At 39.9% G+C, this 144,179-nt stretch overlaps 6 protein-coding genes and 7 long non-coding RNA genes across 19 annotated transcripts in view; 5 read left to right on the top strand and 8 right to left on the bottom strand.

The window, feature by feature from the left end:
* The window catches only part of LOC131257662 (MLO-like protein 13), an 18,390-nt gene extending 13,819 nt beyond the window's left edge, over positions 1-4,571 (bottom strand). The window contains exons 1-2 of the mRNA XM_058258436.1: positions 4,284-4,571; positions 4,078-4,135 (exon numbers count right to left, since the gene is read on the bottom strand). Coding sequence (XP_058114419.1) covers positions 4,078-4,135; positions 4,284-4,400 — 175 coding nt within the window. The 5' untranslated portion in view covers positions 4,401-4,571. The remainder of the gene's footprint in view (positions 1-4,077; positions 4,136-4,283) is intronic.
* A 17,931-nt stretch (positions 4,572-22,502) lies between these two features.
* Positions 22,503-28,019, top strand: LOC131257661 (uncharacterized). Its single transcript, XR_009177530.1, has 5 exons — positions 22,503-23,330; positions 25,444-25,575; positions 25,705-25,767; positions 27,603-27,740; positions 27,828-28,019. It is a non-coding gene; the product is annotated as an uncharacterized LOC131257661 (long non-coding RNA).
* A 4,134-nt stretch (positions 28,020-32,153) lies between these two features.
* On the top strand, positions 32,154-42,304 carry LOC131257660 (uncharacterized). Its single transcript, XM_058258435.1, has 4 exons — positions 32,154-32,303; positions 35,902-35,959; positions 41,540-41,644; positions 41,737-42,304. The coding sequence occupies exons 2-4, from the start codon at positions 35,915-35,917 to the stop codon at positions 41,833-41,835; spliced, it is 249 nt and encodes an 82-aa protein (XP_058114418.1). The 5' UTR covers positions 32,154-32,303; positions 35,902-35,914; the 3' UTR covers positions 41,836-42,304.
* Positions 42,305-45,322: 3,018 nt separating this feature from the next.
* Positions 45,323-45,748, bottom strand: LOC131257657 (uncharacterized). Its single transcript, XR_009177528.1, has 2 exons — positions 45,719-45,748; positions 45,323-45,607 (listed from the first exon to the last, which is right to left on the bottom strand). It is a non-coding gene; the product is annotated as an uncharacterized LOC131257657 (long non-coding RNA).
* Positions 45,749-47,718: 1,970 nt separating this feature from the next.
* LOC131257659 (uncharacterized) lies at positions 47,719-48,471 on the bottom strand. The gene is made up of 3 exons (XR_009177529.1): positions 48,403-48,471; positions 48,002-48,081; positions 47,719-47,922 (listed from the first exon to the last, which is right to left on the bottom strand). It is a non-coding gene; the product is annotated as an uncharacterized LOC131257659 (long non-coding RNA).
* A 13,417-nt stretch (positions 48,472-61,888) lies between these two features.
* Positions 61,889-76,073, top strand: LOC131257656 (uncharacterized). Its single transcript, XR_009177527.1, has 2 exons — positions 61,889-62,129; positions 75,638-76,073. It is a non-coding gene; the product is annotated as an uncharacterized LOC131257656 (long non-coding RNA).
* On the bottom strand, positions 70,483-76,360 carry LOC131257653 (protein ENDOSPERM DEFECTIVE 1-like). 3 transcript variants are annotated; one of them, XM_058258428.1, is made up of 6 exons: positions 74,949-76,360; positions 72,726-72,845; positions 71,894-72,010; positions 71,609-71,698; positions 70,944-71,051; positions 70,483-70,706 (listed from the first exon to the last, which is right to left on the bottom strand). In XM_058258428.1, exons 1-6 carry the CDS (start codon positions 76,257-76,259, stop codon positions 70,632-70,634), a joined length of 1,821 nt encoding a protein of 606 aa, XP_058114411.1. In that variant the 5' UTR covers positions 76,260-76,360; the 3' UTR covers positions 70,483-70,631. The 3 variants fall into 3 exon arrangements, 2 of the variants coding, with proteins under 2 accessions (XP_058114411.1, XP_058114413.1); XM_058258430.1 differs by lacking the exon at positions 72,726-72,845 and having other exon boundaries at positions 74,949-76,359; XR_009177524.1 differs by lacking the exon at positions 70,483-70,706 and having other exon boundaries at positions 71,002-71,051; positions 71,894-71,952; positions 74,949-76,358.
* A 5,917-nt stretch (positions 76,361-82,277) lies between these two features.
* On the bottom strand, positions 82,278-83,660 carry LOC131257655 (uncharacterized). Its single transcript, XR_009177526.1, has 4 exons — positions 83,632-83,660; positions 83,323-83,520; positions 82,502-82,624; positions 82,278-82,403 (listed from the first exon to the last, which is right to left on the bottom strand). It is a non-coding gene; the product is annotated as an uncharacterized LOC131257655 (long non-coding RNA).
* A 9,460-nt stretch (positions 83,661-93,120) lies between these two features.
* Positions 93,121-97,182, top strand: LOC131257594 (polypyrimidine tract-binding protein homolog 3-like; the record flags this gene model as incomplete). The annotated part of the gene is made up of 10 exons (XM_058258376.1): positions 93,121-93,346; positions 93,643-93,707; positions 93,821-93,870; positions 93,955-93,996; positions 94,115-94,166; positions 94,414-94,471; positions 94,555-94,568; positions 94,783-94,890; positions 95,419-95,562; positions 96,638-97,182. Coding segments are annotated over 10 exons (1,149 nt in total), but the record flags the coding sequence as incomplete, so codon positions are not given.
* A 25,850-nt stretch (positions 97,183-123,032) lies between these two features.
* On the bottom strand, positions 123,033-123,796 carry LOC131257592 (uncharacterized). The gene is made up of 3 exons (XM_058258374.1): positions 123,433-123,796; positions 123,216-123,346; positions 123,033-123,134 (listed from the first exon to the last, which is right to left on the bottom strand). Exons 1-3 carry the CDS (start codon positions 123,794-123,796, stop codon positions 123,033-123,035), a joined length of 597 nt encoding a protein of 198 aa, XP_058114357.1.
* A 10,863-nt stretch (positions 123,797-134,659) lies between these two features.
* Positions 134,660-139,882, bottom strand: LOC131257654 (uncharacterized). Of its 5 annotated transcripts, none has more exons than XM_058258431.1 (6): positions 139,351-139,882; positions 136,772-136,865; positions 136,486-136,614; positions 135,325-135,375; positions 135,039-135,177; positions 134,663-134,907 (listed from the first exon to the last, which is right to left on the bottom strand). In XM_058258431.1, exons 1-5 carry the CDS (start codon positions 139,413-139,415, stop codon positions 135,076-135,078), a joined length of 441 nt encoding a protein of 146 aa, XP_058114414.1. In that variant the 5' UTR covers positions 139,416-139,882; the 3' UTR covers positions 134,663-134,907; positions 135,039-135,075. The 5 variants fall into 5 exon arrangements, 4 of the variants coding, with proteins under 4 accessions (XP_058114415.1, XP_058114414.1, XP_058114416.1 ...); XR_009177525.1 differs by lacking the exons at positions 134,663-134,907; positions 135,039-135,177; positions 135,325-135,375; positions 136,486-136,614 and adding exons at positions 136,978-137,035; positions 137,255-137,360; positions 137,450-137,655; positions 137,767-137,842 and having other exon boundaries at positions 136,771-136,865; positions 139,351-139,831; XM_058258432.1 differs by having other exon boundaries at positions 134,660-135,177.
* A 2,978-nt stretch (positions 139,883-142,860) lies between these two features.
* LOC131257652 (uncharacterized) overlaps positions 142,861-144,179 on the top strand; it is a 5,632-nt gene continuing 4,313 nt past the window's right edge. The window contains exons 1-2 of the long non-coding RNA XR_009177523.1: positions 142,861-142,918; positions 142,999-143,377. This is a non-coding gene — a long non-coding RNA (uncharacterized LOC131257652). The remainder of the gene's footprint in view (positions 142,919-142,998; positions 143,378-144,179) is intronic.
* LOC131257651 (uncharacterized) overlaps positions 143,008-144,179 on the bottom strand; it is a 3,466-nt gene continuing 2,294 nt past the window's right edge. The window contains exon 2 of the long non-coding RNA XR_009177522.1: positions 143,008-144,179. This exon is cut by the window's right edge and continues 37 nt beyond it. This is a non-coding gene — a long non-coding RNA (uncharacterized LOC131257651).

Raw genomic sequence — 144,179 nt, 5'->3', positions numbered from 1 at the left:
TCTACTGACTAAGTTTGGATTCAGACTCCTATTTAAATCCGATAAATTGATTATGTCTAAAAATGGGGTATATATAGGGAAAGGCTAAGTATCCAATGGAATCTTCAAATTGAACCTCATAAATGAAAATTCTTCTTCAGTTTATATGCTTGATTCATATGATGTTTGGCATGCTAGATTAGGACATATTAGTTATTGTAGTATGGATAATATGTGTAATCTAAATCTAATTCCTAAGTATACAAAACCTAATGACAAATGTAGTATTTGTGTACAATCCAAAATAACTAGAAAACCGTTTCCAAGGGTGGAAAGAGAATCACAACTCCTAGACCTAGTTCATAGTAACATATGTGAAATGAGTGGTTTAATAATAAGAGGGGGAAAGAGGTACTTCATAACCTTTATAGATGATTTCTCCCGTTATACCTTAGTATACCTATTGAAGAATAAAGATGAGGCACTACAAAAATTCAAGATATACAAGGTAGAAGTTGAGAACCAACTAGACCAAAGGATTAAAATTCTAAGGTCGGACAGGGGAGGAGAATATCTATCCCTAGAATTCTCGGAGTTTTGCAAAACTCATGGTATAATTCACCAAATTATAGCTCCCTATTTACCCCAACAAAATGGGATAGCAGAACGGAAAAACAGGTCTCTCATAGACATGGTAAACTCTATGCTCAATAATACGGGTTTAAGTTCAGGATTTTGGGGAGAAGCCCTATTGACTGCCTGTCATATCTTTAATAGGATACTTTACTATAAGACTTGTACGACTCCATATGAATTATAGAAGAATAAAATTCCTAACATCTCATACTTCAAGGTATGGGGTTGTAGAGCATTAGTTATGCTTACTGATCTTAGAAGGCCCAAGATAGGGTTGAGATCTTTTGAGTGTATTTTCATAAGATATGCACAAAATAATAAGGCTTATAGGTTTCTAGTTGTAGAATCTAATCATGCGATCCTGATAAACACTATAATAGAATCTAGAGATGCCGAGTTTTATGAAAACCCATTCTCTTCTGTAAATAGAAAAGAGACAAGACCTTAAGATCCTAGTACAAGCAGTAGTTCTCAAATACATGATCAAGATATCATAGTCTTGATAAAGAGGACATAGAACCTAGAAGGACCAAAAGGATTAGAAAAGGTACATCTTTCAGACCCGACTTCTACCTTTTGCTAATAGAAGGGGATAAAGATAACATAACAAAGGAAACCATATTAGTTTGTAACATAGAAAATGATCCAATAACAATAGATGATGCTCTTAGATCTCAGGATACTTCCTTTTGGAAGGAAGCTATAAACGATGAGATGGATTCTATATTGCTAAATGAAACATGGAAACTCGTGGATTTGCCCACAGGATCAAAACCAATAAACTGTAAATAGATTTTCAAAAGAAAATTAAGATCAGATGGAACTATTAGTGGCTGGAGGATTTATACAAAAAGAAGGTATTGATTTTTTCGATACTTATACTCCAGTAGAAAGGATATCAACTATCCGAGTTTTAATTGCTCTAGCATCCATTCATAACTAATCTTTGGTGCATGTTTAGAAGTTATAAATAACACTAAAAGATTCTTATCATCTAGTTTTATATGGAACAACTAGATATGGGTGAAGCTAATGTGATTTTAGGTATCAAGCTATTAAAAAACAATGATGGTATAACTCTATCTCAATCACATTATATTGAAAAGATACTTAAAAAGTTCGATCACTATGATAAGAACCCAGTTTCTACTCCTTTTGATTCTAATATCAAGTTAATTAAAAATGAAGGTTGTAGTATATCTCAGTTAGAGTATTCCAAGGTGATTGACAGTCTTATGTATGCTATGATTTCTACTCGACCTGATATTGCTTTTGCAGTAGGTAAATTGAGTAGGTTTACAAGTAATCCAAGTTTAGATCATTGGAATGTTGTTTCTAGAGTACTCAGATACTTGAGAAAAACTATTAACTATAGTTTACATTTTTCTGGTTACCCTAGTGTACTTGAAGGGTATAGTGATGCAAGTTGGGTCAGTGATTGTAATGAATCAAAGTCTACCAGTGGATGGATTTTTACACTTGGAGGAGCTGTCATTTCTTGGGGATCCAAGAAGCAAACTTGCATATCTCACTCTACCATGGAATCTGAATTCATAGTTTTGATAGCTATTAGTAAAGAGGTAGAATGGTTAAGAAATCTGTTATTAGAAATACCATTATTGGTAAGGCCTTTACCACCGATCTCCATCTACTATGATAGTGAAGCGACACTATCAAAGGTATATAACAAGACTTATAATGGAAAATCCAGACATATCAGTCTAAGCCATAGTTTTGTGCGGCAACTACTTGGTGACGGTGTTATAACAATACAATATGTACGATCTATCCAGAATCTAGCGGACCCGTTCACCAGGAGACTGGCAAAGGATGTTGTCAGTAGAACATCAAGAGGAATGAGACTTAAGCCAATTTTACATACACTGGATGAGGGAAACCCAACCTAAGTTAATAGGTTCAATGGGCAAAGTACCTCACAGGAAGTGACTGAAGCAGCACTATACGTTTTCTATTTGTCTCATTCCTGGATGTATGTATAGTGTTGGGTACCTATAATGATAAAAAGGAGGATGAGTTGCTGCTCTTAATGAGTTCTTTCAAGGGTGCTATAGTTACATGGGCATTCATAAGGACTCACCTATATGAGTATTGGAAATGGGGCCGCTTCCTAATATTCGAGAGTTTTTGGCTACTCTCATGAACTCATGAATCCATGACAGAGCACAAGGCCGTTAATGTGCTATAATTTTAGAACACATGACAATTGAAATATATGTGTGTGTAACATGTCCGGTTGTGTCATATAGAATACTTAGTTCAAGACCATAGTCACTAAGGATTCTGATTCAACTTTGATTTGTTTACACTAAGTGAAGGTTCAAGTCCATAAGACACCTTCTCCTATGCACATATTTTCCTTACATACCCTGACCTCTATATTTTGAAAAATAGTGGGGGATTGTTGGGTTTTTTCAAAATAAGAAGAAAATGAATTTTTATTTTGGGAGTGATTGTTGGTGTGAATGGTGATGCCTCTTGGTGAAGGAAGCATCTTTTGAATTTGAAATAGAGGGATGCCATTGTTGGAAAGACACCACCATTGATGAAACGATACCATGGAAGAAGATGTATTTTCATGAAAAGGGCCTTAAGCATCTCTTGTGATTCTATATAAACCCATCTTTGGGTTAATCCGAATTCACAATTTCCAACAATCTCTTCTCCATCTTCTTCTTCTTCTTCTTCTCCATTTTCGTTTTTGGAAAAATACAGTTTTCAAGCGCTAAACTGCAAATAGTTTTTCAGGCAGTAAATGGCAAATAGTTTTTAGGGGGTAAATTGTAACAGCACAGAAGTCAGGGTTGTACGCTGTAAAAGTATGTTCGGGGTGCGGTTTTTTCGGTTTTGTAGGCCGAAACCCACATTTCTCCAGTCTTGGAGAAGAGGCTTATTGTATCGTGGAGGCGGATTTGCTATAACCCTCTTGCAAATTGGTTTAATCACCAGTAGGGTGCGAATATCGCCTTAAAGATAGCGACATCATAAGGTGCCTTAAGCCTATCTTTAAGTGATTCATTTTCTATTTTTCCGCCTCAACAATAACAGAAATCAGTTGCTCAAATTTTCTGACTTGTGCTCAACTGCATAAAATAGCCAACTCAATAAAAGGTTTGATGGTCTGTTTATTTATTTGTTAATCTTCAATAAAATCAACATTCATAAAAAAAAAAAATTTTAAATGGCATGCCCATACTTTTTACAAAACAAGAGATTGGCCCAGCCAAACCAATTTGAGAAGATGGAATTTTAATCAAACATATTCCTGACATGGTCCACCCACTGTTGGGTACAAAACATCTAATGAAGATAATGTGGAGATAGCCATTTAAGTGGTAATTAATATGATAACAAGATGTTGAGAAGGAACCAGTTACACATTAAAACTAAAGAAAGAAAAAGAAGGCAGAAGATAGGTGGATGGGGTAAGTGACAAGTGCAAACCTTCTTTTAGCTTCTCCAGGGCCTCAAAAAGTGCATACTGTTTCTTATGTTTCAACCACTGAAAGGAAAGCCAAGAAACAACAAATACAAAAACAGAAACAGATGTTTTTTTACAGAGGAATTAAAAAAATAAAATAAAATAAGAAATTGCAGAGAGAGAGAGAGAGAGAGAGAGAGAGAGAGAGAGAGAGAGAGAGAGAGAGAACCTTTCCCAAGTAGTGAAGTAAGCGTTCGACAATGAGAGAGATGATGACGATGACGGAGCAGACGAGGGCAACTATCCAGGTGGGAGTATACTCGAGAGAGTCGGATTCCTCCGCCATTGAAGAAGAGTCCGTTTAGGAAAGGAAGGGGAAGAGATATATAAGAGAAACGAAAAACAAAAGGGGTGGTGAGAAAGAGGAAGAGGAACAAGCAAGGAATAAGAAGAAGAAGAGGGAATCCATCCATCCCTTTCTTGGAGGAGAGAAAAAAAAAAGAAGACGAAGAAAGAAAAAGGAAAAAAAAAGGGGGAGGGGAAAGAGAGAGAGGGAGGATTTGAGCATGTGCGTGTCTGTATGCATTCCATGTTTTCTGTTTGGAGGTAAAGAATACCAACTGCCGATTTCGGTTGGATTAGACGGATTTATTATTAAAGAGGACGAAATTCTTGCTATCAATATCCGAGAGAGTCTCGATCAAAGGTGCGCGGGAAAACATCACGTATCCCGATCCGCATGGGACGCAGATTAGCACTCGCTACGAAAGTGACGTCACCAATTTCTGTGGGCCCCACCATGATGTATGTTTTGTATCCACACCGTCCATCCATTTGGAGAGATCATTTTAGGAGAAAGATCCAAAGAGTGATTTAGATTCAGAGCAGCAGTGGACCCCACTGCTGTTTTGTGTTTTCAGTGGGGAGAGTGACGCCCACCGTTAAAAACTTCTAAGGTCCACCATGATGTTTGTTTGAGATCCATCCTGTTCTTAAGTTCACTCTTCCCGCTGTTTTTTGTGGTGGGGTCCACTGGAGCTTCGGATCCGAATTATTCTTTGAATCATGCCTTATAATTATCTCTCCAAATGGATGAACGGTGTGGATACAAAACATACATCATGGTGGCCTACCTAACTTGGTGACGTCACTAAAGTGGCGAGGCTCGCTACTCAACCTGTCAGTAGCCAATCCGCGTCCATCCGCATGACGGTCCTGTCAGGCGCTATGTGTGGCGACTGATATACATGTTTTATCCATGCCGTCCGTCCATTTTGAAATATCATTTTAGGGCATGAGACCAAAAAGAGAGCAGATCAAAGGCTCAAGTGGACCATATCACAAGAAGCAGTGGGGATTGAAAGCCTACCGTTGAAAACTTCCTCGGACCAAGATAGCTTTAGATCATGCTGATATTTATATTTTCCATATTTTCATGTGACCATATGAAAAGGTTGAATGAAAAATAAAAATTATGGTGAGCCCTAGGAAATTTTCAACAGTAAGAGTTCAAACCTCACTGCTAATCGTGGTGTGGACATGGTTAGGCAGAATTCAACTCAATCGAATGAATCCAATCCCATCCGACAACCCGAGTCGATCTAAACCAAAGGTCAAGATCAGGTTTGATCGAGTAGGCCCACTTAGATTCGATCATACATTGACTCGAATTCGGATTAGTGGCCAATCCGGATCGATCCAATTCGGAATCCGATCTGTCTGGATCCGATTGGATCCGATCATTTGATCCGTACAATATTCATTCAATGTTGTTTCCTGTAATGTTGTCCACTTTAGATTGGGATATACCTTAGTTTTGTTTTGTACCATCAAATAATCTAGAAAAATAGATGAACGGCTTGGATGAAATAAATACATCATGGTGGGTCACACAGCACCGACACCAGCCATTGGCAGTGGCCATGCATTCCGAGCGAAAGCCTTTCGAATGAAGTTGCTGCGCAACATGCTATGTGGGGTTCACTTCAATGTATATGAGAAATTCATTCCGTCCATTTGTTTTGCGAGCTCGCGTGCCATAAAAAATAAGAAGAAAACAAAACTAAAGTAGATCACATGAGATGGAAAATTGGGGAAAGAAATTCCTACTGTTGAAACTTTCTTGGGCTCCACCTTGATGTTTATATGCAATCCAATTTGTTTATAAGGTCATTCCCAATGGGATGAAGTGAAAAAACCAAAAAGATAGCCTGATACAAAACTTTTATGCCCATATGAATGCTTCAACGGTGTTAGCTGAATTCCCACTATTTATTCTTATGTGGCCTAATTGAGTTTTATATCCATCTCATTTTTTGTGACATGTCCTAAAATGAACTCACAAAATAGATGAACAGGATGGATTTCTCATAAACATTAAATTGGGCCCACATAGCATACTTACGCAGGCCTGCCAAAGGCTTTTGCGAGAAACCCGCCTACGAAGAAAGGAAACGGATTGCAGGTGTACCACCCACAGGCTAGCTGCCGAAGCCAGCAAGTTCCGTGGTCCTGTCACGAGGAAGGTGTTATATCCAAACTCTCCGTCCATTTGACGGGCTCGTCTTAATGCTCAAAAAAATAAGAAAGATCTATAAATCAAGTGGATCACATTGCAAAAAGTAGTGGGGTTGAACGTCTAGCATTGAAACTCTTTTAGGGTCACAGTAGTTTCAGATCAATATGAAATTTGTTTTTCCTCTTCATCCATGTAATTGTGACCTTATTAACAGATTGGATGGAAAATAAACATTATGGTGGACCCTATGAATTTTTTTAAATTGAAAATCATTTTTAAAAAAAAATAAAATATAAGATTCAATCCAAACCGTACCCAACCTGATCCGACTCGGTTTCCCTGACCGAATCAGACTCGGTTCAGCTCAGGCCAATAGTGCGACGGATCGGATCAAGTCAGAGGACTCGGACTCGGTCCCGGATCGAATCGAGTTCGGGTCAGCCATTTAAAATTTCGGACCGACGTCCAACTCGACTCGATGCCCATCTTTAGGTGTGGAGCCTTCAATCTGCCTTCTTTTTCATGTTATATATTAAAATGATCAGTAAAAATAGATGGACGGTGTAGATAAAATATAAACATTATGGTGGACCCCATAGAACACTTGACAGCACTAGGGGTGTACATTGAGTCGAACCTCGGTCCTCTAGCCTGACCGGCCAGCTCAGGTCAGGCAGTTCGAGCCGAATTCGAGCCAAGTTCACCATGGCAGCATTTTCACAAACACCAACTGTATCTTCAAAACCTCAGTGTATTTGAGGCAGCAACAATGGTTTTACAAGTATTTTATCAAATACCTTCTAAGCAACATAAAAATCAAGAAAAAAAAAAGATGTTGATTTCATACACACACCTTCCTTGCCACCAGCCACACTTCTTTTGAGTCATTTCATCGAACACTTGGTGAGCAACATCAACATCAAAGTAACCAAGTCACCGGACTGGATCAAATCGAGCTGGGTTCGATCCGAGTCGAGTCGAGCTGGGGCTAGCTTGAACTCGGCTCAAACTCATTTTCGAGCTCAAAAAGTCAGCTTGACTCGGCTCGAACTCACCTTCCAACCGAGTCCAATCAAGCCTTAAGTCGAGTCGAGCGTGCTAACCGAGCTAGCTCGGTTCGTGTACACATCTAGACAGCACCGTCCATGTCTAGCTAGGTCGGTGAGGTAGAATATCCAATCCATGAAAAAGGTGGGGCACGCCATGATGATCAGCTGATGCGAAAATCAGGCCTATCTATACATTCAGCAGGACACATCATTGAAATCAATGGACAGCCAACGGTATGTACGACTCAGTGTGCTGGCCCAATGAAAAAGGCAATAGGTCACTTTCTTTCGGAAGCGGATTGTGCAAGTAACCCAGAGGAACTATGTGGGGCCCACCATGTCTTACGCACGCCTTCCATTTCTTTTACGGTCAAAGTCAACAAACAAATGCGGTTGATTAATGGTAGATATCATCTAATCTATTTGATTTGTGGGTTATGACCGCATCTAAAATGGGTCCCAAAATTTAGACTGTTTGATTAGAGTTATAGGCGTACCAAGTTTAGAATTGGAGTTGGGTGTTTGATGTGTGTACCACAATTTATTTGTTCAAGATTTTCTTTTTAATTATGCTTGTATAATTCAATTTTTGTAATCAGATGGTACAACCATTTGATAAAACAGATTTTCATCCAGGAATTTGATAGCTTTGATTATTTTCATTTATTTAGATTGTTTGTCAAATCTAACTTATTAAGTGTTTAAATTAATTTTTACTGAAAATATCAATCTTTTTTCCTTTGGCTCCCATTTCTTTTTTCATCATTTAAATTTATTTTCGGAGCTTACTTTTTAGTTTATCAAACGGCACCTGAGTGATGTTTTCAGCACTTACTACTTTAATATAATAAATTCAGTGACTTAGTGATTTTCATCGATTCTGATCGTTTAACAAATCGAACTTATTAAGTGCTTAAGTGAGAGTGCATTAAAATTTATTTTTACATTTGACTAAATTATTCCTAAAATTATTTTAAAATTACAATACTTCAAGTTTTCAGTACTTAAATTAATTTTCAAAGATTATTTTTTAGTTTATTAAACAGCATTTGATGGCATTACAAGGTGTGTGACAACTTTAAATTTTTGATAGTGAGATATTACGACTAGGGTGGAAGTTAGCAGGGGCATCTGGTGAGTTTTTTTACATTGTACGGTGTGATGAAATCGGGCAGAGGATAAAATTATAGGGAAACTTTAATGAAATTGTATGATTTGTATTTTATTAACGATTCCGGGGGATGATAAAATTGTCGGGAACTTTTAATGAAGTTGTATGATTTGTTTTTTATTAACGAATTCTGTATGAGGTTTTGTATGACACTTGGATTGATTTTTATTTTCAACCAGCACTAGAATGAATGGGCCCACCTTTTTTTTTTTTTTAGTGGGTGGTTATGGGACTGCTTGCCTCAAATCTCCCTTGGGCCTTATCAGATAATCCTAGCCATCCAATGGAAATTGTTCCATTACAATCAATGGTCTAATTTTGATGAGGCCAATCGATGGCTAAAGGGTCATCTGATGGCAGAATCTAATTTGGGGTTTCTCCAAAGAGACTTGGGTATCTCCTTTTCACCATGGAGCCCACCATATGAATGATCTGCATTACAAAAAGCTGGGCCCAACTTGTTGAGTTTGTTGGACCACAGAGAAGAAGCTCACTCATTGGACCGTTTGCTTTCTTTTTCTTGACCTTTGTAACAAAAGGTGAGGCTTAAATGTACAGTTTACTTCCTACTGTGCTTTTGGAATTAAAAGGTCATCCGACTTATCAAAAGCTTCCTTGTGAGGCTTGCATCTTCCGTGACTATGTACCTTTGCGTGATGAACATTTCTCTCTGTTGGCTTATGTTAGATTATGGAATCAAAATTGGAAAGTGATTCAAGTTTCATAGATGGCTCGTTTGTCTATTTAATATTATAATGCAGGCAGTTCAGCTTCCTTCAATGCAAAGTAAGATATCAAATTACAAATGTTTAGAAGGTTCAAGGAAGCTCAAGAAGATTTTTTATTTTTATTTTTAAATAAAAAATAAAAAATCATAGGGATAGGGCTGCAACTTGGGTACAGGTCAACCCAAAACTATTAACCCAACTGGATTATTGGTTCGGCTGGGTTGGATTAGTTTGTCAAGGTCCTCATGTCAGGTTTGGTTCAACAAATACCTGTCAAGTTAGGTCAGGTCGGGAATAATCATATGAATTTGGGTCAGCTCAGGTTGATTAATATATTGTTGGGGATCACGGAAGCACACATAGATGAATCTAGAATAGCAATCCAAAAGCACTAAGCAAACACAGAGAACACAGAGATTTTAATATGAAAAATTCTTTCGGAAAAAAACCACAGCATAAAGTGACAAATGATTACTATGAAAGCAAAAATTACAAAGAGAGAATGCTTACCCGATTCGAACAATCTCGAATCTCACCCTTACTATACCCCTTTGAAACTCTAAGACTATTTAGAAACCCTTAGAATCCCTCCCAATATCGTTTACACACCATATATATAGTTTTAGAAAGAATCCCAAACGAAATCGAAAACAAATTCAGCAAATTCACAGTTTTGCATAAAATCTGCGCAGAATCTGTCAATTATATTGAAGACCCGCCGATAGCATCAAAACTAATTTGTTGACACTATCGAACACTCATAGACACACATCGAACTAACACGTCAATCGTCCAAAGACAAAATATGATTTTTCGAAAATTCTCGATGGCATGGAACACTTATCGATGACATTAAAAAAAGTACCTAGTTAGTCCAGCAACCAACTGAAGAAAATCCAGAAGACATCAATGGGATCGACAACCATTCGATGCTATCGAATGTGACATCGAACAGACTGTCGATGACATTGACAGACCCAATAAATGACATGATTTAAGACATCTATTACAACATATATGTGCATCTAGGTTGCGTACTTTATGTTGGAACTTGGGTTGGTTTGGGTTGGGTCCTCTTGAAGGTCGGGTTAGGTCCTCTTGAGTTGGGTCGAACTTGTGTTGACCCTCAACCTAACTCAACCAGCGTGATTTACACGGCTAGTGCCTTGTCCTTAGATATCTAAAATATAAGGTATTTTGTAATGTTCTTACATTTTTTCTTTCTTTCTTTCCTTTTTTTTTTTTTTTTTTTTGGAAAAATTCAAAAAACATGTATCGTCCCATAATGAACCGTTATGAAGCAGTTACAACCTTTATCAAAGGTGTAATGGGCTGTTGCTTGGGCTGTAGTGGCGTTACAGCTCAGTTTTTTCATAATGGTTGTTACAACCGTTACGACCTCACATAATGTATAACGATTGCACGTTACCTTTACATTACAGCCTCTATGGCCTAGTAATGATTGTGAGAGCACACCATGCTAAAATACCATCCATCTCATTGGCCTGAGAGAAAAACTCAACCTTAAAATGTGATGAAAGGCCATTATATAATTTTCTCAATTTGTTCTATTAGACGGTTGAAAAATGAGCACAAATTTTCCTGGGTAATGAGTAAATCTTTATCTTCTTTCTTTGTATTATTTTTTCTTTCTTTTTTTGTTTTTTTTAAAATGTTTTTATTACATTCACATGTCCTTATCCAATAATTAGTTTAAATTTAAATTTGAGTTGTTATGGATTCACATGCCCTTTCCCTTCTTTTAGTGGGTCATAGCCATCTGATAGGACCCGATCCTATCAATTTTATGGAGTGGGAGATGGGCCCGAAACCTCTTGGGGATTACAGGTTAAATCTAGATTTCATCTTGTTGGTTCTTTCATAAGGGTGTACGGTCACAAAGGTTGGTATGTACCAACGTAAGATATTTATATAATCAGGGATGCACCTTCTACTTGGCATGACTGAGCCATTATCTGTGATCCAATGAATCATGGGGTCCACAAGATCCATCGGATGGCCATATTAGGACATAAGCATCGGCCTGTTGGTTTGTTGGTGGCTCATATGCAACTGTGCAGGCTTTATAGCCCATATGGTTGTGGGCTCAACAGGTTGATGTATGGAGGGTCTCTAATTAAATTTGAAGCCTTAGTTGCAGTCTTTTAGGACCTTTTTTGCATTGCTTTACCAATTGCAGAGTTGCTTTTCAAGAAACAATTTTTTGAAATTGTTTATTGAGAATTACTTATGTGAAGAAGTGCATGTTCTGTAAACATACGTAAGAAAATCACTTACCCACGAAGGATGGTGAGCATTGAATTTCCACAATTTCTTGTGGCATGGCCCACCTGAGTCTTGGATCTACCTTATTGTTGGAGCCATACCCTAACATGTGTTGGAATATTTGGTTGAATTAAATAGACTATTAAAAATCGAGAACCAAAAAAGGAAAATAAATTTTGAGAAAGAAGAACTTATTGAATTGAGTCGAGACGTGACTGAGTCACTCGGCTTGAAATCGAATTTGCTCCCCTTGGACAGCGTCCCAAGTGCAACAGGTTTCCAGAGCAATCGACCTCCAGGATACAACGACTATGACCCAGTCCCAGCGGTGCACTCACTGTACACGGGCTCGAACCACTTGCAGTTTAATCCGAAAGTGCTGAGTTGACTCAGCGATGAACTCAGTAGAAAATGCTTAAAACCGAATATCAGAGAGCATTTTATAAGAGAAGAATTTTTCGTATTTAAAATTGGAATCGGTAGTCTTTATATAGACTCCGAAGTGGTGCATAAGCACCCTTTACAAAAGGTTAGGTCCGTTGGGTTTAAACCCAACAGGTGCGACCAACCGGAAGGGACGCATCTCTCTGGTTTAAAACGAAAAGGCGCAAGTGCGAGTACACTCCCGCACATACAGTCCTGCGAGTATCCATACACACACCCACGCGAGTACACACACATCGCACCCGCACCCGCACCTGCACCCGCGCCCACGCCCATGCCCAGCCCAGCCCTATTGGCATAGCCCCCCATAGGACCAAATTCACATGCCCCCTGAAAGGGGCTCAAGCCCTAGGCAAAAAGACTATCTTATAAACAAGATAGTTTACCTTTTCAAATCCGATGTGGGACAAAACCCACAACACAAAAGTACTACAACTTTTCAAAATTGGAGGGAAATTACCGAAAATTTGAAAATTCAAATTTTAATGCTATTTTAAAACAAAATACAACAACATGATATTGCGATGATGATGCCAAAAAAAAAAAGGTGATTTTCATTATCAAAATCACAGAAAGCTTATTTATTTATAAAGCAAAGCCAAACATGCCCCTGCTTTTTCTATGTTCTTATCTAAGTAGTAGAGTGAGATTAGAACCGTTTATAATGCATTCGAGCCAATGGGAGCTAGTTTGAATCCAAGTATGCCTTTTAAGGCTACAAGCCTACAAATATTAGAATAGTTTTATATGAAACAGATTGCGCTACTTCCAATTGAATAAAGTTGTGAGTTGATTCTTTTAGACAGTGGTCTCTGCTAGCAACAACATGGGTGGTTTTTTACACACACACCGTCGTGGGATTTCACCACCTATGGATACTCGGAACCTTTGACTGGGTGTTGAAACTCCTGAGAGTCAACCACCGGAGCAAGACTCGGTTGTTTGTCGTCAAGGAATTTCTTTGTACAAAAAGAAGAAGAAGAAACATAGTCAGGTGGACCAGGCCTGACCCGGTCTGGCCATCTTGGGTCAAGGTCCTCGCCCCATGGGTGCGTTGGGTTGGCCGGTCCATGATAAAACATGATATTTTAATCTTTTTTGTGCTTAATATTTCTGACTATAGTTGTACAGATTAAATTGTATGCTGGGCTGGGGCTCAGCCAGATAGAATTTTAATGGGTCAACCTTGATTCGAGCTCTTTTTTTGTACACTACCAAAAAAATTGCCAATGCCGACGGTCGTGTAGGAAAGCTTTTAGCCATCGGTGATTCGTTACACGTGAGCTATATATATATATGTAAAAATAAAAATTCTTTGAAACCCATCATGATGTGTTTTATCTAAGCTGTCCATCCATTTTAACGGCTCACATGAGCCAAAAAAGGAGGTAGATCAAAGGCCCAAGTGGACCATACTGTAGGGAATAATAGAGGTTAATCAACCACAAAAAAAAATTAAATTTGAAGCACTCCATATACAGCAACTCTATTTTGGGCACTTTCTTCTAATTTGACGTGGGTGCATCTGGATCTCCCGCACATTGCAATTCGGGCTGATATTTGGTACGATGGACAGATCTATTTGCTAACACCGACTGGCAGTCAGTCCCATTTTTTAGCGAAAAAATGAATCTGAAAACCGGTGACAGGTTTTACCTACTTAATCAATTTTCGTCAGGAGTCCATTGCCAACATGCCACTAGTTATGTGACCACACGTGTGTTTTACTGAAATTAAACAGTCCAAAATCGTGTAGCCTAAAATTACACCAGAATGATTTACACCAGTAAGAAGCCATAGATGCCATCCATTTCATTAAAGGCATATAAGCGATAAAAATGTCAATCTATTAATTTGGTGGGCCCTCACATGTACACTGTTAAATCCAGCCATTCCGGCTGTTGGGATGTTCAGTGAACAGGAGGCTGCACACCAGGTTAGCGGATTGGATTTTACATAAATATCATGGGTGGACCCATGCAGCTCGAACGTGCAGTACTTATTGTACGTCACTCGTAGAGGATTTTCGATTGCCCGAGAGAAATGCTAACGAATTGACGGTGCACCATTTTCGATTGCTCAATAGAAATGCTAACGCAGGCATTCAATCCCACTGTTTCTAGTGATGTGGTCTACTTGAATATTTGATCTCACTCATTTTAATCACTTGGAATGACCTTTTCAAAAAGGATGGACTGTGTGGATAAACATATACATCACGGTAGCCCCACAGAGCCCTTGCGACAACCGTCCATCTCTAGCTATGTCCTGGTACCTAATCCCCGCCCTGCCTGAATATTCGGAATGTTTACTAATCAGGTGGGCCACAAACGGCTGAGAAAAAACGGATGGTAAGAAATAAACAATCATTTGCCACATGGACGGACACGGATTTCCTACCAAAGGCTTTTGCAGGAAGTCCATGCGATGGGATGCTAAGTGGGCTCCAATGTTTGTGAGAAATCTATCCCGTTCATCCGCTTTTTTGAGCTTATTTTAGGCCATTGGACTAAAAATTAGGGGATTCAAACCATTTACAAGGTCATTCCCAGTTGAATGAAGTGAATATATATATATTTGGATTGATAAGAAACTTTTGTGGCCATATAAATGTTTCAATCGGTGGTTACTGAATCCCCACTGTTTCCTCGTGGTCTAAATTTTGTTCGGATGGCATAAAATAAGCTCGAAAAAAACGGATGAATGGGATATATATCTCATAAACATCACCGTGGGCCTCACCTGGCATCCCAGCGCAGGAACTTGCTGGGAAAGCAAATCCGCGTCCGACATTGAGCATAGGTGCGACAATGAGTAGGTCACATCTTCAGGCAACTTCACGTACAAGGCGTGATGAATGGATACGATGTATGATGCACACGACGCTTCAGTGGGCGTGCTGTGAAATTGCGGACCGAATATATTTAAAGTAACCTCGTCGTTTTATTCCCGCTGTTTTCACCTTACTCTCCTTTGGTTGCCGTTCCTGTCACTTGCAGAGAACGCTGAGAAAGGCCTTGTAAACCGTAGAAACACTAGAAATTGTCAGGATTCAGGAAGAAGAGAAGCTGATGGATCAGTTGGCTCAAACCGATCTTCAGGTCAAAGGCCAGGTTAGGGTTTTGTTTTTTTTTTTTACATATTTGATTTGATGATACCGGTTGTCCAAAAACCAGACAATGACTTGGCATTCGCAGAGGTTCAGTGATGTTGGGTGCTAGTTTACTCTGCTGCAAGGGTTATGTTTAGATTGTAATTTTGGTTGATTTAATGTTTTTAGACCCGTAGGGCTGCCAATGGTCCGAGATTGCCCGCCTGCCCTGCCTTGGGCTGGGCTGGATTATCAGGCCTGAGGGCTGGGCTTGGGATTTAGCTTTGGCTTAATATTCAAGCCCGTTTCTCAAACTGGGCCACCCGTGTGCAACAGCCTATCAGCTCAGCACTAGTTCAGCCCAACACGGGGAATTACAAGGGCAATTTTGTAATTATACACTAGGGATAAAAATCCCTACTCTCGTTTTACTCTTAACTCATGCCCCTATCTTTAATTCCCTATCATGAACCAAAAGGCAGAAACTAAGCTTATTTCATGATCTAACTATCAGACTAGTGGGTTCCACAAAACTTGATGACAGTGAGTTCCATGACACACACACTTGATTTAATTTTGATTAATGTATGCCACGTGGACCATGTCAAAGTGCCTGCGTATCAAGCGTCATATGCAGCTGGAGTATCAAATAACTCCCCTTGAAAGAAACTTATGATATGACCCCATGTAAATTCAATGAGGAAAGATGTTAGGTTGAATCAAGAAGAAGAGAAGAGAGACATGATAATGTGTGTGGGTGACCTCCTCCTTTAGAAAAGAATAATTTCATTCATAATCCTTTTACAACCATAAGACTCCCACACGTGCATTATTCCAATTTCCAACTCTAAAGCACCTAAAAGTAACTTATATTAAATCTTATGTCCACCCAATACAACTCATCCATAGATTAGCTGGATTCCCACATCTTCAACGGTGACTCAAATGCTAACTCGTTACTACAACAAACTGCTGTGCTGATTCACATATCATTACATGCAATGGACAACTAGCGTAGATGACATCATTCCTTTTAACCTCATAGGACCCTTGTCTTCAAGGGTTAGAGAAATCATTTTTATCCCTTGAGCATCTTTTACTTTTTGATTTTTGAAATAACTCATTGGTTGTCAATGACATTATAAACCTACCTACTTTTTATGTCTAAGGAGCTTATTTAAGGTCTTTACATGACTAGTCTCAAGACACCTTTGAATTGAATAAAATTTCTAGATTCTTCTTTCTACTTTGTTTGCGGTTTTTATGTTTATATTGAAGGTGCTACACTTGGGGCAAATCCTTCCCATTAGCTGGCTGCGCCACTCCTTTGGTCTTGGATCCAGTCAGAGGAATGGGTGCATTTAGAAAGTGGCGATTTTACATGTCTCTTGGAGAGATTTACATTCTCCTCTTGTAATTATGCTACCTTGAATGCTTGCATAAGGGAAATAGGTTCGAGTAGTTGCACACCTCCCTTTATTTCATCTCTTAAGATTGCACTGCACTGAAGAAATTCACTAAAATGACCTTGGCAGTCTTGAGATTCGTTTGGACAATCTCTCATTTTATTGTTGTTGTGGAAATCACTTATAGTTGTTGTTTGTGTTAATATTCCCTGCCTGCACGTCTTGATGCTTATTCGATCATGTGGCTATAGGATTGGTTACATTCTTTAGACAGTTAAAAGTGGAAGAAATACAATGGTTCTATTTCAACAAACTAGTGTCCAATCAGAGGTTAGGATTGTGTCAACCAATCTGATTTTAGGATTGGGCCTTACAGATAGGGAGCTCCACAATTTGGTTGGTTTAATACTTGGGTTAATGTAGCCATGCCTACAAGTTATCGGTGCCCACGTATCAATCTTCATGCTTTGTCAGAGTATCAAATAACTCAGCTCAGGGCTTGGTCACCTCTTCAACCCCAACAAGGTTCTTCTTCTTCTTCATGCCATTATGAGATTAAAGAAGAAGCCTCAGAGTCTCTCTCTCTCTCTCTCTCTCTCTCTCTCTCATCGGATCGAACTCTTTCTTTCACAGTCCCTCTGAAGTTTAATCTTGCTTGTGGGTCCCACCATGGCTCCGGTAAGCTTCAAGTGGCACATTCATAATTTTGGAGTGAAGATGTTTATATTTAAAAAAGAATAACATGTTTAGTACTGTGTTGAGTTGTTTCACCATGGTCGAGATGGATCGAGTCCTGCAGAACTTAAATTTCCACCATTTCCATACATCATATACCTGCATCAAACGAGTAGCTTTTTATGACTCTCTTGACACAGAATAGTCATTGGGTTCACTTAGCCGAGAAAAAATGAGTCTTAATGCACTTGGCCGCCCTGAATTGTCTTGTTTAGGGCCCATGCTGAGATATGTGGTTGCAAGAGATCTGAATTGAATTGATTTTATTTTTCTTTTTGAGGAGCAAATGTTAATTTTATTAAAGACCTGCAAGCAAAAGCTAAATGAGGAAAGAATACAATAATGAAAAACACAAAATTACAACCCAAAAAAGGTGGGGAGATCACAATCAATCACATCATTCAAAAGGGAGGCCCAATTTATCACTTAAGAATAAGCTAATTAAATGAGGAAAGAATACAATAATGAAAAACACAAAATTACAACCCAGAAAAAGGTGGGGAGATCACAATCAGTCACATCTTTCAAAAGGGAGGCCCAATTGATCACTTTCACCTTTATCTTTCCCACGACCATCTCCTCTATTCTTGCTTTATTCTGAAAACACCAACTATTTCTTTCTCCTCAAATAATCCACCAAAGTCTCAGAAACATGAGATGCCAAATAATCGTTCCAATCTGTCCTGCCCCACCTCCATGCCAAGCCCAACGAGCTTTCCCACAGTTTGTGGCATTACCCACTACGTGTCGAGAAAAATGAGCAAGTGCACCTAAACCTTTAAGGGGAAGAGTTAGTGGATAAATAGGTGATCGACAAACTCCGCGATTTTCATGCATAAGGAACAAATGTTGGGGATGAACATAGACCTCTTTTGGAGATTGTTTATTGTCAAGACCTTTTTCCTTCCTACCAACCAAGTGAACACAATGACCTCGGGAGGAGCACCTTGGAACAAAAAATGAAAGGCATGAACATGAGAATCATCTGTCCTAAACACACAGATCAACCCATAATCACCCCAAACTGTAAATGCACATGCCATCGAGTCTTTGCCTCTAGCTAGGGTTTGGAAGGCCTGAAATTGCTCTAATAACCTAATGTAGTCTTCCAGCTCCCTATTTGATAAACCCTCCTGCATGGAGGAGCCCAAATTGCTAAGGCACCGCAAGAAGATAAATGATTGTCCACTTTAATATCTTTGTTAGGAGCCAAACGAGATAGACTAGGAAATCTGTTGTAAAATTTATCGCGGCTCTTATATCCTTCCAAAATCTAACTCTTGATCTGTCTCCTATCAAGAAAAACTCTTCTAAACTTTAACTAAGTGAGACTATTGATTTCCAAGTGTTATAGGCCCTATAGAGAGAGGAATCTTTCACTACCCAACCTCCTTGGATTCCATATTTACTTGCGATAATCTCTTGCCAGAAGCTGCCTTCTTCAGTTCTAAAATGTCATAGCCATTTGCCTACGAGGACAAGGATCATAGTGCTCAATTCCCTCTAACTCGCCCCTCCCTAGGGGTATGACTTACAAACCTCCTCCATTTCATTGGATGAAACTGACGATTTTCTACAACCCCTCTCCAAAGGAAGTTCCTCCTTAGCTTTTCTGATCTTCCCAACACTGACTCAAGCATTTGAAAAGGGACATGAAGTAAAGCGTCATATTTGATAAAATAGCTTTGACTAGAGTTAGATGCCCCTCCAAAAAAAAGATAGTGACTTTTCCCTGTGGATTGCTTCCTTTCTATTCTTTCAGTCAGCTTGTCCCACAAGTGTTTAGCTGGCTTCCCAGTGCACAACAGAAGGCCTAAATAAGTGGAGGGAAGAGACGCACTCTTGCAGTCGAACACCATAGCCAATCTTGAGATCTCTTCTTTTTTCAAATGAATACCCAACATTTTGCTTTTTCTAATATATACTATCAAACTTGATACCACTTCAAAACATAACTATTTTTTGTAAGTTATCCACCTTAACATGATCGGCACCACAAAATATTATCGAATCATCTACAAACTGAAGATGAGATATTCGATTGCCCAATTTCGCCATCTTGAACCCACTTATGAGTTCTGCCCCTTCAGTTAACAATCGAGCGAATGCTTCTGCTATGATCGAGAAAAGGTAAGGGGAAAGCATCCCCTTGCCTTAGACCCCTGGACACCTTAAAATTACATTTAGGAGAATCATTCACGAGGACAAAAATAGTCGGCGAACCGATACACACCCAAATCCATTTTCTCCATTTGACCCCCAAACCCATCTTATCTTACAAATAATCGAGGAAATCTCAATTAAGGTGATCGTAGGCTTTCTCATTATCCAATTTGCAAGTAATCCTTGCTTTTACTTCGTTGAATCTGGAATTGATACACTTCGTGCCCTACGAGCAAGGTATGCTATGACGATTACATATCGTCTGATATGTAATGGTTACGGTGGACACTGTTACACGATATGGGGTCAAAATGGCCCATTCCTAAAAAACGGTGTTGTAATGGCCATTACGCTCCCATAATGGCCGTTACCCTGTAATACACCCCCTCCCCCCTCCCCCCCGAAAAAAAAAAAACAAAAAAACCTTCGATGAATTTTATTTTATTTTTCTTCTTGTTCTTCTTTTATCTTCTTTAAGAAAGGGGGAAAAAAAAAAGCAAAGAAGAAAAAATGTGTACCTGGATCTAGAATCACTGGGTCTATGTGATAGAATCACTGGGTCTATGTTAATGGCATTATCGTAATTATTGCTAATCTAAGAGTTTTGCATAATCTAATGGTTCTACGTGGTTGTGGCCACGTTTCTAAGTGATTCTTATTAAAGAACTTATGTCCAAATCCTTATGGATGAAGGATCATACATTGATTTAGTTCAAGGGAATGTACATTTACTAATCCGTGTGATTAACGGTCAGATGACTTGATTTATAGATGGCAGCTGTTCTCAAAGGTTAGATTGTACATAAGTCAAGTCTCATGATGGATGGTCTAGTCTTTAAAGTCAACAGTCGGATGGCTTGATCTATGAATGAAGATCATTCCCAACGGTTAAGTTAGTGTCAGGGCAAGGATGTAAGGCTAGAATAGTTGGATTGGTATCATACACATGTATATGTTACGTTAAATCTTATGGTAACGCTCGAGAACTTTCGATGCTCGAGTATCAAAAAGTTCGGGGCGTTACAGTCGATCATTAGTAAAGCTGAAGAGGGTCCTACGAAATTTTGGGCATGGATCAACTTAGCATATCCATTGCCAAGGATAATGAAAAGCAACTGTAATCATATGATGAGTTTGGATCATGAAAAGTAGCTTTAATCATATGATGAGTTTGGAACATGAAAAGCAGCTTCAATCGTAGGATGAGTTTGGATAGCCGAATGAGTCGATTGTATGAACAATTTGTATCCACTGAATGGCCCAAGCATGTTGATGTTTTTTATCCATCAAAATAGCCCATGTCAAAGGTTTGGATCACTAGAAATGGGCCAAATCATATGAATTTGGATTGCCTTAAAAAGAAACTTATTCTTTGAATTGTGTATAGAACTGAAGTAGATCACTGAGAACTAGCCTCAAATAATATGAATAGATGGTTCAACTTAACCTATCCATTGGGATGGGTCATGGAAAGAGGCTTCAATCATATAATGAGTTTAGATCATTAACAACAACACGAAGAATATAATGCATTTGGATCGTTGAATGGGCCAAATCATATAAGAAGTTCAAATCCGCTAAATGGCCCAAGCACGTTAAAGGTTTTGATCCATCAAAATGGCCCAAGCATGTCAAAGTTTTGGATTAGTAGAAATGAGCCAGATCATATGAACAATTTCGATCATTAGTAAAGCTGAAGAGGGTCCTACAAAATTTTGGGCATGGATCAATTTAGCATATCCATTGCCAAGGATCATGAAAAGCCGCTTTAATCATATGATGAGCTTGGATCAATGAAAGCAGCTTCAATCATATGATGAGTTTGGATCATGAAAAGCCACTTCAATCATATGATGAGTTTGGATTATGAAAAACAGCTTCAATCCTATGATGAGTTTGGATTGCAAAATAAGCCAAATTATATAAACAATTTAGATCCACTGAATGGCCAAGCATGTCAATGTTTTTTATCCATCAAAATGGCGCATGTCAAAGGTTTGGATCAATAAAAACGGGCCAAATCATATGAATATGGATCTCTGTAAAACGACACCTGATTGTTTGAAATGTGTATAGAACTTAATAGGATCCTACAAAATTAACGATGTAGATCACTAAGAACCAACCTCAAATATTAGGAAAATATTGATCAACTTAACAAATCCATTGGGATGGGTCATGGAAAGAGGCTTCAATCATATGAATAGTTTAACTTGCTTGGGCAGTTTAGCGGATTTGAACTTCTTATATGATTCTACCCATTCAGCGATCCAAATGCATCATATGATTCGTGCTGCTATTAATGATCTAAACTCTTCATATGGTTGAAGCCTCTTTCCATGACCCATCCCAATGGATATGCTAAGTTGAACCATCTATTAGTAATATTTGTGGCTAGTTCTCAGTGATCCACTCCGTTAATTTTTTAGGACTCTCTTCAGTTCTATACACAATTCAAACAATCAAGTTTCTTTTTACACCGAGTTATGGACTATCATACAGCTCACAATCAACATCATACAGCTATGGACTATCATACAGCTCACAATCAACATCATAAATTGCTACCTACTGCTCTACTTCATCAAAAAGTGATTTCAATTAGTGAATTGGATTTTTGTTAGATGCCACATATTTGCATGTGGGTTTGTTTTATTTGAATTTCTATAGAAAATGTTCATTTTTTTAAAATGATTTTTCATGCAGAATTCCCTGTTTTCATTGATGATTTGATTGAATTGTAGTTGGGTTTCTTTGGAAATTGGTTTGGGATCTGTTTGATAGTATTTCAATGTTTGTTGAGTTGAATTCTTGATAGGAGGGAGGTTTTGCATTGGGCTGATCTATATATTGGTTTTTTTTCTATATGAAATCATCTGTTTTTTTCTATTGGTAGTTTTCTACTGACAAGAGGGTGGATGAGCGCCCCAGCATAATCAAGATAGTTATCTGCTCACTCCTCACAAGAGGGTGAATGAGCTGCCCAACATAATGAAGATGGTTTTCTACTGATTTTGATTCTTTAAAAGGGACAAATACCTTTGATGACTTAAAAAGTTTGGACTATAGTTGATCATAGGTGATGAAAATACATAATCTTTTTACTTAGTGATATTTATCCAGGTGATTCCTAGATTCTAAAACAATGTGATGTGCAATAACTTTGATAACTTATCTCAGCCTCTGGTGGTAAGGACTTATCTATTGAGTTGTTTGACTTTCTTAACTAATCTGGGGATTCAAATGCCTGGATTGTTGATCTTTTCTAATCTTAGATGCTTTAGTTTCTAGTTCAGGCTCTTTTACGAGTAGAATGTACTCTCCTTTTCATATTTTCATCAAGGGATACCAAAATATTACGATTTAATTTGTGACATGAATACTTCTCATGATCTGTTTCCATGCAGAATTTGCTTGATGTTGATGCCCATAGAAAAATCCACATTTGTGATAACATTATGTTGGTTGAGCTTGTGTCTGTGACCAAAATTGGAGCTTTTGATGACAGGCCCATCTTCTTTTAAGTTTATGGATTGTGTTTGGGACTTTCAGCATATATTTTAGTGTTTTTTTCTTTTATTCGCTTGTGACTTTTTTTTTCCGAGTTCTGAGGTTGTTCATGGTGATGTGGTGTTGCCAGATCAATAAAGTCACATTCAGCTTGACACTAGAGATCATTCATCAGGTGGGTGATTTTGCATGTCATTGCTACTTTAATTGCCACTTCATTTGTTTGCTTAGAAGGTAATCACGTGGATGCATCTCTGATTGAGATACCACTTAACCTTTGATCCATTAATTCTAAAATAGTGTATGTTCCTTTGCAACTTCAAAAGAAAAGGCATGTTTATTGTTGAGATTTTGAGCCGTCTTTAGGAAACCCTGCTCTTGCACCAACTCAGGAAGACTTGTTGATTCGACTTGATGCGGTCCATTTGCTAGCTGTGACAACAGTAGCTCACCGTTTACCTGTAAGGCATGTTAATGATGTCTGCTGCCTAGTGAATGGCCTGATCTTTGACATGTTTATCATCGTGTGTGGGAACTAAGTCCCAATATAGAAGCTGTCATATGGAGCTAGCCATGACATTGATGCATGGTATGAAGTTGTTTAGTGCATTATTAAACACGTTTGAATGCCAGCATCGAGCTCCCCCTGCCACCTTTTCCTTTGTATCATCAGCAAGAATCTCAGTTACAATACAGATGCTGGCTTACTGAACAGCTAGAAGTTCAGTCATTTAACAGCTATGTCCGTACCTCTCTATAACCAAAACCTTTAAATTATTAAATAAAATAGAGAAACCATCCAACCCAAATGATTTTATTTTATTTTATTAAAGGAAGGAAAAAGAAAAACCTTCTAAAGAAATAGATAAAACCTCTAAATCTAGCTCATACTGTTTTTGCACTCTCTTTAAGTTTCCCCACATCTATTGGGACAATATTGCTTAAAGTAGAAAAATCATGTGGGCTGTTTTTCTTGTTGGTTTTGAGACAAAATTTCTTTCAGCCTTGAAAACTTAGCATATTGAGTGCATGTGGTGTGGCATACATAAGTGCATTGGCATCTATTGTTAAATGGTGAATGCATTGGCTTGGATTAGCTCTTCCTTGCAGAGCTGATGACCCAAAGAAATCCTGCCTTTTGTTTGATAAATGCCATGTCCTGTATGAGTAGAAACTGTGAACAATCTCTACTGCCACAGATCCATCCTGATTTATTTTTTATTTTTATTTTTTTGCAAAGAAACAATCAATTTCCTTTTGTTTGAGGAACTCTCAGAATAAAAACTCATCCATTTGGGACAGTTCAAATGAAGCAGCTTGTGGATGTTAAATCGAAATGTTCAACTTCCACTATCGATTCCATATGGTTTCTTTTCCAATGGTTATGTGGAAGTGTGATAGGGTGGTTATGTGGAAGTGTAGGGTCTTGATAGAATGGAGTTTGAGTTTGAGTTTCCTTCAAATGGAGTGACCCATCTCACACCTGAACAGTAGAATCTTGATAGAAATCTGCAAGTTCTTGTCAACTTCACTGGGAAGAGTATCATCTGGTAGTATGTTTGGTCCCAGCACATTGTGTCAATTTCAGAAATCTGCTTATAGAATAGGTTTCTTCTTCCACTTCTTTTATGGATTGTAATTTAAATTTTCTTGGGTAGTGTAGGGTCGCCCCATCTACATCCATCTCTTATAGATATGGTACATGAGCCATTTGCAGGAAATGGAAATGCTTGCTAACCAAGATAGGCCCCGTTGAAGGTGGGAGCATAACCTGAAATTAAGGTGAATTCTAAAACCATTTAAATACGATAGCATTCTCTCTTTCCAAACAAACATGAAATAGTCTTGAAACAGAAATTCAGAAATCCTAGTAAGTGTAAAAAATCCCCAAATCATAATTTATTTTTCTCTGCTCTTGAAATTGCCATGAGCCATACAGCCTAAAGAAATCTATTCGTACTTGATGCATATGAAAACCATACTCCATTTGATATATCTTCCTTTATTTAAGCGTTATAGATTTATCGAACCCGCTAGGATTAGCTACTGCTAGAAATGGAAAATTATGAAAACTCAAACCTATACTCTAGCCTCGAAGATTTAATAAACATACAAAGGAAGATTCAGGTTGGACAAGTACAGGAAACCTGTACTGCAAAAGAACTATGCGAAATTCTTGGTAGTTTTAACTAATACTTTACTTTGCGTTGTGACAAAAAAGTCAGTTTGTTTGATAATCCTTTTATTTTTCTTTAAATCTTTGACATCTTTTATTTCTAACTGATCAGTATGCAAAGGATCAATCCCAAAGCTTATAAGGTCCTTGGAGAAAGCCATTGAAGGCACCTGCATTGCCGCTATGGGATCCCATCCACTACGATATAAATACTCCTAGATAGTTCATTGACATGAAATTCTCAGTGAGTACAGCTTTCCTTTATCTATTCCTATTAGTCACCTCACATTTTATTTTTTTAGCGTAATATTTTTTGTGTTCTTTAAATCAGCTCTATAACTCGCAAGCATCATTGGTTGGCCTTGTCATACAGGTGTTATAGTTGGGATGGGACAGAAAGATGCTTGTATTGGTGATGAGGCGCAATCCAAGAGAGGTATTCCCACTCTGAAATATCCCATCGAGCATGGGACTGTAATTGGGATGACATGGAGCAGATTTGTCATCAATTGATTCCATTTTGAAAAAAATCCTTCCCTTCATCCTTGATTGATTTGCAAATTCATGCGAGTATTCAGAGCATCATGACTGAATTACTGGTCATGGTTACTTGAATTCATGTTATTGTTGTGTCCTCATGCCTTGACTGGAAGAAATGGGTCCGCCCATTTTTGGATGTACCTCATGATTGTACGGGGAAACTTTTGGATGTTCCATCAAGTGACCTTGGTAGTCCTATGTATGTGCTCCAAAATCCATACAGTAGGGCCTCCTTAATGTGCATGTATAAATTTTTGGTGCAATGCCAAACATGACTAATCGAAATTTTTGCATAGAACTTTTGTGCACAACTTCAACTTGTCCAATTTTGGGATTTGATTCTTGATCACACGGGTCCATTTTGGCCAAGGTAAAATATCAATTTTTTAGAAGTATGTATAGTTTAGAAATTTAAAGTGGCGGCCTCTAACATATCATGTAGCGAAATGTACATATAGCTACGGATAATATTTATAGCTGAAGGTTGCCATAAATCCGTAGCAAAAGCTGCATTTTCCAGAACTAAGGCTACGGTCAATATTCGTAGCTAATTTCTATTTTTTAGAGTTTTTTTTTTTTATAATAATAATGGTCTCTTACCATTGCTAGCAAATGCCCTGATTGATCAACTCATCTAAGCTAATATAGATAAAGACTTCATGGCTTGCAAACCCATAACAGTAAGGATGAACTTGAGAAAAACCCACTCGAGTACTTTGGAATCTGTACCATAAAGCTTGAGTTGTGTTTCAAGATCATGGCTCCCACTTGAATCACCTCCACTACTGCCATCAGGTTGTTTATCAATCAACCACACTTGCACTTCATCACTCCCAGTCCCAAGCAATATGGTCATTTGTATTCTACAAGTCAAATGATGGTGATATAGTCAGTGTCTTCAGGTTTGAATGGCTAAAGACAATGATGATAGTACATAACAAACATATCAGTTCAACTACATAAAAGAAAATTAAAACTCAAAGCTAATTAACCAAGTGCTATGGTTTCTTCCTCGAAACCTGCAGCAGAAGACCTGATTCACGAAGTTAGAAATTAGAATGGAAAATCCAAGGTACTAATCCAAGTAGGCCTGGAAAAAAATACTCAATATTCATACTTGTTTGGAATCTTAAATAGTGTAAATAGTATGAAATGAGGTCAATTTAAGTCCTATGGGGCTTTTGCCTTTTCTTGTTTTAGTGAATTGGGCCACAGGCTTGAATTCTAGACAGAGTTTCCTGGAAATGCAAAGGTTATTTATAGACTTGCCCTTTATCTTACCAAACTCAAACTAATGAGTTAAGCACTGTACCCTGATCCTTTCAGCGCTTGCTTTTCGTCTAGTAAATGCAACCTCTGCAAACCCACTATTCCTATCCTCATAACCTCTTAACTAGAAAATTAGCTTAGGCTCCATTTGGAAAGATGATCAAATGGTGATCCTGTGCAAAAATTTTGGTGGCCATGCGCATTTTGAACAGCTTGCTGTTTAAGAAGTGCTGAATGGAGTTTCTTCATCAAACCAAGACAGAAATGGCTAGTGAGCTTGTTCCTTCAATTCTCTTTAAACGAGCACAATTGCCATTTGGATGAATAGCAGTTTATCCTAACATTTGCATGTTTTGGATTGTATCCTTCTATACACATGGGATTATGATCACTCGCTGGAGACAGATTCTTCATCATGCCTTTTTCACTGGCTTTGATTGCTTGCTCCCATGTTTTGTGCAGCATCTGAATATTACATTCAGGCGGGACCCAACTAATTATATGCCACGAATTAACAAGTTGGACTCCACCAAGGACAGGGAGCAGAAATCTGCTGGCTCTTATTACTAGCTACCTGGATGATTGATGTAATCTCCACAGGTCAGTTTCCTTCTCTTGCTTTGTTTGTTTTTGGCCTTGTGTTTTCCCTCAGTTAACCATTGACAAGTAACACCTTATTTTTTGCAGGCATTTACCCTCCCATGGATGTTCCGCTGTTTGAAGGCTGCTTGAGCTGCTTGCTTCAATTCTAATGCAAGGCCAGAGTAATTCGGCTTTATGTTGAGAGAGTAGGTTTTTTTTTTTTTTTTTTTCCTTTAAAAAAATATGTAAGTGTGCTTCAATCAACAAGTCATGGAGTCGTGGTTGCTTGTCATTCAAGTCACTGGGCACTGGTTTTCCATCCCTGTCTTGAGTGGAATCTAGAAATCAACATGACCAGCTTGCCTTTTAAGCCCGTCCAGCAAAGAGGCCTAGTGTGACCTGGCCCGACCTGGCTAATCGTGCACAATACTCAGCTACAACAATGCACATACTCGTGCTTGCGTCCAACCACTAAGTATAGAAACATATCCATCACACAAACGGCATATATCTTAGCATTTGGGATGTGTAGTGCGTTTGGATGGCCAATTGAAATGACTTGAAATAACTCCAGCCGGTAAAACAGAGATGGCCAATGCTGTGCTAACCCAACTTCACTTATTACCAGAGAAAAAACCCCATTACCAAAACTGATCACCTACAGCCAGCCAGCCTCATGGTAGCCTGGCATGCAGCCCCATCTTTTCCACCATCACGTCACACTTGTAGATCATCTGATCCATGCACAGGGTGGGCCGCAACAAGAAGATCACCTGTCTCAAGAATCCAGGCCATTCCCCATTAGGTGGGTGGATCACAAACCTGCATTGGGTCAGTCCAATGGAGTGGCCCACCTGTTGAGTGTACCAGCCTACTTTTGCATCAGCATGATAATCATGTTGGAGCCCACTGTTCGCATTGGCTTGTATTTCATACACAAGCGACCCACTAGTGGGAAAAAGGATCGGCTACTCGGGCTGGTCGTCGGTGTTCTGTAGGCCCCACCATGATGTATGTGTTTCATCAATTCTGTTCATCCATTTTTACAGATCATTTTAGGGTTTGATCCCAAAAATTAGAGGGATATAAATCTCATTTGGACCACACAACGGGAAAACAATATTGATTGGATATCCACCATTAAAATCCTCCTAAGGCCCACTGTACTGTTTATTTGACATTTAATCTTTTGATTAGGTCATGCAGGCCTAGATGATGGGAAAAAACAAAAATTAGCTTGATCCAAAACTTTTATGGCCCCCAAAAGGTTTTTAATGGTCGACTCTCATTCAACACTTTTTCCTAGTCTACTTGAGATTGGGATATACCATAGATGGACGGCATGGATGAAACACATACATCGTGGTAGGGCCCACAAAGCGCTAACCACCAGGAAGCCTATTAATGAAGGAGGGGCTAGTCTAAGAAACCTTTTCAATATGAACTGCGCTCTTCTTGGAAAATGGTTATGGCGTTTTGGCACAGAGGAAGGGAACTTATGAAGAAAAATCATTGCTTCCAGATATAGGCTTCATCCGGGGGATTGTGAGGCTAAGGAGTGATGTAGGACAATTAACCATATGCTTTAAAAGCTCGAATTGATAGAGCATGACGAATTAATCCATTTATCTCATAGCCTAGGCTCCAAATCGCCGCTCCGATACCACTTTGATGCAGGACAATTAACCATTTGTTCTAAAAGCTCAAATTGATAGAGCATGGCGAATTAATCAATTCATCTCATAGCTCAGGCCCCACATCGCATGGGTTAGGACCTCGGCTGAACCCTCCTCGTGGGCCCCACATCACATGAGTACCATCTCACATGAGCCACCCGCCTCATACTGTGTCCCCGCATCCCACAAGCTACCCTACAAGCTACCCCTTTCCTGTCCAAATCTCTAGTATGTGTGTGTCAATCATCTTTCCTTCAATCTACCTAATGTTTTTAATCAGTTGTTTCTTGATCAATCTGCTTTCACACAAATCCCGTCTGATGAATGGCCTGCGATGCAATTCTCAAACCTTGTTCAATGACCGTCTAATGCCATTTCTAGGTATCCTCATTGATGAACATTACAGATATTGAAGGCCATGGAGGACGTCCTTCTATGGTGGCAGTACTCTATGAGGCCCACCATGATATATGTGTTTTATCCACGCCATCCATCCATATGTTTTGCCAGCTCATTCTGGGCCATGAGCCTAAAACTGAAGCATATCAAAAGCTACGTGAACCACACCATAAGAAAATGGGGATCGAACACCTACTTTTACAAAACTTCTGGGGGCTTACCTCCATTTGAGCAAAGGGGTGCATGGTGTGGCTCCTACCATGATGTGTTTCCAAAATCCACTCTGCCCGCGATTCAGACCTAAGGCCGGCTCAAAAGCCAACTAGATTCCTGATTCAGGTGGGCCATAACAAGAGAGAGTTGAGAGGTGGATCCCACCATTGAAATTTTCCAGGGCCCACCATGATGTGTATATACAATTTATTGTTTAGGGTCTGGGGTCTGGGGTTTAGGGTTTGGGGTTTGGGGTTTCTAGTTTACATATTAATGAATTTGGATCATTGAAAATGGCCTTAATAATACAAAGGGTGTGAATCACTAAAATGACTCAAATTATATTAAAGGGTTCATGCCACTTAAAAAGAGATAACGATAGGGGTGTACATTGAGTCGAACCGAGTCGAGCTGGCTTTAGATCGACTTGGCTCGGCCACTAGCTGACCCCAACTCGAACTCGACTTGGCTCGGTTCGGCCAGCGGCTCGAGCCAGTTCGAACCGAGTTCGAGCCTCTGCGGCATTTTCACAAACACATGTTGTGCACTTTTAATTTCTCACTGTATGTAAAACAATGACAGCTGTTTACAAGTATTTCATCAAACACCTTGTAGGCAACATCAAAATCAAGAAAAATTATATTTGTTTCATATACACACCTTCCTTACCACTAGCCGACACTTTGTTAAGTCATTTCATCGAACACTTGGTGAGCAACATCAATATCAAAGTAACTGAGTCACCGAACTAGTATGATCCGAGTTAAGCTCGAGCAAATTTTTTTGAGCTCAAAAAATCAGCTCGACTCGGCTTGAACCCAACTTTGAATTGAGTCAAATCGAGCTTTTTCGAGTCGAGTTGAGCGAGCTAACTCGGTTCATGTATACCCCTAGATAGCAATATGAATAATTTAGATCGCTCCAAACAACCCTCGAAGAGTCAACTCAATTAGATCCCTTCAAATGGCTCAAGCATTTTAAAAGGTTAACCCATCTTACAAATGGTTTGATTACCGAAAATGTGACGATTCCTATAAATAATTTACATTACTAGAAGCGAGTTGAGTGATTAACGGTTTCGGTCATTGTGACATTGGTAATTCATGAACCTATATCAATCACACATCAGAATGATATCATTCCGCACATATAACCCATGAATGCAGACTAATCAAAAAGTATAATAACAGTTAAATGAAAAGTTAAAATAGAACATTGACATCTATCAAAAGCAAAATAGACTAAACAATGCATCTATTTTATTCAAACAACAAAAGTATGATAATAAACTCAATAGAACAAATGAATCAAATTCACTCAAACAACACAATACAGTGAAATAAGATATATGAATCAAAACCGCTCAAACCCTACTATTCCAATCACTCCGACCTGGCTAAAGATAAGCTATCCTGTATGAGGTTGTTGGGGCCCACATCGGCAATTTTGTTTTATATACGCCATCCATTATGACAGGCAATTTTAAGGCACGAGCCCAAAATAAGGCAGATCTAAGCATGGACTACACGAGAAGCAGTAGGGATGAAATCATGAAACTCATTCCCATGATAACCCATCGGGGCTACTGGAATTCTAGATCAAGCTGGTATTTAATTTTCCCCTTCATCAAGGACTGATCGTGAACAGGTTCAATGTCAAATAAACATTACGGTGGGTCCTTGGAGGTTTTTATTGCTGGACATTCAATCAATATTATTTTCCCGTGGTGTGGTTAAATTGAGATTTAGATCTGCATCATTTTTGGGATCAAGCCCTAAAATGATATGTAAAAATTAATGGACGGCATGGATAAAACACATACATCATGGTGGGGCCCACAGAGCACCGACCAGCATCACTGGCCAAACCCATCCGTAATGGAAACTTAAGTGTTAGTTGGTAGTTGTGGATATAATGTAAAATGGTGGTGATTTGTTCGTATCACTTGTGGCAATCCAGACTATCCAAATAGTGGTTACACTTGTAGATTGTTAATATTGATAAATTTACCATATAATAAAATCATGGACAACTATTAGGTGGTCCGTTAAACGTAACAGATGATAACAAATGATATTATTTAAACGATACAAAACACGCGTTGTGCGGATTTGAATTCAAATGTCATTTTCGAAGAGGGATTTCTAAAACCCTCTTTCGAATTCCATTTCCCTCTCTCGCTCTCATTTTTGGATTCAAGAAACCTAAAACCCGTTCGCCATTTCGGGCGAGATTCCGTTTCTATCGGCTGCTCGTTTCAGAGGTTTTTGTTTCTCAGATTTCGCATCGGAAGGTGTGCGATTCGCCTCTGATTTCTAGAAAATATGTGACAGGGTTTGATTTGGTTGAATTGGAGTTATTTGTGGAAATTTGTATTTGTGTAGGGTTTTGGTTCGAAATATAGGGTTTTTCGAGTGATTTGATTTCTTTTGGTAGGAATTTTAGTTTTTCTAGGGTTTGGTGTTGGTGTAATCGGAGGGTTTTGGGAAGACTACGTCTTTTTTTTTTTTTTTAAAATTGTTTCCTTGAATGTATGATTGCTGTGGCAGCATTCAACACGCACGACACTCATGGAACGCCATCATCCGTGCCTACTCTAAGCGCTGCCTCTCCCAAGATACAAATCGTCCATCACATGCGACTCCTCATGTTCTCCTTGGTGCCCAAAAACCAGGATGACCAAAATTCAGATGTGCCACACCACATTATTTTAGAGTTTCTAGGAATGATTTGACCTTTTTTGGCCCACCTTAGTTCTGGATTGGCCGGATTTTTGAGCTCCAATGAGAACATGTGGGGTCTGACACGGACTGATTGATTGGCATGCAAACATCACAGTGGGTGCCGCATATCGTGTTTTAGTGGATCAGGACATATGTGAGCTCAGTCATGCAGGTGCAACTATGGGTCTGTGCGGGTCTGTGTATGGCAATGTTGATTCAAATTGAAGGTTATAAAAGGACAAGGGGTAGGCCCAAAATGACACGGGGAAGTAGTAAGAATATATTGATGAGGGTTTAACCAAGGATATGTTTCTCGATAGAATGGAATGGCGGAATAGGATTCTTGTAGCTGACCCTGAATAGAACAAGATTCATGTAGCTGAACCCAAATATTAGGCGTAGATGATGATGAACCAAATGGATTAAAGGAGATTAAAAAAAAGAAAAGAAAAGGGAAATCAAAAGAAACATAGCCCAATGAAAAACAATGAAAGCTAAAATGCAAAAAACCCACTTAATAATTATCTCTTGTCAATATTTGATGAGACTGAACTTTTAAGGGTAGTCTTGTTTTGGGTTCGCAGGTCAGTTGACTACTTGAACAAAAGATTGAATTGGACCCACCTGGTGAGCCCATCAGCCTGATCTTTTGGTGAGAATATCTTGACAGTCTGACCTTGACAGCTTCTATATTCCATTGCTCTACACAAGCAATGCCTTAATAGATGGCATGCCTCATCCACGCGCATGCCTAACAATCCTCTTAGATAACTTTGTTGATATGGTTAATGGATTGGGTTCGGGTGGGTTCCTAGTGCCCGTACATGGGCTGAGCCAACCAGCATAGGTTCTTTTTAGGTTCCGGTCTTGACAGTCTGACCTAGTTGATGGGCAATTTTTATATTCCACTGGATCCTTTTCAAGGTAAGGTTGGATGATGTGTGGATTTGGGAAGTTCTTGGATTGGCAAGGCAACTCTTTCCTCTCTGTTTCCATGTCTCTAGGCCACTTACATCCATGAAGGAGTCGAGGTGAAGGGTTGCATGGAATATGAATTTCAGGAATCTGATGGACAGATAGAATATGTTTTTCCAAGCTGTTTGTTGTTAAGCAAGGTGTAACTTTTGAGGAGCAGGATTGTTTTATGAATCGCGTTGAGTGTGGATTTGGGAAGATATGTGGATTGGCGAGGCAACTCATGCCTCTTTGTTTCCATGACTCTTCCTCATTTACATCCATAAAGGGGTCAACATGAAGGATTGCATTGAATATAATCATATATAGAGACACTAGCGTGTGGAATGTTATATTTTGCTTGGAGCTAATGGATGAATAAAATATGTTTTTTCCAAGCTAAGTAGACTTGCTAGATTTCAGCCTAGGTAATCTACTTAGTGTGGTTGGACTGAATGATTGCTTGGATATTTGTACATGCATGCCACATTATTGTGTACTGGTGTGATAGACAGGGCTGTAAACGTGTGTGTACTTACGCGCATGCCACATTAATTAAAGCTCAAGTGGACCACACCACAGGAAACAATGAGGATGAATGCCCACCACTGAAAACTTCTTGTGGACCACAAGTTTTGGATCAACTTGATTTTATGTTTCCCTTCATCCAATTTTATGTGACTTTAGGAACAGGTTGGATGGCAAATAACCATCCACGGTGGGCCCTATGAAGGTTTCAATGGTGGGCATCGTTGTCCCATTGCTTCTTGTGGTGTGGTCCATTTGACTGTTGTATCTGCCTCAATTTTTGGCTCATACCTTGGAATGAGCTTGTAACATGAATGGCCAGTGTGGATAAAATGCATGCATCATGGTGGGGGCCCAATTTGCTCTGTATGGGAGGTTCTAGATTTTTAGGGCTTTAGGGTTTTAGGGTTCAGGGTTCGTGGCTTAATGAGTGTGTGAGAAATGCACATTAATATAGATCAATTGTCTCCTCGATATGGTTCGTAATCGCCCTTGAACTTTTGCCCTACCTAAACCTAGTTGACTGTATTACAAAAGTAGCCTTAATGACCAGACAAGGTTTGTGGCTAACCATTAACCTGATTCTTTGACCACCTCTTTGGTGTAATAAGAGAGGCAAACACATTTGGGCCAGAGAACTCTCAGTGGTTTCTTTCTGCGAGATGACCTTTACAAAATCTTCCTCTCTCCGTATACTCAACTCGATCTGACTCGATTCGGTTTCCTAGACCGAGTCGGACTCGGTTCGGGTCAGGCCAGCAAGGATCGGATCGAGTCAGCCCTGTTGGACTCGGTCCCAGATCGGATCGAGTTCGGGTCAGGTTCTTGAAAAATTGGTTGAGTCGAGTTGGACCCAATTCGGTCCGACTCGACTCGATGCCCACCTCTATTCATAGCAGCACCTATCTTTTTCATGGTACTGTTTTCCAACGCAAGTGGCATGTTGGAAAGAATGATAGTACCACAAGTTGTGGTAGCATTGCCTGCAGGCAACCAATTCTCGTTCTTTGTAGAATCAATATGGCGACAAGGGGTTCTTTTACAGTTAAAAGTTACCATCTCTCTTCTTAGTTTATTTTGAATTTTCAATAGCTTCAACATACACTACTTGGTACTGACGGGCCATCCGGTCCCAAGTCCAAGTAAAGATGGAGAGTTGATGTTAGGTGGTAGCTGGTTGCCAAATTTTGCCAAGCAAATCAAGAAAGCTGAATGCTAATTGGAGAGGGGGGTTGGGGTGGTTCCGTTTGGATTCCATGGATAACGTGATTGATTACTCAATGATAATTTCCATGGTCACTGTAGACAATAGGATTCCCAACATGGGATGCCTGTTTGGGTAGCAAGGGCACTCCTCAAATTCATTAGACAACCACCACCTTGTTTCTTGTGCCGAAGAATTCTAACCAAGGTTGAGAGCAATGATTACTATGTGGAATCCACAAATCAGAACAGTACAACCATCCTGTCAGTGGAAATCATTTCTATTTCCGCATGGATTCTGTGTGTCCAAACACGCCCTTGTAGTGGAATCCTAAGTTGCATGTGAGTTTTCATGGTGGTGGCAGCTTTTGGCAGCCCATTTTGTGGTGTTAGAGGAGGCTTCTAGTGTGAAGCTTTTGTTTTTCAGTATCCTTGTATCGATACAAAAGGAGTTAAGACTAACTAGTTCTTATGTTTTTGCAGTGTCGTGTGTGAAATGCATCCTCCTCTGACGCTGCATAGGCACCCGATGTGCGCTGAAGTATGTTCAGCTTCTCCCAGTTTTTCTTTTCATTTCTGCTCATTTTACCATTACTTTGAATCAATTTGGCCTATGCATGTGATTATCTCACCCTAATCTGTTTTCATGAGATTGTTCTTCTTTTTCCTGTTCAAATCAAGAGGAAAATGGCATTGCCAATGAACAAAAGAGGTTGCTAGCCAGCTCTTCTTTTGGGAATTCATCCACATTGATTTCTTTAGCTCTCATTCATAGTAACGGTCCAGTCGGGTCAACTTGAAGACTTGAGCAAGTCTTAAGTTGATTCCGCTTGGTATTATAACCATAAATGATGAAATCTTGAGCTGGTGATGAATATTTAACAATATTAGTATATAAATTGCCAAAGAGGAACCGTCTTGAAGCTTGTGGTTCACTGGCGAAAGGCTTTATCATCTTGAGCAAATCAGTAATCGCCTCAGCATCATAATTTTGCATTTTATCACAAAAGGACAGTTTACAGTCTGCTTGTAACAACAACTTAAAAAGACTGCTAGGAAATCAAACTCTACTCTTACCTGAGCACTCATGCTCACAATCAAATCAATCTAGAAAGAGAATTGAGGGGTCTGCAATGCAAGGGCTGTATGGGATGGTTTTTCCATGGCATTCTTTCAGGTTTTCTGGTAGTTGGTGAAGGGAGATTGTCCTAGGAGTTTGGGGCGTCTTTTATAGCGATTATTCCCAAAATATAATGTGCAGAAAATTTGAAAGATTTTAGGTCTATAAGCCTATTAGGGAGCCCATATAAAATTCTTGCCTCTAGGTTTCAGAAGGTTCTTCAATCTAATCTCGGATAATCAAAGTGTGTTTGTGGCAGGGCGTCAGATTCGGGATTGTGCTTTGCTTGCACAGGAATGCATCAATTCTAAACTTAAAGAAGGAGAAGCCGGGGTAGTTTGCAAGCTTGACATCGAGAAGCCTTATGATCATGTTAATTGGGGCTTTCTGGACTATATGTTGGGTCATTTTGGGTGTGGCTGGAAATGGAGAGAGTGGGTCATAGAATGTGTGGGTTCTGCCACCTTTTCAATCTTTGTAATGGCTTCCCTAAAGGATCATTCATCAAGGTGATCCGCTCTCCCTATTCTTGTTTGTGGTGGTTGTTGAAGCCCTTGGAAAGATCTTGCTGAAAGGCTAGGAAGTGGGTTTAAACCTGGGTTTTAAATTGGCTAGTTTTGGCCCCTGCATTACTCACCTATAGTTTGTGAATGACACCTTTTTATTTTGCAAAGCGGATGATGTAATGGTTGACAATCTACGGAAAATTGTTGCTTGCTTTGAAGCGGTGTTAGGCTTAAAGACAAGTTGAAATGTGAAATGCTTGGAGTGCATTTGTCGGGGGCGGAAGGGCGGTTAGTGGGCTCCTTTCCATCATCATACCTTGGTCTTCCATTAGGTATTGGCAAACCGACGAGGCACTTGTGGGATACTGTGATCGAAAGAATTGAGAAGAAGGTATCCTCTTGGAAAAGTCGACACCTATCTTTCGGTGGTCGATTTACTATAATTAAAACTTACTTCTCAAATATGCCCATTTACTCCATGTCTTTATTTAAATGTCCCAAATCGGTGATCGATAAGTTAGAAAAGCTAAAGCATGCTTTCCAATGCAGGGGTAAAGAGGCCTCGAAAAAATTCCACCTTTTGAGGTTGGAGGATGTTTGCAAGCCCGGGGGAGAGACTTGTGGGTTTTGGAGTGCATGAACAATGCATTATTAGGGAAATGGTTGTGGCACTTTGTTGCGGAGACAAGTGTTTGTGGCAGGAACCTTGGCTAGGAAATACAACACCAGCCTAGGGGGATGGTGGATTAAGGAATCTTCGAGATACAAAGCATCGGAGTTATGGAAAGAGGTGAGTTCAGTTGCCTCAAAATTGAAAGGTGTCTCCTTTTTTGTGGGGGAAGGCTCTCGCATTTGATTTTGGGAGGACCTATGGCTTGGGGATTGCTTGTTCAAAGAAGTTTTTCCGAACTTAGCTCTTTTAACCTCAAATAAGGATATTTCTATTGCAAGCTCCTTTTCAAGAACAAAGGGTGGGATTGTGGGGGCACCTCCATGCCATAGAGGCCTCTTTGATGAGGAAGTGGATTCGCTCATTAGCCTTCTGGAAAGGCTGAACCCAATTTCAGTTGCGGAATCAGAGAATGATACGGTGGTTTGGAAATATTACGGGTTAGGTAAATTTTCCGTCAGGTCCTATGCAAAGCTTTCCTCAAGTATACAACACCTCCATAGGTGGCGGCTTTTGTTTGGTTAGTAGGTAGAAATAGGGTTCTTACAGTGGATAACTGTCACAAGAGAGGTATGGTGCTTTCGAACATTTGCATTATGTGTAAGAAAGATGCCAAGATGATAGATCTTATTCCTTCACTATTCCTTTCCGAGGAGAATATGGAAGCTTGTTTTTTTTTCATCTTTAAATCTTAGTTGGGTTATGCCGAGTTCCATCTCCTCCTTTTTGGCCTCTTGGCATGAAGGTGGAGTAGGCAAAGAAGGTCAAGTGGTGTGGTGTTTAGCAGCCATGACTACTCTTTTGGCAATGTGGGGTGAAAGGAATAGGCGTTGTTTTAAGAACAAGTCCAGAACGTATGGTCAGATTTTTAGTAAAGCCGTCTCATGAGTTACCGAATGGGCGTCCGGGTTTAAGGATTTAGATGCTCGTGTAGCCCTCTTGGGTTTATACGTTTTTCTTTTTGTTTGTATTCTTTCCCACCTTTTTGTTGCGGTTTATTAATAAATTTGTTCCCTACAAAAAAATGTTGGTGAAGGGCGATTGGTTGCATTGCCGGCATCTTGTATAGCAAGTATTATGAAAAAAGAATATGCTAAATGTCTTAGCGGTTTTTGGCCTATTAGCCTTATCAGTGGTCCTTACAAAATTTTAGCTAAAATCCTATAATCTAGATTTTGAGTGGTTAAGCAAGTGGTATATCTAAAATCCAAGGTGCATTTGTGTCCAGAAAACTACTCTTGGATGGTGCCTTACTTGCTCATGAATGTATCAACTCGCGTTAGAAAAGGTTAGAATGGCATTATTTGCAAGCTCAATATTGAGAAAGCATATGATTTGCGTAGATTGGGATTTTCTCGATTATTTGCTAGGATGCTTGGGTTATGGGCAAAAATGGAGGAAGTAAATTTAAGAGTATAATCAGTCAGCCAAGTTCTCTATATTAGTCAACAGGTCTCCCAAAGGTTTCTTTCTTTCTTTGTTTTTTGTCAAGGTTTCTAGTAAGGGGACCCTCTCCCCCCCTTCTTTTGTGGTGGCAGTAGAAGTGTTTTAGTAAGATGTTCGATACAGGTTTTTCTGTGGACCATATTAGCGAGTTTAGGGTGGATAACGTAGATTTTTATATTTCTCACCTCCAATTTCTCAATGTTACCATCTTATTTTGCTATGTAGAAGTGAAAAGGTGGATAACTTGAACAAGATTGTTAAATGCTTCAAAGGGATGATGGGCATGAAGGGAAACAAATTAAAAAGTGAGATGCTGGGGGTCCTTATTTCTTAAGGAGGAGGTGGCGAGGTTAGCAAAGGTATTTGGGTGTTGTGCTAGATCTTTTCCTTCCTCGTATCTTGGCCTTCCTTTGTGCGTAGCATACTTGCAGAGCATATTTGGGATAAAGTAATTGAAAACGTAGAAAGCAAATTATCAAGGTAGAAGAGTTATCACCTTTCATTGGAGGGATTAATGCTAATAAAAGCTGCTATGCCGAACCTACCGCTTTACTTTGTCTGTTTTTAGCTGTTCAAAAGCTATTTTGGACAAATTGGAAAGGTTAAGACTTTTTTTTTTTTGTGGCAAGGTGCAGAATAGAAATAAAAGTTTCGCTTGTCGAAGTGGGAAGAGATGTGTATGCCATATAAGGAAAGGGGAGCAAGTATTAGGAAGCTAGAATTTATGAATTTTTTGTTGCTAGGCAAGCGGCTAAGAAGATTTGGCACATGAGAAGGTAGTTTATAGAAACAGGTGATAGCCTGGAAATATAGTGTTAAGGAGGGGGATGGTGGACAAAAGACTCATCCTTGTATTGAGCTTCAGTGTTATGTAAGCCGGTTGCTAGGTTGGTGATTAAGTTTAAAGAGGTGATCAGGTTCTCATTAAGAGAGGGAAAGAGGGTTCACTTTTTGGGAGGATTTTTGGATTGAAGAGATGACACTTAAAAGAAGAGTTTCCGAGGTTAGCAAGATTATTACCAAAGCAAATATTCCTATTGCTTGATATTTCTCACTTTTTGGTGAAATAGTGGTTTGGGACCCTTTCATGTCAGAGAAACTTGAACAACTTGAGCAACTCCTTCATAGGGGTAACAAACAGAGGTGCGCCTTACATAACAACGGCATAGTTCTAGTAGTATGGGTTCACCACTATAAGGGCTAGCTGTATTTTTCAAGAGAATGCAGTTGGCTGTCACCCCAATTCCACCCCTCTTACAGGCTTCCCCCTCCTTTCTTGTGCTATGTGAGAATGGGAAGCACGATCTCGATCCAGGGCCAATTTTCAATTCACTCGTTCTATAGATTGATACATAGGTCATTCTTTGGAAAGTGTTACAGCTTTTTGCTTGGTTGGTGGGAAGAAACGAAGTGCTTACAATTGACAATCTTCAAAAGAAGAGGATGGTTGATGCAGGACAATTAATCACTTGCTCTAAAAGCTCGAATTGATAGACCATGGCGAATCAATCCCTTTATCTCATAGCCTAGGCCCTACATTGCATGGGTTAGGACCTTGACCAAACCCCTCTCGTGGGCCCCACATCACATGGGTACCGCTTCACACGAGCCACCCGCCTCACACAAGCCGCCCACCCCGAGTGTGCCCCTGCATCTCACAGGCAACCCCACTCGAGCCCGGTGTGAAAATGACCATGCGTTAATCACTCCTGGTGAGGAGTCTCAAACACGAGACCTCCCGCTTTGATACCACTTTGATGTAGGACAATTAACCACTTGCTCTAAAGGCTCGAACTGATAGAGTATGGCGAATCAATCTCTTTATCTCATAGCCCAGACCTTACATCGCATGAGTTAAGACCTTGGCCGAACCCCCCTCGTGGGCCCCACATCACATGGGTACCACCTCACACGGGCTGCCCACCCCGAGTGTGCCCCTGCATCCTACAACCAACCCCACTTGAGTCCGGTGTGAAAATGCCCTTGCATTAATGGTGATCCCTAATATCTGCATGTTGTGTAGGTAAAATGTGGAGTCAGTTGATCACATTTTTATTCATTACTCCATTGCTAGAGCGGTGCAGGAGAGATTCTTTGCGCCGGGGGGGGGGGGTTTGACTTCACTTTCGAGTTATGCCATCGCCAAGTCATATCAATCTAGTTATTGAGCTGACTTGACAATTCACGATTCTTGACCGAGTTTCTAAGATACTCAGCTCAAAATCTAGTCGAGTTCAGTTGACTCAACCGAGTTTAGAGTTGAGTCAGAGAGTTTTAAACTATTGTATAATCATCTTAAAAGAAAAAAAAATAATTATTCTCAACGAAGATTTAAGGCAAGTAAGCAGTGATTTTTACCACTTGATGGCTCTTTTGCAGATTATTGAACTGTTCCAGAAGTGTCACACAGACCATCCTGTTGCCAAGTTCTTTGGCGAGTGTACAGATCTCAAGATAAAACTAGACCATTGTTTCCGAGAGGAAGTTTCAAACTTTCTGGGCTTTGTTTCCTTCATTTGTAACTTTCAAGGACCTCATTCAGAACTTCAGCTTTTGATTCCCTTCTTCTGTAACAGAAAGCTTTGAAGCGAAAAGCAAACTTTGAAGAGAGCAAGAAGTTGAAGGAAAGGTTACAGGCTTACAGAAAAGCAACTGCGGAGAATAGCTCAGAATAATGTCTCAAATTCACTACCATTTTTAGAGCTTTGCTAACCACTCACACATGTGCAACGAAGCTCATGCACATGACACAGATATGCCAGCATGCCATGATAGGTCATAGATCCAATCCATTCATCAGAAAGGAACCACTATATTGATGCCCTATCTCAAGAATCAGGTTGATCCACTGCTCTGGTGGGCCACAGTTTGAATACAAATGTACTGCTCTGAAAAACTTGCTTGAAGTTTTTCTACCCATTCCCACCTTTCCAATATTTGGGGCCTGATTTTTTTTTGGAAAACAAGTAGAAGGTTGAACCAACCTGATGGATCGATTGGATCTTGCACCTAGTTGCCATGCTGGCACTTGTGGCATGTACATGAGCTTTGTAGTACATGCATTTGCACTTAGCAATGCTCCCATTTTTATACTAAACCCATGTTTAACAAAATAACATCCGGATTATGTACAAACGTTTCATTCATCTGTTATACAACATTTTGTCGTTTGAGTTGAAACATTTACGTTGGAAAATCCATCTCTTGAAGCATACCCGTCCAGAAAATCACTTCTGCTGGAGACTGACCTGCTTTCCGCACAATGAAATCTGCACACACACACACACACACACACACACACTTAAGTAGTGCCAAAATTCATGACCTTATATGCTTATGTGGCTTTTCTTCTTCTTCTTCTTCTTTCCCCTCTTTATTGATATCTGGTGGTGAGAAATGTCAGTTCTGATTGTTTCACAGAGGTCATCATTGATGTCATCCAAATCGATGGTTGGGATTGCTCAATTTATTTCTGTTGTAACTTTGTTCTAGGCATCCGCCATCGTTGAAATATGCAGTCTTGATCTCTGTCAGTGGGTGCTGCTGCCATTTCTCTGCCACAGACAAGTAAGTTGAATTCCTTGAAATTATATTTGGATAGAATGTTGCATCTCTTCCAAACTTGTAATTCCCTGCAATGTAGCCCGCTGTAAGTCATGGTGACTAATGAATTGGGGTCATTTTTGTGGAAGGTCTTTGTTACCTTATCAACAGGTTGGATGGCAAATAAACATTCCGCGGCCCCTCGAGAAGATTTTAATGGTGGGTATTCAATCACCATGGTTTCCAGTGGTGTGGTCCACCTTAGATTTAAATCTGGTTCATTTTTGGATTCACAGTCAAGGGATCCACCCAAGCGACTTCCTGCTTTATATCTACTTTATATGTGCAGTGGTCGGTGGACAGAGTGGATTTTACAGCAGATTCGGTGGATCCCAGTCTGGTCAGTGGATTTCTGACTGCAGGTGTATTGTATCCATTGGTTTTTCAGATGATTTTAGGCCAAAAAATACAGCAGATCCAAATCTTAAGTAGACCACGGAAACAGTGGTGATTAAACGGCCACCATTAAAAATATCTTGCGAGCCACTAAAATGTTTATTTTCCATCCAACCCTGTTGATAAGGTCATAGAGACTTCCATGAAAACACCACACAAATATCAGCTTGATCCAAAACTTTTGTAGTCCCGTAAAAGTTTTTAATGGTCAATTGCCACTATTTCCTATGGTGTGGTCCACTTTATTTTAAAGCTCATATCCTAAAATGATCTGGCTAGGCAGATGGACAGCATGAATGTAAGTCTAAGGATCCACTAACCTCAATCCACCAAAGTGGTTAGGGCCAGAGCCATCTCTGTCCAAGCCCGGCTCACATTATTCAATATAATCTTAATCTTGAGCCTATCCCAAGTCTAATACAAAACAAAAACTATAATACCAACCTGATCCACCTAAGCAACACTCACGCTTAGACGCGAAATATGATCAACAAGCTAAAAAGGCAGTCCGTTTGCTTTCTTAGATGTATGTCGGTTAGAGCAAGAACATAAAAAGTATATAAGGATATTAAAATATTTTGTATATTACAAAATTGCTTACGTAAAGGTGGCCCCGAACTGGTGCTGGGCTGATGGCTTATTTTATGAAATTCAACCCAATTAAATTTAGAAATGGGCTTAGATTTTAAGCTCCGGCCCAAGCCATAGGCATGATACTCCAACCCTCCAAATTATTATTATTTCGTTCAAAACAGTGCTTGTATCGGCAGATGAAGATGGTGTTTTTGAATTACCTGTATATAACAACCTTTGACAAAAATAAAGGTAGCCTTGGGTTTTAATAAGTGGGGACCACCGTGATGGATGGGATAAATCCGCCCCATCCCGCTGATTTAAAAGGTTCCTTTAATATGTTATAATAGGCTCGAATCACCACATGATTCTTCATGCAAAAATCAGTGGCAGTTGCAAATTTATTGGACCTCACTTGTATCTTGCTATTTATCAATAGCAAGAGTTATGGTCCACACATTAGATAATTATTACTATTTATCAATAGTAATAGTTGTTTTTTATTCATTTATTTATTATTTTTTAATGGTCTGGTCAACTGCATAATTATATGGGGCAGATTTTTCAATAGGTTATCCTTACTATGGGGCCAACCTATTTGGAAGGGTGGGATGTTGCATTAGATTAATAGGTTGAAAGTTATCCAATGTGTCGATCGACCATAACTCTTGGTCCAACCAGTTGGACTTGTTAAAAACACTTTACTCGCACCCTTGATTTCTTATGGGGCCCTCCTGGATGTGTGAGTGAGATCCACTCTAACAATTAGACATGTAATCTCATCACATTAGTCCCAAGTGCAAAAAATTAGGTTGACATGTGATTTAGGTGGGCCACACCAAAGGAGATAGTTGGAATAAAGACATCCCTTGACTTTTATGGGGCTCACCATGATGATTATATAAAAACCACTCCAAACATTAGATTCCAAACCAAAATTATATATGTGAGTCAGGTGGGCCACACAAAAGGAAACAGTCTAGAGGATGTGCATTGCCTCGTACACTATTTCAAATTGTATGGTCCACTGAATCATGGATGGCGCCAATTTGTGCGCCCTAAACCTAACATAGGTGATGCACCTGAATCAAAAGTCACACCAATTGGATAGGATTGTCCATCCTTAAAGATACGGTCCACCAAAGTTGTGCCCCACTTCATATTGTATCTTCCAACAGGAGGTCATTGGTCGTTGACTCTATGCCATTGTATCTTCCAACAGGAGGTCATTGGTCGTTGACTCTAAGCCATTGTATCTTCCAACAGGAGGTCATTGGTCGTTGACTCTAAGCCAATGATACGAGCTTAGGTGGGTTAGGTATTGTTTGGTATGTATGCACTATTCTCTAATTTGAAGAACTGAGGTACTCCACTCACATGTAAGAGAGCGTGTTTATGCACCACGCATGATGCGTGTGCAATCTAATCCATGTATTTGATGGGCCCAACCATTACAAATGCTTAATTTGTCCCCAACTCAAATCAAAACCTAGATCTAAAGAAGTGAAAAACCATCATAAATGTTTATGCCCCACTTTTTAGAAGTGAAAAACCAAGTAGCTCCAGCAAACTCATGGGAGGAGGGTCCTATACAGAATCCAAACAGGGTAAAACTTAGTGATAGGAAGATACAGTTTGTACACATGAAAATTGACAAAGCAACCATCTGTTACATACCTTATTCATCAATTCAGAAAAAAAGAAAGAAGCCCCTCATCTAATTAAATGATTCTCCATCTGGGAGAACTAAGGGGCTTTTCATTCATATGAGAAGTTTAGACGATGTGGCAGCCAAAGCGGACTGTTCCAGGCGGTAGGCCATCAAAAGGTGCTTGGATGAGATCACTCCTCATCAAATTGAGAAACTCTTCTTTCCTACAATCAATCCCCACACAAACAGCTTAAATCCACATGAAAACAGCTACCACAGGCACATGTTTACTAATGTACTAAAGCAACAGAGGCATGCAGAATGAGAACTCATACCTGATCACTTACAAGGTACTTAAGTTCTTTCACTTACAAGGTACTTTAGTTCTTCTTGTTCCTAATAAATGCCAATGATGGGGTCCCGTTTGTTATGTTGCTAATTTGCCTATATGATCATCATTTAGTCAATTAAATGACAATAATAAAAGATAAATGTAGTTAAATTGGAAATGACTAAGCAATGTGAATACACAGATCGGTTAGGGTTACACATGGTTATAAACAATACAAAGCTATATATCTTTAAAAGAGAGAGAGAGAGAAAAAAAAACAGAGCTACAATGAACAAGAGCCTGTGACATCCTGCCCCTTGAATAGGTTGGCCCAACCATGAGGATCGCCTAATTCACTAGGAAAAATCATATATAAGCCAGTAAAGTAAGGACAAGTACATATCATATAACACCAAATTCTACCGAGTTCCTAACAATCAGCAATATCATTGACTCATTTACTTTACGGTGGACATGAATAACTCTCAAGCTTGTCATGGATCCTAAAAATATCACCCATTGCTAGTCCCATTACCATTTAATACCATGTTTGTAGTTCATAGAGTGGATAATAGGTGGTTATCATTGAGGATATCAGATAACTGAACGGTCAAGTCTGTTTAACAAAGAGGAGAAAGCATTTGAACATTCCGTTGCTTACCATCTGAAAGGAGTACTGGCTCCACACCAGACTGCATTTTTTCATAACATGCATTGTCAGTCATTCCATGACCATCACATATTTCACTTCATTCCACATTAATAATTGGTTATATATGTGCAGTTTTCACCACCCATAACAACAAAAAAGCATCCAAGACAGTTAAAGCCTGGTAAGTTTGATGTGGGTAAAATCCTCTGACAGGTTATTTTCATTTATGTTGATAAAAATAGTCATGGAATTGGTGAAAATGGAAGCAAGAAATACTGTCTACAGAAACTGTTTGCAAAATGAGCACCACAATCACATAGGATGAAATAGCTACGATGTTTGGCACATCAGTGATGTGATGTGATGTGATGTAAAACATTGCATAGATCATCCCCAAAAAAAATTCTAAAATTTAATTTTCTCCAATTGCTTGTGAGTTGTGACATATCCTTCCATCTAATCATACAGTTGCCAGGAATAAAATAAGAGAGCTAAGGAAAAAAAAAAATCAAAAGCGAGTTTAGAAGGAATTATGTATAAAAATGCAAAAACCCTTGGGTTTTTTTTTTTTTTTGGACTGCTAACAATTCCAAAAACAGATGCATCGAATCAGCAAAATAATTTCACAAAAAATATAAATCTGAATTTTTCATATGATCTAAAATCTGCCCAATCTGTTCACCTCCTCATATTCACATTCCACAGGGAGCACTGCAGCACTGCAACTTAACAGTGGGCCGCATGTTGGATGGCATATAAAACACAATGGAATAATCTAAATAAATCCAAGACATAACAACCACCAAACTAAGATAGAAGCAACAGATAAAATTATAGAAACGAAAAAAAAAAATCACTTCATTTCAAACAGATCCCAAAAAAAAAAAAAACTCAGCAAAACAACAAGAAGGTTAACTTCATTAACAATCATATTAAAGTCAATTAAAATAAAACCTCATTACCAGTTAAGAAACTCATTATGTCCAAGACATAACAACCACCAAACTAAGGTAAAGATAGGCATGCCTCAGGGAATGGCTATTGATGAAAATTTCTCTGCACCATTTGCTCAAGCATTTCCCAATTGTCTCTTTTTACTGTTATCCATCTTGCTAGTCTCCAAGCACTCTACAGATGCCTGATATACATTAACCAATGTGATGTGGTCTCCCTCTAGGCTGGAAAAAACACTTCCTCCCAGCTCTTGCTTGATCTCAAGGGAAAGTGGTTATCACCAATTAAAAACTATCTAGTTGTAGTAAACTCAAAAGCTATAACAGCTTCAGAAAATGGAAGAAAAGGACACGACTCACCCTGAAGCCCTTCTCCCTCCTCCTTTACCAGGGCTTGGTACCGGCAATGCAAGAAGTTGCAATGGCAGAGTTGAAAAATGGCTTACGCTCCATTTGGTTTGAGAAAAAAATATATTCATAAAGATTGATGTGATGACCAAATGGAGCCTAAGACTACACTGCAAATTTGAAGCAAGAGAGACAAATTTACTAAAAGGTATGACAGGAACTCTTACACTACAAATATGATGACCAAGTGACCACCTGTAGAAAGAAAAGAAACGGAATGATTTTACAAAGTGTGTTGGTGCCAAAAGGATGGAGAACATAAATAAATGCTCACCAATCACATTCCATTCCACAACCCGTCTTCAGCAAAACCTCTGAAGCAATATAATCAGGGGCACCGACAGTAGAGTATGCCTGCACATTTCAAACAATGACAATTATAGGTGAAATTTTCCAGAAGAAATCCTATTGAAGCTCCTTATGGACAATTCAAATTGAATTACCATTAAAAGTCAAGTAATAGCCCAACTGTGATTTCCTTGGCATTCATATTTACGGTTCCTCTGCTCTGAATGGCAATTATGTTACTTCCAAGTTGGACTCAAAAGCAACACGCTGCAATTTCAATGCAACTTCATCATTATGAATGACCTGGAAGCACCCATTAACTTTTTTATTAAACTGAATGTTCTTTTAAAATTTTTTTTTTTTTTGAAATGCATGGATGTTCACTACTTAATTCACTCCAACATTGACCAATGAGTATCCATGTTTTTCTTTCCTGTTATAGATGGTCCCAGCAGCTATCTATGAGAAAGCAAATGAAATATAAAATTACAACACCCTAGTAATGCAACTTATCAAAATAGATATAGTATGCATGAACTATTAGTGGTATGCAAGACCCTTCAGCCATAGCAGCATCTATTTGAAATGCAAAATTTAATTTAAAATGTACTAAGCATGATTCACTTAACATATGATATCCGAAGTAGTATATTTCAATAGAATCTGATCAACCAGCCAAAAAGTGTATAATGGGGCTGGCTATCAATAGATTCTAACCACGGAAAGAAAATTTACGGTTCTTTTTTGCTTTGGCTGTTTATCCGTGCTTTTTTGGCGCTCTTAATAAATTATTGTGTTCGTTTTCAAAAAAAAAATCAATAGGTTCTAACCAGGTTACTCAAGTCACCTAGCAACACCCTAATGAACTGCCAATCAAAAAACAAGCAACATACATTAATGTACACCATTAAAGTTGAGTTAGAAGACTCCAAAGACGACCATTAAAGCTAGTAGCTTGTTCATCTACATCTTTCACTTTCTCTGAAAAGATAACCATTAAAGCTAGTAGCTTTTTTGATCATTTCCGATCATTGTCAAGGTATTCAAAATCGGTTATGTAACGGCCGTTATAGAAAAATGGGCCGTAATGGTCCAGTAACAGCATTTTTCAAAAAATAAAAAACAGCCGTAATGGCCGATCCAAGGGTTGTAACGGCCGTTACGGCCCATATCATAACGGTAATAGTGGTGGCTGTTACGGCCACCGTTACCGTTTTGGAACACCTTGATCATTGTACATGTTGAACTACTTTCCATGTTCCCAGCATGCTATCGCCGGACGCATTACCCTCAACACAATCCTCAACCTGACAAAGGCACCAGATAGTGGGTCCTTAGAACCTTCCACTCTCCAGAATTCCCTGTCAAACCAACTGATCAAGTGGAATCTCCCATGGAGGTTCAACCAGCTGGGACTTTCAACCACTGCAGATTGAGTGTTTTCCATGATGCAGCTGGGAGATTCACTCCCTCCTAAGTCGCAGAAGGACACACCCTAGCTGCTCGACAGATTGTCCCACTGGAAAATGGCCCTCACCCAGGGGAATCAGTCGACCTTTTGAATGAAATTGCAACGACTCTTGAGCCACATCCAAGGGACTCTAGACAGACCCTGCATAGTGCACCGGTTGGCAATATACGACTGACCTACCCTTGTTTTTTCTCCGCCTCGCAGAAGGACACACCCCAGCTGCTAGACAGATTGTCCCACTGGAAAATGTCCCTCACCCAAGGGATGAGTCTCACCCAGGGGAATCAGTCAACCTTTCGAATGAAATTGCGACGACTCTTGAGCCACATCCAAGGGACTCTAGACAGACCCTCCATAGTGCACGGGTTGGCAATGTACGACCAACCGACCCTCGTTTTTTCTCCGCCCCCTCCTGTCAGCACCGCACCTCAATGCTTTACATCAGCCCCCCTTCTAGATCAAACCAATGAACACCCTATTCAACCTCAATCTGTACCAGCCCCATCTTTTGTCGAAGGTACTACGCCTAACTCTCCTACCTTGCCACCTCGACAAGAGGCCTTGTCCATCAGGGGTGCCATGGTTCATCCAGATTCCTCTTATGCCTCATCAGAAAATGTCGCTGCCTAAATATTTACCACTAGAGATAACCGCAGCTACACCCTTGCCAGATGGAGTTGGCTAGATGATGCTTTCTCTCGGTGCTGGGACCTTCATCCTCCTTAGTCCGTCTCAATCCTAGATTTATAGGTGTCTGATCTCGCCCCTGACCTCTCCTCTCCAACTACTATCATCTGTCCAACAAGGGTAGGCTTAGATCCATGGGATGCGGGAACTCAGGAATGAGATAGCAACCTGTCCCCTTTGCTGATTTGAGGCCTCGCTCTCAGGATATTCTAGTGTATTGTCGATTAAGAAGGAAAACTTTACTCAGGAGGAGCCTTCGCCAAGCGAGACCTAAGAAAAGGGCTCCTATTGAAGGACGGGAAACTGATGTCTAGTATTCTATCCTGGAATGTCTGTGGCGTTGGAAATACGCCAACCTTAAGATACCTGAAAAGCTTGGTGAGGAAAAAGAAGGTAGCTATTCTCATCCTCCGGGAACCGATGATTAGACAATCTGGAAAGCTATATGTGGCAGCCAAGTTGGGATTTCAATTCACAGTTGAAGAAGTACCAGCAGAAGGCAAGATTTGGATTTTATTCAATAAGTCATTCCACATTTCGACTATCGCAACCTCCAAACAATGTCTCACTCTCTAGGTCTTAGATGAAACTAACTCTCAACTGTGCATCATCTCTGCGGTGTATGCTTCATGCAACAAATATGATAGAGCCCTGCTATGGGACGAAATTCGCAACATTTTTAGATTATCCCTGGGATCGTGGCTGGTATGTGGGGACTTCAACACCACCATTAACGCAGAAGAGAGAATTCATAGCTCAATAGTAGATAGTAGAAGCATGGAAGACTTCCGCAATGCCATCCATGACTCTGGTTTGATTGATGCAGGTTTCTCTGACTCTATGTTCACTTGGTGAAATAGCAAAGCAGGCTGCAGCTGTCAAGGTGTCCCGTATCGGTATCGGTATCGGTTGGCGTAACGGTGACCTCCAAAACCGATACGGATACGGAGGCGTAACGGCGATACGGGGGCGTAACGGCCCGTAATGGAGTAATTTTTTTTTTACCAAAAAAATATGAAAAAAATATGGATTAAATCTGGAATATTCAAAGCATTCCAAATAAGCATTCATTTATAAATTGGAACATGTTTATGGTGGTGTAACGGTCCACTCTTTGGTGAGAAGCTGTATCAGACTGTCTGATTAATTTTTGAACCAGGTAACCTGAATTTGACTACAAAATTTATATATTTAATTTTCTAAATATCTAATTTATATACTTAACAATTTAATATTTTTTTCCTAATAGTTCTTTAAAAAAATGAAATTAAATTCAGGTAGATGGCGTTGCCAATTTCGGGCTGACTTGGAGGACCAATCTATGCCCCAAATTAGCCTCAAATTCATACAATTTATTGTCATTATCCCACTTATGTATTGGTGGACATTTATTGGATAGTGAATCATGAAAAAAATTAAAAGGCCCTATTTTTAAAAATAAAAGTACACAAAATAACAATTAAAACTATTCAAATAATTTGATTTTGGCATTGTGAGTTAGCAATTGCAGTTTATAATTTAATTGGTAAATTTTAAGTTAATATATGTCTCGTGTACAATTTTTTAAGGGCCCAAATTAGGCGGGACTCGAATTGTGAAGTGTAGCACACATGTCAAAGTTTTTTGGGCCCCACCCATGATGAATGTGTTATATCTAAATCGTCCATTCATTTGACAAGATCGTCTTAAGGCTTGACACGAAAAATAATACAGATCTAATTATCAAGTGGACCACACTGCAAAAGGCAGTGGGGGATTGAACGTCTACCATTGAAAACTTTTTTGGGATCACAGAACTTTTAGATCAATATGAAATTTGTTTTTCCTCTTCATTCAGGTCTTTTTGACCTTATGAACAGATTGGATGGAAAATAAATGTTACGGTGGGCCTACGAATTGTTTAACGGTGAAAATCATCATCTCCGCTGCTATTTTTGGTGTGGTCCAGACGATCTTTGGATACGATTCATTTTTTAGGTAATGCTCTAAAATAATATTTAAAAATAGATGAACGGTGTAGATATAATAAATACATCACCGTGGAGCCCATATAACTTTGATCTCCTTTGAACCGTTCGTACAACTCGGAGCTCGAGGAGTGTCAGCGCTTGTCTCAGCATGACACGTACCTACAGCAGCTTACGCTTGTAAAAAAAAGGAGAGAGAGGAAAACCGAAAAGAAAAAAGAGGGAACGATGAGAAAAGAAAAAAGAGGGAAAGAGGGAAAGAACAGAGAGAGAGAGAGAGAGAGAGAGAGAGAGAGAGAGAGAGAGAGAGAGAGAGAGAGAGAGAGAGAGAGAAGAAGAAGAAGAAGAAGAAGAAGTAGGAGGAGGAGGAGGAGGAGGAGGCTGGAGCCGCAGCCGCAGCCGCAGCAGGGCCGCTGTAGGCCGAGAAGAGGAAGAAGAGGAAGAAGAAAGAGAAGAAGAAGAGGAAAAGAAAGGAAAAAGGTAAGGTTTATTTTATTTTATTTTTTATTTTTTTCCAAAGCCCGTAACAGCCGTTACAGGTCAGTAACGGCCTTTACGCCCGTAACAGCTGTTACGTGTACAAAAATGGGACTCGGCCGATACGGCCCCGTATCGCGTAACGGGTACCACTTTTACCGTTATGGTCGATACGTTACCGTTTTGGGACACCCTGACAGCCGTCGCTGGGCTAGATTGGACAAAATGTTGCTCAACATGAACTGGATCCAATCCCTCCCCCATAGCAAAGCCGACCACTTGCCCCGGTTACACTTAGACCACTCCCCATTCTCCTCTGTTTCGAGGAAGAATCAGCCAAAGCCCCAAGATCTTTTAAATTTCACCGTATGTGGACTTCTCCCAACTTTCTCGACATTGTTAGGGCCCAATAGGAGCTCCCCACGCAGGCTACTCCTATGCTGAACCTGCTTATAAAATTGCAGAATCTAAAGTCAGCGTTGAAGACTTGTAATGCAGGGGCATTTTCATACTGGGCTTGAGTGGGGTCACCTGTGGGATGCAGGGGCACACTCGGGGTGGGTGACCCATGTGATTTGGGGCCCACGGGAGAGGTCTCGTGTTCGAGACTCCTCATCGAGGGTGATTAATGTGTATTTCACACCGGGCTCGAGTGGTGTAGCCCGTGGGATGCGAGGACACACTCGGGGTGGGTGGCCCATGTGATTTGGGGCCTAAGAAAGGGGTTCGACCGAGGTCCTAAACCCATGAGATGTGGGGCCTGGGCTATGAGATAAAAGAATTAATTTGTCATACTCTAACAGTTCAATTTTTTAGAGCAAGTGGTTAATTATCCTACATCAAATTGGTATCAGAGCGATAGGTCTCGTGTTCGAGACTCCTCGCCGGGGGTGATTAATGTAAGGGCATTTTCACACTGGGCTCGAGTGGGGTCGCCTGTGGGATGCAGGGACACACTCGGGGTGGGTGACCCATGTGGTAAAGGAATTAATTTGTCATACTCTAATAGTTCAAGCTTTTAGAACAAGTGGTTAATTGTCCTGCATCAACTTGGAATTCAACAGTGTTTGGCAATGTTTTCCATAATGTTCAGACGGCTGAAGACACAGTCATCAAGGCTGAACATACCCTTCTCAGCTTTAGGTTGGAGGAGGACAAAGAGAGGCTAAACATAGAAGTAGCTGAGCTGAAGAACGCCCATCTTCAGGAAGAAATTTTCTGGAAGCAGAAATCCAGAGTTTCATGGTTGCAGGAGGGAGACTGCAACACTCAGTTCTTTCACGACTCGATTATGATCAAGAGGAGAACCTCAACGATCAGGTCGATTAAACTCCAATCGGGGGATTCCCTCCATTCTCCTGAAGACATGGAAGAGGAAGCAGTCAAATTTTTCAAAGACCTCTTCACATTGGAGCCCATTCAAGATAATGACTGTCTACTGGATTACATTCCTAGCCTTATCTCGACTTCTATGAATTCAGATCTTGCTAGACCTTCGACCTTGGAAGAAGTCAAGGCAGCCGCCGTCTTCATGATCCCGGCCGATAGTGCTCATCTGCCGGATGGATTTTCTGGGGCTTTCTTTTCCTCCTGCTAGGAAATTATCAGATCTTTGGAGCAGTTTGTGAATTCTTTGAGGGTGGAATCATTCCGAGGGCTTTCCGATGTACTCTAATATACCTCGTTCCAAAGAAGAAAAATCCGGAATCCTTTAGGGACTTCAGGTCGATCAGTTTGTGTAACTGCATCCACAAAATCTTCTCAAAAATCATAGCAAATGGGCTATCTTAGATCCTTCCCAATATCATCTCAGAAGAACAAGGTGCCTTCATGAGAGAGAGATCGATATCGGAAAGTGTGTCCATTGCTAGTGAGATGGCTTTTGAAATTGACAGGAAGGTCCATGGAGGCAACATCATCCTCAAGCTAGACATGGAGAAGGCATTTGACCGCTTGGAATGGAGTTTCATTTCCCGGGCTCTTTTAAGGTTTGGTTTTGATCCGAAATGGATTCTTATGGCTCAACAATGTTGGCAAGCCTGCTGGTTCTCGATCCTTTTTAACGGAAGACCGTGTGGCTTCTTTAAATCTTCACGCGGATTATGTTAAGGAGATCTGCTAGCCCCGTCAATCTTTGTTATTGCGATAGAGGTCCTCAGTAGAGGCCTAAAGCACCTATTTCTTTTTGGATCATGTCAGCCCTACAAACTTCCTAAGAATTGCCCTGTCATATCTCACCTTTTGTTTGCTAACAATATTATAATCTTTTTGAATAGCAGTGTCTCCTCAATTCGCTCAGTGCTATCATTCATCAAATCCTATGAAGCTATTGCGGGCCAGAAAACTAATGCATCTAAAAGCTACTTCCTCATGCCTACGAAATCCTCTGCGGCCAGAACTCATCGAATCAGCCAAATTATAGGCTTTCAACAAGCGTCATTTCCATTTATCTACTTGGGCATACCAATATCCCAGGGCAGAATCCGCACTCCTCAGCTCCAACCCTTATCCAGAAAATTGAAAATAGAGTCATGGGCAAAATAGAGTCACGGGTTGGAAGGGGAAGCTTCTTAACCAGGCAGGGAAGCTAGTCCTCATTAAGCACGTTCTATCCAGCTTCCCCCTTCACCTGCTTTCTGCTATTAACATTCCAAATAAAGCTTGTCATCAGATTAATAAACTTGTGTTTGGTGGCGACGCATTGGATTGTTGTGTTGTGAGCGGTTCAAGTGAGGTGCCAGAGATGAGTTGCGTCTATGTGGCTCATTTAGGATCCAGATGAGGCCGGTCTATCAGGAAGTTCCAGTCAGCCATCAGGTGGTATGTGTACACAAAACAATAGGTCACCAAACGCAAGTGACCCAAGTTCAGCTACAGCAGCACATCTGAACATAGCTGATGAATGCCGGTATGGGTAAGTGTCAGCATTTGTAGGGCTGGTGTGACGTGGGCCTAGACAATGGGGAACAACGATACCAGGTTGATTCACCAGCTCTAGTGGGCCTATATCAGCTAATAGCGGTGATTAAATCAGCACCATTGGAAGGAATATTGGGGCCCATAGTGATGTCTATTTGGCATCCCACCTAGGTACAAGGCCACGTTGTCCTGGATGAAAGGAAACCACAAATTTCAACTTGTTCCCCAGCGAGTGGCCCACTAAACAGTGGGGTCCACATTGACGTATGGGTTTTATCTACACTGTCTGGTAAAGGACCTCACCATAACGAAACAGCAGGGATTGAATGGGTACCATTGCAAATGGTTGAGGCCACTGTTGCAGCTCATGTGGGGGGCTCCACCGTGATGTCATTTGCTATCCAACCTGTACATGAGGTCACGCACTGACCTGGTGAGTAAGGAATACACATATGAATTTGGATTGTTATAAAAAGAAACTTGATTGTTTGAATTGTTTATAGAACCGAAGATGGTCCTACAAAATTAACGATGTGGATCACTAATAACCAACCTCAAATATTATGAATAGATGGATCAACTTAACATATCCATTGGGATGGGTCTTGGAAAGAGGTTTCAATCATATGATGAGTTTACATCACTACCATCAACACGAATCATATGACACATTTGGATCACTGAATGGGCCGAATCATATACGAAGTTCAAATCTGTTGAAATGGCCCAAGCACATCAAAGGTTTGGATGATTTGTATAACTGAAGAGGGTCTTACATAATTTAGGATGTGGATCAACTTAACATATCCATTAACATGGATCATGAAAAGCAGCTTCAATCATATGATGAGTTTAGATCTTGTAAAACAGCTTTAATCGTATGATGTGTCACGCCCCAAACGCGGGAACCAGGCTCATAAAATTTCCGGCCACCGAATCCGGAGTTTACATCACTACCATCAACACGAATCATATGACACATTTGGATCGCTGAATGGGCCGAATCATATATGAAGTTGAAATCCGTTGAAATGGCCCAAGCATGTCAAAGGTTTGGATCATTTGTATAGCTGAAGAGGGTCTTACATAATTTAGGACATGGATCAACTTAACATATCCATTAACATGGATCATGAAAAGCAACTTCAATCATATGATGAGTTTAGATCTTATAAAACAACTTTAATTGTATGATATGTCACGCCCCAAACTCAGGAACCGGGCTCATAAAATTTTCAGCCACCGAATCAGGTGCCGATAGCCTCCGTAGTACCACATTCTCGGCTCCCAGCTCCCATGCGCCAGGTTCCGATCTTGGGATCCTACAAGGAGGATTTTCAGGTGATTTTTTTTTGTAAAGGAGCATAATCATAAGTGTACCCAAGTCACCAAAATATTATCACATATCCACTAATATAATATTTGAATACAATATTGAAAGGGAAATACATCATATAACAAAATTCTAAAAGATCGGGCACATGCTCCTGCCTCAATGTTGCTGCGGTGTAGCATAACCTGCATGTAATGAACGTGCATAAGCTTACTACGAAGCTTAGAGAGTTTGTGTGCGTGTGCGCGCAATGCATGTGTCAAGCATACAAATGTCAGAATAAGCGCAAATGATGGAAGGCTAAACTGGCAAGTCCATAAATGATGTTAGTCATACCAAAGCTATGCAATGCAAAGCCTACATGGTTGAATGTCATATGCTAGAGATGCAATAGAAGCATGCCATTCCTCAATTAGTCCACATATCAGTACGATTCGTCACTGGAAACATCACTGGGGTCTTGTACACTCGAACACTGGCTGCCGCCCCATCGCATCCATGACTAAGTGAGTGGAAGAGACCTCACTATCTGCCTTGCCAGTGGTATGCCAATGCCCACTCGGCTCGTTGATAACAGACCCATTTACGAGCTGATTAAACTCAACCTAGCTTATGCTAATGCCCACCCTGCTCGTCGATATCGGACCCATTTACGAGCTGGTCAAACTCAACCTAGCTTAAAGCCCTTTACCCTCGGACGGATAAGGTCACACCCCTTTTCAACCGACCAGGACATAGTAGGAGACGCGGCCTACTGGTATTCGACATTTGGGCACTCATGTTATCCACTCGGTCTCGACGTTGAAGCATCCTACTGGTACCACAAGGGAGTAGAGAATGATTTGATGATGATAATGTGAAGAAGAGAGGAAAATATTAAGAGAGAAGAAGAAGAAGGAGAGTTTGGGAGAGATGTTGTGTTAGGCTTACTTGCCATAACACATAATATTTTATTATAATAAAGCATATAGTACACTGCATGAGAAGAGGGAAGTGTGCACATGTACTTACACTAAAACAGGCCACTAACCACCACTAACCACATACACAATATATTAGCATTCTCTATACTCCCCCTTAAGTTGGAGCATAGATGTTGATCATGCCCAACTTGTCACGAATACGATGAAGAGCATCTTGACTCAAGGTTGTAAGAACATAAGCAAGTTGATCGCCAGATCGAACAAAATGAGTGACGATTTTCTTAGAAGCGACTTTCTCCCGAAAAAAGTGACAGTCGACCTCAATATGCTTGGTTCGCTCATGGAAAACTGGGTTACGAGCAATATAGATGGCTGCTTGGTTGTCACAGTGAAGAGGAACAAGATCTGAAGGAGGATAGCCAAGTTCTACAAGAAGATTGCGAAGCTACACGAGTTCATACGTCGCATGAGCCATAGCACGATATTCTGCTTTAGCTGAGGACCGGGCAACAACTAGCTGCCTTTTGCTCTTCCAGGTTATAAGATTGCCACATAGGAAGGTACAGAAGCCGTATGTAGAGCTGTGATCAAAAGTACTACATGCACAATCAGCATCGAAATAGCCAGAAAGATGAAGATGACCATGCAACTGAAAGTGGAGGCCAAGATCCGGGGCTGATTTTAAATACCGAAGTATGCGGTAGACAGCCGTGAGATGGGAAGTACGGGGAGCTTGCATGAATTAGTTAACAATCCCTACCGCAAATGAGAGATTTAAGCAAATAATAGTTAGGTAAATAAGCCGGCCTACAAGTCGTCGATACATCTCGGGATCAGTAAGGAGAGCACCATCATCTGGTCGAAGCTTTTGTGAAGTATCCATGGGAATGGTAGCAGGCTTGCAGCCTAACATGCCAGTCTCTATGAGAAGATCGAGTGCATATTTTCGTTGTGATAAGACCAATCTGGATGATGAGCGAGCAACTTCAATTCCAAGGAAGTAGCGAAGAGGACCAAGATCCTTGATCTCAAACTTGGTCTTAAAAAAATCTTTGACCTCCCTCATTCCAGCAGAATCACTACCGGACAGAACAATATCATCCACATAGACAATGAGAACCATGATGCCCGTCGATCGTCGACATATAAAGAAAGAATGATCGGCATGACTACGAACAAAGCCAAACTCCAAGAGAGCCTGACTAAATTTTTCGAACCATGCACGTGGGGATTGTTTGAGTCCATAAAGAGCCTTCTTCAACCAGCATACAAGTGCAGGGTTGTGAGAAGCAACAAAGCCAGGAGGTTGATGTATGTAAACTTCCTCTGCAAGATCCCCATGGAGAAATGCATTCTTAACATCAAGCTGAAACAAGGGCCATGATAAATTAACGGCCAAGGAGAGCGCAACGCGAATCGAGTTAAGCTTAGCCACCGGAGAGAATGTTTTGAAGTAATCCACACTATGAGTCTGTGTGCAATCCTTAGCAACAAGACGGGCTTTATAGCGATCAATTGAGCCATCTGGAAGAAACTTTATCGCATAAACCCATCGACAGCCAACAGGTTTATGGCCAGGAAGTGGCACAAGGTCCCAAGTATGATTCTTCTTAAGAGCAGACATTTCTTCTATCATCGCCTTCGTCCAATTAGGACTCTGAAGAGCGTGTGAGAGAGATCTAGGAATAGTCTGTGATGAAAGGGAAGTTGCAAATGACTGAAAAGATGATCATATGAAATGAAATTACTAATGGGGTGTTGAGTACAAGATTGTGACCCTTTGCGCAAGGCAATGCGAAGATCTAAACTCGAGGAAGGAGAGTCACCTGAGCCAACATCTAAAGTGATCGGAAGGGTGGATGGCTGGGCGTGTGAAGATTTATCTCAACGATGATACACCTGCAGAGGCTTAGGCTCACCCATATCATCAACAGGATGCTGAATAGAGGGGAGAGGAGTTTTTCCATGATCACTAGTGGAAAGAGGATAAGAGTCATACGCCCCCTGACTCGTAAGAGGATCACAGAGGGATCAGCCTGGAGCGGAGAAAAATGAAATATCCTCAAAAAAGGTTACATCGGTAGAGACATATTTCTTGCGAGTCAATGGGTCAAAGCATTTATACCATTTCTGACTCCGAGTATACCCTAGAAAGACACATTTAATTGCCCTGGGGTTAAGTTTATCATTACTCTCATCCAAAATTTGAACAAAGCATGTACAACCAAAAATTTTAGGTGGTAGAGGAAATGGATTATCATGAGGATATAATATAGTAAATGAAGATTTGTAAGATAGGATACGTGAGTGTATACGATTAATAAGAAAATTAGCAGTTAGGAGAGCGTCACCCCAAAAATGTTTAGGTAGATGCATACCAAGCAAAAGGGTGCGAGCACATGAAGTCCTAGACAAAATACCACGTCCCTGCAAGAAGGACAGAGAGGCAGTAGACATGTATTCCCCCTTATTATCAGAATGGAGGGATTTGATGGAACAATGAAATTGAGTGCATATTTCATAATAAAACACTTTAAACGCATTAAACACTTCACTTTTAGATTTCAAAAGATAAATCCAACTCATGTGTGAATAATCATCAATAAAGATAACAAAATATCTAAATCCAAAAGTCAAGGTAACCGGAGCTGGTCCCCAGACATCCGAGTGAACCAGAAGAAAAGGTTGAGATTTTCTCCCAGAAGAGCTAGGAGGAAACGTAGCACGATGATGTTTAAACAATTCACAAATATCACAACATAATAGTTTAGTGACAGATAAGGTGTTGGGGATCATTTAACATGTTAGACTGAGTTGCAGGATCCTTCTAAATAGGTGTTGCTCCCACTTTGAACCCTTGCTTCGGACTCTCGCTCTCTAGCTGCCTACCTACCTATTTATACTCTCTTGCATTTTGAAAGCGACTCTACCCTGCTCGCACACCCAAATTTGTTGCTGCTTTGCTTCACATTCTATACCCACTTCTTGAATGTAACCAGCATAGTTCTTGATCTCAATTGCACACACACACACACACACACATATTGGTTATCTGGGATGTAATTAATTTCTTTTTGCTATTTTGTTTCGCAAGTTTTAGGTAGGGATGAATGGGAGCTGGATTGATGGATTTCTCTCTCTCTCTCTCTCTCTCTCTCTCTCTCTCTCTCTCTCTTTTGTATTTGGAACCATTTAACTTATTATTGTAAATATTATTTTAATATTCATTTTTAGGGCTGTCTAATAAATGGGCTATGGCTGAGCTCAGGTTTGATGGATCTTTCCTTTGACGAACCCACAAATCCTCATTACAGGCCCATTTTACGACCATTATGGGTCATGAGGCATTGCCATGCTTGACTTCTGCAATTAATGAGTAGACAAAAGGCTGCATGGCCAGCAACTGCCTTCCATCGTTAGTTTTGACAATGGACTCAACAGCAACTGCCTTCCATCGTTAGTTTTGACAGTGGACTCGACACAAAGGACATACAAAGCTAACATATTTTCTGCAGGTGCAGTTTCAGGAGTTGACAATTGTGACGATGCTGGTTCGAGTGTGCCAACTTTTCAGGCCCATAGGATGTACCATAATAATCTTTTAAGTTTTAAATATGTAAAAATAAAATAAAATAATTTTTTTTTTTAAAAAAAATGGAAGTTTCAATCAAATATAAACAGTGGCCCACACATATACCAGTGCTTCGGCAAACCTTTGCCGGCGCTTTTCAGGAACTTCTCGGGGCTCGGAAAAGCACTGGTAAAAGTGTATAAACTGCCGGTAAATCTTACATGAAGCAGCACCCAACACAACCGCCGGTAAAAGACGCTGACTGTCTAACTATTTATTGGCCAGGGCATCTTCACAGACAAATCCATCTGACTATTGGTGAGATTTCAGCCACATGTTCAATTGTGGCAAGTGTGTTATAGTTTTAGTTCATTTTCTTCCATCTTGGATTATTATTTTTATTTTTATTTTTGGATAAAATGGGAGCATTGTTTGATTTTATTAGTTAAAACCTTCAATTACTCGAATCCAATTTGCACCGACCACATAGCATATACAAAACTATCCATGACAAAATGGCCTGCATCGTACATCACTACAAGGCTGACCATGCATGGACACAATCCAGGAGCCCAAAGAAGTTTGTATCTATATTTGTGACTATGTCTAAATATCCTAGACACCCAGGAATCTTCTGCAATGGTTGCACACATGTTCCAAAAGATCACTCATGCCATGCTTGCATTCTCAAAAACTCTCTTGATCCGGTCACTCGTCAGCAACTACTTATGCCAATATTCCATCAAGAATCATTGCTAAGTCTAAGGTTGTCAATGGGCTGAGCTTGGGCTTGCAAAATCAAATTTTCAAATATCCTAGCCCAAGCCAACCTCGTGTTAAAGCTCTTGTGAGTCTACCAAGGCATGAGTAAGGACCCCACGCATGTATACAAGTTAGCTAATGCACATGTCTCCACATTTGCCAGCATGGTGGGAAGGTGCAGTATCCAATCCATCAATTCAGGTGCACCTCACCGTGTAGAAGTTTCGTCCCTGAGATAAATGTGGTCCATTTGGTAGGTATGCCATGATATTAGAAAATCAGTTGACAGGTTTGAAACTTCGGCTGATTTTTCAAATAAAAAATGTACTACAACAGTAGTGACATTTCTTTTTACATGTTCCTTGGAAATCTGAAGTAACTTTAAAGAGTTGAACATAAACTGGGTTTAGTTTCGTCAGAGGAAAATTTATAAAATTTATCAGTAGAGATATCAACATAATGAAGACCTAGACCCAGCCTCATTGAGTTTGGGTACCCATTAGGTACCCTTGTCTTCATATCTAGTTTTCAAGTTGGGTTCAAGGAAAATATGAGCATTTACATGGTTCATCTCAGAACTGATCGTGTTTTAGTACCTATTAGGTATGTATTGTGGTTTTTGAGCTATGGATTATCAACCCTAGGGTGCACTAGTTGAACGTATAGTAGAAAGGGAATTAGCTAAGTGGAACGTAGAGGATTTAGGTCATTTGAATTGCAATGACAAGTTCAATAAAGTACAAATGATGATGAAATTATAATTTTATTTACCTTAGCATTCACATAGATGAAATAAAACTCTAAATTACAATTAGGTTACCTTAAAGTTAGGCATGAAACGGGGAAACAGTAATTTGAGAAAGAGCCCCCTGACCAATACAAAACCTTTCAGGTACCCATGAGATCTTTAGATCTAGGTTTTGATTTGAGTTGGGGACAAATTAAGCATTTATGATGGTTGGGCCCATCAAATACATGGATTAGATTGCACACGCATCATGCGTGGTGCATAAACATGCTCTCTTACATGTGAGTGGAGTACCTCAGTTCTTTAAATTAGAGAATAGTGCATACATACCAAACAATACCTAACCCACCTAAGCTCGTATCATTGGCTTAGAGTCAACGACCAATGACCTCCTGTTGGAAGATACAATGGCTTCGAGTCAACGACCAATGACCTCCTGTTGGAAGATACAATACGAAGTGGGGCACAACTTTGGTGGACCGTATCTTTAAGGATGGACAATCCTATCCAATTGGTGTGACTTTTGATTCAGGTGCATCACCTATGTTAGGCATAGGGCGCACAAATCGGAGCCATCCATGATTCAGTGGACCATACAATTTGAAATAGTGTACGAGGCAATGCACATCCTCTAGACAGTTTCCTTTTGTGTGGCCCACCTGCTTACATATATAATTTTGGTTTGGAATCTAATGGTTGGAGTGGTTTTTATATTATCATCATGGTGGACCCCATAAAAGTCAAGGGATGTCTTTATTCCAACTATCTCCTTTGGTGTGGCCCACCTAAATCACATGTCAACCTAATTTTTTGCACTTGGGACTAATGTGATGAGATTACATGTCTAATTGTCAGAGTGGATCTCACTCACACATCCAAGAAGGCCCCATAAGAAATCAAGGGTGGGAGTAAAGCGTTTTTAACAGCTCCAACTGGTTGGACCAAGAGTTATGGTCGACACATTGGATAACTTTCAACGTATTAATCTAATGCAACATCCCACCCTTCCAAATAGGTTGGCCAGGATAACGTATTGAAAATCTGCCACGTCTAATTATGCAGTTGACCAGACCATTTTTTTTTTTTAAAAAAAACAACTATTACTATTGATAAATAGTAATAGTTATCTAATGTGTGGACCATGACTCTTGCTATTGATAAATAGCAAGATACAAGTGAGGTCCAATAAATTTGTAACTACCACTGATTTTTGCATGAAGAATCATATGGTGATTCCAGCCTATTATAATGTATTAAAGGAACCTTTTAAATCAGCGGGATGGGGCGGATTTATCCCATCCATCATGGTGGTCCCCACTTATTAAAACCCAAGGCTACCTTGATTTTTGTCAAACGTTGTTATATACCGGTAATTCGAAAACACCATCTTCATCTGCCGATACAAGCATTGTTTTGAACGAAATAATAATAATTTGGAGGGTTGGAGTATCATGCCTAACACTTGGGCTGGAGCTTAAAATCTAAGCCCATTTCTAAATTTAATTGGGTTGAATTTCGTACAATAAGCCATCAGCCCAGCACCAGTTCGGGGCCACCTTTACATGAGCAATTTTGTAATATACAAAATATTTTAATATCTCTAACCGACATACATCTAAGAAAGCAAACGGACTGCCTTTTTAGCTTGTTGATCATATTTCGAGTCTGAGCGTGAGTGTTGCTTAGGTGGATCAGGTTGGTATTAGAGTTTTTATTTTGTATTAGACTTGGGATAGGCTCAAGATTAAGATTATATTGAATAATGTGAGCCGGGCTTGGACAGAGATAGCTCTGGCCCTAACCGCTTTGGTGGATTTAGGTTAGTGGATCCTTTGACTGTGGCGTCACAGCGATGTACGTGTCTTACATTCATGCTGTCCATCAGCTTAGCCAGATCATTTTATGATATGAGCTTAAAAATAAAGTGGACCACACCATAGGAAATAGTGGCAATTGACCATTAAAAACTTTCATGAGACTACAAAAGTTTTGGATCAAGCTGATATTTGTGTGGTGTTTTCATGGAAATCTCTATGACCTTATCAACAGGGTTGGATGGAAAATAAACATTTTAGTGGCTCCTAAGATATTTTTAATGGTGGCCGTTTAATCACCACTGTTTCAATGCCGTGGTCTACTTAAGATTTGGATCTGCTGTATTTTTTGAACTAAAATCATCTGAAAAACCAATGGATATAATACGCCTGCAGTCAGAAATCCACAGACCGGACTGGGATCCACCGAATCTGCTGTAAAATCCACTTTGTCCACCGCACATATAAAGTAGATATAAAGCAGGAAGTGGCTTGGGTGGATCCCTCGACTGTGTGGCCTACCGTGGTGTATTTGTCTTGTATCCATCCGTTTCTCCAGCTCATTTTTTCATATGAATCCAAAAATGAACCAGATTTAAATCTAAGGTGGACCACACCACCGGAAACCATGGTGATTGAATACCCACCATTAAAATCTTCTTGAGGGACAGCGGAATGTTTATTTCCCATCCAACCTGTTGATAAGGTAACAAAGACAAGGGACCCTCTTCCACAAAAAATATTTAGAACGATTGCAAGCTGAAGGAAGTTTTTAATGGTAAATCAACCATGGCTTCATGTGGTGTGGCCCACTCGAATAATAGACGTGGCTAATGTCTTTTGGTTACAGGAATATCATTGTAGAATGCAGGGGTTGAAGGGAGTGAATGTTAGACATTCCACATGATGTGAGACGACCTTGGCTCTCTGGACCCACCAAATCACTTATCCAAGGTTAAAACCCTTTTTTTTTTTTTTTTTTTAAACGGCTCTCCCGGTTAGCTCTTCCCAATGGCTAGTTTTTCTCTCTCTCTCTCTCTCTCTCTCTCTCTCTCTCTCTCTCTCTCTCTCATAAAAACTCCCCCATCCCCCATCAAGAAAGAAATCTCTCTCTCTCTCTCCCTCTCTCTCTCTCTCTCATCCAATCTCCCATAGAAATTCCGTCTCCAATCAACATAGGAATTCCACCTTCTACCCAATCCAATCCAATCCAATCCAATCCAATCCAATCCAATCCCCCACTTCTACCCTCATTTCTCATCTCATTCTCTCCCAATTTCTCTAGAAAATCATGCAACTAGCCTCCCAAGAACCCACCACCACCACCAATAAACCTATGGAAGCAGCAGCAAGATCCACCTCCTCCCGTAGACCGAGGGTGAGGGAGGTCAGCTCTCGCTTCATGTCCCCCGTCGTCTCCTCTTCTTCTTCCGGCGATCTCCATTTCCCTTCTTCTTCTTCTTTTTCTTCCTCCTCCTCCAAATGCCCTCCTCCCCTTCCTAAGCATCCTCATCATCCCCTCGATATCAGACAGCAGCAGCAGCAGCGATCCCAGTCCGTGCACAGGCAGCACCCTTCTCCTTCATCTCCAATCCACAGCGACTCTGAATCTGAACCCTTGTGCTCTTCCAATTCCAACACCGTCTTCGACACCCCTTTAGCAGCATTTCATCCAAGCAAAGCCCTGCCTAGGCAGTCCGTAAAGCTGCTCCTCAAGGAGAATGGCGATCTCCATCTCCCTTCTTCTTCTTCTTTTTCTTCCTCCTCCTCCAAATGCCCTCCTCCCCTTCCTAAGCATCCTCATCATCCCCTCGATATCAGACAGCAGCAGCAGCAGCGATCCCAGTCCGTGCACAGGCAGCACCCTTCTCCTTCATCTCCAATCCACAGCGACTCTGAATCTGAACCCTTGTGCTCTTCCAATTCCAACACCGTCTTCGACACCCCTTTAGCAGCATTTCATCCAAGCAAAGCCCTGCCTAGGCAGTCTGCAAAGCTGCTCCTCAAGGAGAATGGTGATCCCCTTCAGTTAGATTCCTCAAAGCCACCCCCCAACAGCACCCATCTGAGATCCATCGCCACCAAGTTCCCAGCCGGAAGCAGGAGGAGGATAGACACGCCCACAGTATTCTTCGACAGGCCTACACCCAGATGCATGTTCACGAGCCAAAACCTTCCAAGGTCAACCAGCTCTCGGGTTGCATCTGCAGCGAGCACAGCAGCTGTAAAGCTGTTCCAATCCAGCGGAATGGGGGCTAAAAGAAACGCAATCCAGGAGATGAGTTCAATTCATGGAAATCCCGTCTCTGCTGAATCATCGGACAACGATGTTGGAACCTTAGATGTCTCTGCTGACAATTCAGTTTCAAGTGATTCTTCTTCAGAAATGTGCACGATCACCGGCCAGGGAGGCGTGTGTGATAGCCCTCCTATTCCAGCCCAAACCAGCAAGATCCGGCCCATCTCTGATTTCCGCTCCTCCATGCCGGAGGCAAATCTGTTACCGACCATGTCGGCAAGATTGCTGGGAGAGGGGAATTCTAGTGTGGTGGTTGGAAGTGGAGATTTGTGCAGGGTCTCTGCCTCCCCTTGCTATCGCTCTCTTAATTCGGCCTTGTCAAGTTGCCAGCAGTCCTTTAGTCCCACAAAGTCTATCTGTAAATTATTTGTTTTCACCAAATCACATTCGGGCTCCACAAAGCCGGGCACAGTTTGTCTGCCACCCAATCCATCCAATATGAAGCCAGGGATAGAGACAAGGAAGGGAAGAAAAGCATCGAGCCATCAAGAAGATGTTCATTCACTGCGTATGCTTCACAACCGTTGTCTGCAATGGAGATTAGCAAATGCAAAAGCAGAGGCCACCATGAATGCGCAACAAATTGAAGTTGAGGTTTGTCTACTTATCTCTACTAATAAACCATTAGATTGCTTCTAAGAGTAGAAGTTTTTTACATGTGGTGTTTCAAAGTAGTTCCGCCAATTAGGTTGTGATTACGTTGCATGCTTTTGAGTCTCGTTGAGCCCTTCATACACGAAAACCCTAAGATGTCTTTTAAAGATTGATTTCAAAGGGTGATTGGGAAACCTATGAACCAGGCTTACGGTTTCGTGGCTTAATCGAACTGCAATAACATGTTCATGAACAACTGTAGGCACTCCTTTTTCTACAAAAAGTGGAGTGGTTGATCAGAGCTTTATGATAGGCAATGTTATTCGGTAGCTTGTTAAAAAACCATGTGACAGCAACTCCACTGCTACGCAAGCATTTTGATGGCATGGGCCGAGATAAAGTGAGGCCAGCTGGTCAAGGGATTAAGGGGTTTGTAGCTGTACTCAGGATGTCTGGTTGAGGTGCCCATGGAGGCCACGAATAAGGTCACTCTCTGTCCACCTGGGTCGAATATTACGACCCTCATTCGAAGCTTCAAAACTCGGCCTCTGTGGACCACCTCTATAGTGTTCTTAGCGATGAATGATGTGGCGGAATTTTGATCGAGATGTTATTACATCATTTATGAATGGCATTTTATGATTAATAGTAGTACAAAGATTGCTTTAAAATAATTTAAGAGTTGCCGATACTGATTTTTTGGACTCATGATTCTCGTCCTTGTTGATTAGTTGTTTTTCCATATGTTTTTACATGTTAATTTATGCTTTCTATTTTCCTCTTTCATTACAGAGAGTGGACTCTCAATTTTGCATGAATGGCCCATGTTTGATCCTGGCGTAATAAGATTGGGAGGGTCCATGTTCCACATAGCCTAATCCTACTAAAAAAAACCCTTCCCACATCACCATAACCCTATTGAGTTACTCTTATGCACTAAAATTTCCACTCATAGCCTCCTTATCTCATGATCACTCGTCAACACAAAGATCAACCATCCTGGAAACCACTATCTATTTTCTCTTGAAAGTGTGATAAGATCACATCGTTGAGGGATTTATGAGAGTAGAAGAAAGAAAGGGTTCTGTACACTTTGTTTACTCTACTGCCAAATGAATTCACTGAAAGGTGCCAACACCCTCTGCATTGACCACTCATAACCACCACATCACCAAAGGATTCGAGGAAACCACCATCTTCCCTTGATGGACTTCAGCTCATTAAGGGACTCGGAAGAGTAGAAGAAGGTATGGTAGATCACAACATTAAGAACTTACAATAGTGGAAAGAGAGGGCTCTATTAGCCACTGTTTACTCTACTCTTCTTACCCAAATGAACCCACTAAAAGGTGACGACACAACTTGGAGCAACCATCGACATTATCATAACCACATCATCAGAGGATCAGCCAACCATGAAGTCCCTATCTTCCCTTGGACTTGGGAGAGTAGAAGAAATAAAGGAATCTAGCCACTTTTCATTAAGAGCCTTAGGAAAGTAGAAGCAAAAGGGCCTCTTATCTTTTGGAGCAAATGGACCCTCTGAAAGATGCCAATTCTCTGTTGACCAAACATCAACATCATCTTACCATAGTGTCATGTGGCCAAGATGCTAACCACATGCTTTTGATCTCCTCCCCATCATTTTGCTAGTGTAGACGTTTCAATTTTATGACATCTTTCATATTTTGAATTGCTATTGCCAAAAACATATAGAGACAATAATAATGCTATCGCAAGGACATATGGTAATCAAGCACTTGTCTGAGTGTTCAGATCCCGGAAATCAGACTGTTGGTGAATCTGAATTGAGTGTCAGTCCACTAATTTGGTCCTCCTTCGGCCTAATTTGGGGATGCAGTTCAAATCATTTATTTTATATTTTTGACGCTTGGTAGAGTTAGCTATACTTGGATGCGATCAAATTTGCAGTGGAGAACATTTTTTCTTATTCTTTAGTGATGAGTTGGGAAATCATTCTCCAAAGTTTTTATGTATGAACCATCAATTGTGTTCAGTTCTTTGCTAGTTGATCCATGTTTCTCTAATTTTCTCTCTATTTGTATACATATTAATCTAAGGTTGACTCATGTTTATGCCAGAGATCTCTTTGTAGTATCGTGGCTAAAATATCAGAAATGCACGAGTCTGTGATGACGAAGTGAATTGAACTTGAGCAGTTGAAAAAGATAGAAAGATTGTCTACTATTCTTAATGCACAAGGGCTTTTTTTTTTTGGATGCCATTTTGCTTTAGTTCAGTATTATATTTACTAAATATCCCAAGTTTCTAGTGGAAACATTATCTAAACATCCACATTTGGTGATACCTATTCTTTTGCCATTAGTTCTATCCATTATATTTGCATAGTTTGTACTCATGTTTCTACATCTGCAAGTTTGTTGTAATGAGCTACTAAACATGTCTCGTCAAATAAAACATGAAAATAAGTTTACCATCAACATAGCTTTGTCCCAGATGGTAGATGAAAATAAGTTCCTACTTTTTGAGTCTCCCGAAAGATGGTGTCTATGTTTTTAACTTAAGATAGTCGGTATACAGGGTTCTCTTCCAAGTGTTTGGGCTTTGGAGATAACTCAAAGGTGGAGTAGAAAATTGCTACAAATTAAATAAAAAATCCAACAGTTCAACAAATAAATTTCCACAAGTCAAGGTTAAGATTGTTGAACCAATCTGATTTTCAGATTATAACCTCTATCTACAGTGGACCCCACAAATTGAATGGCATAATGAGATAATGCACGTCGCGTTTACAGATCTCTATCTTTAAGTGCCTGTGTATCATGCATCAAACACTACCAAAGTATGAAATAACTTCCCATGTCCCAAACAGGGATGAAACTATTCTTCCTAGTGATTCTTTAAGTTCCAGAATTAGTAGGAAAAAAAAAATAGATGTGCTCTTCTTTATTATGATTATAAAAGAATGCTTTCTTACAATATGGAGAAGAATATTTTCTACCTTGAGAAGAAAAAGATGTGCTCCATGTGCACAGAAGGGTAGCTTAGCTATCGTAAAATACTCAGAACTTATACTTCCTTTGGTTCTGTAGAGCTGCTACGTTTGAGTTGAATCAATTGTCCTCGCAAGCTGCACTCTTCCACCTAAATATCAAACCATAGTAATAGAAGCATTAGCTGACGAATTATTAGTGAAAAGAGATTGGTGAATGTTATTTTTTACTGATTGACGGTGTGTTAACTTGGACAAAATGTGTCCTTATTACATAGATTATTGTAGTGTTTACAAGTAAAAAACCATACTGAGATGTCCTACCTAATCAATTTTTAAGGTGCGATTTATAGCTCATACAAGTGAAGACACGCACGAGAAAGACATACCTGCATTACATGCACCTTGGACAATAGATCTCCGCATTCTTCAATAAGCGCTCTTTCCCTGGCAACTACCCTGGCAAGTTCTGAAATCACATGATCCACTCCTTCTGCCTGTGTTCATAGAAACTCTTAGTTCGAAATAGATATCCAAGCCAACCCAAAATAGCTGGGACAAGGCTATGGCGATGGGTTCAAAATAGATCCCCAACTGCCCAAATAGAAAAAGGTACCCGTTCCTTCTGCCTATATATTCACAATTACTCTTCGACCAAAATATATACCCAAACCAACCTCATAATAGGTTGGACAAGGCAATTATGAAGATGGTGATGAGTCAAAATTGATAATCTGCTCAAACAGACAGTCATACGGTAGATTATGCATTCCTTTTTCAACTAGAATTATAGAAATTAGAGAACTTTCCCTGCTGTGAAGCTAATGAACAAATACATAAATGATAGACTAGCCAAATCATCTGCTCAAGCTATTAAATTTTCAATGCTTTACATTTGTCCAAAAAGACTTTGCACTGTATATTATTTTCTATGGAATTTGCACTTACTTTGCTTCCACATGTATTCCTTTACACAAACTTATACTTACAAGTTTGATTTAAAAAAGAGAGTAACAAATAAAATAAAATAAAATAGAGCCTGCATTTGTCTTACCTTTGGCAAAAAGCTTTGAACGAAGGGAAAAATTGCTTCCAACACATTTGTTACTGAGTTAAAAGCATCATTGAGCTCTGTAGTATCAGCCTATGAAATAAAAATATCCCAGATTATTGTCATTATAATTGGCAACAAAATGCAAATCTTAAGATTATTTGGGAACATTGTTTATACAGTTTATAGTCGGTACTATTTTCAATTTTCACATGATTTGGAAACATTGGAGTTGCAAGCATCCAGGCAACCTACAAAACAACAGAATGTGATAGACAACTATCTTACCCTCACATTCCCAACAACTGGAAGTTGGAGCGAAGCATCCTGCAAAGCTTTGATTGCACCTGAAACAGAATTTGAATAATCTCCATCTAGTACTGCCCATTCATCTAAATATGGCAACTGCACATAGCACCAACCACATCTCTACGTTAGGAACGTAAAAGGCCCTAATGATACAGATGAATGCAGAAGCATGGAGTTCCTCTATTATAAAACAAACCCATATTTTCAGTTGCACATTTGCATAATATCCAGCCATTCAACAATAAAGTAAAGTAGGGCAAAAGACCATGTAATTTAACATGGAAACCAAAAATTTCAACATTTTAATACTTTCTTTTTTCCCTTTCGCCAGGGATCTCATAACTTGAAAATACAAACCAAAAACAAGTATGCAATTGAACATGTGAAAATGCCCTTGCATTGCTAGCAATTTTCTACTCCACCTTTGAGTTATCTACAAAGCCCAAACACTTGGAAGAGAACCCTGTATACCGACTATCTTAAGTTAAAAACATAGACACCATCTATCGGGAGACTCAAAAGGTAGGAACTTATTTTCATCTACCATCTGGGACAAAGCTATGTTGATGGTAAACTTATTTTCATGTTTTATTTGACAAGACATGTTTAGTAGCTCATTACAACAAACTTGCAGATGTAGAAACATGAGTATAAACTATGCAAATATAATGGATAGAACTAATGGCAGAAGAATAGGTATCACCAAATGTGGATGTTTAGATAATGCTTCCACCAGAAACTTAGGATATTTAGTAAATATAACACTGAACTAAAGCAAAATGGCATCCCAAAAAAAAAAAAAACCCCTTACTTGTGCATTAAGCATAGTAGACAATCTTTCCATCTTTTTCAACTGCTCAAGTTCAATTCGCTTCGTCATCACAGACTCGTGCATTTCTGATATTTTAGCCACGATACTACAAAGAGATCTCTGGCATAAACATGAGCCAACCTTAGATTAATATGTATACAAATAGAGAGAAAACTAGAGAAACATGGATCAACAAGCAAAGAACTGAACACAATTGATGGTTCATACATAAAAACTTTGGAGAATGATTTCCCCAACTCATCACTAAAGAATGAGAAAAAATGTTCTCCACTGCAAATTTGATCGCATCCAAGTATAGCTAACTCTACCAAGTGTCAAAAATATAAAATAAATGATTTGAACTACATCCCCAAATTATGCCGAAGGAGGACCAAATTAGTGGACTGACACTCAATTCAGATTCACCAACAGTCTGATTTCTGGGATCTGAACACTCAGACAAGTGCCTGATTACCATATGTCCTTGCAATAGCATTATTATTGTCTCTATATGTTTTTGGCAATAGCAATTCAAAATATGAAAGATGCCATAAAATTGAAACGTCTACACTAGCAAAATGATGGGGAGGAGATCAAAAGCATGTGGTTAGCATCTTGGCCACATGACACTATGGTAAGATGATGTTGATGTTTGGTCAACAGAGAATTGGCATCTTTCAGAGGGTTCGTTTGCTCCAAAAGATAGGAGGCCCTTTTGCTTCTACTTTCCTAAGACTCTTAATGAAAAGTGGCTAGATTCCTTTATTTCTTCTACTCTCCCAAGTCCAAGGGAAGATAGGGACTTCATGGTTGGCTGATCCTCTGATGATGTGGTTATGATAATGTCGGTGGTTGCTCCAAGTTGTGTCGTCACCTTTCAGTGGGTTCATTTGGGTAAGAAGAGTAGAGTAAATAGTGGCTATAGAGCCCTCTCTTTCCACTATTGTAAGTTCTTAATGTTGTGATCTACCACACCTTCTTCTACTCTTCCGAGTCCCTTAATGAGCTGAAGTCCATCAAGGGAAGATGGTGGTTTCCTCGAATCCTTTGGTGATGTGGTGGTTATGAGTGGTCAATGCAGAGGGTGTTGGCACCTTTCAGTGAATTCATTTGGCAGTAGAGTAAACAAAGTGTCTAGAACCCTTTCTTTCTTCTACTCTCATAAATCCCTCAACGATGTGATCTTATCACACTTTCAAGAGAAAATAGATAGTGGTTTCCAGGATGGTTGATCTTTGTGTTGACGAGTGATCATGAGATAAGGAGGCTATGAGTGGAAAATTTAGTGCATAAGAGTAACTCAATAGGGTTATGGTGATGTGGGAAGGGTTTTTTTGAGTAGGATTAGGCTATGTGTGACATGGACCCTCCCAATCTTATTACGCTAGGATCAAACATGGGCCATTCATGCAAAATTGAGAGTCCACTCTCTATAATGAAAGAGGAAAATAGAAAGCATAAATTAGCATGTAAAAACATATGGAAAAACAACTAATCAACAAGGATGAGAATCATGACTCCAAAAAATCAGTATCGGCAACTCTTAAAATTTTTAAAGCATTCTTTATACTACTATTAATCATATAATGCCATTCATAGATGATGTAATAACATCTCGATCAAAATTCTGCCACATCATTCATCGCTGAGAACACTATAGAGGTGGTCCACAAAGAGGCCGAGTTTTGAAGCTTCGAATGAGGGTCGTAATATTCGACCCAGGTGGACAGAGAGTGACCTTATTCGTGGCCTCCATGGGCACCTCAACAAGACATCTTGAGTACAGCTACAAACCCCTTAATCCCTTGACTAGCTGGCCTCACTTTATCTCGGCCCATGCCATCAAAATGCTTGCGTAGCAATGGAGTTGCTGTCACATGGTTTTTTAACAAGCTACCGAATAACATTGCCTGTCATAAAGCTCTGATCAACCACTCCACTTTTTGTAGAAAAAGGAGTGCCTACAGTTGTTCATGAACATGTTATTGCAATTTGATTAAGCCACGAAACCGTAAGCCTGGTTCATAGGTTTCCTAATCACCCTTTGAAATCAATCTTTACAAGACATCTTAGGGTTTTCGTGTATGAAGGGCTCAACGAGACTCAAAAGCATGCAACGTAATCACAACATAATTAGCGGAACTGTTTTGAAACACCACATGTAAAAAACTTCTACTCCTAGAAGCAATTTAATGGTTTATTAGTAGAGATAAGCAGACAAACCTCAGCTTCAATTTGTTGCGCATTCATGGTGGCCTCTGCTTTTGCATTTGCTAATCTCCATTGCAGACAACGGTTGTGAAGCATACGCAGTGAATGAACATCTTCTTGATGGCTCGATGCTTTTCTTCCCTTCCTTGCCTCTATTCCTGGCTTCATATTGGATGGATTGGGTGGCAGACAAACTATGCCCGGCTTTGTGGGGCCCAAATGCGATTTGGTGAAAACAGATGATTTACAGATAGACTTTGTGGGACTAAAGGACTGCTGGCAACTTGACAAGGCTGAATTAAGAGAGCGATAGCAAGGGGAGGCGGAGACCCTGCACAAATCTCCACTTCCAACCACCTCACTAGAATTCCCCTCTCCCAGCAATCTTGCCGACATGGTTGGTAACAGATCTGCCTCCGGCATGGAGGAGCGGAAATCAGAGATGGGCCGGATCTTGCTGGTTTGGGCTGGAATAGGAGGGCTATCACACACGCCTCCCTGGCCGCTGATCGTGCACATTTCTGAAGAAGAATCACTTGAAACTGAATTGTCAGCAGAGACATCTAGGGTTCCAACATCGTTGTCGGATGATTCAGCAGAGACGGGATTTCCATGAATTGAACTCATCTCCTGGATTGCGTTTCTTTTAGCCCCCATTCCGCTGGATTGGACCAGCTTTGCAGCTGCTGTGCTCGCTGCAGATGCAACCCGAGAGCTGGTTGACCTAGGAATGTTTTGGATCGTGAACATGGATCTGGGTGTAGGCCTGTTGAAGAATACTGTGGGCGTGTCTGTCCTCTTCCTGCTTCCGGCTGGGAACTTGGTGGCGATGGATCTCAGATGGGTGCCATTGGAGGGTGGCTTTGAGGAATCTAACAGAAGGGGATCGCCATTCTCCTTGAGGAGCAGCTTTGCAGACCGCCTGGGGAGGGCTTTGCTTGGATGAAATGCTGCTGAAGGGGTGTCGAAGACGGTGTTGGAATTGGAAGAGCACAAGGGTTCAGATTCAGAGTCGCTGTGGATTGGAGATGAAGGAGAAGGGTGCCGCCTGTGCACGGACTGGGATCGCTGCTGCTGCTGCTGTCTGATATCGAGGGGATGATGAGGATGCTTAGGAAGGGGAGGAGGGCATTTGGAGGAGGAGGAAGAAAAAGAAGAAGAAGAAGGGAGATGGAGATCGCCGGAAGAAGAAGAGGAGACGACGGGGGACATGAAGCGAGAGCTGACCTCCCTCACCCTCGGTCTACGGGAGGAGGTGGATCTTGCTGCTGCTGCCATAGGTTTATCGGTGGTGGTGGTGGGTTCTTGGGAGGCTAGTTGCATGATTTTCCAGAGAAATTGGGAGAGAATGCGATGAGAAATGAGGGTAGAAGTGGGGGATTGGATTGGATTGGATTGGATTGGAATGGGTAGAAGGTGGAATTCCTATGTTGATTGGAGACGGGGGATTGGAATGGGTAGAGGGTAGAAGCGGGAGATTGGATGAGAGAGAGAGAAGACAGAGAGAGAGAGAGAGAAACTAGCCGTTGGGAAGAGCTAACGGGGAGAGCCGTAAAAAAAAAAACCAAGGGTTTTAACCTTGGATAGGTGATTTGGTGGGTCCAGATGGCCAAGGTCGTCGGGAGCGGATTGGATACTGAACGCTTCAGTAGCCAAAACGCTACTGAAGTGATGTGGCAAAACAGCATTGGTTAGATACCAACGGCATGTTCCCTTGGTATAAATGCTACTCCGTTAGATCCGTTAACGGATTTTTCTCCCTTTCCGCCGTGCTCCACTCGGCCATGAAATCGGATGGTCATTCTGAGAAAATTCAGTTGGGCCCACTGTGAATTTATGTGATTTATCCACACCTTCCATCTGTCTTTCCATCTAATTTTAGGCGTTGAGCCCAAAATTGAAGCTTGTAAAAATCTCAAGTGGATCATACCACAGGAAACAGTGGAAATAATGATTTTCACCATTGAAACCTTTCCAGCCCCACAGCGATGTTTATTTTTCATCCAAACTGTTCAAAGGATCCAAAAACATGGATGAAGGTAAAAAAAAGATATAATCTTGATCCAAAACTTCTGTGGCCCCCAAGAATTTTTCAACGGTATAAATTCAATTCACACTGTTTCCTTTGGTGTGGTCGATTTTAACTTTTTATATGCTTAGGTTTTGAGCTAAGGCCCTAAAATTATCTTATAAAATGGATGGACAGACTAGATAAAATATATAAATCATGGTGGACCCCACAGAGTTTACTTACGCAATCCGCTTCCCTTGGCCACTCACCGTTAAACTCCACATTGCATTTTTCTCTGGACGCGGATTTCTTCCTGCGCGGGGAATCCAGGCCCACTGTGATGTTTGTAAGAAATCCTCCCCTTTCATCCGTTTTTTTAGTTAATTTAAAGAAATGATGCGAAAAATGAACCGTATCCAAAGCTCAAGTGGGCCGTACTAAAGGAAAATGTGGTTATGGAAATTCCTACTGTTAAAATCTACCTGGGCTCGACAGTGATGTTTACAATCCATCTATACCGTTAATAACTTCATTGCTACTGGGATGAACTGAATAAAAAATATTAGCATTACTCAAAACTTCTGTGGCCCACGGATATTTCAACCACGAACGTTCAATTATCACTTTTTTGGCCCACTTAAGCTCTAGAAACTGTTCATTTTTGGCTTCAAGTCTGACTTGAACTCAAAAAACAGATGGTCGGATATGATTTCTCACAAACATCATGGTGGGCCCCACCTGGCTCCTAGCGCAAGAACTTCTTGGAATGTCTTTTGGCAGGAAATCCACGTCCGTGCGTGGCCGAGTGCGTTCACGGCCTAAACGGAAGAACATCCGCTAACGGATCTCCGTTGACAGAGTATTTATTGAAAGGAAACAGCCGCTTGGCATCCAGCAATGGCGTTTTGCCACATCACTTCAGTAGCGTTTTGGCTACTGAAGCGTTCAGTATCCAATCCGCTCCCCACATGATGTGGGATGTCTAACATTCACTCCCTTCAACCCCTGCATTCTACAATGATATTCCTGTAACCAAAAGACATTAGCCACGTCTATTATTCGAGTGGGCCACACCACATGAAGCCATGGTTGATTTACCATTAAAAACTTCCTTCAGCTTGCAATCGTTCTAAATATTTTTTGTGGAAGAGGGTCCCTTGTCTTTGTTACCTTATCAACAGGTTGGATGGGAAATAAACATTCCGCTGTCCCTCAAGAAGATTTTAATGGTGGGTATTCAATCACCATGGTTTCCGGTGGTGTGGTCCACCTTAGATTTAAATCTGGTTCATTTTTGGATTCATATGAAAAAATGAGCTGGAGAAACGGATGGATACAAGACAAATACACCACGGTAGGCCACACAGTCGAGGGATCCACCCAAGCCACACTTCCTGCTTTATATCTACTTTATATGTGCGGTGGACAGAGTGGATTTTACAGCAGATTCGGTGGATCCCAGTCCGGTCTGTGGATTTCTGACTGCAGGCGTATTATATCCATTGGTTTTTCAGATGATTTTAGTTCAAAAAATACAGCAGATCCAAATCTTAAGTAGACCACGGCATTGAAACAGTGGTGATTAAACGGCCACCATTAAAAATATCTTAGGAGCCACTAAAATGTTTATTTTCCATCCAACCCTGTTGATAAGGTCATAGAGATTTCCATGAAAACACCACACAAATATCAGCTTGATCCAAAACTTTTGTAGTCTCATGAAAGTTTTTAATGGTCAATTGCCACTATTTCCTATGGTGTGGTCCACTTTATTTTTAAGCTCATATCATAAAATGATCTGGCTAAGCTGATGGACAGCATGAATGTAAGACACGTACATCGCTGTGACGCCACAGTCAAAGGATCCACTAACCTCAATCCACCAAAGCGGTTAGGGCCAGAGCTATCTCTGTCCAAGCCCGGCTCACATTATTCAATATAATCTTAATCTTGAGCCTATCCCAAGTCTAATACAAAATAAAAACTCTAATACCAACCTGATCCACCTAAGCAACACTCACGCTCAGACTCGAAATATGATCAACAAGCTAAAAAGGCAGTCCGTTTGCTTTCTTAGATGTATGTCGGTTAGAGATATTAAAATATTTTGTATATTACAAAATTGCTCATGTAAAGGTGGCCCCGAACTGGTGCTGGGCTGATGGCTTATTGTACGAAATTCAACCCAATTAAATTTAGAAATGGGCTTAGATTTTAAGCTCCGGCCCAAGTGTTAGGCATGATGCTCCAACCCTCCAAATTATTATTATTTCGTTCAAAACAATGCTTGTATCGGCGGATGAAGATGGTGTTTTCGAATTACCAGTATATAACAACATAGGTGATGCACCTGAATCAAAAGGCACACCAATTGGATAGGATTGTCCATCCTTAAAGATACGGTCCACCAAACTTGTGCCCCACTTCGTATTGTATCTTCCAACAGGAGGTCATTGGTCGTTGACTCTAAGCCAATGATACGAGCTTAGGTGGGTTAGGTATTGTTTGGTATGTATGCACTATTCTCTAATTTAAAGAACTGAGGTACTCCACTCACATGTAAGAGAGCGTGTTTATGCACCACGCATGATGCGTGTGCAATCTAATCCATGTATTTGATGGGCCCAACCATCATAAATGCTTAATTTGTCCCCAACTCAAATCAAAACCTAGATCTAAAGATCTCATGGGTACCTGAAAGGTTTTGTATTGGTCAGGGGGCTCTTTCTCAAATTACTGTTTCCCCGTTTCATGTCTAACTTTAAGGTAACCTAATTGTAATTTAGAGTTTTATTTCATCTATGTGAATGCTAAGGTAAATAAAATTACAATTTCATCATCATTTGTACTTTATTGAACTTGTCATTGCAATTCAAATGACCAAAATCCTCTACGTTCCACTTAGCTAATTCCCTTTCTACTATACACGTTCAACTAGTGCACCCTAGGGTTGATAATCCATAGCTCAAAAACCACAATACATACCTAATAGGTACTAAAACACGATCAGATCTGAGATGAACCATGAAAATGCTTGTATTTTCCTTGAACCCAACTTGAAAACTAGATATGAAGACGAGGGTACCTAATGGGTACCCAAACTCAATGAGGCTGGGTCTAGGTCTTCATTATGTTGATATCTCTACAGATAAATTTTATAAATTTTCCTCTGACGAAACTAAACCCAGTTTATGTTCAACTCTTTAAAGTTACTTCAGATTTCCAAGGAACATGTAAAAAGAAATGTCACTACTGTTGTAGTACATTTTTTATTTGAAAAATCAGCCGAAGTTTCAAACCTGTCAACTGATTTTCTAATATCATGGCATACCTACCAAATGGACCACATTTATCTCAGGGACGAAACTTCTATACGGTGAGGTGCACCTGAATTGATGGCTTGGATATTGCACCTTCCCACCATGCTGGCAAATGTGGAGACATGTGCATTAGCTAACTTGTATACATGTGTGGGGTCCTTACTCATGCCTTAGTGGTAGACTCACAAGAGCTTTAACAAGAAGTTGGCTTGGGCTAGGATATTTGAAATTTTGATTTTGCAAGCCCAAGCTCAGCCCATTGACAACCTTAGACTTAGCAATGATTCTTGATGGAATATTGGCATAAGTAGTTGTTGACGAGTGACCGGATCAAGAGAGTTTTTGGGAATGCAAGCATGGCATGAGTGATCTTTTGGAACATGTGTGCAACCATTGCAGAAGATTCCTGGGTGTCTAGGATATTTAGACATAGTCACAAATATCAGCAAGATACAAACTTCTTTGGGCTCCCGGATTGTGTCCATGCATGGTCAGCCTTGTGGTGATATACGATGCAGGCCATTTTGTCATGGATAGTTTTGTATATGCTATGTGGCTGGTGCAAATTGGATTCGAGTAATTGAAGGTTTTAACTAATAAAATCGAACAATGCTCCCATTTTATCCAAAAAAAAAAATAATAATAATAACCCAAGATGGAAGAAAATGAACTAAAACTATAACACACTTGCAACAATTGAACATGTGGCTGAAATCTCACCAATAGTTAGATGGATTTGTCTGTGAAGATGCCCTGGCCAATAAATAGTTAGACTGTCAGCGTCTTTTACCAGCGGTTGTGTTGGGTTCTGCTTCATGTAAGATTTACCGGCAGTTTATACACTTTTACCAGTGCTTTTCCGAGCCCCGAGAAATTCCTGAAAAGCGCCGGCAAGGGTTTGCCGAAGCACCGGTATATGTGTGGGCCACTGTTTATATTTGATTGAAACTTCCATTTTAAAAAAAAAAAATTAATTTAATTTTATTTTTACATATTTAAAACTTAAAAGATTATTATGGTACATCCTATGGGCCTGAAAAGTTGCCACACTCGAACCAGCATCGTCACAATTGTCAACTCCTGAAGCTGCACCTGCAGAAAATATGTTAGCTTTGCATGTCCTTTGTGTCGAGTCCATTGTCAAAACTAACGATGGAAGGCAGTTGCTGTCGAGTCCATTGTCAAAACTAACAATGGAAGGCAGTTGCTGGCCATGCAGCCTTTTGTCTACTCATTAATTGCAGAAGTCAAGCATGGCAATGCCTCAGGACCCATAATGGTCGTAAAATGGGCCCGTAATGAGGATTTGTGGGTTCCTCAAAGGAAAGATCCATCAAACCTGAGCTCGGCCATAGCCCATTTATTAGCCAGCCCTAAAAATGAATATTAAAATAATATTTACAATAATAAGTTAAATGGTTCCAAAGACAAAAAAAAAGAGAAAGAAATCCATCGATCTAGCTCCCATTCATCCCTGCCTAAAACTTGCGAAACAAAATAGCAAAAAGAAATTAATTACATCCCAGATAACCAATATGTGTGTGTGTGTGTGTGTGTGTGTGTGTGTGTGCAATTGAGATCAAGAACTATGCTGGTTACATTCAAGAAGTGGGTATAGAATGTGAAGCAAAGCAGCAACAAATTTGGGTGTGCGAGCAGGGTAGAGTCTCTTTCAAAATGCAAGAGAGTATAAATAGGTAGGCAGGCAGATAGAGAGCGAGAGTCCGAAGCAGGGGTTCAAAGTGGGAGCAACACCTATTTAGAAGGATCCTGCAACTCAGTCTAACATGTTAAATGATCCCCAATACATTGCAAACATGGCACTACATCCACAACAATTTGCTTGCCAACAGTGAGAGAGGCAATTTAAATTATTGAGCTAGAGAACTTGACTAACAGTCAAGAAACATAAACGCGAGTCCTATGACACAGCTGACTGATCCCCAACTTGCTCAGTCAACTCTTCTATCCAACCTATGTCTGGAAATATGGAGGAAAGGATTAGAAACAGTAGCTCTTAAGATTCTTATTTCTCAAGGCAATCATGCCTGCAGAGGCCCAGGAAAGTGCGTCTTTGAGACTTGATGCTATATCATCGTCGATGCTGAGCTTTGTCTTCAAATCATTTGGTAGTGCCTGCGCAGATAATCTATTGTATCAAGTTCAATTTATGATAGCAAATTGAAGCGGGAAACTAAATATTTAGCATAAGATGCTTTCAAAAGACAACCTACCATAACATCATTTACAAGCTTCTCAAGCTGAATCTGTTCAATATAAATATGGGGAACATAAGAGCCCTCCAGACCCAATTCCTCTGCAATGAATTTTACAACTAGACGGTCTCTTCCTTACACCTTTCACCAAATCAGCAATTTTTAAATTACAGAACTTTGTAAAGACAATGTCATTAGATCTGGCAATAAAATTTACAGTACTAAATAGCTATACAACGTCAAGATACAAACATACACTGCAACTGTACAGAAGATTTATTTTCATGAAAAAGAAGCATGGTAAAAAGACCCAGTATTGATTTTGTTGAAAGTTTAACAAGTGGCTTATGGATTTCAGATGGCTAGTAAAACCACTTGGTGCTGATTCTGTTAGAAGAATAACAACTGGGTTGTGAATCCTGATGCCTAAATTCAGTTTTGCCTTTTATGTAACTAGTAACAGCAGGTACTAATTGCTGCATTTCAGTTTTGGCTTTTGATTTTCATTATCACCTTGATGAAAAAGTGTAGCAATCAGGTAACTTTGATATTGAGATCAATCCCACTGCCCTTTTAAAAACTTGCTCATCCATGTAGCCCACAGATAGAATAGTCAGGATTGTTCTCTATCCATGAGATTTTTGGGACATAGTCTATCCAAACTTAACAAACCAATGGCCTGGATTACGGGCCCCACTTGTTAGAAGTGAAAAACCAAGTAGCCCCAGCAAACTCATGGGAGGGGGGTCCTATACAGAATCCAAACAGGATAAAACTTAGTGAAAGGAAGATACAGTTTGTACACATGAAAATTGACAAAGTACCCATCTGTTACATACCTTATTCACCAATTCAGAAAGAAAGAAAGAAGCCCCTCATCTAATTAAATGATTCTCCATCTGGGAGAACTAAGGGGCTTTTCATTCATATGAGAAGTTTAGATGATGTGGCAGCCAAAGCGGACTGTTCCAGGCGGTAGGCCATCAAAAGGTGCTTGGATGAGATCACTCCTCATCAAATTGAAAAACTCTTCTTTCCTACAATCAATCCCCACACAAACAGCTTAAATCCACATGAAAACAGCTACCACAGGCACATGTTTTCTGATGTACCAAAGCAACAGAGGCATGCAGAATGAGAACTCATACCTGATCACTTACAAGGTACTTAAGTTCTTTCACTTACAAGGTACTTTAGTCCTAATAAATGCAAATGATGGGGTCCCGTTTGTTATGTTGCTAATTTGCCTATATGATCATCAGTTAGTCAATTAAATGTAGTTAAATTGGAAATGACTAAGCAATGTGAATACACAGATCGGTTAGGGTTATACATGGTTATAAACAATACAAAGCTATATATCTTTAAAAGAGAGAGAAAAAAAAAAAAAAAACAGAGCTACAATGAACAAGAGCCTGTGACATCCAGCCCCTTGAATAGGTTGGCCCAACCATGAGGATCGCCTAATTCACTAGGAAAAATCATATATAAGCCAGTAAAGTAAGGACAAGTACATATCATATAACACCAAATTCTACCGAGTTCCTAACAATCAGCAATATCATTGACTCATTTACTTTACGATGGACATGAATAACTTTCAAGCTTGTCATGGATCCTAAAAATATCACCCATTGCTAGTCCCATTACCATTTAATACCATGTTTGTAGTTCATAGAGTGGATAATAGGTGGTGATCATTGAGGATATCAGATAACTGAATGGTCAAGTCTGTTTAACAAAGAGGAGAAAGCATTTGAACATTCCATTGCTTACCATCTGAAAGGAGTACTGGCTCCACACCAGATTGCATTTTTTCATAACATGCATTGTCAGTCATTCTATGACCATCACATATTTCACTTCATTCCACATTAATAATTGGTTATATATGTGCAGTTTTCACCACCCATAACAACAAAAAAGCATCCAAGACAGTTAAAGCCTGGTAAGTTTGATGTGGGTAAAATCCTCTGACAGGTTATTTTCATTTATGTTGATAAAAATAGTCATGGAATTGGTGAAAATGGAAGCAAGAAATATTGTCTACAGAAACTGTTTGCAAAATGAGCACCACAATCACATAGGATGAAATAGCTACAATGTTTGGCACATCAGTGATGTGATGTAAAACATTGCATAGATCATCCCCCAAAAAAATTCTAAAATTTGATTTTCTCCAATTGATTGTGAGTTGTGACATATCCTTCCATCTAATCATACCTAATCATACAGTTGCCAGGAATAAAATAAGAGAGCTAAGGAAAAAAAACTCAAAAGCGAGTTTAGAAGGAATTATGTAAAAAAACGCAAAAACCCTTGGGTTTTTTTTTTTTTTTTTTTAGGACTGCTAACAATTCCAAAAAAAGATGCATCGAATCAGCAAAATAATTTCACAAAAAATATAAATCTGAATTTTTCATATGATCTAAAATCTGCCCAATCTGTTCACCTCCTCATATTCACATTCCACAGGGAGCACTGCAGCACTGCAACTTAACAGTGGGCCGCATATTGGATGGCATATAAAACACAATGGAATAATCTAAATAAATCCAAGACATAACTACCACCAAACTAAGATAGAAGCGACAGAAAAAATTATAGAAATGAAAAAAAAAATCACTTCATTTCAAACAGATCCAAAAAAAAAAAAAAAAAACTCAGCAAAACAACAAGAAGGTTAACTTCATTAACAACCATATTAAAGTCAATTAAAATAAAACCTCATTACCAGTTAAGAAACTCATTATGTCCAAGACATAACAACCACCAAACTAAGGTAAAGATAGGCATGCCTCAGGAAATGGCTATTGATGAAAATTTCTCTGCACCATTTGCTCAAGCATTTCCCAATTCTCTCTTTTTACTGTTAGCCATCTTGCTAGTCTCCAAGCACTCTACAGATGCCTGATATACATTAACCAATGTGATGTGGTCTCCCTCTAGGCTGGAAAAAACGCTTCCTTTCAGCTCTTGCTTGATCTCAAGGGAAAGTGGTTATCACCAATTAAAAACTATCTAGTTGTAGTAAACTCAAAAGCCATAACAGCTTCAGAAAATGGAAGAAAAGGACACGACTCACCCTGACGCCCTTCTCCCTCCTCCTTTACCTGGGCTTGGTACCGGCAATGCAAGAAGTTGCAATGGCGGAGTTAAAAAATGGCTTACGCTCCATTTGGTTTGAGAAAAAAATATATTCATAAAGATTGATGTGATGACCAAATGGAGCCTAAGACTACACTGCAAATATGAAGCAAGAGAGACAAATTTACTAAAAGGTATGACAGGAACTCTTACACTACAACTATGATGACCAAGTGACCACCTGTAGAAAGAAAAGAAACGGAATGATTTTACAAAGTGTGTTGGTGCCAAAAGGATGGAGAACATAAATAAATACTCACCAATCACATTCCATTCCACAACCCGTCTTCAGCAAAACCTCTGAAACAATATAATCAGGGGCACTGACAGTAGAGTATGCCTGCACATTTCAAACAATGACAATTATAGGTGAAATTTTCCAGAAGAAATCCTATTGAAGCTCCTTATGGACAATTCAAATCGAATTACCATTAAAAGTCAAGTAATAGCCCAATTGTGATTTCCTTCCTTGGCATTCATATTTACGGTTCCTCTGCTCTGAATGGCAATTATGTTACTTCCAAGTTGGACTCAAAAGCAACACGCTGCAATTTCAATGCAACTTCATCATTATGAATGACCTGGAAGCACCCATTAACTTTTTTATTAAACTGAATTTCTTTTTTTTTTTTTTTTTGAAATGCATGGATGTTCACTACTTAATTCACTCCAACATTGACCAATGAGTATCCATGTTTTTCTTTCCTGTTATAGATGGTCCCAGCAGCAATCTATGAGAAAGCAAATGAAATGTAAAATTACAACACCCTAGTAATGCAACTTATCAAAATAGATATAGTATGCACGAACTATTAGTGGTATGTAACACCCTTCAGCCATAGCAGCATCTATTTGAAATGCAAAATTTAATTTAAAATGTACTAAGCATGATTCACTTAACATATGATATCCGAAGTAGTATATTTCAATAGACTCCGATCAACCAGCCAAAAAGTGTATATTGGGGCTGGCTATCAATAGATTCTAACCACAGAAAGGAAATTTACGGTTCTTTTTGCTTTGACTGTTTGTTCGTGCTTTTTTGGCGCTCTTAATAAATTATTGTGTTAGTTTTCAAAAAAAAAATCAATAGGTTCTAACCAGGTTACTCAAGTCACCTAGCAACACCCTAATGAACTGCCAATCAAAAAACAAGCAACATACATTAATGTACACCATTAAAGCTGAGTTAGAAGACTCCAAAGATGACTATTAAAGCTGGTAGCTTTTTCATCTACAGCTCTCACTTTCTTTGAAAAGATAACCATTAAAGCTAGTAGCTTTTTCAATCATTTCCGATCATTGTCAAGGTATTCAAAATCGGTTATGTAACGACCGTTACAGAAAAATGTGCCGTAATGGTCCAGTGACAACATTTTTCAAAAAATAAAAAACAGCCGTAATGGCCGATACAAGGGTTGTAACGGCCGTTACGGCCCATATCATAACGGTAACGGTGGTGGCCGTTACCGTTTTGGAACACCTTGATCATTGTACATGTTGAACCACTTTCCATGTTCCCAGCATGCTATCGCCGAACGCATCACCCTCAACACAATCCCCAACCTGACAAAGGCACCAGATAGTGTGTCCTGAGAACCTTCCACTCACCAGAATTCCCTGTCAGACCAATTGATCAAGCGGAATCTCCCATGGAGGTTCAACCAGCTGGGACTTTCAACCACTGCAGATTAGGTGTTTGACATGATGCATCTGAGAGATTCACTCCCTCCCAAGTCGTAGAAGGACACACCCTAGCTACTCGACAGATTGTCCCACTGGAAAATGGCCCTCACCCAGGGGAATCAGTCGACCTTTCGAATGAAATTGCAACAACTCTTGAGCCACATCCAAGGGACTCTAGACAGACCCTCCATAGTGCACCGGTTGGCAATATACGACCGACCCACCCTTGTTTTTTCTCCGCCTCGCAGAAGGACACACCCCAGCTGCTCGACAGATTGTCCCACTGGAAAATGTCCCTCACCCAAGGTATGAGTCTCACCCAGGGGAATTAGTTGACCTTTCGAATGAAATTGCGACGACTCTTGAGCCACATCCAAGGGACTCCAGACAGACCCTCCATAGTGCACCGGTTGGCAATATACGACCGACCCACCCTTCTTTTTTCTCCCCCCCGCCCCCCGCCCAGGGGAATCAGTCGACCTTTCGAATGAAATTGCGACGACTCTTGAGCCACATCCAAGGGACTCCAGACAGACCCTCCATAGTGCACCGGTTGGCAATATACGACCGACCCACCCTCGTTTTTTCTCCCCCCCCCCCCCCCCCTTGTCAGCACCGCACCTCAATGCTTTACATCAGCCCCCCTTCTAGATCAAACCAATGAACACCCCATTCAACCTCAATCTCTACTAGGCCCATCTTTTGTCCAAGGTACTACGCTTGACTCTCCTACCTTGCCACCTCGACAAGAGGCCTTGTCCATCAGGGGTGCCATGGTTCATCTAGATTCCTCTCATGCCTTATCAGAAAATGTCGCTGCCCAAATATTTACCACTAGAGATAACTGCAGCTACACCCCTGCCAAATGGAGTTGGCTAGATGATGCTTTCTTTCACTGCTGGGACCTTCATCCTCCTCGGTCCGTCTCAATCCCAGATTTATTGGTGTCTGATCTGGCCCCTGACCTCTCCTCTCCAACTACTATCATCTGTCCAGCAAGGGTAGGCTTAGATCCATGGGATGCGGGAACTCAGGAATGAGATAGCAACCTATACCCTTCCTTTGCTGATTTGAGGCCTCGCTCTCAGGATATTCTAGTGTATCATTGATTGAGAAGGAAAACTTTACTCAGGAGGAGCCTCCGCCAAGCGAGACCTAAGAAAAGGGCTCCTATTGAAGGATGGGAAACTAATGTCTAGTATTCTATCCTGGAATGTCTGTGGCATTGGAAATACGCCAACCTTAAGATACCTGAAAAGCTTGGTGAGGAAAAAGAAGGTAGCTATTCTCATCCTCCGGGAACCAATGATTAGACAATCTGGAAAGCTATATGTGGCAACCAAGTTGGGATTTCAATTCACAGTTGAAGAAGTATCAGCAGAAGGAAAGATCTGGATTTTATTCCATAAGTCATTCCACATTTCGACTATCGGAACCTCCAAACAATGTCTCACTTTCTAGGTCTCAGATGAAACTAACTCTCAACTGTGCATCATCTCTGCGGTGTATGCTTCATGTAACAGATATGATAGAGCCCTGCTATGGGATGAAATTCGCAACATTTCCAGATTATCCTTGGGATCGTGGCTGGTATGTGGGGACTTCAACACCACCATTAACGCAAAAGAGAGAATTCACAGCTCGATAGCAGATAGTAGAAGCATGGAAGACTTCCGCAATGCCATCCATGACTCTGGTTTGATTGATGCAGGTTTCTCTGACTCTATGTTCACTTGGTGAAACAGCAGAGCAGGCTACAACCGTCATTAGGCTAGACTAGACAAAATGTTGCTCAACATGAACTGGATCCAATCCTTCCCCCGTAGCAAAGCCGACCACTTGCCCCGGTTACACTTAGACCATCCCCATTCTCCTCTGTTTTGAGGAAGAATCAGCCAAAGCCCCAAGATCTTTTAAATTTCAGCGTATGTGGACTTCTCCCGACTTTCTTGACGTTGTTAGGGCCCAATGGGAGTTCCCCACGCAGGCTACTCCTATGCTGAACTTGCTTATAAAAATGCAGAATCTAAAGTTAGCGTTGAAGACTTGTAATGCAGGGGCATTTTCACACTGGGCTCAAGTGGGGTCGCCTGTGGGATGTAGGGGCACACTCGGGGTGGGTGACCCATGTGCTTTGGGGTCCACGGGGGAGGTCTCGTGTTCGAGACTCCTCACCGGGGGTGATTAATGCGCATTTCACACCGGGCTTGAGTGGTGTAGCCCGTGAGATGCAAGGATACACTCGGGGTGGGTGGCCCATGTGATTTGGGGCCTAAGAAAGGGGTTCGCCCGAGGTCCTAAACCCATGAGATGTGGGGCCTGGGCTATGAGATAAAGGAATTAATTTGTCATACTCAAACAGTTCGATTTTTTAGAGCAAGTGGTTAATTGTCCTGCATTAAATTGGTATCAGAGCGAGAGGTCTCATGTTCGAGACTCCTCGCCGGGGGTGATTAATGTAGGGGCATTTTCACATTGGGCTCGAGTGGGGTCGCCTATGGGATGCAGGGACACACTCGGGGTGGGTGACCCATGCGATAAAGGGATTAATTTGCCATACTCTGACAGTTCGAGCTTTTAGAGCAAGTGGTTAATTGTTCTGCATCAACTTGGAATTCAGCAGTGTTTAGCAATGTTTTCCATAATATTTAGAGGGCTGAAGACGCAGTCATCAAGGCTGAACATACCCTTCTCAGCTTTAGGTTGGAGGAGGACAAAGAGAGGCTAAACATAGTAGTAGCTGAGCTGAAGAATGCCCATCTTCTGGAAGAAATTTTATGGAAGCAGAAATCTAGAGTTTCATGGTTGCAGGAGGGAGACTGTAACACTCAGTTCTTTCACGACTTGGTTATGATCAAGAGAAGAACCTCAAAGATCAGGTCAATTAAACTCCAATCGGGGGATTCCCTCCATTCTCCTGAAGACATGGAAGAGGAAGCAGTCAAAATTTTCAAAGACCTCTTCACATCGGAGCCCATCCAAGATAATGACAGTCTACTGGATTGCATTCCTAGCCTTATCTCGACTTCTATGAATTCAGATCTTGCTAGACCTTCAACCTTGGAAGAAGTCAAGGCATCTCCCACCCAAATATCTTCCCAGAATCGAATATCATCACCCTTTCCAAGCTCGAACCCAACACCTTTGAGAACCTCCTCTTTCATCTTTAAAATACCTCTCCAAATAGTCGAAGCCTTGTAAGAAGACAAATCTTTAGTCCACCAATCACCCGCTGATCTTCCATATTTACTTTTAATAATATTATTCCAAAGATTCCCATCTTCTAACCCTAATCTCCATATCCACTTCCCAAGAAGAGCCCGATTCAGTCTTTAGATATTTTACCCCTGCTTCACCTTCTTGAATTTGTTTGCACACCTCTTTCCAATCTAAAAGATGAAATTTCTTCTTGTTCTCCTTACCATGCCACAGGAAGTCGCGTCTTAATTTTTCAAGGGTAGCCAAAACTGAGCCCGGGCATCTGAATGAATACATGAAGTAAAACTGCAAATTAGAAAAGGGCCGCCTTTATAAGAGTGAGCCGACCTCCCAGGGATAAATAATGACATTTTCATCTAGCAAGATACTTCTCAAACCTGGAAATGACCTTCTCCCATAGACACTTTGGAGGCGAACCTATGCACGAAGGAAGCCCAACAAAGGAGGTCGGGAGAGAGGCTGAAGAACAATCAAAGGCTTCCGCATATGAAATTATCTCGTCTTTCTCCATATTGACCCTGAACATCTTGGATTTTGCTATATTTACTCTCAACCCCGAAACTGCCTCGAAATAATGAATCGTTGTGCGCAAATTTTCCACCTTATCTGGACTAGCTTCGGAAAAGACCAAAGTATCATTTGCAAACTGAATATGCGAGAGCGGGTTAAGCATACCTTTAACTTTAATTCCACTTAAAATACCTTCTATTTGGCCTTTGTGAAACATTCTGGATAGAGCCTCCCCCACGATGAGGAAAAGAAACAGAGATAGAGGATCTCCTTGCCGCAAACCTCTCGAACTCTTGAAAATACCTTTCGGGGATCCGTTGAGACCCAGTAATGTGATGGAAATGTGCAATGATTACAAGTTGCTTTACCTGCTTCCTGACAACTTCTGCATTTGACTGCTAATTCCCATGTTTGGTTTATCGGTGGCAAAATCATAGTGATGGCTTTTTCACAGTAATGCCATGAAAAAGTTCAATGATTACAAAATCCTTTACCTATCTCCTAAATAAACCGTAATTATGACACATTTTCTTTACATTACTAGGGTAATCAGCGAAATAAACAGGCCCTTAGTTGAGTGGTTCCCAAGTCCCAACTTTCCCTTAAGCGTATTTAAGAATGTCAAATACTCTACAATGTGCTAATTGGTACTTGCATGCCTTTGTTATAGATGCCACCCACAAAAAAGACATTTTTTGTAACAATGTGACCGTATGTCATGTATATCCATTTTCTCATTTTGGTACGCAAAAGTTTTGTTAGGGCCGATCGGAGCGAAATGCCCTTGGGTCTTGAAATGAGGATGTGCATTAGAATGGGATGTGTAAGAGTTTGATCTGTCATGTTTCTGATTAGCTTTAGAGTTCCAGTAGTGAAAAAAGCTGAAAGCATTTAATCCATGATAGTGATCATTTGATTTAGATCATCATTACTGTTGAGCAAGTGCATGAGTGCATGTTTGTTTCTCATATCTGGTAATTTCTTCATCAAGTGATCACAGTTCACTCAGCTCATGTTGTAGGATATCTCTTTTAAGCAGGTTCGGCTTTTTGCTAATGTTCGTGATGTATAGCATAGCATTTATTTTGAAGTCAGTAGAATGCATATCATCACCATAATCATAGCCTTGCTGTGCTATTAGGGGTCATATTTTTCATGATTGATTGTCAAAGGATTGAGACTGGCACCCTTAAATTAAAAATCAAATAAATAAAAGAGTGAAACTGGCTGCCCATCTACCATCAACTTCCATCTGGACTTGGGATCGATTGGCGTGTTACTTCAACTTCTGTTAAGTTTTTGTACAATGCAGTAAACATAGCTAATATGGTTGAGTCATAAACAAATGGCCAAATATAAAGAACAAATCCATCATCAACATCTGAAATTAAATGATGAAATTTCAAAAGAGACAAAACATATGCATTAATGAGGAGGTTAAGATGAATCCATCACACCCTAAAAGTTCCTCCTATATCCAATTTGCTATGACCCAATTAACACGGTGAAAGGACTATAGTGGTGATTTCAGATGCAGTACAAAAAAGAAGAAGATAATGCAAATAGAATACATGTGGGAAAAAGCATACTCAACATGGAAAGAAACAAGCACAACTGATTAAATGCCTACTGGCTTTTGATACAAATATAACAATTGGGTACAAATGACAACAGTGACTGAAACAATATAATTGGATGATTATGCTTACTGCATGGAGTAGATGAATATTCACAATAAAAGGATGACATCACATTATTCATAACAGTCATAACAGCATTTAATGTAATAAAAAAGACTTTGGATGACCCAGGGAGTTTGATTTCATTGCTTCAAACAGAAAGCAACAGGCTTACAGCTGAGAAGCGTGCTTTGCAGCATAAACATTAAACTGAGGAATATTTGGACTATTGCTTGTTTTGAGGGTGGATGATCATCAATCTGAAATATAATAAAGACAATAATGGGAATTAGTTAAGATCATAATTACTTTTCCTTGTTTCTTTTGTTTTATTGGAACCTCAAATTCTGGTTTGCTTGCTGTGGCATAACTAACTATTTTCACGTTCTCCCTTAATTTTTCTTTACTCCCTTCTTTTCTCGATCTATTCTTCTCTATTCATTCTTCTATCTCCTGTCTCTATGCTGGTCTGCTGTCGGGCACTCTCAGGATGCAGAGCCCAATCGAGTTCTCTTAGTTACAATTCATCACCTGCTCTATCCTATAACAGTGGAAGTGCTGCATCAAGTTTTTTCTCCTCATGAATTCGTGGAGAATATCGTCACATTTCAGAAGTCCGCTGGTCAGCTTCCTCAAGTCATCTCTCTTTCTCTATCTCTTAATGTTTATTTTTTACCCTGTTTTGGACTTTGAAGAAATGATTGGATGGAGTTTGCTCATTATTGTTAGGAAGGTTCTGTATTTTTTCTTTTCACTCCATTGTGTACATGGTTTCTTCTGATATCTGATTAAGATTTTATGCTGTGGAAACTTGTAACCGTAATAGGAGAACTCTTGTCGTTGCAAGTGCACCTTTTCTAATCTCGCGAGTGATGCATTGTGTACCCTTTTAAATGCTGTAGCTTTTTTTTTGTGTAGGTTCTCAAGCCCTCATCCAGTATCAGTCAGGTCAGAGTGCTGTTCAAGCAAGAAATGCTTTGCAAGTGAGTTGACTATATCCATGAAACTTTTATTTACTTGTTTTGTGAAATTCGGAAGTTTTCATTGAGTTTGGAAAGTTGATTTGATAAGCACTGTCTGGGTTACTTCTCTGCAGGGACGCAATATCTACGACGGTTGCTGTCATCTAGATATTCAGTTCTCCAAGTATGTACCTTGTGGAATGCCATTATTTACTGCTTTCGGTTTTTGCACCTGACATGGCTCTTTTTTCTTCTGTTCACAATCCAGCCTCAGTGAGTTACAGGTGAACTATAATAATGAGCGATCTAGGTGCGCTGGTAGCTTCTGATACATTTAGCTTTCTGTGGCTTGAAAATTTTATACTTAAGGGGCCTTTTCGATTGTCAGCTTAATGCTGCTGTTGTTGAGACTCACATTTTGTTTGCAGGGATTTCACAAATCCGTCGTTGCCATCTGATCAGACAAGCACATCCTCTCTTGTAACTCCAACGTATCTGTTTAGTGACTCGTCTCTTCAGTGACTTAGTCTTTGGTTTTAGCATAATGGGTTTGTGGTTTTGCACATCCAAGGCTAGCTGTACCATCATTATATGCAACATTGTTAAAAGAAATGGCATTATTATTATTTCAACATTCATAAAAGACAGAAAAAAGAAAAAAGAAATACCATCATTAGATTTGATACTGAAATGCCTGATGTGCATTCTGTTATTGTTTTTGCAACAGCCTGGCTATGGTGATGCTGGGGGTCTGTATGCACTTCAACCTCCAGGTTCCGGGGCAGGTGCTTATATTGGTCTTTCCTCTTACTTTTGTATGGTTCTTTGTTATCTCACTCACTGATCCACATTTTATTTTCTGTTCCAGTGGCATTTCCTCAGGTAGGGTTGCTTAGGCAATGTGTCTGAACTCTGAATGATCTTCAGTTTGTCTTGTTTTGAACACCCAGCATGTTTGCATCCTTTTTTTGGGGAAAGTCCGTTCTCGCTTTTATGCATTTATGATCTTCTTCTTCCTCCTCTTCTTCTTCTTCTTCTTCTTCTTCTTGTTTTTTTTTTTTTTCCTTACTTTCCTTACTTTCTTCTTAATCTGAAGATGGGAAATGCCGCAGCCATTGCAGCTGCATTTGGTGGAGGCTTGCCTCCTGGAATAAGTGGTACAAATGACAAGTGCACCATCCTTGTCTCCAATCTGGATCCTGATGTAAGTTATTTTCCCATCTCCATTGCCTATTTTTATTCTGTCACTTATTTGCATAGTTCAAAACCTGGAGCCAGACTTGGATATTTATTGGTTCAGCACAGAACTTGGGTTAACGCAGTGAATAAAGCTTTATTCTTTAATTAACCCTTATTACAGTAATGACAATGATGTCTTTCTTATTTCTCATGTGAATAAAGCCTACGTTGCAAATAGGGTTTTGGAAAATTCCCTCCCTTTACTGTAGTTCCTAGAATGTGCTTAGCCTCTTTGTGCTTAGATAATAAAAGGAAAAAAAAAAAAAAAACCTTCTACACCGATAAGCAACCAGACTTTCTTGACTCTTTCCGACTGAGACAAAGTGAACACGTACCTGGTCACCTGGCAAATGAGGTTTTCAGTTGCTCAAAATCTGAACGAAGTGACCTGGTAAGTGAGTGGTTAACTTGGGCGACAGGTTGACCAGCTGGTTTTTTGAGATATGCTTGTGTGCCAATCTGTCATTACTAGCTCTTTGGCTCTTCTCTGCAGAAAGTTGATGAGGATAAACTTTTCAATCTGTTCTCTGTTTATGGTAACATTGTCCGAATCAAACTGCTCCGCAACAAACCAGACCATGCACTCATTCAGATGGCAGATGGGTTTCAGGCAGAATTGGCTGTGCACTTCTTAAAGGTTTGATTTTGTAGGCCTTTCTCATGCATCCTTAGCTTGGTGATTATTGTTTTTATTCAGAGGTTTTAGGTACCCCCAAACTTGGGCGATGACACATGTATTAGTTTTAGGTACCCCCAAACTTAAGTTGCAGCTTATTTTTCTCTCTAATAGAAACTGTTATGTAAATAAATAAAAGTTCTTCGGCTTGTAACAGTCATATATGTATCTTGTACCTTGGGCAAGCCACTTAGTTGTTAGGTGTAAGTGAAGCTTAATCTCCCAGTGCCTAACCTCAGGATGGGGGCAGTTTCAGAAGACAGTCTCCGTTTCCGGCAAACCTGAGTTTAGCCACCGGAGGTAACAAAGGTGGAAAAACCAAACCGCTCACCCCCTACATATGTATCTTGGTCACACATGTTAGTATCAGTTGCAAATATGAGGCATTGTACATGGTCACCTTTAAAAGTCATACTCACGGACACATTTATACAAATATTTTAATTAATAAAGTAGGGTTTTGCTAACATCCCCACTTTTCCCAAACCTTTTAAATGGCACAAGGGGTGACCTATTTTTTATCCAAACCATTCATTCATTCATATGATAACACTAGGAGAAAGCCATGGTGCAAAATCATGCTAATAGGATGATCCTAAGCTTCTGATCAATAGCATGAAAATGGACGGTCCAGATTGACCGAGGAAATAAAATAGGTCTGATAATCATCTTGAAACATCAATTAGATAGATCCCACTTTGTATTGCATATGATTCTAAAGTAACACTTTGATTTGATTATTAAAAAAAAAAAAGAACATTAGAAATAAATTGTTGGCATGTGAAAAACATATTACAAAAACTAAAGACCTAGAAGCGTGCATTAAAAAAATTAGTTTTGTACACATTATATGTCCAAGACTGTTGTAACGTAGATGAAGTGTCGACATACCACAATTTTGAAAAAGTAATGTTTCCTTTCGCATAAGTGGTGAGGCATTTAATTGTTCAGATTAAAATTAATAAATTCTTCTTCTGCCGCTTCTTTCAGGATTCTATACTAGATTTTGGCTACATCACCTTGCTTATTTTTTCAGGGGGCTCAACTTTTTGGCAAGCGGGTGGAGGTGAATTTCTCAAAGCATCCCAACATTACATCCGCTCCAGTCACCCATGAGTACTCAGGTTCAAACCTCAACCGCTTCAACCGGAATCTGGTGAAGAACTACCGCTACTGTTGTGCCCCAACCAAGATGATCCACCTCTCCACCCTCCCTCAAGACATAACTGAGGAAGACATTGTTGCCCAACTGGAGGAGCATGGCGCCATTGTTAGCACTAAGCTCTTTGAGGCGAATGGAAAGAAGCAAGCCTTGGTCCTTTTTGAGAACGAGGAGCAGGCCACGGAGGCCCTTGTTTGCAAGTATGCTAGCTCCATTGATGGGTCAGTCATCCGGATCTCTTTCTCGCAATTGCAGAGTATCTGAGAAAAAATAGAAAAGAAAATAGGATGACCATTCCTTTCAAAGATTGTTTGGCTTGCATCTCCATTGCTTGGGATATGGAATGATTTCTTGGATGCATGTATTACCATTGGCTTCTAATTATATTTTGGATATTTAATGATTAATTAGTTTCCTTACATAGGTCATTTTTTTTTCCCTGGTGTTTTCCAATTACATAGGTCATATAAAATGAAGGCCGTTTGGTCCTTTCTTTTAGGCTGTGTGTGGACAAGTGTTCAAATGGGCACTGCCCTCTCATGTCTGCTTTGAAAGACCCTTGTTTGGGTGAATAACCTTCTATGCTTAACAGGATGAAATTGTGTTGCTCGTTGCTTCTAATAGAAGAAAAGAGCACAGCAACCAGTTGGCAAATGCCCCTTTTTTTCTCTAGAAATCGGATCAAAACTAACCAATATGACCCTGAGTAGGGTTTTCTCAACATGCATAGATATAATATAGATATGCTACCTATTTTATTGCATTTAGATATCATTGTTGACAGGAACTAGTTCACTTTGGATATGTACTTTCTCAAAGCTGCACATGGTATTTGAGAATTGTTGTCTCAAATCATTTGAGATTACTTTGACTACATGGGATGTCCAATTTTGGTGAAATTCTGATAATTGGATTAGCCCGATTTGGAATACTGTGAGGTAGAATGAAGTTGAGAGAGGGTTGTGTGTCAAAATCTGGTTTTAAAAAATGCGTAGGTTCATGTTTTGAGGAAGACTCATAAAAAAAATACAAGGAATTTGCTTTTAAGAAATCCAAACAGATTGAAATTTGATATTGCACACTTTGATTCTTAAAGCACAAAAAAATTGCAGTTTTTGCTAGGCATCCATGGGCCTCATTCCTGAAAAGTACGAGGCCATTTTCATCATGCAGACCATGTTGAGATTGTAGAGTTTTCAAATCTTCAAACCTCCTTAAATCTTTGGCCAACACATCATGTCCCAAGTCCGTCATGCTCCAAACTCGGGTTGTGACTAACATACAAAGGAAAACCCAATTTCCACTTTACCATACATCCTACATCCTTAACAGTTACAACAAATGCACAAGTTCCATTACATGATACATTGTAGAAATTCAAAAGAACAAAAGAATCTACGTAGCGGCTGCAAACAATTCATGCCAGGCTACTCTTGTTATTTACTTTCATCTGAAAAATATAACAATAGTAGGAATGAGCTTAAGAAAGTCCGTGTGTGAGGTGTATTCCTATACCTTATCATGGCCTAGCCAAATAATGGGGTATATACAGTACGTGTACATGTGTATTGTAATGCAATGCGATCATGAATACGATTCAACAACATATTTCATTATGGCTAACTTCCATAAACAACCAGGGTCATTTCCAACTGAGCCAGCCAGGATTCATTACCACGTTCGGAAAAAGCATGAAATTGTGAATGGGAAGGCTAGCATAGACTGGCTAACTAAAACTAATTTTTAGAAATGAACATGAGAAAGTTTAGTCATATAAATAGGACAATTGTTAGGTGAGAGAGAAAGAATGATAAACTAATTTAATAAATTATTAACAAATAATAAACTTTCTTATACAAACTAGTAAAAATGCACATACTTTTGGATAGGCCGAATGGAAAAAAGATGGCAATACTTTTGGAAGTGCTGTAGCTAACCTGCCACACTTGAGGAAAGTTTTCTGATGTTGACACAGTTTTGGGAGCTCACGGGTAGTTTGGAAGTTTGAAGTGTACTTTACACCTAAAAAGAGTTTCAAGTATAAATTGATAACATGGTGGATGCTGTCCATCCTACACGACGATCATTTTTCATCGATCAAAGGTAATGCACACTTTTGTGGTCATGGCCTAGGCATTGAAATCCATAGACCACATTCTCCTTGGGCATCCTTGAGATTGGACACATCGGCCATAGCCAAGGGAGAATGTGGTCTATGGAATTCAATGCCTTGCCATGGCCACAAAAGTATTGCATTACCTTTGACCGGAATCAGTTATACTTTGATTTCAGTCTCCTCTTTTCTCCATTCTCCCACCACCTTAACATCCCTTGGATGGGGTAAATTAAAAGTAGGCAAGAGTCCAAACAATAATTTTTTTAAAAAAAATTGTTGATGAATTGTATGGTGAATTAAACTTAAGAAGTAACCAGGAGTCTGCAGGAACATATACCTCAAAATCTCTTAAAATTTTACACTTAAAAAATAATATTAACCATTTGAACTTACCCTTGGAATTCAGGCCACAATTTTATTTTCATCCTGGCTATGAATTGAATGGTGAATTAGAAATATAATCCATCCAAAGTCCATAGTATCAATATTGTTACAAGTATTGCTGATTGGGGATATGGAAACATATATTTGATATCACCAATATTATCGAAATGAATCGCTGATAGAGAAAAACATTGGGAAAACATGGAAAAAAAAAACTTCAAGAGGCTAAAATACTCATATTTGCATACTTAGGAACCAAAATTTTTTTTACAAAAAACATGCATTCATAATGGCTTCCCATTTAATGTGGACCTAGAAGGCTATGTCTTAAAGAATCAATGCAACAATAACCAAAATGAATTCATTTCATACCAATAATATCCTTCCGAACACAATATTCACTTAAAAGTTGTTTCTATTTTTTATTTTTTTTAAAAGTCATATATCCATGCATGCATACAAATATACATACATATTTATCCATCCATCCATCCATCCTCCTGTATACATGCATACGTTAATCCATCCATACATACTACGTCCATCCATCCATGCATGCATACACTAATATATCCATCCATTAAATCGATGCACACATACATCCATAGATACATATACGACTATCCATCCATCCATACATTCATACATACATACATACATTAATGCATCCATCCATCCTTGCATACAGACACTAATACATCCATGCAAACAAACACGCATCATCCATCCATGCATACATACATAAACATACATGATCCATCCATCAATCCAATCGTCCATCCATGCATGCATAGAAACATACACACATGCACGCACAATCTATCCATCCAACCATCCAACTAGCCATCAAACCATCCAACCACCCACCAATCCAATCATCCATGCGTTGCATGATGATCCATCAATCCAACCAACTGATTTCCACCAATAAATGCAACCATTTGAACCGAAGAAAAGAATGACTTGAAAGAAAATAGAAATGTAAAAACAGTTCAATTTACTTTTTTAAATAAAATAATTTTTTTCATATTTAAAAAAAAAAATAAAATGAAAAAGTGGTCAAAATCCACTCCCTAACCAAATTCCCTTCCCCCCCCCCCAAAAAAAAAATAAAAATAATAATAATAATAATAATCAAATTTTCTATTTTTCTATTTTTTAAAATTTTCATTGTATTTACTCACATTTCCCCCTTCTTAAATTTCTCCAAAAATTAAGGATTTAATTCTCAAAAACTGGAGAGGAGTGGTCAAGATCTACTCCCTAATCAGATCATAAAAAATTAAAAACCTAAAAACATTGAATTTACTTTTCTTTTTTTCTTTTTTTTCTTGATTTCTGCAGTATTTACACACGCTTTTTCCCTTCTCGATTTTTCTCCCTTCGAATGGCGATATATCGACGATACCAATACTTGGTGATATTTTGCTGATAGGTCACTGCGTATCTTGCTAACACCCAAAAATATGTCAAATACTAGGTGTTTCGATATCGCCCGATATTATTGGCAATATTAACAATAATATTGTTGATAACATGAACACTAAATCCTCCAAAGTTGCCCCATAATCTGAGTGACTTGGATAGCCTTACATAATGGCCAAATGTATAGAGGGGCCCATGTTAGTGCACTTATTTGTGCGCCTTGTTTTTCAATCATGTGCATCTGTGTCAGGAAGTCGGTTGAACCCTTGGAAACTGAAGACCGAAGACACATGAAGATTGGAGCATCAAGGAGCAAAGAACAGGTAAATAAGATGCCTTGGTGACCCTCACATTGACTCAAAACAACCCTTGAAACTTTAGATGATCATTGCCTTAATAGAAAAACTTTGTGTGATCATCCCTTAACTTTAGGAGCCTAATTGAAACATGATAAGATAGGCTATAACAGGTCCCGAGCTGCTAGAAAACAAACTACCCAAACTAGCAAACCCTAGTGTGTGCTCGAGCAAAGCTCGATTGATCGAGTTGATCAATTGAACATGGTAAAAAAACGTCCAGCAAGCATTTGGCCTAAAATTGATTTAGTTAAGAGCGCTCAAGACACAAGCTCGATCACTCGAGCCTAAATGTTGGAGATCCGTTGGAGCCTTTTGTTATAAATATTGTATTCATATCTTTGGAACTCTTTCCATTAGTTGTAGGAGATTTTACTAAACTCTCATCACACTGGTCACCTCAAAAGAGCATTGCATGCAAGGCATTTGATCTTGGAACTGAAGCATTGGCCAGCATCTGCATCAACGATTAGGGGAGCACTTAAGGAGTGGATTCAAGTATGGGAGAGCTTTGAAAAAGCGACTCAAGCACGACACATCAAAGAAGCTCAATTTGATAAAAGTCAATGAGTAAGTCCACACTCTATCATTGTGCGGGATTAAGTATAAGAGTTTGTAACCCAAACTCGATAGGTTCTTGTGTAGGACCTAAGCTCATGTAGGGCCAAATTCACCGGACATGGGTGTGTACGTGTTAATCTTTGTGGGAGCCTCCGACGGGACTAAACGTAGGTCCTTGGACTAGGACCGAGGTTATTAATTAGCCGAGGAAAAATCAACTAAAGTCTCTTTCGAGAGCCTCTGGCAGGAGCGTAGTGTAAGGTTTTAAGGGTTAGCGATGAACTTAATTTAAAACCTCTGATAATGAAATCCGGTACACTCAGGGAGAGTGCGTCTGCCGGGAGTGGAGCAGGAAAACTAAACCACTATAAATACTTGTGTTTGAGATTGTTATTTAAGCACTTTTTTAATTATGCTTATGTGATTGATTAGAAAATTATATGTATGCATGATAGATGAATGTTAAGAGTTAATAGTTAACATATTTCACACACATATCTACACTATCATTTATAGACTAGTTGCTTGATTGAACATTTATTGTAGTTTATGTGATTGGACCCTTTATTGGCTTGGAAGCCTTAGCGTTAATTTGTTAATTAGTTTAATTGGCATATTAGTTTTATTAGGCAATTGAATTTAATTAGCAAAAATTTTATTGGTCCTAATAACCCCCCAGGACATAGCCTTCATTCTTTAGTTTAGCCAAGCTTCCACACATAGTCGTGGCATCCTATTCCATGCAATTTCAGCGTAAATAAGTTTCAATATAGGTGCCCAAGCCCAACCCTCGTCCTACTTGCCTGCTTAAGCCTTGGGACAAGCCCGTGAGCCCAAAAGGCCAACACAACCCATGAAAGCTCTACAAGTTGATATTGTTATATCTTATACAGAGATATGGTAAAAAAGGATTTAGGAAATAGCCAATCTTAGGAGGAGATTTTTTTCATCCATCGTCCATCACTGGGGATCCCCAACATCTGAACAATCTATGATGACAATAAGGTGCACCAAATGTGTACGGAATGTGCCAGGCCAAAACCTACTGGTTCAAGCGAGCATTAAGCAATACATCAAATTAAGATGAGAATGACCGCAGCAACGAAACATGAAATGAAATGCCCTATCATTGTGTATGATTATTATGACACTCGAAAGTTCCGGGCACCTGTTAAAATGTTTATTATCCCAGTAAATAGAAATAATTTTTAAAAAAAAAATCATTACATTGTCAGTGTGAAATCTGAAATTTTTTTTTCTTTTTCTTTGCAATCATCTTGCAATTGGTTTGTCTATAAATATCATCAACAGCTCATCGATGCTATCAAGATTGAATAAGGCATGTTGGTTTAAGGATAAATAAAACCATGTGTGCTAAATTTTACTCGTTGAGAAGGATCGAAACTGAGATATGATCCACATTGTGGGTTAAGACTTGCTTTGGGAGTTGATGTTTAATGCATCAAAATTATGATTTTTTTTTCTTTTTTTGAAAGGTGTGTTGACCTACTATGATGAAGTACTTAATTCTCTAGTTGAGTCAAACCACCGCATTTAAGGCTTCGAGTTGCTTGCGGAGATCCTCAAGATCATCACTCACAACATTAGATTCTCCTGGAATTGTTGGCTTTTGGAAATCATCAGCAATGGGGGAGCTCATGGATAAGGCCTTCCGAAAGAGCAACCAGGAAAAAAAAAAAAAAACACAAATGGAAGGTCACAATCCGACTGCAATCTCAATCTTCATACTTCGAGAACAGATAAACAAAATAATCTTGAAGAAAATTTACTAAATTTGCAAACTTAGTTCTTACAGAACTTGTATTGCACCACAGAGTCCATTAATGATTAGTATAGCACGATTCAAATAGAAAGCATCACATAAGCAAGTTTTGAGGAATCGCCCCCCAAAGCAAGGGAATCTCCCTATGCATAAATTAGTTGAAAAATTTTATGTAATTATTCATAAAAGTTTTTACATTTCAATACTTCTCCAAACCCAGGGAATCTATCTACATGCATGAAAACTTCAAAATTGTTATACAATTATTCACAAAAGAGTCGTTACATATCAATATGCTTTTTTTCTCAAAGCAGAAGAAACCATAGGTTAATCCTAGATATTAACCCTAGTTCCATCTATTTTAATAAGATAAAACAATAAGAAGACAACAAATGGCAAAAAAAAAAAAAGGTGATGGTTTACCCGTACTTCAGATATTTCCCAAAATGTTCAATTCCACTTTGATTCGTCAAATCCCATTCAAATATTTGGTTTTCAACCTCAAAATAGGCCTAGCTCTAATCTAAAATTAGTTTCTAAGCTTCCCTCGTGGTTGAAATGAAGTGGGAAAAAAAATCGAAATAAAAATTTCAAATGGGACCTTTATGGTTGCATTGGTCCATATTGGCCATAATAGCCTTGTATCGGTGCTGATACACTGGCCGATACCGCCCATTTTGTCTTTACAAACCAGTTCACCACCATTTGTGTCGGACTATAGATGCTGATACAACCCATTTTTTTCCTTTAAAAAGCAGTTCACTCCCAGAATGTGAAACGGAGATGATGAATACCGTTATATAATGACCAATATGGCTGTAACATAACAGATACTCAAAACCAAGGAGATATCAGGCTGGGACAGAACCTTGGCAATGAGTAATTCCATTGCTCTATGTGGTGTGGTCCACTTGAACTTTGGATTTGCCTCACTTTTGGGCTCATACCCTAAAATAATCTCACCAAATTGATGGACGGTGTGGATAAAATACATACATTATGGTGGGGCCCATAGAGCACCGTTGTGAAATCTGAATCCATCGAAAACGCATCTGAAGGGAGCGGATTAGTTGTTACTTGGGTAACAACTTAGTGGGTGTTATCCTTACCGTGGGGTCCACCTTCATGATTTTTTGTATATCCACGTCGTCCATTCGTTTCTCCAGCCCATTTTAGGATAGGGTTCCAAAATTACGAAGATCCAAATCTTAGGTGGACCACATCACAGGAAATAGTGATGATTTAGTGCCTCACCATTAAAAATTCCAAAGGGCCCATCGTAAGGTTTTTGTAATGTTTCTTTGGCCCACAAAAAAGTTTTTAATGGTCATTGATCACTGTTTTTAGTGGTATGGCCGACCTGAGATTTGGATCTTCCTAAATTTTGGGATCCCGTCCCAAAATGAGATGTAAAAACAGATGGACAATGTGGATATATAAAAAATACATCAAGGTGGAGCCCCACGTGATTAGGGTAACACCTACTAAGTTGTTACCCACGTGACAGCTAATCCGCTCCCGCATCAGAAGCGTATTGCGTCTTACACCCGCCTGGATGCTAATCCGTCCAGGCAGAGCTCTGCAGGCCCCACCATGATGTATGGGGTTTATCCATGCCGCCCATCCATTTTGAAAGATCATTTTCGGCTATGAACCCAAAAATGAGACAGATCTCAAGTTGTCCATGCCAAAAGAAACAGTGGGAAGGGAAACGTCCACCATTGAAACCTTCCTAGAGCTGGCCATGATGTTTATATGCCATCCAAACCGTTCATAGGGTTATTACCACTATCATATTGATACAAAACTTCTGTCACCCCAGGCGTACAATTCCCACTGTTTGGTGATAGGGTTGTTATCACTCAGATAAACTGTAAGCACCAATATTGTACTGACACAAAACTTCTATCACCCTAGGCGTACAATGCCCACCGTTTAGTGTGGTATGGCTCACACGAGATTTGGATCTACCTGAATTTTAGATTACTATCCTATTGTGGACTTGCAAATCAGATGGACAGAGTAGATTTGTCACGTACATCTCTGTGGGCCCCACACAGCCCTGGGCACTAGAATATCTATGTGCCAGCGCAGATTGGGTAGCTAAAGAGGGACAGTCTCAGTACAAGAAAATTGGACTTTGCCGGCAGTCAGAACCGCCGGAAAATCCTTTGCCCACGGTCGGCTAACAGCCAGGAAGCCTCAGTCGGTAAATACTTTACCGGCGGTCAGGACCTTTATTGACGGTTGTACTGGCTGCCGCTAAATTATCAAAAGCTACGGATAAAATTCGTAGGGCCCACGTACGACCGTGCCTTGGTATCGCAGGTCTTTAAACATTACTGCGGATTAAATCCGTAGCCATAGAGGTTGTTGCCACCGACAATCCGTAGCCATAGTGAAAATCTTTCTTATCAAAAAGTTAGAAAAAAAAAAGAAAAGAAAAGAAAAGAAAAGGTGACCCACATGCATGTATCTTAGTTTTATTATTATTATTTTTAGCACCAGTTTAAACAGCTAACATACCTTGGCTAATGTCAATGATCTCCTTATTGCCAATGATTGTCATTGTTTCCAAGGGACTGGTTTCTTCTATCAATCTTAGGTGAGCTGTGTAGCAATAAAAGGCATCAGCACCAATTAGCAGTTAAAATTAGCTCACACTCCAAATCACCATTCATTGTGTTCCGAGTGGCTGTGACACGTAAAACACAGATCCGTCTTGAATTTACCTGGACAAGAGGAAGTGTGCCAGTGTCACCTGTTTGAAGATAAAGCATCCTCATCAACCAGGGACAAATAAACTAGGTTACCTTTAAAACATCCATTGTCAATCCTTATAGATGCCTAAAGCTAAGAACACGAACTCGAACATGACTCCCTTCCTTGAACTTTTCATCTAGCTGGCAGACTTCCTCATCAACCACATCAGATATTTGTGACCCACAAATTCGAGGTTGTTCAAATCGGGTAAGTCCTTTCTCTTTGTAATTTATACTTTCATAGTGGAATTTTGTCGCTTTGTGCCGTAGTTTTTTCCCGCAAGGGTTTTCCGCATTAAATCTGTGTTCTCTTGTGATTGCTTGGTGCTCTTGGATTGCTATCCTAGATCCAAATCTGTGTGATTCCGCAGATCAAATCCCAACATCAAGGTCCTCAGGTTGGGTTTGGGTTGAGAAACACCAACCTGATTTGAATTTGGGTGGGGTTCAGGTTGAGAAAATCCCGTCGAGTTAGGTTGGACTGGGAATACTCATATATTTGGTCAGGTTGAGTTGGTTCTCGAGGACTCCAGGTTTGGAACTCAGGTTGGGTTGCCAACTGTGTCCTCTTGACCTTGGGTTGGATTGAGAGTCTACTTGGGCTCAGGTTGATCTTCAACCCAATCCACTTGTCCGAGTTTCACCCCTAACTGTAGCTAGATCTAGGGCATGAAGGGTCTACACTGATATTTATATGCCGTCCAATTTACTTATATGATTTCCCACACTCTGTGATGAATGGATTCCCTGAAAATCAGGATATTCCAAGACTCATCTTGGCCATATATAGTAAATTTAGCATGATTTGACACTATTCCTTATGGCGTGACCTTGATTTTTAGGATCCATCGTGAAAATTAGAGAGAGAACAACAATAGAATGTTAAACAGAAAAAAGAAAAGAAAGAATGAAGAGAATGAAAAGAAAAAAAAAAAAAAAACCTTCTATAGCCATCAGCAACATTGAAACAGAGCAACCAGCACCAATAAAAGCAGGGTGCATGAATCATCAGCAGGATTCAAACTCAGCAATAGCAGCAACTACAGAGATGCAACTGGCCAGTTGTGCAGAGGAAGAAGACGACCAGCAGCATCCAGATGCATGACTCCAAATTCTACATCAATTCACAGCTCTGCATGAGAATAAAATAGCAGCAGCTAGAGAACACCACTGCAGCAAAGGCATCACCACAGCTGGGACAGACATGAACCTCAAAATAACAGCAGCTGCTGCCTAAAATGCAGGCAGGAACAGCACACATCTAGCAACTGCTGGATCCAGCGAACAGAAATAGACTGCATTGGGGATTCATTGATACCAATCAAAGAGCCCAAAGATTACAAGAAACCAAAATTAAAATGTATTAGACTAAAAAAAAAAACAATAAGAGAAATCATAAAGCCAAGGGACAAAACTATATGAGAGAAGAAAGCACATCTGGTAATTTCTCATTTCAGCCTCATTGAGAATCGTTGACGCAAGGATGAACGCAATGAGGTCAATCACCGTCTTCCTCAAAGATAACTACTCCGAATCCACGGAGCTTCTCTGGAATCATCACAGCGACTTCTCGAATCCACGAGGAAAAAGCAAGGAAAATAGAAAATAAATTCTATAAAATTGGTAATTTAATTGATGAATGAAATAAACGAGTTCACAACCCTTTAAATAGGGATACTAAGTGTCCTAATTGGCCGAACCATGATGTTCTCCTAATTATTCTAAACACTTTTCATGTTGAGCGCAACTCCTAAAGCCCAACGGATGAAGAGTTATACTCAAACTAAAACTTACTATAAATAGTAAAGACAAAAATAAAATGGGAATTCGACCATCAATCTGGTGGTATTTTGCAAATTCGGAGTGGGCAAACTGGCATAGTAGGGTTGGATGGCTAAAGTAGCTTGTCCTAACCCAAAATCATATATGTTACGTCGGATAACTCATTTCGGACTGTGAGATACGCCCGATTTAAGGTCTGATGGTCCGGATCACTTCTGTCGTCGACGACCGGGCCTTTTCTGATCCATCTTGGCCATGAAACTGTCCGCGACCCACTCTACATCAATTGTGAAGGAGATTCCGACATCCATATGAGCACTTATTATCTTTGGAGGGGGTTTATATCTTAATGCCCCAGTTGCAATTTGCTCTCCGAAGATAACCAAGTCTTGGAAGACGCGGTTTATATCTTAATGCCCCAGTTGCAATTTGCTCTCCAAAGATAACCAAGTCTTGGAAGATGTCGAGTTGATGCTTCTATTTCAGAGGAATGCTTCCCATTTTATGACTAGTGGTGATCTCCAAAGAATGAACTCGCCAGTTTTATATAGGCATTCGGTCCAACTATTTGCCAGTGATGATTGAAGAAGGCACTTGAGGTGGATTTCAACTTTTGAAACTCAACTCTGAAAGATTCTAGGAATCTTCTCAACCTCATCTCTGTAACCAGCCTCATGTTTGGATCAAGTTAAAGTTTTAGACCGTTTGATCATCATGGTGGGGCACAACAAACCAGTTCCATAATGTGAAAAGGTCATTTTAGTCATTTTATCATAAAAAGAATTGTTTTAAGGCTTTAGTATTTTTTTGTGAAAATCATAATTTTCCTGGTAGAGTTGGAACTGATTCAGTTTGACATCACGTTTCATCCTCAATTCACCAGCAGCTACTGAGGGGAGTCACGACCAGACTGAGACGGTGAGACCCGAACCGTTCGCTGAATCTAAAAACAATGCTTTACCAAGAAAGTTCCACCCTAGGATTTCTGCACGTCTCTATACGAATAAATGCAGCCCCAGTCCAAGATCACATTATCCGAGGACTAGCTTTGCAAGCACATGTGCGAGGTAAGGACGTTCCACTCCTAAGGTGGGCAACACGTGTACCAGAATAGATTGTCAAAAATAAATAAATAAATAAATAAAAATATCCACATCCAGCATGCAAGTTTATCCTGCCTAAACTTCCTGATCTTTGGTACACCTTCATGGTGGCCCCACCAAATGAATGGCCCAGGCATTGCGCACACATGCACTTCGTCAGTCGGTGGTGAGTGTGGAACAAAGCCCTCTCCATCCCGTATGAATACACCTCACATCAATCAAAAACTAAAGGTGGTTTTTCCCACAAAATAAAATGGGTCACATGATACAAAACCTTTCAGTAAATCAACATGTTGGCCAATTAGAATTGTGATTAATTAGATGAAATCTGATAATGAACCAATAAACCCTCTAAAAGAGTTTCAATCAACCAAAAACTTTTACTGTTACAAGTTGCAGTGTTTTTTATGGTATAAAGCTTCCCAATGTTGCACAAACAACAGGCATGCATGTTCTTCCCTCATGCATAAGGGTGGTGTCTGTGCCGCTCCTTATCCCGTGATGAATATGAGCTGCTGTGGTATTTGCCACGGTCTGTAACAAAAGGCATACTCTGCAGTCTCAGAAGAATGATTTCACACGGATAAGAAAGTAAAGAAACAAATACTGCCTTTCAGAGAAAAGAGAAAAACGAGCAGTGGAATAATTGAACTAATAATAAATGTACCTCGAGATGAATGACGTCTTGATTTCTCGGAATGTCCTGCAACAAGATGAACAGGTTATACCAAACAACTAGAGGAAGTACTATCAGTAATTTTTTGGATTTAACAGAATGAAAGGAGTTCAAAGAGTTTGCACTGAACTATATGCTTGAGTGCTTTGCATCGGACATTGATGCCATGAAGACTATGGCCGGACTCAGAAGTGTTGCTCCTGACTCCTGACTCAACTCAGGAATAGACGAGTTGCTCCAAGTTGCCAAGCCATTGGATTGGAGGCTGAAATTATATTTGCACTAGGGCCCTGATATTGCCAACATCTAATGATCCTCACCATCCCATCAAAGCCAAAATGAACAGTCACCAGGAATCCAGTCTAACCATCCCCCTTTGCAAACACTTGATTTGATGGCTATGATCGTCCAATATTAGTCATGTCTCCTACAGCAATCCACAGTGGGTGGCCCTCAATCTCATTCAACGGCAACATTCAAAAGCTTGGCCTCACTTTCCAGTGCAAAGGACTTTGAACTATATTCTTCATATATAGGATCATTTGCTTTAGGCTTCATTTGACAACATGGATTTGAAATCATGTGGAATCTGAGTGGATTTTGAAAATAAGCTTTGATGCGGCATCGCATATTTTTTATTTTTTATTTCAAAAATAAAAATTTTGAAAAAAAAAAAAAGAAGGAAATTTTGAAAAACAAATCTTAAAAAAAGAAAAAAGAAAAGAAGAGGAAAAAACTTGCATAATTAGTACAAATGATTGGATTGGGTTATTTTACTTATTTTATTGTAATTTGAGTAATTCATTAAGTTATATTTTTAATTACTTAAATTATATTTACATAAATTTTTTAAAAAAAAACAATCAACAAGCTACACTAAGAGAGAATTAATTATTAAAAACTTCGAACATAGAAATTTTATTGATAAATGGATAACTTAAAACTGCTCACGAGTTACAACTTACAACTTAATTTATAAATATAATTTACAAAAAACAAGCACAACTTATAGAATATAAAAATAAACATACTTGAAATAGTTGTAGAGAGATTAGAGTAAGACAAAGGGGTGTGGGTGTGTGTGTGAGAGAGGGAGGGAGAGAGAGAGAGATAGAGAGAGAGCTTTGGAGTAAAGAATAGTGAAAATGGAGGGGATATACCTGCCTATTTATAAACAAAAGTGCCCCAAATTGAAAAAATAAATAAAATTAACCGTTGGGAAATATGTGATTGCATATGCAGTACAGGATTGCATACTCGCATATGCGATCGCATATTGGTCACATATTAACGCATGTCATGGCATACTTGCCAGGATCGCATATGCGATCTGATCCATGGTATGTGCAAATGCGATCGTATTTGACAACAATGGGTGGGATTTCAAAAATGCTCGTTTGGGGGATTTTCGTTCCTTTGATATCCAAATCCCTCTCATTCCTTGCTACCAAAAGAACCCCACCCCCCAACCAAAAAAATAAAATAAAAAATGCAAATCCCTCCCATTCTGTGAAGTATATAGCTGCAGATTGATTCGACCATTACCTGAATCTTTCCCCTTATCCTTGACACGGTGACTTCTCTCCTTGAGCTTTTCTCTGTCACGATCTTGCTCCTTCTCCCGCTCCCGGTCGGAGTCCCTGCCACCCTTGTCACGGTCTCGAACCTTCATTCTCTCCCTCTCTCTCTCCCTATTCCTTTCTCCACTTGCATCAGTTCTATGATCCAACTTGGGCTTGGCAGCAGTTTCCTCTTTTGCCTCTCCTTCAACAGGAACGATTTTCATATCGTCTTCAGTCCTCTTTGATACTTTCAGTTTGTCTAGCGCTGCTTTTATCAGTGAATCTTTACACCCACTGACTGCCGCCTTGGGGGTACTGGTATCATTAGCCGCATCGTTCACTGAGCTTTCCCAAGTAAAACCGCATAGACGATATTGGCCACAGGTAATTTCACAAGAGAGGTATTTAATGCATTAAAGAGGAATTATTGGATGCTACAGATCATTGATATTGTAAGCAGAGGAAACCACGTTCTTAACCCTATAATTTTGGTTGACAGCCAAAAAGGCTATTGACCGTTACTTATTGCTCGCATACCCTACAATAAAGGAGGATGATATGGTGGAGAGACAAGAACCATTGCTTTATATTTATATATTCACTTTCCCTTTGTGCCACTAATCCAGAGGTTAAAATCTGTCATTCTTGAAAGGCACCCCCCTCAGCCACATATCCCATTGGACCAATGGTTTGGATCATCAAAATAGAGCTCCATGAGTACAAAATTCCATGAGTCAGCAAACTTTTTTGGTGACTAACAAGGACTATACTATTCATGCTGTGACATTTTAGAGAAAACCTTTGACACTCCAGTGTCGTGTGATGGATGATGCACAGGCACTTAAAACTCATAAATGTGGCGAACGTGTAACTCAACTTAAACCGTCTAGATAGTGGGCCCACTCTTGATGGTTTATAAAATAACAACTATATTGAAATAATCACTTAAATCTTCGACTGAGCATCAATTGGACAGTTAGCATAAAAAACAATCAACCATACAAAATCAACAACCACAATTTTCATATATCAGAGACTACAATCATCCAACTAATTTTATTGTAGGTTTATAACATATCGACATTGAGTTCCAATATTTGGGCAGTTTAATTTCAGTTACTATGTGCCATGTTTACAAATGCGAGTGCCCATATATCATCTGTCACAACCCCGCCAAAGTATCATATAACTCCACTTGGCTTTCAAGGGCAAAAAGGTCACTGCACCCACATGTGTATCATAGATGCATCTGCACAATATGCTGACGTCGCATACGTGTTACATCCAAGCCGTTCATCTTGTAGCTCCCACCATTAGATTCATCTGACCAAAAATCAGGCAATTCCACTCATGTAACAGGGAAATAAAGGATTGGCCTAGAAGAACCTAAGTTTATTTAGCCATCACATAGGTTTTGGATCACACATGCATGCCAGTTCACCACATGATTGACGTGCAGACAGGCTGCCATGCACACCATATGGGCTTAACAAAGCTGTAAAAGCAATGCCGGAATATCAAAAAGTTTCCTCTCCTCAGTGGTGTCCCCCTGACATCCTCTTTTTTGTAATTTTCTTTTCTTTTTTTATTTTACATACTTGGCATTGAGTACTAGGTTGTTAGCTGAATGGGCATATTAAGCCTTAACTTTCCCTCAGTGGGAGTCTTTTATTACTAAAATTTAAAAACTGCTTTTGCAATTATCTCTCATAAGCCCTACCAAAGATGGAGTATGCCCCACAAATCTTCGGAGATGGAAGATCCGACCTTCAAATCTTTTAGCATTTTCTCGTAACTGTTGTTTTTTTTTTTTTTTCCTTGAGAAGTATGTTGTTGGATATTTTTCTTTAACCATCAATTTATGACCAAAGGGTTAAGATTTTCAAATTGTGATATTTTGAAGCAGCCTCCATCCACAGTGGAATCCATCACATCAACTGTCTGTATCGCCATCCCACTTGTATCGAATGAGTGCGTCAACACTATTCACATGGTGAGGCATCCTGACCCGTTAACTCCTCTGCATTAGATGTTTGGAAATAGGGAGCTTTCCTTTGGAGCTTGACTTTGTGAGTCCCATGCTTTATTTGTCGAACGGGATGAATCTGTATCTTTACATACATTAACGTATTTTGCCTTGGGAAGACTGTACAGGTGTGCTAGGACTCTACAAACTTCATCGATCCCCGACTTTTCCGCATCAAAAGCTTTCCACCAAGGTGGGTTTTCAGGTAGGGGGATTTGGAACCTACGAGCTGCTGCATATACAACCCCACAAGCCACCACTTCGCTTTTGAATCGAACACATAAGGTTGTTCTCAAACTGTTGAAAAAGGACAGACAAAATCAAACATCTAAAAACAGCGCCTAAAAGAAAGTGATATTTAAGGATGAGTTACAAATACCTACCCATCACAACAACACTACTGCAGGTGAGATAAACTACCACAACAAAGAGTCGGGATCCTCTGTTATCAGGTCAACAGGGAATTCATGTTACCCTAATGGTTTGGCGTCCGAAGCTGTTTTTAATTTTTTTAATTTTTTTAGTGAGTGGTGACGTGGACCAATGAGAATTAGGGTATCAGGAATTCTCTGTTGACCTGATAACAGAGGATCCGGACTCCACAACAAAATCTAAGAAAAATCATTTAAAAGCATTTCCACCTTGAGAATTAAAAATTATTATCCTTGCCAAAACAAAAGTATGTTGATGATTAAAGATGTTGTTTTGTGTAATGTTAAATGCCAAACAGTGGGAATTAGTCCCCCAACCCCTTCTGACATTGTACACATACCATATAGGAGGGAACATAAGTAAACCAATACAATACAAGGGAACCAAAGCCCATTCTCTGATTCGAGAGATTGGGCCCTGAAAGTGCGTGGTGTGATTACAAGAGAGTCTACCACGGCACGTGTGGAAGCTTGGCAGAACTATAGAATTATAACACGCACCCATGTCCGGTGAATTCGGCTCTACGTAAGAACCTATCGAGTTTGAGTCACCAACTCTTACACTCAATCCTACATAAGGAAAGAGTGTATGGACTCATACTTGACAACTTACTTGTCAGATTAAGCCTCCTTTGTAGTGTCTTGGTTGGGTTACATGATCGATACTTTCCCATACTTCAATCAGCTCTCCTTGTGCTCCCCTGATCATTGATGTTGATTCTTCAACTCCTACGATCGTTCGTCTTGCATGTGATGCTTCGATGATAATGAAATTTCTTACAACTAATGGGATACTTGAAATCTTAGGAGATTCACCTATATGGGTGTTCTAGAGGATTTAGACGAAGATTTTATTATAGGTTAGTTTCTAATCTCTAGAACATAGAGGAGATCAAGTTCATCTTCAAAAGGAGCTTGGAATGCTCATTCAAGTGATGAATCACAAGGAAGATGAATTAGATCTCTTTGGTTTAAAGGCTTAGGATGAGGGATAAGAGTGAGGAATCATCTATGCTTCTATTGCACCAAAAACACATCAAAATGCCCAAGGTCCGTATGCCCTTTACAAAGGAACCAAATTCCAATGATGTAAAAAACGGGCAAAAAACAACGCCTTTGATTGATCGACACAAGCCTGCGATCAATTGATCGGATTCCTCGATCAATCAAACATCCACATATTTAACTAAATAACTCGCTGGACGTTTTTGGCCACCTTCAATCGATCGGCCACAATTATTGATTGATCAATCAAGTCCAGTATTTTTCCAAAGGCTTGCTGGACAATTTGGGCTGCCATCAATCGATTGGCCATGTCCATTGATTGATCGATTGATCAAGACCACCGATCGATCGATCTGTCAATTGACAACACCTATGAGTCTGCTAGTTTGGGCAGTTTGGTTTCCAGCAGCTCGGGACCTCTATAGCCTATCTAAGCATGTTCCAATTGGGCTCCTAAGACTATGTGATGATCAAATAAGGTTTACCTATAAAGGTTAGGATCATCTAGAGGTTAGAATTTTTTGGGATCTACGGGTCACCAAGGCACTTCATTTACTTATTCTTCGCTCCTTGATGCTTCTTGTCCCCTTGTGTCTTCGCTCTTTAGCTTCCGAGGGCTCAACTACTCCCTGACACATGGACTCATGTGATTGACAAACAAGGTGCATAAATCGGTGCACTAACACACCCTTGTCATGATTAAGTGCTTGTCTTATTCTCCTATACAAAAGATTTAGCCCTTATGGTGTTAAGTATTTACTCAAATTAAACCTCTTTATATGAAATTCAAAATCCAAAATATCTTGATTTTACCACTGGTTTATCCAAGTGAGATCGTGAGAGTAGGGTCAGAAACCCAATTCCCAAAAAAATAGATAAGGTCACTGCCAAATCAAACAAGGCTCAGTTCAGATATAAACAAACAAGTGCTACAAGTAAGCATTGTTGGCCAAATACTGACAACCTCAAAACCACGATGTAACTTTGTCTACTCAAATGTTTATTTCTATCCTTTATTCATTTTTTCTAAGTATTCATTTTGGCTTTATTCATTAATTAATCACACGATGCTTTGTTATCATTAGTAGCCTATTTTTGGCTATTAATAATTAGATGAGTTGTGATTAAGTAATTAATTATTCATAATTAATCCGGATCTCTATTTTTGGCTCTATACTCTTACTATTGATTAAGTCAATGGAAAATTATATTTACAATGTAGAGATTTATACTTCAATTTATTTACTTATAACATAAAATTGGGCATGCAAGGCCCTAAATTATCAATAACATTCATCATTTCATATATAAATGCATTATGAGTTCATCTGTAAAACTACATAGCATACCCAACGTACACATTAGAGTGACACAGATGATCCTACCTCTATCGTACCACATAATCGAGGAAGTAGCATCATGGGCACCCATTCCCATACCATGTACAATGTAACCCACCATCCAGGCAACCTTGCTAGGAACTGTGGATCACCAAGCCATATAGCATAATCAGATATGAGGTAATTCAGATACCAACATTTTTATATTTTGATCTTAGCATATAGATGTCTGTTAAAATAGATTTGTTCTCCCAAACTAAGCAATGCAATGTGAAAATGGTTGTCTCGATGCATGTTAGACTCCCAAATGCGAAAGCCGTGAAATAAGCTAGTGCACGATTTGATGAGCTGTGACCACAGAGACATGTACAATGTAAGAACGGGATAGTGCATTGCCCTTTCTACAGTGTTGGTCTCAAATCAGGAAACTCTGCTGCGTCAGTAGAGACTCATCTGTTGCCAGCGCACTGAAGAAATCCTTTACTCCGTGATGGTCAAACTGCAAGCAGAGGATAATGCCAACTTCCTGTCACTGGGGGTAACACTAAACACAGCATGTACCTAATAGTTCAGATAGGTCAGTTGTCCTGCCTCCCTAATGTCCAAAATAAATCAGTGTTTGAGTTGGATGTTGTCCTTAGTTTCTTTGCATGTTCTAAGACAAGTCATTTATCAGATTAAGCTTTAGTTGACCAAAGTCAGTGTTTTATTATATCCTTCCAAGTCATTTATTAGATTGAGCTTTAGTTGACCAAAGTCACGTGTATCGTGAAACAGTGCAAACTCGTAGAACTATTGTAATCTCATGAGAAAAACCCAAGCTTCTTCTTGCAGCTTTCTTTTTCTCTCATCTTTTTTTTTTTTTTTTTTTTTTTTTGTGTGTGTTTTAAGATAGATCCCTCTCATAACAATCCTTAACAAGGATTCCTTTCATTACCAACTTGATGAAATCTATACATGTATCCATCACCTAACAAAGTATCCTTGCAAAAGCATATCCAATCCCCATAACACACACTTTAGCTGATCTAAATTTATAGAAATCCTCCACATTAAGCATGTCTCTTAATGCCTAGGACCCTTATCTCCTACCCACCAAAGCACACTCACAGCCCCTCTATTCCCTCATATTTTTCCAAAATTACCTTACACCATAAACACCTCCACCACATCAAATATCCAAAGCCACTTCCCCAAAAAAGTTGTTGCTTTTTGTGATATCCATGTCAAGACTACCATCTTTCATCACCATATATCAATCAAAATTCATGAGGTAAAATTTACCTCATCCCTTCCCTTTCAAAAGGAAATCTCTGCGAAGTTTTTCAATTCAATCCGTCATTAAGTCCACATTTTGGAGACAAAAAATAGATGAGCAGGATTGAAAGACTTGCCTTGGCGAGAGTGACTCCTTAGTCACAGTGTTCAAAGTATCAGTATTGTTACACGTATCGATGACTTTGGATATGGAAACACGTATCGATATCGTCAATAATATCAAAAGAAATACCAGGTAAAATGTTATTGCACGAGGGAAGCATTGAGAAAAAGGTGGAATTCTTTAGTGAAACTTTAGACACGGTAAAAGACGCATGTTCACACACTTGGGACTTAAAATACTACAAAAAAACAACCATACATAATAGGCTCTTTTTGTATGAGGGCTCATATTATGAGTTTCCGAAGAAAAAAATTTAATTGATAAATATGAATTTATTTTTTTCTTTTTCTAAAAGATGAGAATTTATTAAAGAGAAAGGAAACAAAACAGACCCAATCAAAAAACAAACAAAAAGAGAAGAAGAAACTTTAAAAAGACAGACTAAACTAAACAAAACATATATCATTTTAAAACATTAATTTTAAGAAGTAATGCAATAATTCAGCACATATAATGCACTAATTTAAAACATCCCTAGGAAAGATCCCCAAAAAAATATTTCAAAGATATTAGTTCATTTGTTTTTTTTTTTTGTTTAATTTTTCTTTTTCTTTTATGAAATTTTGCAAGTATTAATGATATGATAATGATAATATTGCATGATATCGACTAAGTATATCTTCTTTAAAGGGATGCCGCTGATATCTCGTGAGATCTTCAATACATGCGATAATATCAGCAATATTTTCAATGATATCTTGCAAATTTTATATCTGTATCATTGACCCAACAATACCGATAATATCGCTGATATTATTGATAATATCAGTGGCACCAAAAACACTGCTTAGTCATATCCGGGAAATGACTTTCACTCCTTGAGAGTTGAGATTGCATTCCAATTGATAGTAGCTAACTCGATCTCAAACATCAGTAGGCGTTTTTGCATCATCTTTGAAAATTCTTTTGTTGCTCTTTTTATCAATAACAAGCTTTGTTCAAAACCAAAGTATTATATCCATCAAGATAGTGTATAAGATAAAATAATAAAAAGAAGATCCCCATCGAGCCCTCGAAAAAGAATCTCCTAATTCATTTCCTTTCTCAAAATGCACAAAAAGGAGACCTCTAACAAGGACAACTTAATTTCGTTAATAAATGACATGAATATCCAAGGCTCCATGCTCCTACCTGATCCTAAGACATGGCATTACGGGTACGGGAGCAGCTCTTTAATTTCATTAAGAAAATGTGGATCTCCAAGGTTCTTTGTTGCTCCTAGATCCCAAGATACAACATTATAAGAGTCATCTACCCAACGAGGTTTGGATGAATGTCTTCACCGTAGGTTTGCTCCCTATAGGTGAGGGTTCGATTCCCCTCCTTGGCTTTACCCGATACATGTGGTTGTGGGTAATTGCGTGTATCCGCAGGGATTAGTCTCACTTCAAAAAAGAGGTGGGGACACCCTATGTCCTCAAAAAAATAATAATAAATAAATAAATAAATCTACCACTATAACGAGGGATGAGAACGATTCCTTGAAGAGCCTCAATCAACCAAAATGGACCTAGTTTCCGCTTCATTAGAGTGAACCACTCTTATTGGCCTTAGGTAAAAGGAAAAAAAAAAAAGAAAAAAAGAAGAAGAGGAAAACAATCTTATTTTATCTTTATGGTAACTTCTCCAAGAGCCTTGGTAAAAGAGATTGGTGTCTAGCGGGCAGCCAATAATTAAACTTTTACCAATCTAACATTTAAAAGCCAACCCCAAATTGTAAAGAGAAGGCCACAATGGTGATGACAATGGTCCTTAGTAACTCCTGCAAGACCACCACCAACTAGATTTTCTCCAGAAGTACCAATGATATTAAACTTCCACACTCCCAAATAATGGGCGAGAGTTGCTCCCACAATCATTGATAGTCACTATCCAATCCCTTTTCAAATCCACTAGTGCTATATCACAAAGTCTTTTAATTTGAGTGTCCACCATTTTTTATGAGGACATCCAAGCAACATACCAAAAGACGAGAGTTGAGCCAGTCTCCTTATTACTAAACAACCACAACATGGGGCCCACTTGGCCCAAATCATATTCCTAGCCATGTTGAAGGCCCATGTGCATGTTCGTGCATCTTTGAGGACCCCACATTGGGAAGACACACATGGGTTGCATATAGGAGCTTGATAGACCCATCGAACCGTTGGATCAAGTAGACATGATGATCGAGCCGATGGATCTTCATCATTGTACATCTTGATTGTGGACCCCATAGGCCACGAAATAGTTTAGTTGTTTAGTTTGTTTATATGTTTTGTTATTTTTGGTGTAACTTATATTTGTGTTAAGATTTGGGAGTTAGGAACAACTTTTACTTCATTAGCGTTTTTTATGTTGAGAATCTTATCTGACAGTGCCTTTTTGTAAAAGTTCTCTTCTGAGACTATAAAAGGTTGGACGTCCCCAACCTAGCTATAATGCATAATGAATGAAAGAGTCTCCTTTTGCTTTGAGATTGAGCAAAATTTCATCATGTGATTGGATTGGTGGTGCGAAGCCACAGGGAGCGATTCCCTAATTATCTTTTATGGTTTTCTCTCTTTTCAACAAGCTTAAAACCCTCAATTCCAATCCTAGAACCTAGATTTCCCAAAACCCTAATCCCTTAAAAAACCCACATCCCAACCATAATTTCCCAAAACCCCAAGTCTCAAACCCTAGTTCTCAAAACCCTATTTTCCACAAACCTAATTCGCAAATCCCCAAATCCTAAACCCTTTTAACAAAACCAAGATATTCCCTTTCGAATTAGATCAATCCCTATGCTAGATGGAAGTTCTAGCTTCCATAGATCCTGATTATTTGGTATTGTATTGGATCTACATTGCGGGACTATCATATGGCTTGAATTCAAGCGTGTTAACATTGCTGATTTTTTATAAAAAAAAAAAAAAAACTTGTGATAGATTAGCATTATTTTGTTCTTTAAATTGTTCTAGTTAATCCGTTTATGATATCATTGCATCATTCTAGGTTAGGCCATCCGTCCTGCATCACCATTTCACGCAAAGTTTTTTCATGAACACCGCAATAGGACTAATATTAGACATCTAGGTCCGTCGTGTTCTCTCCAAATACCATATAACACAGCAAAGGAAAGCAAGAATGCAATCAGGCCCTCACATTGGAATAAAAAGAGATCTAGATTGGCACCACACTTGATCATTTGAAGAAAGGATTTCATTTTACTTTTAGTTCATTTGTTGTTGTGTTTGTAATGTAAAATGAGCAGCATGCCCTCAGTTACAGGTTAAGGGTGTTTGGGACATGTCACGTGTCATCAGGCTTTTAGGTCATGTTAGTAAGCCTAAATAAGGCACCTCGAACGTGTAACTTACCGTGCTTGGGAAATTTTTTTGCAGCTCTTGCATTCATGGGTTCTTGGTAGAAGAAACCGAAAAAGGGAAATCTATATCACTAGTCTTGTGCTTGTAAGGTGGTAGGGTTCTCCCAAGGTTACCTGAATCATGGGTCACTTTGGTACGTGGCATGGTAACGGGTACACAGTATGTTGCTACGCTGGTTAGGATCATGTGGGTCATTTTAACACATACATTAAGTGTAGATTCAGGATGAAATGATAAGTGTTATTATTATAGATTCAGCATGTAATAGTACATTATCTGCATAAATCTCTATTTTTCCTGTTCTCCTTTTTTTGTTTTTTTGAAAGGTCCTTTTTTTGTCATTACTTTTTTTCATTATGATACCAAACCCTTGCCATCCCCTATTCCTCACCCCATAAAAACTCAGCCACCACCAGTGTTTGAGTTGTTGGTATCGCTACAAGTTTCGTTGGCCGGAGATAAAGATATAATATCGTTATCGCTGATAACTGGAAATGCAGGGAAAAAGGGGGAAATATGGGGGAAATTGTGGAATTTTTCAGTGAAACTTTAGGACATGCCTAAATACATATATTTACATATTCAGGAATGAAAATTTTGCAAAAAGAATGCATTAAATTAGAAGTTTCCATTTAATGGGGGCCAAAAAGTATGCGTTGTCGTAAGAAATCACTCAAATAGTAACCAAAATTAGTTTGTATAATACAAATGCAAGTTTACAACAATTAAGACATGCAAAAGTAAATGAATTGAAAAAAATACACATTTCTGGCCATGTTTCATCCCCACATAGAGTGACGAGGTGACTTGTAATCATTGTCCGGATCCCGTGGCAGTTGAGAGTAGTACTGCTGCCCAACATATTGGCAGTACTGTTCCCAGGTCATTCTCTGCTCGTACTAATTGAGGAACTCTCTTATGTACCTCTGATAGTCATCCTCCGCAAACTGTACAAGAACACCTAAACGTGAGAATTGCCTGACATACATCGATGGCATTTCCTGAGCAGGGTACTGAGGGAACAGATCAAGTCCAACCCCGACTCCTTGATAGTATTGCTGCCAGTCATATGGGTACCCCGAATATCCTCCTGTCAAAGGGTCATGACTCGAAGAATTATCTTCCGGCTGCCTGTACCCATGGGTAGATGAGCGTGACTGAATATCAGAGCTGTCATGGTCATACCCGTGATATCTCCCATAAGCATAAGGTGGGACAGAGGCGGAGCTCCCCTGATCTGAACTTATGTCCATAGATGACAAGTTGCGTGTGAGAGCATCAGCCGCGGCGCGTCCGGCTTTCTTCTTCGAACGACGCTCGAATATATATCTGGGCTCTGATGCTCTCGCCCTGGATGGTGGACGAGATCCATGATCCCCGTCCTGAGTGGCATGGTCAAAGCTCTGCTCCTCAGTGAACTGACCAACGGATCGTTGGCTCTGAGCCGTCGTGTATCCCCCACCACTACTAGTACCACCTATACTAGTGTCGGTGCCTCCGTCCCCTCCTTCATCACCATCATCATCGTCGTCATCGTCCCCAGGACCAGTGTCAAGTGGGGGTTGAGTCTCATCATCATCATTACTCACTACAACTTGATGATGAGGAGGGGGCCGTGAAGATGCTTCCTCACCCTGATTGGAACATGCCGAACTCCTCACCAAAGGATCAAAGGAGTCTGTATCCGCCTTCTGTTCCTTTACTACCTGATCGACATCGATACCCAGAGCTGCTGCTCCCTCGGCTACCTGTGGAGCAGGGCCTCCCTCCGCATCATCTAAATCAGCTGATTTGACCCACTCATAAAGTGGGTCCTTATCATCATCACCCATCTGTGCCATGTTACCTATAGACAACAGGTCTAACGGGTCTTGATTTTCCTTCATGTCTCGGTCAACTCGCAACTGCCTCTCTCTTAACTTTATATTGTAATAACAGGAAACGAGCTTTTGTAGCTTCTCATATGCTAGTTTGTTCCTCTTGCTGGTGTGTATGAGTGACCATATGCTCCAGTTTCTCTCACACGGTGATGAGGATACAGTCTGTGCGAGAACTCAGACTGCCAATAACTGCAGTACGGGCGTGTCGACTCCATACATCGCCCACCACTCACTTATATATCCATGAGGAGCTTGTTTTAGTTTGAAGTTTAAATAAAAAATGCAATTACCTAATTATGTTACCATACTCACATGATATCATCGTTTCAGTCAATGCTTTTGCTAGTGCGGATGAGAACGTACCCCTCGCATCCCTAAACCGCAGCAACTGTAAACACGGATTCACATGTCATTATTTTTAATCACCCATATTTCTAGAGGCTATAAGGAAGAAATTTTATTGCATTACTTGGTTACCGAAATCTGCTTGCGTTGTTGATTCTGGGAACAATCGTTCGAACGCCTCGTGGACGGCCATCGTCAAATCTTTATTCTCATGGAGCCGACGTTTATAATGAAATTTGGGATTCAGGTAGTATACTGAAACCAAAATATTAGTTACTCAGTTGTATTAACATGTAAACAGAAGTGATGCTTAAAGTACTCAATTGTATTAACAAATTTACCAGCTTGGTGGAGTGGATGCTCGAGAGTCCCAGTCCATCGACGATCGATGATATCGATCACCCACTGATACGAAGTGGGGATTGTAGTCATTATCCCCTGTCTCATAATTCTCATAAGCTCATACATTGACCCCATCGAAGGCCACATCTCATTATCTACGGCTCGTAGGACCTTGTACATCGGATACAGGAAGAAAACAACGTTATGAACTTTATCCCAGAAGGCATCGGAAAGCACTATATTTGAACATGTCTTTACACCCTCAGTCTTCTTCTGATTCCACTCCATGTATCTCTCGGATTTGAACAAATTTCTGAGACCCATGCGGTACCTGTATAAGCTGTTAAGTGCAATGAAGTTCATGGCAAATCATGTCGCGCCTGGTCTAACGATGTCCCCTTCACAATACTCACGTATTGCAGCCAACAACCATGAGTGATTGTATATAAAGTTTGTCACTTTCCTCGCATCCTGGATCGTTTTCCTGACAGAATCCCTTTGGCCAATCTCCTCGAGCATTAAATCAATGCAGTGTGCCGCACACGGGGTCCAATAGAGATTGAACATCTGCATCAATTTCTTCCCCGCCTTAACGAACGTACTGCCATTGTCCGTCACAACTTGGACAACATTCTGGGACTCGACATCTCTAATCACTCCTTTCAGGAGAGCATATATGTATTCGTGATCTTTTATTCTGGTCGATGCATCAATGGATTTGAGGAAAACTGGTTGTCCTCTACAGTACACCATGAAATTGATAATGGACAATTTCGTGGGTCCTGTCCACCCATCACACATGATTGTTACCCCATACTGCTTCTAGTTCGGCTTGAGTCTACGTACCCAAGCCTGCATCTCCTCGTGCTCCCGATCGAGGTAGACGCCAAGAATCTCCTGTGGCGTGGGAGGCTTCACGCTGGGCCCGACATGCTGCACCTCCTCAATCATATTTTTGAAGTGAAGACTGGCTGCTGCATTTGCTGGTACATGGCTCGAGATGAACCACCTAGATATAGCGCCACCCACTTTCTCCCTGAGCCCCTTGCTCCACATATTTTTTAATCTTTTTTTATTAACACCTGTGATGGGTGCATCTGGGACATGAGCGCTTTGCGTGCGTTGTAGGCCATGCTTGCTGCCTCCCTCAAATCGTCTGCTGCTCCCACCAGCCTCATGTCGGGACGTCCCAAACAACGACCTACTCTCATCAATCCGTCTTCTTTGCTCCCCCTCCCACTCTGAAGCCCGAGACTCACGAATCACTTGTCTAAAATCACTCCTTTCTCGAGCCGTAACACAGTCATCGGGGTACACGATCCCCTCATCGTCGTCATCATCGTGCTCGTCGATAGCACCTAGGCCCCGTCCAGTGTCTCGTAGCTCCTCCCTCATATCCCTCTCCCAATCCCTTTGCTGCAGCTTGCGTGACTTCGCTTCAGTTAACACTCTTCTCATCTCCTCTCTCACTGGCCTTGTTACACTTGGACAGTCTTTCACATTCTTGTATCCCCCTGCCAAATGTTCCTTTAGCCTAGACACTCCCCCACTCCGTATCACTTGGCCAAAATAGTTGCATATGGCTCCATATTTATTCCCCTCCACTGGCCGTCCATGTTTCCACCCAATGTCCCGTGCTCCTCCTTTTCTCGATCCAGACGACATTTTGCTCCCTAGTAGTATACAAATTTGTAATAATCGACAAAAAAAGGTGCATTGGCTCGTATTCAGTGTAATAAGCTCAAATCATTTCAAGGGTTAAGATGTTAGATCAAATCAAAATTTCATATAAATTACAATTGAGGAAAGTTTGTAGATTACATACTAAGTAAACTTTATGGGGCCTATTGTGATTTATACATACAACATGATGAGTATTGGAAAAAAAAAATGAAACAGATATAGTCTCAGGTGGACAATGCAAAAGGAAACGGTTGTAATTGTACAGTCCACCATTAAACACTTATTAGGACCCACCATAATGTGTCCATAATGTTTATTTTCCATCCAACCCGTTGAAAAGGTTACATAAATCTAGATGAAGTGAAAAAACAAATATCAGCTTTATACAAAACTTTTGTAGCCCATAATAAAGTTCAAGTGGACCCCACCATAGAAAATAGGGACTGTGATTGCATATCCACCATTAAAATCCTCCTAAAGATGGCTGTACTGTTTACTTGACATCCAATCTGTTGATTAGGTCATACAGATCCAGATGAAGGTTAAAAACAAAGATAAGCTTGATCCAAAACTTTTATGGGCCTTAAAAAGTTTTTAATGGTTGAAGTTTATTCAACGCTTTTTCCCATAATGTGGTCCTCTTGAGACTGTTATATACCTAAGTTTTGGTCTCATTCTATCAACTGATGTAGGAAAATAGTTGGATGGCATAGATGAAACACATTCATCATGGTGGGGCCCACAGAGCACCGACCACCATCCATGGCTGGTGGTAGGGGGTGTAGCCAATCTGTTTCCCTTGGCTACAGTTTTTAGCTACAGCTTTAATCTGTAGCCAATGCGCCTGAAATTGGATTGCTTACTCCAATGAGGGAGTTTTGAGAATTTTCATGGGAGGAGGGGATGTCAGAAAAGTTCTAGACCATTTACTCTCACCCCACTTTTAGAAGCCCAAACGGTCTCAGAATGCGACGATTCTAGTGAAGATTGAAAGAGTACAGCCTCACCTTTCCAATGAACCTAAAATTGACCCAATTCGACATATAACGAGGGAGTTATGGGCATTTTATTCGTGTCACATGATTTCAAAAGATTAACGATCGAGATTGGAAAATGACGATCGAGGACTTCTACCGTGCTTTTCGGATATCAAATGGTCTCCAAATCAGGCGATTCTTTTTTTATTTGAAATATTGTTAAGTTACCTTTTCAACGAGTTAAAAATCGTCCATATCCGACTTCCAATGAGGGAGTTATGAGCATTTTTGTGTGAGCAGGGAATGTCGGAAAAATTCTAGACCATTTACTCTCACCCCACTTTTGGAGGCCCGAACGGTCTCGGAATGCGACAATTCTAGTGGGGATTGAAAGATAACTAACTCACCTTTCCAATGAACGTAAAATCAACCCAATCTGACATATAACGAGGGAGTTATGGGCATTTTATTCGCAACACGTGATTTTGAAAGATTAACGATCGAGATTGGAAAATAATGATTGAGGACTTCTACTGTACTTTTTGGATATCAAACGGTCACCGAATCAGGTGATTCTTTTTTCATTTGAAAGCTTGTCAAGTTAGCTTTGCAATGAATTAAAAATCATCCAAATCTGACCTCCAATGAGGGAGTTATGAGGGTTTCTTGGGAGGAGGGGATGTCGAAAAAATTTCAGACCATTTACTCTCACACCACTTTTGAAGGCCCAAACAATCTTGAAATGTGACGATTCTAGTGGGGATTGAAAGAACACTGACTCACCTTTTTAATGAACCTGAAATCGACCCAATCTGACATATAATGACGGAGTTATGAGTCATAGGATTTAGTGACGCATTCGGTCCATCGTCATTTTTGTGACAGCAAATTGCCTAGTTGCCAAAATTTAGACCACCGGTTTATTAGGGACGGACCATAACCGTCGACAAACTATCGACAGCTGTCGTTTATTAGCAATCAATGCGATCGTTGTTTCATTTTTTTGACGGACTAAGACCGTCCTAATAGTCTACATTGACTAGCGATGCACCATAGCCGTCGCCAAACTTTAGACCACCGTCGTTTATTAGCGACGGACCATACTCAGGTTTTGACCACTGTCATTTATTAGCGACTGGCTATAACAATCGCTAAATTAAAGACAACCGTCGTTTATTAGTGACGGATGAGATCCGTCATTTCATTTATGCGACAGTAAACTGCGACGGACGATACCCGTGCCAATAGACCACCGATTATTAGTGACGAATGGGATCTGTCCTTCCATTTTTGCGACAGCTAACTGCCTAATGCTATTTTGTGACTTCATCATTATCGACAAAATGCTCTTTGAAATATTTAGTACCTATGCAACGTTTATTAGAGAAGGGGTGACTACTCAAAAGAGTTCGCACGTGCGAACTGGTGCGTATTCGACATATATAGTCATGCTTAACACACTGGCGCACCTTTGCACATGTTAGAAATGCAAATTAAGGGAAAAATTTTCACCTTGATTTAAAATTTTGGTGGGCCATAGCAAATAGAAATGCAAATCAAGGGAGGAAACTGTTTTCATTTTTCACTGCCTACCAAAGTTTTGGATCAAAGTAAAAATCAGTTCAAGGGGGTTTCGTAAGGTGAACTAAGATTTTGGAGTCCATCACGTATTGCTCTAAAAAAAGTTCACACGAGTTTCGTGCGAACTGATGCGCATAGAGCATTTGGCATATATAGTCATGCTCACATATGCATGTGCTCACCTTTGTAGACGTGTCATTGGCATCTAATCCGAAATATCCATGTGATGCGGAAACCCATGAAACCCTAAGGCAAAAATTTTCACCCTGATATAAAATTCTAGTGGGCTATAGCGAAGGAACGAAGGTGTTTTCATTTTTCATGGCCCACCAAAGTTTTGGATCAAAATAAAAATTAGGCCCAGGGAGTTTCATGAGGTTTTGCTTCACGTGGACCATTTAGATTTTTAGAGTCACATCACGTATGATGAGTTCTAAAAAAAGTTCGCATGTGTGAACTGTTGTGCAGCTGAGCATTCAGCATATAGAGTCATGCTCACCTACACACCCACAGAACACGTGCGAATATTTTTGAGAACTCATCATACGTGATGTGACTCCAAAATCTGAATGGTTCACGTGAAGCAACACCTTGTGAAACCCTAATAGCCCAATTTTTACTTTGATCCAAAACTTTGGTGGGCCATGAAAAATGAAAACAGTTTCCTCCCTTGATTTGCATCTCTTTGCTATAGCCCACCAAAATTTTATACTAGGGTGAAAAGTTTTCCCATGGGTTTTCATGGGATTCCGCATCACATGAACCATTCGGATTAGATGCCCATGACACGTGTGCAAAGGTATGCAGGTGAGCATGACTCTATACGTCGAATTCTCAACTGCGCACCATTTCTAACAGAACTCCTGTGAACTTTTTTGAGAACTTATCATATGTGATGTAACCTCAAAATCTAAACGGTCCACGTGAAGCAACACCTCATGAAACCCCCTGGTCGCAATTTTTTACTTTGGTCCAAAACTTTGGTGGGCTATGAAAAATGAAAACAGTTTCCTCCCTTGTTTTGCATTTCTCTTTGCTATGGCCCACTAGAATTTTAGATCAGGGTGAAATTCTTTCCCTTGGGGTTTCATAAGCTTCTGCATCACATGGACAGTAAGGATTAGACGCCCACAACATGTGTGCAAAGGTGCATAGGTGAGCATGACACTATATGCCGAATGCTTAGTTGCGCACTAGTTCACACGTAACTCGTGTGAACTTTTTTGAGAACTCATCATACGTGATGTGACTCCAGATTCAGAACGGTCTTTATGAAGCAGCATGTCATGAAACTCCCTGACCCCAATTTTTTACTTTGATCCAAAACTTTGGTGGGCCATGAAAAATGAAAACACTTTCCTCCCATGATTTGCATTTCTCTTTGCTATTGCTCACTTGACTTTTAGATCAGGCTGAAATTTTTTACTTTGGGGTTTAATGGGATTCCGCATCACATGGAACGTTCGAATTAGATGCCCATGACACCTATGCAAAGGTGCGCAGGTGCGTAGGTGAGTAGGTGAGCATGACTCTATATGCCAAATGCTCAGCTGCACACTAGATTCAGAATGGTCCTCGTGAAGCAGCATCTCATGAAACTCCTTGGGCTCAATTTTACTTTGATCCAAAACTTTGGTGGGCCATGAAAAATGAAAACACTTTCCTCCCGTGATTTGCATTTCTCTTTGCTATTGCTCACCAAACTTTTAGATCATGGTGGAAATTTTTACCTTAGGGTTTAATGGGATTCGACATCACATGAAACGTTCGAATTAGACGCCCATGACGTGTGCAAAGGTGCGCAGGTGCATAGGTGAGCATGACTCTATATGCCAAATGCTCAGCCGCACACGAGTTCGCACGTGCGAACTTTTTTGAGAACTCATCATACGTGATGTGACTCCAAAATCTGAACGGTCCATGTGAAGCAACACCTCGTGAAACCCCCTAGGCCTAATTTTTACTTCGGTCCGAAACTCTGGTGGGCCATGAAAATTGTACACAGTTTCATCCCTTGATTTGCATTTCTCTTTGCTATGGCCCACTAGAAATTTATATCAGGGTGAAATTTTTTCCCTTATTGTTTCATGGGATTCCTCATCACATGGATCGTTTAGATTAAACGCCCATGACACGTGCAAAGGTGCATACATGCGCAAGTGAGGATGACTATATATGTCGAATGCTCAGCTTCACACCATTTCGAACGGAACTTAAGCAAAATTTTTTGAGAACTCATCATATGCTGGGCTCAATTTTTACTTTGATTCAAAACTATGGTGGGCATTTTGATTTGCATTTCGAAAAATGAAAATTGTTTCCTCGATTTGCATTTCTCTTTGCTATGGTCCACACGAATTTTAGATCAGGGTGGAAATTTTTACCTTGGGGTTTCATGGGATTCTGCATCACATGGATGATTCGGTTTAGACGCCCATGACACATGTGCAAAGGTGCGCACATGCGTAGGTGTGCAAGTGAACATGACTCTATATGCCGAATGCTCGGTTGCGCACCAGTTCGCACGGAACTCGTATGAACAATTTTGAGAACTCAGTATACGTGATATGATTCCACAATCTGAATAGTCCACATGAAGCAACACCTCATGAAACCCCTAGGGCCCAATTTTTACTTAGATCCAAAACATTGGTGGGCTATTAAAAATGAAAATCAGTTTCCTCTCTTGATTTGCATTTCACTTTGCTATAACCCACCATAATTTTATATCAGGGTGAAAATTTTTTCCATGGGTTTTCATGGGATTCCGCATTACATGGACCGTTCAGATTAGACGCCCATGTAGTGTGTAAAGGTGCACATGTGCGTAGGTGAGCATGTGACATGACTCTATATGCCGAATGCTCAGATGTGCACCAGTTCGCACGAAGCTCGGATGAACTTTTTGAGAAAACATCATACGTGATGTGACTCCAGAATATGAATAGTCCACATGAAGCATCACCTCATGAAACCCCCTGGGCCCGATTTTTACTTTAATCCAAAACTTTAGTTGGCCATGAAAAATGAAAACGGTTTCCTCCCTTGATTTGCATTTCTCTTTGCTATGGACCATCAAAGTTTTATATCAGGGTGAAAAGTTTTCCCTTAGGGTTTTATGATTCCATATCACATGGACTGTAAGGATTAGACGCCCACGACACGTGTGCGAAGGTGCACTAGTTCGCACAGAAGTCGGGCAATCTTTTTTTAGAAAACATCATACGTGATGTGACTCTAGAATTTGAACGGTTCTCATGAAGTAGTGACTCATAAAATCCCCTGGGCCCAATTTTTACTTTGATTCAAAACTTTCGTGGGCCATGAAAAATGAAAACAGTTTCCTCCCTTGATTTGCATTTCTCTTTGCTATGGACCATTAGAATTTTAGATCAGGGTGAAAAATTATCCCTTGGGGATTCATGGGATTCGCATCACATGGTCCATTCAGATTAGACGCCCATGACATGTGTGCAAAGGTGCACTCGTGCGTAGGTGAACATGACTCAATATGTCGAATGCTCAGCTGTGCACTAGTTTGGACGGAACTCGTGCAAACTTTTTTGAGAAAACATCATACGTGATGTGACTCCAGAATCTAAACGGTCCTCGTGAAGAAGTGACTCATAAAACCCCTTGGGCCCAATTTTTACTTTGATCCAAAACTTTGGTGGGCCATGAAAAATGAAAACAATTTCCCCCCCTAATTTGCATTCTCTTTGCTATGGCCCATTAGAATTTTAGATCAGGGTGAAATTTTTTCCCTTAGGGTTTCATGGGATTCCGCATAATATGGACCGTTAAGATTAGACGCCCATGACATGTGTACAAAGGGGCGCAAGTGCGTAGGTGAGCATGACTCTATGCCGAATGCTCAGCTGTGTGCCGGTTCGCACGGAACTTATGTGAACATTTTTGAGAAATCATGCGTGATGTGACTCCACAATTTGATCGGTCCACGTGAAGCAACACCTCTTGAAACCCCCAGGGCGCAATATTTACTTCGATCCAAAACATTGGTGGGTCATGAAAAATGAAAACAATTTCCTCCCTTGATTTGCATTTCTCTTTGCTATGGGTTTTCCCATGGGTTTTCATGGGATTCCGCATCACATGAACCATTCGGATTAGACGCCCATGACGCATGTGCAAAGGTGCGCATGTGCGTAGGTGGGCAGGTGAGCATGACTCTATATGCCGAATTCTCAGCTGCGCACCAGTTCGAACAGAACTCGTGCGAACTTTTTTGAGAACTCATCATAGGTGATGCAACCTCAAAATCTGAATGGTCCACGTGAAGCAACACCTCATGAAACCCCCTGGGCCCAATTTTTTACTTTGATCCAAAACTTTGGTGGGCCATGAAAAATGAGAACAATTTCCTCCCTTGTTTGCATTTCTCTTTGCTATGGCCCACCAAAATTTTAGATTAGGGTGAAAATCTTTCCCTTGGGGTTTCATAGGATTCTGCATCACATAGACCATAAGGATTAGACGCCCACGACACATGTGCAAAGGTGTGCAGGTGAGCACGACTCTATATGTCGAATGCTTAGCTACGCACAAGTTCGCACGAAACTCGTGCGAGCTTTTTTAGAAACTTATCATATGTGATGTGACTCCAAAATTTGAACAGTCCATGTGAAGTAGCACCTCATGAAACCACCTGGCCCCAATTTTTACTTTGATCGAAAACTTTGGCGGGCCATGAAAAATGAAAATAGTTTCCTCTCTTGATTTGTATTTCTCTTTGATATGGCTCACCAGAATTTTAGATAATGGTGAAATTTTTTCCCGTGGGGATTCATGGGATTCCGCATTACATGGACCATTTGGATTAGACGCCCATGACACGTGTGCAAAGGTGTGCTCGTGCATAGGGAGCATGACTCAGTTTGCCGAATGCCCTGCTGCGCACTAGTTCGCATGGAACTCGTGTGACCTTTTTGAGAAAACATCATACGTGATGTGACTCCAGAATCTAAACGGTCCTCGTGAAGCAACGACTCATGAAACCCCCTGAGGCCATTTTTATTTGATCGAAAACTTTGGTGGGCCAAAAAAAATGAAAACAGTTTCCTCCCTGATTTGCATTTCTCTTTGCAGTGGCCCACCAGAATTTTACATCAGGCGAAAAATTTTCCCTTGGGGTTTCATGGGATTCCGCATCACGTAGACCAGATTAAACACCCATGACACGTGTATAAAGGTGCGCAAGTGCATAGGTGCGCAGGTGAGCATGACTATATATGTGAAATGCTCAGCTGCGTACCAGTTCGCACGGAACTCGTGCGAACTTTTTTGAGAACTCGTCATCATACATGATGTGAATCCAAAATCCAAACGGTTCACGTGAAGCAGCACCTCATGAAACCCCTTGGGCCCAATTTTTACTTTGATCCAAAACTTTGGTAAGCAATGCAAAATGAAAACGGTTTCCCCCCCTTGATTTGCATTTCTCTTTTCTATGGCCGGGTGACAAATCTATCCTTGGGGATTAATGGGATTCCTCATCACATGGACTGTTCGGATTAGATGCCCATGACATGTGTGCAAAGGCGCGTACGTGCGCAGGTGAGCATGACTCTATATGCTGAATGCTCAGCTGTGCATTGGTTCGTACGGAACTCAGTGCGAACTTTTTTGAGAAAACATCATACGTGACTCCAAAATCTGAATGACACTACAACAAAACTGGTCTCTCCCGGTGGTCAAAACCGCCGCTAAATGGTTTACCGGCGGTCAGGAAAGCACCGGTAAAAGCTGCCTTGGTAAAGGCTTTACCTGCGGTCAAAGGTACAGACAATAAAGTAGAGTATTCACTGGCAAGAAAGTAACTCTTTTTTTTTCCTTTAGTATGCCTCATGCTTCCCCTGCAAAATCACAGGCATTAATCAATATAAGAAAACCGATCAAAATCTCTGCTGAGTTGTGCAAGTTGGATACCAAGGCTTTACTGATTGGACATGAAATGCCCAGCAGATGGGTAATTGTTTGTTGACACAGCTTTCCAACTTGGAACGGACCTCCACAGACTCTGCCTGGTGATTTTGAAGCCCTGTCAAATGCATGCTTATATAATGAATTAAATGGAACCGGAATAGCGTGTAAGATATACATGGAGGTTTTCTCCTTTTAAAGTTATCTAATGTACATAACTCAAAATCAATCCATTTCAGAAACATTCAAACAATGCTAGAAAAGGGGGAAAATTGAAAAAGATTTACCATTCAGTGAGTTATATGCTTGTCATACACTGAATACTAATGTTTTAAATCCTAAGACCAGACCTTTCTGTCAGCAGTTTGGTCCAAATCCAAACAATGGTCTGTTCCAGTCCAACCATGACATGTTTAAACAAATAAAATAATAGGAAATGACTGCAACTAGCTTGCCTATGGCACAGTTGGTAATGTTCGCTCTATAAAATAAAAAAATAAAATGGTACTCGAACACCACTACCCATTTTGAATTTTACCAATAAACTGTAGAATTGAAGTAGCAGTCCAACTGGCAATATGCCCAATCCAGATGTGCAGACCAGCTGGACGGTTTCAAATGATTTCTTGCCCAAAATGGGTTTCCAGGCAACTTGGCTCATTTTCATGGCTGGTTCTGACCCAGATTAATCAAACCGTCCAGTCCAGCCCAGCTTAAAAACACTGACAAATAGATGACATTTGTCATTATTACAATGACTTGTTCATTAATGAAAATACTGTTTGGGTCATATGTCACTACAAAAACAAAACCCAAACCACTTAAATGGAGAGAAATGCCTCAGGTTATTCACAAAGGGGGAAAAGCAGTCAATATCTAACGCACCTTGCCGGCAAACAATATTTGCAGTTCCAATATCACCCCTGGTGGAGAACTACAATCACCCCAAACCAAAACATAGATATCATTAGTGAACTATAACTGTTGATATGAATGTTGGACATTAGTATGAAACAACCAACAAGAATCCCTACATATTCTATTCAAATTTCAGCCAATGGATGGTGGGTGAATTCAGTACACAGTATTATGTGTACGGAAGTATCTCAATACTAACTCATGCAATGATGATGATGATACCAGTATCTCCAATGCTGCTGAGGTCCTTGCAAATCCTTGAGAACTCAGCTGATGGCATCTTTACAATGGCATGATACTCTGCTTTTGGAATTCCAAGATGCTTGTTGTCAATGTCCATGAGCTTCATCTCAAAATCAACAATCTTATCCTGACCTTCAAAAATGACAAAACCCAGATCAGTGATAAAATTCTGGGGAAAATGCCGAATTTCAATCATCCTTTTTTGGCAAGGCAGTAAAAAAGAGTTTACAAATAAACCAGAATGAATAAAATAGATTACATACAAAATAAAAAAAATCCAAAATGAACAGAAGAAATTTGCTAAAAGACCCAATTTATCCATCCATTTCTTCTCTTCTCAACAATACAGCAGTCGGCGTTTTCATTTGTTTCAGCATCCCTCAGAAAAAGAACACAAATTCCCTTAACCAAAACAACCCAAAATAAATATGTAAATGACAATTGTGCTGAGAGTAAACAGATTAGTGTAATTAGGAATAACTACCAAGAAGAAGATAGAAATACAAAAAAGAAACACAATGATGACAAAAGACAATAGGTGATGGTTACCTGATTGAGAACCTCAAAGTCCGATGGCTGTTTAGCCATTGAGTAATACCCCTGCAGTGATTGAAGCCCAATGCATATGAATATGACGACCAATATTCAAAGTTCAAACATGTTAAATGTACTTCCTCGTTGTCATACAAGTGCCAGAATTTTGACCCAAAATACCACTACAATGTCTTCATTTAGATTCTTTTTAAATTAACTAGGAAACAAATTGTTAAAAGAACAAAACGATCTTCAACCATAAATGACATTGGTCAGGAGTATAAAAACATTGGTTGGGTAGAGTAGTGCAAAAATATGCACCAACAATTAAAATCTACGTATCTAACAAGTGAGAAAATTTTATTCAACACAAAATTCATTCCATACTTATAGTTTTCTAGTAATAAAAACACTCCAGATGATATCAAGAATTAAGGGTCAAATATGGACAGCACAGTAAAACATTTAAGGGATTAAATTCAGTAAGAAATTGATGAAAGGAGTAGTCCATATTCAAAGAAAATGAGTTAAATGAGTAAACTGATGAAATATTCCGATATTTTCTTATCCATGGTGAGGCCAATCATATGCCCCAAATCCAATAGTTTAAGTTCCCCATGGAAAACTATACAATTACTTTATGAATAAATGCATACATTCTGACATTTTAATCTCTGACCTGGAAATAGACAGGTTAAGAAGAGAAATACAGCCACAGTCCACATTCACCTGAAAATTTTCCTAAGAGAGGTGACTAGGATCTTCCAAACTAATAGATTTTTCGGGCATGGTTCATCCATAGCCATTGATCCCTTTGATAGAGCAATCACCACAAAAAAAGATGCCTGATGTATATTTTCCATTATCCATAAAAAGGATGTCTATTAAAAATGATTTTGTATAAAAAAATTCAATAGGCCAAGACGGATAATATCTTGCCTCATAACGGATTTGGCCCTTGGCCATTATAAACTGTTACCGGACTAAAAACATTGGGAATTCTAGAATCAAGAAGCTGTAGAGTTAAAACAAACTTGTTCAGACCGGTTATTCATTGAAAGGTGTGGTAATAAAAAAAAATGTCTATATATATATATATATATATATATATATATATATATATACACACACACACACACACACATATATATATTATAAAGATGGGGTAACCCATACCATTGTGATAAGAACTATGTGATCAGGGTGATGAGGCACTGTCAAGAATGTAACTGAGTTAATAGGTTCGTCATCATGTGGCCTCAATATTAAAAGTGGCAATGCCTTCCTGTCTTCCCAAATCTTTACCTGTTGCAAACCAATAAATCAAGATGATACTTGAAGGTTCCAAATCATATAGAATATTTCAAAAATGGCAAGACTAAAAAAACATAACTTCCCAGCAAGATTAATATCAGCAATTCAAAAGATTTGAGTTTCTCGAATAAAAATTCAAGAGATATACCTGGTTTGTTATAACCCAATTAACAAAGGGTAAGCGTAGCTCATGACCCAACTCCAGCATGTTCCCTCCAGGAGTCAAAAGTTTGACAGCCTTCCTTCTCAATGTAAATGAAAACAATTAGACAATTCCAACAAGCAACAGACATTGGCTGAATGAAATCGATTTTATGATAACCTCAAAATATGCAGTACAAGAAATAAACTGACTTGATCAATGAGGAGCTTCCAGTTTGATGAGCCTCAGCAATGACCGGTGTTTACTTACCTGGAAGGGACCAGACTGTTGGATTGGTTGGGATAAGAACTCATCATTGAAATAGGATGGGTTTTGGCTGGGACTGATAGGTATACCGCATCAATTCAATAGCTTTTAACATGATTACCATTAAAAAGAGTAGACTAACAGATGCACACAAAATAAAGCCAACAGGACCCAGGGCATTGGACCTGAAGATATTGATGATAAATGGAAAATGCATTGGACCTGATGATATTGATGATAAATGGCAAATGGTGCTGAATTCGAAAAAAGTGGTAGAAGCTCTTGAACTATGCTCCAAGTATCCAGCTCTATAGATGCAATTATTAGGCTGCGCAAAAGGTTGAATCTTAGTATCACCACTGAATATTAACAACTTGCTAGCACTCAGCCATTTAGTACATCCTTTTGTATATTTACCTAGTAAAACCATTTTCTTTCCACATCTTTATGGCTTCTGGTGATGCCCTTCTTCCAGGTTTTGTTGATTTGCAAATCTTGGGAATTGTTTAAGTGTTGTCATCATGTATGCCATCTAAGTGGTTAGTAGAACAAGGAGACGTATCCATAGGATCCAAAGCTCCATTGCCAGAAGAAAGAGATGTATCAGTGGTGCTAACTGATGGCTGAGATGAATTAAGAGCAGAATTGAGACACAAGCACCAGAACATTAGATGAGACACATTCAGTTGACAAGGCAGTTTTGGCAACAAGTGACTGAATACTAGAGACCAAACCTTTTCATGAGATACGGATCGTTCAGTACTGCTGTTTTGATCAAAACAAAGTTCAGAGATAGGAGACTGCACAATCCTGCATTAAAACAAATCTATAAATATCCCAAACTTTCAGGAAAAAAAGAGAGTAAAAAATAAAAATACAGGAGTGCCAAACTGATTTTAACTATGTCCAAGATGGTAGGACACGACACAACCCATACTCGACCCAATTTTGACCAGGCCAATTCTCTAAATGCTGGACCGAAACCTGGTCTGATTTCTAAATGAGTCTGGAAAATTGGATCTGGACGCATTAAGATCGGGTTGGGTCCATTGGGTACCTTTTGGACAAAATCCAAATCAAACAAGAGGTAAAGCAATCAAAAGCAGAACATCCATATTGGAGACTGCAATACCTAAAAAATGAACCATGGGCACCTAAAATTAAGCAAACAGATTTAAATGAGATGAAATTCATTTTTTAAGTGGCAACCAAACGGGCCCTTAGCAGCTCAACAATCAGATGGCAGTTACAGGCTCACCTCTTTTCCAAGTTGGTGTTATGGTGGTGGTTGGTTGGGTCTTGTAGCTATCAATTCCTTTATCTCGTCTCTCCAGCATCCAACCACAAAATAATGAAGAAATGGTCCACTGCTATTATAGTGGTACAAGCTGTAATAGTGCTCCTGGTTGTAAAACATTGCTTGCATCAGATTACTACTGAGGGAACAAAATCTTTTCATCAAGACTTGTCACCAAAGGTCCGGGGGTGGGCTCCATGCATGATCGATCAATTAGAGGTGCCCCATGCCAATCACTTATGGATCCCACATGGGCAACTGATAGGCCCACATGATGGCAGGTTGCCTAGTGGACCCTACAGGGCCACAAGGTTGGAGGGACCAACTGTGGGGCCCAAAATGATCCTCTAGTCACATGATTGGACCATTTAACAGAAGGCAGTTCCTATTGCATGGTAAGTAAATTAGCAGTCTCCATATTCAGGTTGTAGTATCCTTTTTCTACTTCAAGCCTGTTTGACCAATCTAGCAAGTTACCTACTTAGTATTGATTTGTAATTAGAATTGGAGTAGGAAATTGGAAACAAAACACTATAAATACAGAGCCATATGTATGGAATATTTTGGGGTGGGCTAATTTGGCCCTGTATTGCATATCATATCCAGATGATATGGATACAATACATATTGGCTGATACGATACCTATAATCAAATTGATGGATGAAACAGTAAAATGACATGCATGTGACACACATCAAAGTTAATCATTATGTCAAATAACAAGAGGCAAAAAAAATTGATTTTTTTTTTTTTTGTTTTTGTTTTCCAGTTCCCTTAGATGGATTGCTGTATTTTAATTAGGAATTGTTCAAATGAAATTGACATGAACAAAGAAATGACAAGATGAAAGTCAATCACATGCCCTGAATCTAGTTTCCCCCTAGCTCCTTCAGTTATAAATGAATGGGTGTTGGCTACCAACACATATAACATGACCAACAAGAAAGTTCATAAGTAAAGTCAATCTCATTCAGCATCATTTTCAAAAGTAAAATTTGCAACTCAATATTCAACAAGTACCTGAAGATGTGAAGCAGTTGCTGCAGCTCTGAGTCACCAAGGAATAAAGCTTGCCTTCTTACCATTTCCGCTGCACAGAACAGATAATTGTATTAAGATCTAAATCATCCTGAATTAGAATCCATAGAGAGTGGACAGCTAAGATTTCTGCAAACCCAACTCAACCTAACCCTAAGAAATATACCCCATCTCAAAAAGAAGCTAGTATTTATCAGAAAATCTCTCCTGACACTAGCTAGTAATGCACATCAAAAGGAGAAAGAAAATGACAATATTTCACACTTCACAGAATCCCACTTCCAAACATCTTAACAACCAGTCCATTAGAAAGAATATTCCACCTCAATGTAACAAAAAAAAAACATCTATCTAATTCTTTCACCTAGCCATGGATGCTTTCGGGAGACTTCAACATTGTTTTTCACCCATGGAAAAGAAAACCAAGGGGGCATAGGAATTGATGGATGACAATGGAATCCTAGATATTGGCTTCCGTGGAAACACATTCACTTGGGATGACTGCCATCTGTCAAATCTAGGAAGTTTGCTAGAGGTTACCTAGTCTTCTAGAGTTTTTGTCAGTAATAATAATAATAATGAAAAACAAAAACTAGTTCAATTGAGTCGACTAGATGGGGCTGAGTTGAGTCAAGAGTTGAGCATCAACAGTGCATATACGTACAAGGTCACTATAACAATTCTAACAGTTGATTTAAGTAGAGGGAATCATAATCCCATCAGTCTACACAAGACAAAATGGTATGCTTAAGGCAAGAAATTACCAGAGATGAGTGAAGTTGGTAGGAAGATATATCTCAAGTCCGCTGTACAATTTGAGTGCAGGTACCTGTCCACTTGGTTTGTCTTCGATGTCTGTTCAACAGTGCCTTTACAACCTCTCAGTCTCCTCTTCACAAATCAAAGCGCCGGCCTAGGATTTAAAATACTCAATATGCTCCGGCTCTGGCGCATGCGGCGGGTTAGCTCTCTGTTCGCAAGGTCCACCATTCGAATTCAAATTTCTGCATTTCGTTTCTCCAAATTCTGAATAATTGCGGTTGAAGAGTGATATTCATTAAGCAGGTTTGCTTTCCTTCAGACTTGAGAAGGACATCCGTTTCAATTACTTCTGGACTCGGTGCACAAAGCTTGTCTCAGTGAGTCACTGACACCTCTATTGCCCCCCCCCCCCCTCATAAATTTATAAATAATAAAAAAAAAAAAGTTCTCATAATCCCATCAGTCTACACAAGACAAAATAGTTCTCATCTCACTCATGATTCGGGGCGGAAGAATCCAAAAAAAGAAGAAAAATTTCATACAGTAAGATGGCTGATGGCTCATCTAGAATACTGTCAGAAATTTACTATTATATCTAGACACTTCAAATTTACAACACCAAAGTGATAATAGATTGAAACAGCTTAGAGATTGCTTTAAATCTTGGCAACGGCCAAAACTAATCCCTGCAGGTTTACCACAACATGGACAAATTATCATGGTAAAGAATCAAATAATGCAATGTGTGTGTGTAAGTTTTGCGCACAATACTTTGGTTTCAGGCATTTGCTATTTTTGGAACATAAAGTGGTTTTTTTTTTTTTTCTTTCTTTCTAGGATGACTTAGTACTAGAAGTCAGCAAATTGAAGCAATCTCCTGTTCAAATCTCCACTGGCAATAACCAAATATTGACTGACTAAATTCAGCCAAAGTGAACAAGATCTTTGCTAAGTTCGCTCTTGTTATTGCATGAAAATAAATATGTTCCATTCAGCAGGTGGGCGATGATTTTAGAAGCAGTTGAATGGGTAAAAAAACTTCAGCCAAGTTATTAAAGGTTTTTTAGTCATATATTGGTTTCATAAACTGTGGCCCACCTGATGAGTGGACCAACCTGATTCTTGGGCAAGAGCATTTACATAGCAGTACCTCTCCAATGAATGGATTGGAATTTGGATCTCATACCAATTTGCCAAGTGGTGGATGTGTGGCATGTGTGTGGGCTTAGAAAGTTCACTGAACAAAATGAGATTTTAACAGTGTTGGACTAGTTGTATAGGTCATAAATTAACAACATAACCCTATGCCATGATTTCAAAAAAACTAAGTTCGCTCTCTGAATTTTGAATATCCAAAGCACAAGAAAAACAACAAAAGAGGAAAATTTGCCAGCTTAATCTAATAGATAACCTCATCTTATTCAATGCGATGAGTTTTGTTGCCTTGCTCTTATTCAAAAGGATGGGGAGTGACCAGGATGTTGCCAGTAGAGCTAGAGCTGGGTGGATGAAGCAGAAATGTACCTTCGGGGTTTTGTGTGACCAATGCATGCCTCAAAACTCGAGGAGAAATTTCTCTGTGACATCTATTCAACCAACTATGATGGGTGCTGGGCAATGAGAGGACATCATAAGCAAAAACTGAGCATTGCAAAGATGAGGTTGTTAAGATGTATGTATGGGAAGGCTAGGAACGGCACAGTTAAGAATGAGGTCTCCGAAGCAACCTAGTAGCAGTCCCAATAGAAATAAAATGATGATGATCAGATTGAGAGGGTGTGGTCATGTGCATTGAAGTACTGAGACGACTCTTTTAAGGAGAGAAACATTGATTAGAGTTGCAGGGCCTGAAATGAGAATGAGAGAAAAACCTAAAAGGGCATTGATTGAGGTGGTGAGAAGGGATATGAGGGCTTGTTCACTAACATAGGGTAGGGACTTACATAAAGCTGACCCCAAATAGTTGGGACAAGGCTATGATGATGATGAAGTGGTGATGCTAGTGATTCTATCAGCGGCTAACAAGGAGCAAATCATTCTGTTTCTTTCTAGCTGAATATACTCAAAGACAGGTCAGATGCAGCAGAATTTCAAAGATTACTGGTCCAATGCAACAAGTCAAGGAGTGCCCTGCTCATTGAAGAAGACTCTGGGCAGCATGTGTCTGCTCAGGTGTTTTAGATATTATAATCGCAGTCTCTATTGCTCCAGGTCTGGGTTCAGTGATGGTAATTTTTGCACCAGAAATCTGAAATTGCCTTGATTGGTCAGTATCAAGGCATCAAGGAAACAAGTGCTTAGACAATCACAATCATCACAAGTCTTAGAACAGACCTGGCAGATCTGTTTTAAACAGCCTCCATCCTCTCCATATATAGAAGGAACAACAGATCGGGGAACAACTACTTCTACAGTTGTACAAATTTATAGAAAACCCCCCAAAAAGAAAAAAAGAAAAAAGAGGAGAAATGTCACCTACTTCCATCCACAGGGAAATGCAATAGGGGGACGAGCTCAGACAGAGGCGTCGACATGGGTGTTGGGAGCAGGGAAGTGCGGCCGACGGGGCACGAAGCATTCAAGTGTAGCCACGCGTCAATGCAGCAGAGATGGAAGAAATTGAGGCAATCTGGCAACATCTTCAGCATCTCTCTGTCCTTGTAATCACAGAGATAGATGGAGTAGATAGAATCGTCGCCGTGATCCTTGGAGTTGCAAGGAGAATGTTGCAGAGAGAGAGAGAGAGAGTCGGGGGTGGGGAGAGGAGCGCAAATGAATTTAGGGCTGCGTTTTTTATTTTTTATTTTTATTTTTTTATTTTTATAGGGCCCCTTTGCCGGCAGCCGGTTTTTTAACCCCAACCATCAGATATGCCCATTTTTCTTGTAGTGCCAATACATGGAAATATAACTAGACTGTCTAAAGGGCTAAAATTTATCTTTTGGTGCCTATGTCAGTTACAAGTAAATGATAAACACCCTGCTGACATCCACTGGGTGTGCCTTTTGCATGTATGCATCTATGTTCACCTACGCACGTGCGCACCTTTGCACACGTGTCATAGGCATCTAATCCGAACGGTCCATGCGATGCAGTATCCGCTAAAACCCCAAGGGAAAAAATTTTCACCCTGATCTTAAACTCTGGTGGGCCATAACAAAGAGAAATGTAAATTAAGGGAGGAAACTGTTTTCATTTTTCATGGCGCACCATAGTTTTGGATCAAAGTAAAAATTGGGCTCAGGGAGTTTCATGAGGTGGTGCTTCACGTGGACTGTTCAAATTTTGGAGTCACTTCACGTATGATGAGTTCTCAAAAAAGTTCGCACATGCGAACTGGTGTGTAGCTGAGCATTCGGCATATAGAGTCATGCTCACCTACGCACGTTCGCACCTTTTCACACATGTCATGGGCGTCTCATCCGAACCGTCCATGTGATGCGGAATCCCATGAAACCTCTAGGGAAAAATTTTCACCTTGATCTAAAATTCTGGTGGGCCTTAGCAAAGAGAAATACAAATCAAGGGAGGAAACTGTTTTCATTTATCATTGCCCACCAAAGTTTTGGATCAAAGTATAAATTGGGCCAAGGGGGTTTCATGCGGTGCTTCTTCACATGGACCGTATAGATTTTTGAGTCACATCACGTATGATGAGTTCTCAAAAAAGTTCACACGAGTTCTCGCTAACTGGTACGTAGCTGAGCATTCGACATATAGAGTCATGCTCACGTGCACACCTTTGCACACGTGGCATGGGCGTCTAATCCGAACCGTCCATGTGATGCGAAAACCCATGAAACCCCAAAGGAAAAAATTTCACCCTGATTTAATATTCTAGTGGGCCATGGCAAAGAGAAATGCAAATCGAGGGAGGAAACTACTTTCATTTTTCATTGGCCACTAAAGTTTTGGATCAATGCAAAAATTGGGCTCATGGGGTTTCATGAGGTGGTACTTCAAGTGGACCGTTCAGATTTTCGAGTCACATCACGTATGATGAGTTCTCAAAAAAGTTCGCACGAGTTTCTGCTAACTGGTACACAGCT

The sequence above is a fragment of the Magnolia sinica genome, chromosome 10, assembly GCF_029962835.1.
Source record: "Magnolia sinica isolate HGM2019 chromosome 10, MsV1, whole genome shotgun sequence".
NCBI classification, from domain to species: Eukaryota; Viridiplantae; Streptophyta; class Magnoliopsida; order Magnoliales; family Magnoliaceae; genus Magnolia; species Magnolia sinica.
The sequence above is the reverse complement of the archived record's forward strand: the minus strand, read 5'-3'. Positions and strand labels throughout refer to the sequence as shown.

Excerpts from the sequence above, each read along its gene's own strand:
- LOC131257660 (XM_058258435.1), top strand. The coding sequence starts at position 35,915 with ATGCATCCTCCTCTGACGCTGCATAGGCACCCGATGTGCGCTGAA. Across the intron at positions 35,960-41,539 it reads GGCACCCGATGTGCGCTGAA|ATTATTGAACTGTTCCAGAA; the intron begins GTATGTTCAGCT and ends GCTCTTTTGCAG. Across the intron at positions 41,645-41,736 it reads ACCATTGTTTCCGAGAGGAA|AAAGCTTTGAAGCGAAAAGC; the intron begins GTTTCAAACTTT and ends CTTCTGTAACAG.
- LOC131257653 (XM_058258428.1), bottom strand. The coding sequence starts at position 76,259 with ATGCAACTAGCCTCCCAAGAACCCACCACCACCACCGATAAACCTATG. Across the intron at positions 72,846-74,948 it reads CGCAACAAATTGAAGCTGAG|AGATCTCTTTGTAGTATCGT; the intron begins GTTTGTCTGCTT and ends TGTTTATGCCAG. Across the intron at positions 72,011-72,725 it reads CTACTATGCTTAATGCACAA|TTGCCATATTTAGATGAATG; the intron begins GTAAGGGGTTTT and ends TGCTATGTGCAG.
- LOC131257592 (XM_058258374.1), bottom strand. The coding sequence starts at position 123,796 with ATGAACTTCATTGCACTTAACAGCTTATACAGGTACCGCATGGGTCTC. Across the intron at positions 123,347-123,432 it reads GCATCCACTCCACCAAGCTG|TATACTACCTGAATCCCAAA; the intron begins GTAAATTTGTTA and ends TTTTGGTTTCAG. Across the intron at positions 123,135-123,215 it reads AAGCAGATTTCGGTAACCAA|TTGCTGCGGTTTAGGGATGC; the intron begins GTAATGCAATAA and ends CCGTGTTTACAG.
- LOC131257654 (XM_058258432.1), bottom strand. The coding sequence starts at position 139,415 with ATGGTAAGAAGGCAAGCTTTATTCCTTGGTGACTCAGAGCTGCAGCAA. Across the intron at positions 136,866-139,350 it reads CAACTGCTTCACATCTTCAG|GAAGGCTGTCAAACTTTTGA; the intron begins GTACTTGTTGAA and ends TACATTGAGAAG. Across the intron at positions 136,615-136,771 it reads ATTGGGTTATAACAAACCAG|GTAAAGATTTGGGAAGACAG; the intron begins GTATATCTCTTG and ends GGTTTGCAACAG.